The 144,179-nt window shown below is 45.1% G+C and overlaps 2 protein-coding genes across 2 annotated transcripts in view; both read left to right on the plus strand.

The window, feature by feature from the left end:
- Positions 1–1,237: 1,237 nt before the first annotated feature.
- On the plus strand, positions 1,238–119,873 carry tmeff1a (transmembrane protein with EGF-like and two follistatin-like domains 1a; the record flags this gene model as incomplete). The annotated part of the gene is made up of 10 exons (XM_079244247.1): positions 1,238–1,373; positions 58,319–58,428; positions 71,543–71,672; positions 86,368–86,397; positions 96,180–96,276; positions 100,422–100,570; positions 110,473–110,529; positions 114,910–115,033; positions 116,007–116,168; positions 119,789–119,873. 10 exons carry the CDS (start codon positions 1,238–1,240, stop codon positions 119,871–119,873), a joined length of 1,080 nt encoding a protein of 359 aa, XP_079100373.1.
- A 16,257-nt stretch (positions 119,874–136,130) lies between these two features.
- cavin4a (caveolae associated protein 4a) overlaps positions 136,131–144,179 on the plus strand; it is a 19,189-nt gene continuing 11,140 nt past the window's right edge. The window contains exon 1 of the mRNA XM_079243536.1: positions 136,131–136,705. Coding sequence (XP_079099662.1) covers positions 136,298–136,705 — 408 coding nt within the window. The 5' untranslated portion in view covers positions 136,131–136,297. The remainder of the gene's footprint in view (positions 136,706–144,179) is intronic.

Genomic DNA, 144,179 nt, shown 5'->3' on the forward strand with positions numbered 1-144,179 from the left:
CTCTGGACTGGTCTACAGACTCTGGACTGGTGAACAGACTCTGGACTGGTCTGCAGACTCTGGACTGGTCTGGAGACTCTGGACTGGTCTACAGGCTCTGGACTGGTCTACAGGCTCTGGACTGGTCTACAGACTCTGGACTGGTGTACAGACTCTGGACTGGTCTGCAGACTCTGGACTGGTCTACAGACTCTGGACTGGTCTACAGGCTCTGGACTGGTCTACAGACTCTGGACTGGTCTACAGGCTCTGGACTGGTCTACAGGCTCTGGACTGGTCTGGAGACTCTGGACTGGTCTACAGGCTCTGGACTGGTCTACAGACTCTGGACTGGTCTACAGGCTCTGGACTGGTTTACAGACTCTGGACTGGTCTACAGACTCTGGACTGGTGTACAGACTCTGGACTGGTCTACAGGCTCTGGACTGGTGTACAGACTCTGGACTGGTCTACAGACTCTGGACTGGTCTGGAGACTCTGGACTGGTGTACAGGCTCTGGACTGGTGTACAGACTCTGGACTGGTCTACAGGCTCTGGACTGGTCTACAGACTCTGGACTGGTGTACAGGCTCTGGACTGGTCTGGAGACTCTGGACTGGTCTACAGACTCTGGACTGGGATCTTCCCTCCCAGTCTGGGGAAACAGCTCGCGCACAAACTGTCATGCAGACCAGACTTTTCTCTCGCGCACACTCTCCCGCGGGTCCTGTTGCTCTGCGGGATCTCTGATCTGCGGTAGGCGGGGCGTGCCAGGTGTGCGTGCGCGCGCGTTCGGGGCGTGGATGTGGAGGGGAGTGTTGCCTCCCCTCACGTGACCAGCCTGTCTGTCCTGTCTGCTCTCCTCCTCAGTCCGGATCTCTTTGTTGCTCGCAGCTGCAGCTCTCCGCGCGCCGCGTCTCGCGCTCAAGCCGCTTCGCTACCGCGCGGTAAAGCGCCGCGGTGTTTCCGCGTGCACGGCACTGAGGGTCTGTAGCTGCGCGTGGCTGAGGGGAGAGCGGAGTCTGCGCGCGGAGGACGGACGGATGGAGAGGAGGCTGCCTCCTCATCTTCCAGCCTGGACCAAGCGGAGCTCCTGCCGGGCTCCCTGAACGCGGCTGTCCGCGCGCGGCGCTCCGTCTCCCCCCCCTCTCTCTGCGGGACACAGCGCGAGGCAGCCGGGCTGTTTCCTCCTCAGGATTACCACAAAGTCTCCAGTCTTTCCTCCAGGACCAAGCGGAGCGGAGCGTCGTCATGGTGATGGGGGGTCCCGGGGGGGCCATCCGGTACCTGCTGTCCGCGTGCCTGCTGTCCCTGCTGCTGGACCTGCCGGGGGCTCGCGCGTCCTACCCCCCCCAGAGCGGGGAGTGCAAAGGCAAAGGGAAGGACTGCACAGGTAGGATGTTTCTGCAGCTGCATGTGTGTGTGTGTGTGTGTGTGTGCGCGCGCGCATGTGCATGTGCGCGCGCACAAAGCGTCCAGTTTGATACGATCTTCCTACATTAACGCGGCGCTGCAGCAGAAACCTGCAGGACGGCTCCACCAGTTGCCTGAAGGAACTGGTGGAGCATGGTACTGGTTTCCAGCACCATGCAGGACTCCTGGTGAGGACTCGGACTGGTTTCCAGCACCATGCAGGACTCCCGGTGATGACTCGGACTGGTTTCCAGCACCATGCAGGACTCCTGGTGAGGACTCGGACTGGTTTCCAGCACCATGCGGGACTCCTGGTGAGGACTCGGACTGGTTTCCAGCACCATGCAGGACTCCCGGTGAGGACTCAGACTGGTTTCCAGCACCATGCGGGACTCCCGGTGATGACTCGGACTGGTTTCCAGCACCATGCGGGACTCCTGGTGAGGACTCGGACTGGTTTCCAGCACCATGCGGGACTCCTGGTGAGGACTCGGACTGGTTTCCAGCACCATGCAGGACTCCCGGTGAGGACTCGGACTGGTTTCCAGCACCATGCGGGACTCCCGGTGATGACTCGGACTGGTTTCCAGCACCATGCGGGACTCCTGGTGAGGTCTCGGACTGGTTTCCAGCACCATGCGGGACTCCCGGTGAGGACTCGGACTGGTTTCCAGCACCACGCGGGACTCCTGGTGATGACTCGGACTGGTTTCCAGCACCATGCGGGACTCCCGGTGAGGTCTCGGACTGGTTTCCAGCACCATGCGGGACTCCCGGTGATGACTCGGACTGGTTTCCAGCACCATGCGGGACTCCCGGTGAGGACTCGGACTGGTTTCCAGCACCATGCGGGACTCCCGGTGATGACTCAGACTGGTTTCCAGCACCATGCGGGACTCCCGGTGATGACTCGGACTGGTTTCCAGCACCATGCAGGACTCCCGGTGATGACTCGGACTGGTTTCCAGCACCATGCAGGACTCCTGGTGAGGACTCGGACTGGTTTCCAGCACCATGCCGGACTCCCGGTGAGGACTCGGACTGGTTTCCAGCACCATGCAGGACTCCTGGTGAGGACTCGGACTGGTTTCCAGCACCACGCGGGACTCCCGGTGAGGACTCGGACTGGTTTCCAGCACCATGCGGGACTCCCGGTGATGACTCGGACTGGTTTCCAGCACCATGCGGGACTCCTGGTGATGACTCGGACTGGTTTCCAGCACCATGCAGGACTCCCGGTGAGGACTCGGACTGGTTTCCAGCACCATGCGGGACTCCCGGTGAGGTCTCGGACTGGTTTCCAGAACCATGCGGGACTCCCGGTGAGGACTCGGACTGGTTTCCAGCACCATGCAGGACTCCTGGTGATGACTCGGACTGGTTTCCAGCACCATGCAGGACTCCCGGTGATGACTCGGACTGGTTTCCAGCACCATGCAGGACTCCCGGTGAGGACTCGGACTGGTTTCCAGCACCATGCGGGACTCCCGGTGAGGTCTCGGACTGGTTTCCAGAACCATGCGGGACTCCCGGTGAGGACTCGGACTGGTTTCCAGCACCATGCGGGACTCCCGGTGAGGTCTCGGACTGGTTTCCAGAACCATGCGGGACTCCCGGTGAGGACTCGGACTGGTTTCCAGCACCACGCGGGACTCCCGGTGAGGACTCGGAGTGGTTTCCAGCACCACGCGGGACTCCCGGTGAGGACTCGGACTGGTTTCCAGAACCATGCGGGACTCCCGGTGAGGACTCGGACTGGTTTCCAGCACCATGCGGGACTCCCGGTGATGACTCGGACTGGTTTCCAGCACCATGCAGGACTCCCGGTGAGGACTCGGACTGGTTTCCAGCACCATGCGGGACTCCCGGTGAGGACTCGGACTGGTTTCCAGCACCACGCGGGACTCCCGGTGAGGACTCGGACTGGTTTCCAGCACCATGCAGGACTCCTCGTGAGGACTCGGACTGGTTTCCAGCACCATGCGGGACTCCCGGTGAGGACTCGGACTGGTTTCCAGCACCATGCAGGACTCATGGTGATGACTCAGACTGGTTTCCAGCACCACGCGGGACTCCCGGTGAGGACTCGGAGTGGTTTCCAGCACCATGCGGGACTCCCGGTGAGGACTCGGACTGGTTTCCAGCACCACGCGGGACTCCCGGTGAGGACTCGGAGTGGTTTCCAGCACCACGCGGGACTCCCGGTGAGGACTCGGACTGGTTTCCAGAACCATGCGGGACTCCCGGTGAGGACTCGGACTGGTTTCCAGCACCATGCGGGACTCCCGGTGAGGACTCGGACTGGTTTCCAGCACCATGCGGGACTCCCGGTGAGGACTCGGAGTGGTCCAGGCTCTTATTAAATGCCTTATAAAAGGCTCTGGTTTTCATTATAAAATGTGTTTCCAGGCTTCGTTTCCTTCCAGGTTCATATTTAGTTAGAAGAGCAGGAATGTGAGGAAAAGGGGTTCAGATGTTTTTCTGTTTAAATGAAAGCAGGTTGCAGAAGGAAATTCCATCTGAAGCTTGGAGGAGCGGAGACAAAGCAGACCAGGACGTCCAGGTTCTCTGGGTCTCTGAGCTTTTCTCTCAGAATCCTCCTCTCCTGCTTCTTTCAGACGATCTGTCAGAGTTTTATGCCGAAGCATCCCAACTCAGCAGAAAACCAGTTTTATATGAGTTCTTCAGGTCATTCGTCACAAATTTGCACCATTTCTTCCTTTTCTGTTAATCTGAGCAGCGACAAGGTGATTCTGTTTAAACGTCGTCTCAGCAGAAACCGGCGAAGGAGACGAGTCTTGTTTATAAACCAGTCTGAGGTTGGGTAGTCATGTCAGGCTGGTGGTGCTGAGCCAATCAGCTGACGGCGTCCGGTCAGGCTGCAGAATCCGTGGAATGACCAGGAGATGAAAGTGGCGGAGCGTTGATCGGGTTGGTGACGTCACTGAGGGGCGGGGTCTCAGAGGAAACAATGGACGAATCTTCGCCAGACTGAGACGAGCCGCATGTCCACGTCTACCTTCATGGTGGAATGTAGACCTCATGTGGGGGTTTTCCACAGTTTCCATCTGCTCTTATGGGTTTTAGGATGGTTCTGACTGGGTTTCAGCAGGAACCGGACCTGCTGAGGAACACAGGGCCCATAGCAGCCCCAGATCCAAACCAGCATGTCCATGTGGGGCCTGTAAGGTTGGTCTGTGTGGGAACTGGGCACACATGGGCTTGAACTGGTCCAACGTTGCAGGTCCCATGTGGTTTCAGCTACATGGATCCCACATGTGGGCTGTGTGAGGCCCGTAGGGGATGTAGGTGGGCTGAGTGGGCATGGGTTCCCATGTGGACTGGCTAGATGGGTGTAGATTGTCCTCTCCACCCCAACCAGTGGAGGCAGATAGCTGCCCTCCCTGAGCCGGGTTCTGCTGGAGGTTTTCTTCCTGCTAAAGGGGAGTTTTTTCCTTCCCACTGTCGCCGCGTGCAGCTCAGGATGGGGGATTGGATCCAAGTCATGACCAATCAGTTGGTTTCTGTTATAGGATATGTATGAACTGGCTTGAAATGACGTGTATGTAAAGTGTCCTGTGACGACATTGTTGGGAAGTGGAATAAATACAAATAAAGCTGGATTGAATTGAATGGGTCCCAGCTGATTCCCAGTCAGAACAACATGAAGCCCATGTGGGAAAACCAGGTGAGATCACCGTGGAAACTGTGGAGAAACCCAGCTTGGAGCCCAAACTGAACCCTTATGGGCCCCACGTGGACGTGCTGGGATCATGTAGGTCTCCGGACCAACCGTCTGGACATCAGACGCACAACAAACAAAATGTTGTCGCTTCTAAATGTCCTGTTTTATTCCCAGTAAAATGGCCTCATCACATCTTCCTGCGCTTGTTAACGACCGCTTCAGGGTAAAAAGACGAGTTTCGGCGACTTCTCGTCCCCATTGAACCCAAAAAGCTCCCGTCGGTCCCAGAAGACGTGAAGAACCCAGACAGGGACTGAAGTCCAAGCTGTTTGCAGGCATGTTTGCATCCCGTTGCAGCTCCATCTAGTATTCATACATTCATCACACTGTTAGACTCTCCATCCTCTTTTATTAAATATTTAAAGGAGAAGAGGAGCAGTCATGTAAATGAGTGTTAGCTGTCATCGCTCATCTTTCATTAACGACCTGCTGAATTATTGCTGCTTGTCTTTGCGTAGAGACGTGGAACACTTCTCACCAGAAACGCGCGGCGTAATGTCGCGTCCTGCTGAAGCAAATGGAAACGTTCCGAGTCAGTAGACAAAGCAAACACCTTGGTTTTCAGCGCAGGAAGTCTAATTCACGCTGCACCGCACCGCACCGTGCATGGGAACTACTGTACTCGCTGCTGGCAGCAGATAATGACACACTGCGCCGTGTTTGTCCTCAGAAGAGAAGACAGGAAGGCTCTCTGAGACGACAAATGGTACAAAATGGCTTTGGGTTTATTCTGGAAGCAGCCGGCTGCTGCGTTCAGGGTCTGCAGGGAAAATGCAGCCTTGGAGAAGCTGGTCGCCGTTATCGTGTTGGAGCTGTTAAACAGTTTGTTTTCTTTCTCCTGATGAAGTTTTACCTTGGACAGAAACAAGGTGTTGGACGTGTTGGAGATGCTTCCGTCATGCATCGTTCAGAAACACCAACATTAAAAAGGTTCTGCAGAGTAAAACCTGCTTTCAGTGGACTTTGGTCCACTTTGGTGACCTAACGTTAGCTAATATGGAAAATAAAGTGCGATAAAACGTGACGGGTTTGTACGTTTTAGTCGGTTTAAACAAAAACTAAGCCTTTAGTTTTCAGTTGGAAATAAAAAAACTAAAAGATGGGATTTTCTCCCTTTTCATCATTAAATAAAAAAGCAGTTTTATTGTATTTCCAGACAGGAAGTGCTGATTAATGTGGGCGTATCACGAAGAGGCTCCGCGTTGGGACGGACCTCTGTTCGCTTACGTACATACCTGAAGACGTCCGTTTTAAATGCTGTCATTCATCGCCGTCTTCATTCTTCTATTCATCTTTACCGTTTTTCAGCCAGTTCATCCACTAGGGGGCAGTGCTGAGTTCAGGGTTCACTTCCACGTTTTGACAGCGGTTGGTCGCGCTAGCGCGCCACTTTACAACACCAGAAGTTTGTTTTACTGTTCTCAACAACTTCTGCATCTTTTTGTGCTTTTTATTTGGTGGTTCTGCGTCGTCTTCCTCCTCTTCCTCCTCTTCTCTGGTTGCATGTCAGCTGAACCCCCTCCCTTCGGTTTCTGGTAGAAGCCCCCTGAAGACAGTCCCATCTGTCTCCTAATTCCAGCTTAAATGGGCCTTTCTGGACGGTTCCACCAACAGTTCCTGGATTTTTATTCCCTGATAATCTGGATGGTTTTCATTTCCACCATGAAGTTCTGGAGACTTCCTTCTGAGGCTGATAAGACGGTCGGACCTCCTGCGGCTAGTTTCCTTTAACGTGTCCAGAAGATGCTTCTGAAAGTGTTGTTCCTCAGCTCTGCCAGAGAGCGGATGTTCTTCCAGACGGTCTGTTTCCACTTTCCTGAGTTTCATCTTCCGTAAAGTTCCTGCATGTCGCCACCCGACCACCTCTCACTGCGCCCGTCGTACAAAATGCTTATTTAAATGAATAATTCAGGACAGAAGAGAAATTCCAAAAGCGAGCAGAGTGACCTGACAGGGATTAGAAACAGATGTCGACTTGTGTAAACAAGATCGTAAGACATGTGGCGTGGTTCAGGGAATGTGTGTGTGTGTGTGAATGTGTGTGCGCAGTTTGCTGATGTTTGTTGAAGTAGAGTCAGTTCTGTCCGTCGCCTCTCGTGATATTATCATGTATCTCCATGTAAATAAATACATCGTATGGAACGAGTTGGATGTCCTGCTTTGTAACTCGGGGAATGTGCCGGCGTGTTTCGGGAACTTCCGAGGAGCTGTGTCCGGACATGGTCCTCACTCCCTTCCTCCATACAGCGCCTTCTGATCGATTCTTACAACACGCCATTTTACAGACAATAAGTTTGTTTGTAGAAGTAAGAAGAACATTTTTACAGCTGCATATCTGCTTCCACACGGATCTGTAAAAACCTGCAGGTAGGATCCACCGATCAGAGTTCCCCAGTCCCGTTCTCGTTCTTGTTCTCGCCTCGTTCTCGTTCTCGTTCTCGTCTCGTTCTCGCCTAGTTCTCGTTCTCGCCTCGTTCTCGCCTCGTTCTCGTTCTCGCCTCGTTCTCGATCTCGCCCCGTTCTCGTCTCGTTCTCGTTCTCGCCTCGTTCTCGATCTCGTTCTCGCCTCGTTCTCGCCTCGTTCTCGTTCTCGCCTCGTTCTCGTTCTCGTTCTCGCCTCGTTCTCGCCTCGTTCTCGTTCTCGCCTCGTTCTCGTTCTCGATCTCGCCCCGTTCTCGATCTCGCCCCGTTCTCGTTCTCGCCTCGTTCTCGATCTCGCCCCGTTCTCGTTCTCGCCTCGTTCTCGCCTCGTTCTCGTTCTCGCCTCGTTCTCGATCTCGCCTCGTTCTCGCCTCGTTCTCGTTCTCGCCTCGTTCTCGATCTCGCCTCGTTCTCGCCTCGTTCTCGATCTCGCCCCGTTCTCGTTCTCGCCTCGTTCTCGCCTCGTTCTCGTTCTCGCCTCGTTCTCGATCTCGCCTCGTTCTCGCCTCGTTCTCGTTCTCGCCTCGTTCTCGTTCTCGCCTCGTTCTCGCCTCGTTCTCGTTCTCGCCTCGTTCTCGATCTCGCCTCGTTCTCGTTCTCGCCTCGTTCTCGTTCTCGTTCTCGTTCTCGCCTCGTTCTCGATCTCGCCTCGTTCTCGATCTCGCCTCGTTCTCGTTCTCGCCTCGTTCTTGTTCTCGTTCTCGTTCTCGTTCTCGCCTCGTTCTCGCCCCGTTCTCGCCTCGTTCTCGATCTCGCCTCGTTCTCGTTCTCGCCTCGTTCTCGTTCTCGTTCTCGTTCTCGCCTCGTTCTCGATCTCGCCTCGTTCTCGATCTCGCCTCGTTCTCGTTCTCGCCTCGTTCTTGTTCTCGTTCTCGTTCTCGTTCTCGCCTCGTTCTCGCCCCGTTCTCGCCTCGTTCTCGCCTCGTTCTCGATCTCGCCCCGTTCTCGTTCTCGCCTCGTTCTTGTTCTCGTTCTCGTTCTCGTTCTCGCCTCGTTCTCGCCCCGTTCTCGCCTCGTTCTCGCCTCGTTCTCGTTCTCGCCTCGTTCTCGATCTCGCCCCGTTCTCGTTCTCGCCTCGTTCTCGTTCTCGCCTCGTTCTCGCCTCGTTCTCGTTCTCGCCTCGTTCTCGATCTCGCCCCGTTCTCGTTCTCGCCTCGTTCTCGCCTCGTTCTCGTTCTCGCCTCGTTCTCGATCTCGCCCCGTTCTCGTTCTCGTCTCGTTCTCGCCTCGTTCTCGTTCTCGTTCTCGCCTCGTTCTCGTGTCGTTCTCGTCTCATTCTCGTCTCGTTCTCGCCTCGTTCTCATTCTCGTCTCGTTCTCGCCTCCTTCTCGTCTCGTTCTCGTCTCGTTCTCGTTCTCGTTCTCGTTCTCGTTCTCGTTCTCGTTCTCGCCTCGTTCTCGATCTCGCCCCGTTCTCGTTCTCGTCTCGTTCTCGCCTCGTTCTCGTTCTCGCCTCGTTCTCGTGTCGTTCTCGTCTCATTCTCGTCTCGTTCTCGCCTCGTTCTCATTCTCGTCTCGTTCTCGCCTCCTTCTCGTCTCGTTCTCGTCTCGTTCTCGTTCTCGTTCTCGTTCTCGCCTCGTTCGATCGATAACGATGAGCTCGAAACGTCCACCATGTGTCTGAATGTGTCATTCTGAGGCGTGTGGGGCTTTTCATTAGGGAGGCTTGTTGGTCTGAAGCCACATGTGGTCAGCGCCGCCCCCCCCCCCCCCACCACCACCACCACCAGCAGCAGCCTTGGGGATGTGGTTTGCCTGCTACGTTAACTGTTAATGGTCTCAGAGCGTCCAGGATTATAACGACTTCTTCTGGCAGTTTAATGGTGGCATTAGCAGCTGATTTGTGAGGATGAGTGTGGGGAGCTCCGAGGTTTCTGCTTTAGCTTTGATTTCTTTGTCCGGCTTAAGAGAAATAATCTGAGACTTATGGAGATTTACTGATTTAAAAGCAAGCAGAGATTTAGATCCTGCCGAGCTTCTCTGAAGCGAGACATGTGGCGTGCGCCTTAAACTCAGAACGTCTGCAGCAGGAACGTCTGGTTCTGCAGGTTTAAGACGGGTTGTTAACCGGATTCATTGTGTGTGAAGAAGACTTGTTGGGGGACGGTGGACTTCCAGGACCGGATTTGGACGTCCTCTACAGGCTCCCGTCAAACAGCTTATTTATCCCCAGAGGGAAAGCATGCTCTCTACGTGCACAAGCAGTTTTTTTTCTGGAAGTTTCTGGGGACTCTTGTGGCCTTTAGAGTAAAGTATGAAGGCAGGAAAGGGGGTGAGAGTGGTTGTCCCGAGCGAGGACCATCTAGAAACTTCTGTCATCGACTGCTTATCGATTCTCATGACTTCTAAACGCAGACGGATACTGCATTGTTTTCAAATTCAGTCCTCTTGAATGATTCTGGCCATGATGATCAGTAGTCCAGCCGGTCAGCATTCAACTGAGGAGGTGATGGCGGACTTCGGGAGGACCTGTAGACCACCACACCTCAGCGCCGTGTTGCAAGAGTCCAGCAAAGCCTCTGCTTTCTGCAGAAGGATCAGTCGCCTGGCACCGCTGTGCTGGCTTCTGCACGTCTGGCGGTGCATTGGTCTCCGGCCACCTTCCTTCCTGAAGGAGCTCCTCAGAAGTCAGAGAACATGCAGCATTGTGAGGGTCTGCACAAGCTGGACTCCAGGTGTTTCAGAGAACAGACTCGGCGCAGTCCAGTAACTCTGATCAATGCTTTGCTTCCTGGAATCAGACCAGCTGCAGTCTACTGGATGCTTTCATGGCTACACTATGTATAAATGCAGCATTAACTCATGATCCGGAAAACTTCGATGGGTCAGTAGTCTGGTCGTCTTTCCTTCGTTATAACTCGCTGTAATTGTTGTGATCTCGACTCCAGCATACAGTGATACTCTGTATTTTAATGTGATAAACTGGAGAATAAAACAGTTTGGACAGAATATAACTGTATTAAAGCTCCGCCTCCCTCTCTGCTGTGCTTCAGCCTTTACGCCAAAGCCCTCCCCAACAGACAAGGCTGTTCACAGCCTCATGTCTTCTGATTGGTTGTTTTTACTCAGGTATGAAGGATTTCTACCAGAAGTACTTTTGTTCCTTGTTCATAACAAACACAGTGGAGTGCTTTAAGTCTCGTCTAAAGGCCACTTTTCTTCTTTGGCTTTTAAAACTGCGTGAGTTGTTTGGTCCTCTGTGTATTTTACTTGTTTTATTTGTTCTTTTTAGTTATTTTATTGGGTATCTATTTATTTTAGATGGTTTTACCCATTCTGATTATTTTAATGACATTATTCGTCTCTCGTCTCGTCTTTGTGCCGCTTATCCGGGGTCGGGTCGCGGGGGCAGCAGCCTAAGCAGGGAAGTCCAGACTTACCTCTCCCCAGCCACATTTGCCAACTCTGCGGGGGGGATCCCAAGGCGTTTCCAGGCCAGCCGAGAGATATAATCCCTCCAGCGTGTCCTGGGTCTTCCCCGGGGTCTCCTCCCAGAGGGACGTGCCTGGAACACCTCACCAGGGAGGTCCAGGAGGCATCCTGACCAGATGCCCGAGCCACCTCAACTGGTTCCTCTCGATGTGGAGGAGCAGCGGCTCTACTCTGATCTCCTCCCGGATGACCGAGCTCCTCACCCTATCTCTAAGGGAGAGCCCGGCCACCCTGCGGAGGAAACTCATTTCAGCCGCCTGTATACGAGATCTCGTTCTTTCGGTCACGACCCACAGCTCATGACCATAGGTGACCATGGTCATAACATTATTATTTAGTGATATTTGACTCTGTGCAGCACTTTGGAGACCTTCTGTTTTTTAAAATCTGCTTTATAAATAAAGCTGATTGGATTGGAAACATTATAAAACGGGTTTAAGTTTATTTTTTGCAGCTCAGCTTTGAAACGTTACGGCTTCTGCAGCGGATCAGGAAATGGGACGCGACTGGTTGAGTGTTGGACTGAGCAGGAGCAGAAATGAACTCCAATAAGTCATAAAGCAGATTGTACATCAGTGTTGTTTTGCTGCAGTGTCACCTGGAAACATATTGACGGTGTAAACGTTGTGCCTGTTGTTGTAGCTCAGGGGGAAATGACAGCCCAGCTAGTTGGTAATTTATGGCCGTCAGCTGGCTGCAGCTTGGATTTAGTTCAGTCTGAAGGGTCTTCATGCTGCCGAGCTGAGTCAGGTTTTATTCCAGGACGGTCGGGAGGCAGCTCACTCACGCTTGCCAAGATAAATGAAATCATACTGTATAATTTGGCCCTGTGCGAGGCTTTTAAACACCCGCCTCCTGGGAGATCCCTTCAAAGTCTTCTGCCTCGCCTGGCGGAGCGCGCTTAGTCGCTCATACATGTTTGCCAGGATCTGCCACATGACAAATACACTTGGAGAAAGTGTAGCAGGCGTGATTAAATTTTCAGCAGTCGCCCTGACATTAACCAGGCTGCAGATGAATATTGATGTTCTGTCGATGTTGTTTGTGGTTTACACCCAGACCGTTTAGCCGTGGCTCTCACTCGCCGCCGCTCCTCAGTAACGCTGCCGCCAGGCTGGAGGAACCCAGCAGCTAGACGTCCAGGTGACGGCTTGTCGATAAGAAACAATAATCGTTGAAATTTACTCATAAAATATTAGGGGTGGGAAAATCAAATTGAAAAATCAAAAATCTGGATTCTTTTTGCTTCACAAAAAATTTTTTTTAACAAAAAATCCATTTTTTTTTCAAATAAATAAAAATGATCCATTACATAATTTTTTATTGTTTTTATTGCTCTTTTTACTTTTTATTTGTGGGGCATTATAGCAGCAGAATGATTGTCTGGCTACTGGGTTGTTTTTCCAAATTCCAAATCAAGAGAAATGAGGAGCAAGAAAAAAGTTTTATACATTTTTTTGTTTATAATCTACAAAAATCAGCAATATCGAAGAGTTACGAGAATCACAATTTAAATCTAATCTGCACCCAAAAAGTCGGAATCGAATCGGGACAAAAGCACATCGTCACAGTCCTATAAAATATCATAGATTGATCATGAGTCGCTCTGAGGCTCAGAGAATAAACAAGGTTTTTAATGAACCGGTGATTGTATCGACTCTTAAATCAGACTTTACTCTGATGAGGTTATATTTGGCTATTTGTTTTTATATTTACCGTATTTACAGGTCCACAGAAGCACTACAGCTGTTAGAATAAGAGACCAAAGACTGAAATTTATTCAAACGTTTTCATTTCTGATACATGTTTTTTATTTATTAACAACAACTGATAATGAGTTTCCTGTTTGGTAGCTTTGTTGTCTCTGATCTGCGCGTAAAGCCTGAAAGCAGCGTGCCGACACATTAAAGCCCAGGAGGTGTTCCTGCAGCCACGTCTCAATGAAACGCATCGTCCTGCATTCTCTGCATTCCTTCCGTGTGCCTGTTGACAAGCCGGGGTTAAGGTATCCTCTTCGTTTCCTCTTCAACTCGTTGGATTTGGGGAGATCTTTCGCTCCATAGTTCGGTTTTAGAGAGCTTAGTCTCGTTAACCCCAGCGGTAAACGATTCTTCCGTTGCCATGGAAACCCATTATAACGGATGTTGTATGAGGAGAAATGATCTGAGCCAGCATGAAAAAGTCATTTTAAGAATCAGATTGACGACGGATCGACTGAAACACAGCGAGCGACACCGTTCGCTGCTTCGCAACAAATAAAGCAAACTAAAGATCCACTAAAAGTCCAAAACTTTTCCGCTTTCCAGTTCAGTAATTAAGACTTTCTGAATGCTAATGTTTGGATGGAACGAGGGAACGTAAATGCTCAAATCGTTTATAAAAAAAACCAAACACTCCTTTGTTTGATTTTCTCGATGAGAAACTTCTCAGAAAGTTTGGAGGAAGCTGGAAAAAGAAAAAGATTGTTTCAGATACTTCATATAATCTGATCGCAATCTCATATTTAATATTGATCATATTAGGACATAAAGACATGAAATATCAACGCTACAGTGAAACAGTCAGAGACGGCCAACGTTGACTCCAGCGATCCAAACCAGTCAGTTTGGACCGACACACTTAAACTTCATGTATCGCTGCATTACTTATTATGTTTCCTGCATTTTTCTCACTTTATGTTAAATTTGTAAATTATATTTTGATTCTTTTTGTTACTTTCAGGTCATTTTATATTTTTTTCGTCTTTGTGGTTGCTTTTATCATCTGTTCTTTTAGTTTTTGTGTCACTTTGTCTGTTTTCATCCTTTTTCTGTGTTTCTTTGTGCCTCATCTGATTTTTTTTTTATTATTTCAGCTCTTTTTTCTGTTTGTATGCTTTTTTGTTTGCTTTTATTTGATCTAAAATGTTGTTTTCTGGAAGTGTTGCATCTCTTTTCACCTCAGATGGTCGTCATGGTTTACCTGCAACTTTGCATCCTCTTGCATCACACCGAGTTATTTGTAGAAGTAAAACTCTGGAGGTAATTCTGCGAGTCAGGCCCGTCAGATGTGATTTAGTTGGTTTCTCCGGCTCAGGTTGGACTTTAGATGAAGAATGTTCTGGAAATAAACGCAGCTTCGACTTCTGCGTAAAACAGTTTGTTTTTCCTGTTTAACAAGCATTTAATTTGTGTTAATGAAGTGGAAACAAACACGATAAACGACAAGATGTTCCTTCTGCTTGTCTTATGAGAAAACAACCAAAATATCAATTTATTCACAGCACGGCAGCGGAAGCGACATTAATCATAGTTTTGGCTCAGACACGTCTCCACCTCCACAGTTTTACATTTCAGGCAATTTTAAGTGTTTTCATGCAGAACCTGCTGATTGATGACACGTTTGCTGTTTCTTAAACACGGCGACAGGCGGCAGTGGGAGTTTCTGAGATTATTCCACTCAGGATTAGTTGTTTTTGGTGTTTCTGCGCCTCATGAAAACACTTCTGTCTGACTGACTCATTTGTTTATAACAGAGATTCTTTATCATCTTCCTGTGAATTCATTTTCTGACTCCATAAACTGTAAGAACAGTTTTCTGAGCGTTATACAAACATCCTTAATCTGTAGATCCTGCTTTTGGGATCCCAAACGATCATTGCAGCAGAAAATGGAGACTTTTAGCAAGTTGAATGAATTTGTTCAATGATTTTCCTCATTTCAGATTCTTATCTGTGAAAAATGCTCCATCTCTCATCTCTTTTCTGACATTTTTTCACTAAATTAGACAAAAAGCTGAGGATAAGAGGCTCTTAAAGCCTCCTATTAGTGATTATGGTGTCCAGAAGGCGTCAATGGAAAGACATGAAAGTTCCAGTCTGGTGGGGTGGACTTGGTTTGGGTGTTCTGGAGTTTTCCTCTTTCATTTGGTTTGGTTTGTTTTCGTTATGCACTTTACTGAAGCAGACCAGTGGGATGGCGTCATGCTGTTACAACAGCTGCTCACATGGTGGCGATATTAGGAACACTGAGCAACAAGAACAAAGAAAATCCTGTGAGTTGATTGGTTAACACCAAAAACAACTTGTTCAATTATGAAGCAACAATTTAATTCAGTCTTGTTTTTGTTTTTATTTGATTTTAAAACCAAATCTGTTGTTTTTTAAAATCTGAATCTGGCCAGCGGGAGCAGCAGGAGAGGCAGCCGGATGGCAGACATGTTGAGTTACGATGGTCCTGCATCGCTTTCTCTCAGTGGTTCGGTTTAGTCCGTTTGGTTTCAGACTGTCAACAAACCAGGATCCAGTTGGAAGTGAACTGGTTTCAACCAAACCAGTGTTTTACTTCTTTGTTCAGCACCAGAGTTCAAATTTGCATTCACATTGGTTCATTTCAGCAAATGGTGCAGATGTGAACACACTGAAGTCCATTCGCATCTGCAGATCTGAATCCAACTTCGTTAGTTGGCTCAGAAAGTCCAGTTCCTTTGGGACGGTGTGAATGTGCAACTGAACTTTACTGTTCTAGTCCCTGTATAGACATATGTCGAGGCTTGTTTTAAATATACCAACAACGCAAAGACTAAGGACTACAGCTTACCAGGTGGAAATGGAAATTGACCCACATTAATCAACACATGAGCAAGTTTCCTCAGAAATTCTTAATGCAGCGCCACCTCTGGTGAGGAGGGGAATTTGTTATCTAGAAAGTTTGTTTTGTTTGACTCAATGCGAAAGCCAATTCGCACCAGAAAAATGCTGCAACCCCCAACTGAAGTGCGTCTAGTGGACCATCAGGAGTGAGTAAAACTTAAATTTCTATTTCCACCATGCGGTCCAACTTGAGACTAGTTGGTTTCTTCATGTTTCTACAGCAACCATACCCTAACCATGTAGACGGGGTATCAGCTGCATCATGTTGGCTACGTAAAAGCGTGACGCCATAGTGATGTGATACCGTCCTTAATTTATAATAAATACTCACAAACAAAGGAGACTGGTGGAAATCCAGCAGTTTGTCGTCTTTCTTACAGGCAAGTTGTTTTAAACAACAAGAAATCCACCGTACATTGAAACACGGAACTAATCCTGTTTTATTTCCCACAGGAAGTGATGATTCTTTTGACCTATCAGTGGATTGCAATATGTGAAGCTCCACCATACTCTGATGGGCAAGACTGGAACTCCATCAGAAGTGTTCCAAAAAGCAGGACAGCTTGGAGCTGATACTTTACCAGCCTTCCCAGTTTTTCCCATTGGAAACCCAGAAAATGTACCAACCTTCTCTTCCACTCACCGGTGGAAACGAGGCTTTACCGTCTGAGGTGTCCCAACTTTCCTCCACTCAACATAAAGAGGCTTCATGGAGACAGAACTGAGTTGTGATGTGTGTTGGCATGCTAACATGCTAAACTAAATCAGTAAGCATAAGAATAAGAATAATGAACTATTTTATTTTGAAAAGCTGTCTGTACATCATCATCCAAGTCTCCTGTAAGGTCTGGAAACCTGGAAATTATTTCGGTATTTTTTGTTAAATTACAGTTTAATAATCTTAATGTCAAGATATTTGTTGTTATTGTTATTGCTAGTCCGACATTTGGGTTAGTTTATCTTGTGCTCTGTTTGGATGTTTTGGCTTCTATTTTAAAGGAGTTTAGTGAACTTTAGTGAATATTTCGAGTTTTATAAAATAATACACTTTTATTGTTTTGGGAAATGTGGTTTAGTCCGCAGCTCAGATATTTGATGGCGGAAGTCTCAGACCTGGAAGATGTCAAGATTTTGGGACAGGTTTCACATTGTTGGTTATGGAGTAAAGCCTCTCCTGGTTCTTGGCGGTTCGTTGAGTCAAACAAATAAAACGTGACCTGAAGTCAAGGATTTATTGTGAGACACATTGTGGCATCCTGCTTACTTGCGCGTGATAACCAGGACAGAATTTGAATTCTTCCTCTGTGGTGTCCGTTCACTTTCTCCTGATGTGGATCCTCTCCAGCCGATGACGAATTATCCCACGATACGTTATTCCAGCTGACTTTAGGGCAAAGCAATTATCTGCAGCATTACAGGGTGACAGACGCTTTTAATTGTCTTTCAAGAGGCAATAAAAGGTGTTTGTCAACTGGCTGGATGAGGACTTTCTAAATCTGTTTTGGCTCTCAGAGTTTAATTAAGCCTGGAGGATAAAAAGCGCCATAAAGTCAAGGTGCTCTTCGGCTGAAACCACAGCTGTCTGTCAGGGAGGAGCGTGGACATGTCAGACGTGATCAATCGTCGTCATGAAAGCTGATTTTCAGGCGGACTCTCAGGGGCCACGTGTTGTGCTGTGAAAATCAAAGTTCTTAGTCAAAGAACTGTGTGGTTTCTTTAGAATAAACTTTTGTAAAATATCTGGGGTAAACTGATATTTTACAAAATATCAGTTTACCCTGCTTGTTAAATAACCAAGCAGGGAAATATCTGCATTTATGTTTAGAGAGCACGGGAGCCCACGTCTGCTGGGTCCCCCCCCCAGTAACATCTTCCTTTTACTTTTAGGAAGACATGTTAGCAGTTTGCTTGTCTATTTATTGGTGCTTTAAACACAATCAGTCGGATAAATCATTCATTCAGGTGGATGAAAACATGACGAGCGTGAAAATAAGAAATAGAGGAGTTTTAATCCTTTAGCGGACCACTGCTGTTCCTGCGGTGGTCCTTCGGCGGACCACTGCTGTTCCTGTGGTGGTCCTTCGGCGGACCACTGCTGTTCCTGCGGTGGTCCGTCGACTGACCACTGCTGTTCCTGCGGTGGTCCTTCGGCGGACCACTGCTGTTCCTGCAGTGGTCCTTCGACTGACCACTGCTGTTCCTGCGGTAGTCCGTCGACTGACCACTGCTGTTCCTGCGGTGGTCCTTCGGCGGACCACTGCTGTTCCTGCGGTGGTCCTTCGGCGGACCACTGCTGTTCCTGCGGTGGTCCTTCGGCGGACCACTGCTGTTCCTGCGGTGGTCCGTCGACTGACCACTGCTGTTCCTGCGGTGGTCCTTCGGCGGACCACTGCTGTTCCTCTGGTGGTCCTTCGACGGACCACTGCTGTTCCTGCGGTGGTCCTTCGGCGGACCACTGCTGTTCCTCTGGTGGTCCTTCGGCGGACCACTGCTGTTCCTGCGGTGGTCCTTCGGCGGACCACTGCTGTTCCTGCGGTGGTCCGTCGACTGACCACTGCTGTTCCTGCGGTGGTCCTTCGGCGGACCACTGCTGTTCCTGCGGTGGTGATTCGGCGAACCGGCACTGTTCCTCTGGTGGTCCTTCGGCGGACCACTGCTGTTCCTGCGGTGGTCCTACAGCTGATCACTGCTGTTCCTGCGGGGGTCCTTCGACTGACCACTGCTGTTCCTGCGGTGGTCCTTCCGCGGACAGGTGCTGTTCCTGTGGTGGTCCTTTAGCGGACACCCGTCAGACCTCAGCAGTGTGTCCAGGGTTCCTTTCAGGTTTCTTCAGTACAGAATAAACTTTTCTCATCTTGGCAGCACGTACAGAAGTGAGAGCTTGTATTCCTTCCTGATATTTGTCAGCTGGGTTGCCATGGTGATAAGCAGTCTCCGAGAACTGATGTTGGCACGCTTTCTGTGGGAAGGTGTGTGTAATAAAAGCACATCCCTGAAGCAGGTTGTGTTGGTGGACACGTCGGACGGTGTGTTTGATGCCGCTCGGTAAGGTGATCTCTGCAGGTGAAGCCTTCGGGCCCCTGGGGGCCCCATGTCACTCTCTAACTGCAGCACCGAACAATGACGTCTGCACATCAAAGAGGATAAGCCGCAGCCTCAGATCAAGTTTGCTTCCAACACGTAAACCTTAATGGTGGCTGACCGCAGGTTTGTCCGTTTGGAGCAGCGACCGTTGGATTGATGCGCCGCTTTGATGCCGCTCTCATTAGCTGGGATTATTTTCAGGCTGACTGTTGCGGGAACGTGATACTTCCTTTCCTGTGGGTTGTTTTAATCTTTCCCCCATCACCGCGCTGTCACCTCCACCGCGGTAGACGAGTCGTTTCACCTCCAACATTCTGCTTTCATGTCGGCTGTCAGACATGAAATTTCCATGTTCATCATTATGATTCAATACCGCAGGACAGAAACGCTCGTAGGAGTTAAAACGTGCTCACAGAGAGATCTGATCATGTTGGGAAAGAAAATCCACATAAAAACTTTTTAAGTTTGGTTCAGAACTTCTCTGATTGGAGAGTTTGTATTCAGTCATGTGGCTTTTGTAGGCATGAATAAAGGTTGGGCAAACAAAGATACCAGAGGTTTCCATTTTGTTGAAGTTTAGGTGCAGTTTTAGACACTAAACACTGAATGGTCCTTCTGTCATGCACCTTCCAGATGCTTCCCTTCTCCAACAGACCTGAATCAAAGGAAAGTCTGGTTACCAGGCCTCCGCACATGAGAGATTCAACTGAACGAGACAGGGTGGTAGCTCTGGGCTTCGGCACGCCTCATGTAGATCTTTTTTATGCGATCAAAGACTAATTTAAGCTTTGAATGTGCCGCTTCAGACCATCTTCTGCGCAGCCAAGCAGATGAAAAGATGGAAAAGTTCTGCAGCATCATGGTGTCTGGATGGGGACGGTGGTCGGGATTAAGTCCCTTCCTGACCAATTCTGCCTCATTTCTGCTCCTGAAAATCCAAATGTTGGTGTTTTTATAGGTTTGATGCGACGTGTGTTTGGTGTAAACAAACCACAAACAACCGTTTCTCTCTACCAAGGCCTCAACCAGTGATTCCCAACATGTTTCCTTGAAGAGCCCCCCCATTGCAGCCATATTCACTGGTTGGATGTGCATGGTGTGGCTTACTAAGTAGCTTTAAGCTAGATGGTTTCATATAAAATATAGCAGACAGTGACGACCCTCTGAGGGTTTGCAGGCTCTGAAAATGCCCGTTCCCTGTCCAACGCTCTCCAAAGGTTGCCAGAACATCCTGCTGGATGAAGATAAAACATTATCTTAAGGCCCTAAACTTGCGCGGTTTGTCAGCTTTTTGCCTGCAGTCTTGATGAGTAAAACAAGAAATGAGCGACGGCTTTTATCTCTCCGCGAGCTTTAACAGCTAACGGACCAACTGAAGTGATTCAACTGAGTCAGAAAACTCTGATTTGACTCGACTCCTTTTGATCTTCGCAGGTCAACAAGCTGCTTTTTTCCACGTCATCATTAAAGCCTTGGCTCGTTCTCCCGATTTGACTTGACAGGGAACCCAGAAGTACCTTTGATCACGATTTAAACGATTGGAATAAGCAAGAACAACACAGATATCAGGTGTTTTCAAGCAACCAATAACATGTTTACCACACGCTAGCGTGATGTTTGTGCTGCGGGGGAGGCTGTAGTTTCAGGACCTTCATTTCAGCATCTTTTCCCACGTCATGTTTACACGTTGTCAGCTTTGCTGTCATTTCACTGTAACATGAAACACTGATAAAAGTCCATTTCAGCTGGACGCAGAAGACGAACAGTTTTGTTTTGCTGCAGTTACGTTTAGTTCAGTCCGTTTTCACTTGACACAGAAAACTGAGTAAAACCACCAGAAACCACGGGGCAGCGTTGAGGCGTGTCGCTGACACGCTGCTGGGGAAAGGGAAAAACCAGAGAAGAAGAAGGACAGGAAGAAGACGATGCAGAAACCACTAAATAGGAAGAAGATACAGAAAAAGCTGAACAGGAAAAACGTACCTAGGTGTCTAACGGAGCATAAATGGACTTTCAGGGTAACAGAGGTGTATAATCCAGGTGCTGCCATGTTTCTGGATCTACCTGTAGAACAGGTGTTTTCACCAACAGGCTCGTCTACCTGCGGTGGAGCTGAGCTGGTTAAATCCAGCTGGTTTTGGAACAGCTGCTGAACTGGACTTTTACTTCACGCTAGGGCTGCTCGATTTTGACAAAATTATCAAGATTATTTTGACTGAAATTGAGATCTGGATTATTTAACACGATTATCCAGTATTTATAAACAACGCTGCGCGTCGTGGTGCTCTAGACTCCGTGTCGTACATTATAACCGTCTAATGTACGGTTCCGAGTTGTTTAATCCGCTTTTACCGCTTATATAGGAACTATTTTACGTTGGCCTGGATGTACGTTTTATACCAAACAACCGCTGTCAGGCTGCAGCGCGTTTCTCTCATTCACCTGTTAAAAGACGGCTGATCTGAACCAGCTGGTTAACGCGTTGCTATGGTAACGCCCCGTAACGGAGGGATATTACAGTGTTTAACTGGCCGAACTATATATAGGAAAATAATGCAGCCAGTTGTCGCTGACAATGGTATAAACTATGTTTAGGTGAACTTCCACATCCTACTGCAGTTATTCTACATGGACCTGCAGCCGGAGCCGACTGAGACTGGCCGCCTGGGAGTGCTTTAGGACGGGAGAGGCTCCCGCTGCTCCTTCCTTACAGTAACTGCAGAACAATATGTGCCTTCAAGTCAGTCGCCAAAACACCAGAAAAGTCTCTAATAACTCCAGTAAAAGCTGCTAGATTTGTCGCTTTTAACAAAAAAAGTCTCCAGATTTAGCGAGAAAGTCTCCAAGTTGGCAACAGTGTCTGAATGAAAGCAAAGCGGCTGTGGGAGGAGTTTACAGCACAGCGCTGCAACGCCAGAGACGCTCGATTAGCAGCTGAAGACAGCAGGAGAGGAAACTGCAGAGAGAAAAATAATCACACCCTTTTATTTTTATGGTCGTTGGAAACCCAGATCGTACTGAGATTACAATCTGATTCATCGCCCAGCCCTACTTTACGCCACGCGGGTTTTACTCCTCTAGTAGTTCAGGACTGAGTTGGGATTCTCGCCGAGTTGCTGCTCAACGAGTGCCGAAGAACAAACCGGAGAACGACTAAAACCAGGTGACAAGCTCCTCCCTCCTCGCCTTTCTGTCACATTGCTTTTCATACGTGTGCCGTCAGCTCCGCGGAGTATTGCTGCTCCAGCCGACGGCTCCGTAGACGAGGCGGGAAGGCAGTTTTATGAAGTGAAGTGGAATTTCAGAGGCCTCGTTTAAAAGATTTATAGCAGCTCGGCCTTCATTCTGCTGTTTCCTGCTGCAACATGCAGCTTGATTAAGAACATAAACGTCCTCCAAATGCTGAATATGGAGGCAGCGGTTCGGGTTCAGACGGGTTCAGCAGGAGTGTCTGTTTCCCAGCTGGTCAGGCGACAGGACAGTCGTTTGTCTTGGTCGCAGGCAGATGAACCAGCAGTGGACTGGAGATGAGAGACAACAGGAAGCTGAAGGAAAACGCAACGTGACATTTCTCTTGCTTCGTGTATTAATGTGCTGAAGGTCAGAGTTTCCTCTTCACTACACATCTGGTTCTTTCTCCACTCTTGAAGCTGAGTGACATTTAAATCAGATGCTTGTGGACGTCATCAAACAGTTCTACTTTCTCCAGCTGAGAGGCTAAAGGAGCAACATTCAGTCTTTTTCTGATTAAATATTCACGTATTGATTAGGTAACGGAACTTAGTGCTGAGGGGCGTTTAAAACTCCAACGATGAGATTGTTGTGGTTCCAGAAGTCGAGTGAAAAAGTCCAAACTAATTTTACCTGTTTACCATTCTCACACATTTTGGTCCCTTTCTCTCAACTTTTGGGCTTTTTGGGATTTTAAAGCTGTTTTTACGAGTTGCTACTTCTGTCACTTCAGATAATTTAAGTCCAGTTTTGTTTTCTCTTCAACATATTTTATACTGTTAAAGTATTTTATTTCTGCTGACCTTAAAGGAAATAAACGTCCAGACTATGGCTGAGCGGTACGGTAAAGTGTTCATCTCACAGTTTCATTAAAGGTCATATTTTACGGTATTCTTTTTCATTCGAGTGTTCTTTCCCTCATTATCATCTATTATGAAAAGAATTACTGCACTTGCTTACCGTCAGGAATGGTGGTTAGCTTGGTCTGTAATTTTCCTGTGTTCCGAGTACAAGGCGGCGTTGCAGAAATATCTGCGGTCTGGCAGGACATAACTGGGATCCAGTTTTCACCACCGTCTTTCTCTGCGGTATTTATAGGAACCATATGTGACTGCGTTAGTTGTCTCGACCCACTCGCTTTATGTCTTGAATGGACGTCTGGCTGCTACGTGCAGGTTTAGCGGTGGACGGTGTGAATCTTAGCTTAAGACATTCTTGGAACTCTAAAACATGTTTTCGTCCAACGTCATGTTGCAAGATGCTGGTGTTACCACCATCGGCTACAACTTTAGCTCTGCAGCAACAGATGGTTGTTTGGTCCACGTCGGTCCTTCTAAAGTCGAAGAACTTCCAAACCACAGATGTGGCTCCTCTTTTTGGAACTAGTTCCTTTTCACATGTTGAAGTGTTTGTGTCCGGCAGTGAAATCTGTCCCAGCTGAAACACTTTTTATATGGCGGTATATGAAAAATTAATATAAATAAAATAAACACCAGTTGCCGGTATGCACCGGTATACCGTACAGGCCTAGACACACAAAAAATGATCAAACATCAATAGTTTTTTACTTTTTTAATCATTGTGAATGACTTAAACAACTTTTAATCTCCTTAAAACTACAAAACCTTCATTTTTATGATTTAATACTCAGTAAAATTTGAATTATTGGATTATTGAATTATTTTCCAGACAATAACCACCAGGATGATGGTCTCAGCTTGTGTGTCGAGTCTTAGAGATGTCAGAAATCATTTGATTTCTATTTTTTGTTGTGTTTCAGATAGTTCCCTCCTTTAAAACTGCTGTAAAATCACCATAAATTAGTCATTTTCAAGCCTTTTTTTTTCATAAATCACTTAAAACAACTCAACACCTGCTCAAAACTACTAAACATTTAATCACTTTAAGACTTTAATGCTTTAAGTGCCTGTTTTAATATTTCAATTTTTAATTATTCATTAAAAATGCACAAAACATTAATTATTTACTGTATAATTAATAACAGGGAGATGGGGATTTGCTGGTCACAAGAGTCTTGCATATGTCAAAGATCAGCAGCAAAGCTGTTTTTATGTCGGTATTTTTCATCAGATTCTCCCTCTGAGAACCAAAAACGTCCCATTGACGTCCATTAAAACGACTCATTTTAATCTCGCAGTCATCGCAGTTTAAAATGATTCATTCTTTGCTGTCAGCACTTCATTTGGAAGAAAAGTCGTGATATTTGACATTTTCACAGGATTTCACCAGATTCAGCGGTTTTCTCCCTTCCGGCTGATGCAGGAAATTGTCGTATTTTTGCGGCGATGGCGCCGGTGGGACGCCATGATACAACAGAGAAACTCCTTCAGATGTAGCGTCTCGTTTGCAAGGAGACAACAAACTGATATAACATTTATGAACCCTTTAAATGATTAAAATATTGGTAGTTTTCAGCTACTCTGAAGTTGTTTTAGAGATTTAAAAGCTGATGTTTTCTGGTTTCATAGCAGCGTCTGTGTGGACAGTTGGCGATGAAAGGACGGTTTGTCTGAAGACGACACGAGTTTAAAGTAAATCAGGAAAAGAAAATTCCATCAGTTTCATCCACACTTAGGCTCGAGCTGGAAACATTCTGCTGCGTGAGAAAAGACGGAGGCGTTACGGGCGCTGGAATGATCTCAGAGAAGCAGCGGAATAAGGAGGTAGCGTAGGGGGCGGGGACTCTCAGCTCCAACGCCGGGGGGCGGGGTCTGAGGTGGCGTACAAACAGACGCGTTGAGCTGTACTGATTTCCTTTCCGTACGCTGCCAGCAGTGTGTGGCCACACCAGGAATGTGTTGGGTTATGTCTGATACTTTGTTTTTGCTCAAAACATTTGATGGACACGCTAACAGCTAGCATCAGATGCCTGAATAAAACACAATGCTACGACGTCCAGATGGCGACAAACTGAATCATCATGGACTGGAAATTTAACTTTGAGGCCTTCATGGACATGAAGTACGATGAATGCGGGGTCCTGGTTTAATCCGTCTCGTTGGCCTTCTTCCTGCAGAAAGTGTTTTTTTTAGTGGAAGAAAACCAGTTTGCACTGGGATGTGCATGTTGGACCTGCTGCCACAACACGCATCTAAACCAGGTCTACTCAGTTAGATATTCATGTGGGCCAGATATTCAAATAAAACAAATGATCAGAGCCAGTCAGTAAAGTAAGGGAAAATAAATCAGTAAAAATAAATAAATAATTTTTTTTAAAAAAAGACACATTTACATTTTGAAAAATAATTAGTTTATTAGTTTTTCTATTTTAAATTCAGTCCCACGTGAAAAGGGCAAATGCACAAAATAAAATAATGAAAGTTCCAGTCAGAGTTTATTTTTCTCCTAACTTTTAACATAAAAAGGTCAAATCAAAGTAAACTTCTCGATGTGGCGCCTCCTCGCATTATTATCTTTAAACTCCGCCACACACTCATTGCATATTAAACACATCGGTTTGGCGCTCCAACGGACGATAAAATAAACAAATACTTATCAGTCCACATAGCTGGCAGCGTATTCGGCACAATGTTCACGTGTTGCCATAGTAACACTGAATGTCGGCATTCGCGCTTTTTCCTTGTTGGGTTTGATGTAAAAAAAAATTCAATTTACGTCAAAATCCACAAAGAAAAACAGCGTGAATGCCAACTTCCGGCGTTACTATGGCAACACGTAAACATTGTGCCGAATACGCTGCCAGCTACAGTCCATGCGGGGTTAAATCTGCAGTTTTGTTGTCAATTTTGTGTTTCGGGACGGAGAGCGACATGCTTGCTAGCGCTACTCTTACATCTTCAAAACACAACAACACGCGCTGGGGTTAATGTTGCTAGGCAACCAAGTGTTGCATTCATGGCCTGTAGGATTGTAGGCCACTTAACCAGCCTAGGAATGACTGAAGGTTCTTGATTAATATCTTTATTCTTTTACATAAGCTGGGCCACATAGAAGTTGGTTCTGGGCCGCGGGACGCCATTTGAAGAGGCCTGATCTAAACGCTTGGTGATTGGACCTCTTTATCTCGACATGTCAGCCTCAGAATCCGCTCTGATTTTAATGGATAAACTTTAGTTTGGTTCTGCAGTGTGAGTCCCGTCAGTCTGCAGGCAGGTGGTTGTTATGCTGCTCATCACTGCGCTCTTATAAAGACGAAGCTGGACGCGGGTTTCTGTTTATTCCTGCAGCTCACCGTGTCGTCTGTCCTCATTTCTGACCTGCAGATGTGGAGCTTAACATCTCCAGTCCAAATCCCGACTATCGCTGGTCGTTTGTGTAGAAGTGCTGCAGCATCCCGACAGAAGGTCTGACACCGGGCCAGACTTCTCCGCCCCGCCATCCTGCAGACACAGTTTGTTTCTCTGACCTTCCGGAAACTTTGAAGCTTTGGGAACTTAACTTGTCTAATCAGTCGTGAAGATTAGGCGAATTATGGAGGCTTGAACACTTCCAAACGTGACATTTAAACTTGCTTGATTTAAACATACTTGACACAAAATGCACTAAAATGTGCATGTGAGGCAGTAAATGGTAATCTGTGAGCTGACGTCCTGGAAAAGCAGGTTAGAGAAGCTGCAAGTGTTAAATGAACGAAGTGTTTTCACTGGAAGGCAGATGGAGTCTGTGGAGGAGGAGATGCCGTTCTACCATCCCAGCAGCTGATGTGCTGCTCTGTTTGCTCCCAGACCTGCAGATCCCTGCAGGAGGTTTGCAGCTCTGAATGTATTTACTGCTGAAAACATATGCGTTTGCGTTATTTACACAAGATGTGTTTTATCTGCCGGATTTCCTTCTGTTGTCCAGGCCTGTATACAGATGGCAGCTTCTTCAGCTTCAAACGAGGACGAACGACGAGTGTTTCATGGTTTCTTTTAACCCGTCGTTGCTGCTGCACTCTTACTTCTACCCAGCTGGACTGACTGAAACCTAAAAGTCCATCTTTCCAGCGACGCTGTTATCTCAGATGTCCATCACAGTTAAACATCAAAAAACGTAAAAATACTTTTTATTTCTCTGGTTTTAAAGTAAAAAGTAAGTTTACAGGACATTAAACTCCACTAAGGGTCAGTAATGATATTACCAAAAGTCTATGGACGTCTGGAACGTCCCGTTCTTAATCCATCGGGTTGAAAAGAGCATCAATGGTCATTGGACGGGTCAATATAGCGCACAGTGACAAGAACAACATAGCAGGTTGAGAAAACACTATAAATCATTCATTTTATGTCCTTATTTGTTGAATAAAAACCAAACAGAAACAAAATAAAGACATTTTTTCACAAGTTTGGATTGGATTTGGGCCGAAGCGCGGTTGCCGTGGTGACGGTAGTCATGTGATCTGCGACAAGGTGAAATCGGCCAGCTTCGTGTCCAAATCACCAACAGAATGAGTGCAGAATGGGCCACATAGTGTAGGGTCAGGGAATCCGCTGGACATTCGGACATGTCCCTGGTCTCTTTGTCTCTCAGCGTTGGGAAAAACGTCATGGCAACAGGAGACCTCACCAGCCCCCATTTTCACAGGGTCATGTCAGCAGCAGGCCAGTCTCTTATACCCAGGACCACAGGTTCCGCTAGCGGCAATCTGCCGGCTTTAGCCACGCCGCCGCCTCCGTCGCCGAGCAGCACATTTTCTTTCCATTCGTCCCGAATCAAGCTGTGAAAAGAGCTTCTGTCGCCAGAAGACAAAGAGTCGGGCTTTAATCTGTGTCTGAAGAACGGACCGCCGTCGCTTTACTGCAGCTGAAAGAGACGTTTCTATAATGAATCATAAACCAAAGGAGGAAATGACATTTTCTACTAAATATAATGGAGTTTAACGAAATATTCTTCATCTGTAGGATGAAATAATAGATTCATTAATCATTTATGTTGTGAAAATCAATTAGTCTGTGGAAAGTGGCTTATTTTCTGGTTGACTTGCTTTCATGTTGTTAGTTTTTTTTTCTTTTTTCTGCAGATAAAACCTCATTAAACGTTGGCATTTAGCATAAAGCCACGTCGTTTCTACTACAAGGGCTTTGATTTTTAATTATCTTCACATTCAGTTTTGGCTTTAATGTATTTTATTATTAAAAACATTCATTGCAGTTTCTCCATTGAAAATGTCCCTACATCACGTCCAGCAGACCCCCAACCGACTCCGTCTAGCTCGACGTTAACAGTGAAAATAAGACACTAAACTTTCCGACAAAGCTGCAGCGTGCAGTGGAGGCTTCCTGTTGACGTGTTGCGACAGTAAGGACGTACCGCTGTGATGCAGTTTAGCAGTAAACACACTGTGCCGTGTTTTTATCTCAGTTTTGCTTCATGCGGTGCCGTACATTCGGGCGCTAAAGGTAACAAAGGATTTAATTTTTATAGCATTGAAATAAGTTTAGATTATTGGAGGAATCGTTTCAGCCCGGCGTAAACGAGCTGATCGTGTGTCTACATGGCATTTACGAAGTTTTTTAGTTCCAGTCGTAAAGTTTGTTAAACGTCTCAATCCAACCAGGAAGAGATGAAGTGATATCACAACTTGTCCTGATGTGTCTCCAACGCAGTTAGTAAACATTTTATCTGGACATTTTACCATTTAGGTGGAGGTTGCATCGTAGAAAGAATGTATTTTAGCTTCGATTGTAAATGTTTTCTATTTACTTAAAAGTTTTATCTTGAATTTAACCAGGAAGTAGTTGAAGCATTTCAGTGATGTTTAGTCTCATTTCTGTCGAGTTATTGTTTCTGCGTGTTGGAATCGTATGACATGGTTGAATCACTGTCCCTGCGGTTTGTTGAGGCAACATTTCCCGCCATTCGCCATTCGCCATCCGCCGTCCGCCATCCACCCAAATGTCTGAATTTCCACGTTGAGAAGCTGCTCCCATAGGTTGTGATTTAGCAAATTGAACTATTGGGACTTTTTTGTCCTTTATGCAGCTTTTAAAAGCGTTTTATTCACCGCAGTTTTCTCTGTAATTTGTCCCTCTTTGACCGCCGTACTAAACATCGTAAACTGAAGACGGAGTTTGACGTTTGCAGTTGTTAACGGTGGAAATGAAACACATTTCAAGGTGTTGCGGGAAGCAACGAGGGAAGATTTATTGCGTGTTTCCAGCTTGAATCCTTCAGTCTTGGTGTCCTGCAGCTTCAGGGTGAAGAGCAGCTTTCAGCTGATGATGATGATGATGATGATGGTGAACTCTGCGTGACACAACAAAGCCTTGTCCACACGTCGGTGCGTTCTGCAGGAGTGTACTGGAGCTGGGGAGATTCATAATTCAGCGCTTTGTTTGGCTTTCTGCAGCCGCCATGCATCATCCTCGCTCTGCTTTGTGGGGATGCATCGGCCCTTCATTCTCCTCAGCCTTTTGTCGCCGGACCTCACATTCCCTGCAGGCTGTGTTGTGAAGCCATTAGCCGCCGCGGCGCTTGGGTTAGCTCCCCCTGCCATTGATCGCGGCTGCACAAAGAGCCGGCAGCTCGGGCCGGGTATCTGTAAGCCCAGAGCAGCGTCTGCAGGCTCCTGTTACCTCAGAGTCGGGGGACCGGGGAAGGGATGCGTTTCACGGCCTAAAACACACACAGCTCTGGATTTTCTTTGTGCTCCAATTAAAATGCAGCAAGTGCAAATCACCTGCTGGTTTACTGTTTGAGTTTGGGGACCGGGGTCTGGTGTCCTCCGCTGTGCCCGGAATTGGAATGGGACCTGATTAGTCTCGCATCACCGAATCTTTGGGCCAATCCATTGGATGCTGGAAAGAGGGGGAGGAGGGGGAGAGGGGGCCACTGGGAGGCTGGAAAAGCACCTCGCATTATAAATCTGTCAGTGGGCTGGCTCGCAGCTTGGGATCCAGGAGGCGATCGGGTCCGATGGCGCTCCAGAGCCGCTTTGATGGAAAAAACACGACGTCGGAGTGTTTTTCTTCTTCTGAGGAAACCACAGTGATGTGGGAGTCTGCTGTTTGTTTTCCCTTGTTGTTTGTTTCCTTTCTGAATAAGTCTAAATCCAGTCAGAGCCGCAGAGCTGCGCGCTTCAGAATAACTGCGAGCTGTGAGGATAAAAGGCAGTTCGGAGACATCTGACGCTTTCTTTCGGTCTCTGAAACTCATAAAAACGGGAGATTCTTCTGTAAAAAGCAGCTTTGCACCTAAAAATCTTCTTCTGTTGACTTTTATTCATTATTATTTTCACTGCAACACAATTTTTCTGCCAGAATATCAACAGAAAAACATCAATATGTTTGTTTTTTTTCAACCAAAAGTAGATTTTTCTTGAACCTGATCTGAGTTACTGATACTGGATCTGGGCCTCAGTCGTCGATGCCACGAGGTGAAGACTGCAGATGCAGATGTGTTCACCCTCATGTATGTCTATATACTCAGTGGTGTAGTCCAGGGTATATGCTGGTATACGGAGTATACCCACTTCTAAAACCACTGAGATTCTGCTTTTACAATTCCAAACGTCCCTACACATGTAGCTACATCGCCCAGCAGCTAAGCTAAGGTTACCGATGCTACACTGGTGCAGTTAGCCATCAGCTGCGTTACCTTTAGCTAGAACATAGACATAATGAAGATAGATGTGTATATGTCTATGAGCCTGTCTCTCACTAGTCTGTGTGACAGTATCGGTTTAGTCATTTCATAACTACCTCTCTGAAACCGAAGAGCAGAAATTATGTGACAATGAGCAGAAATACTGCTGGATTTTTGGAGTGAACTAAATAGAGTCGATTTTGATGTCACTTTTTATGTAACAATTTTTTTTCTGGGCAATTTATTTTATTTATATGTTTTAAAACAAGGGCAAAAAATTATATCTAAGTATACGTACCTCTCGATGGACCACTACGCCACTGTATATACTAGGGGTGGGAAAATCGAATAGAAAAATCGAAAATCGGGATTTTGTTTTACAATTTTAAAATCGATTTTTTTTTTTGTTAAAAAAAAAAATTTTTTTTTCTAATTAAATTAATCTACCATAAAATAATTTTTTTGGGTTTTATTCATCTTTTTACTTGTCTTCTTGGGCATTATAGCGGCAGAATGGCTACTGGGTTGTTTTTTTCTCACTGAAATCAAGAAAAATTACGAGCAAAAAGACGTTTTATGATTTCTTTGTTTTTAATCTACAAAAAAACAGCAATTTTGAAGAATTTTGAGAATCACAATTTTAATCGAATTGACAACGAAAAAATCGGAATCGAATCGAATCGTGACAAAAGCACATTGTCACAGTCCTAGTATATACTTGTAATGAAACACTTTTATTTATTTTGCAGGATCGTAGGAAGTCGGCAAATAATGAACACACAAACTCTCTGCCCAATGATTAACTCAGCGTTTTATTAACCTTGCAGCACAAGAGTAAGCACATCGGTTAAGGCACTTTTCAGTTTCCAGCTCTTACCGTAACGCGAGAGGTTGGGGAGCCCACAACCCCGGTAGAGAGTGCCAAAACCAGCTGGGCGTCCTGATCAGATAGACCCGCAGCAGACTCCACCGAAGTCCGGGACTTCCCCGCTTTAATACCCCTCATTCTGCAACATAACGTGGGAGCGCTAGGGAGGTGGCCAACCATCCCCACACACACACACACACACCATGAGACCATAACTTTTGTTGTTTCACACGCAGCAGTTGACCTTCTTCAGTGATATAAGCAAGCAGCTCTGCAAAACAGGATTCCCTTCCCACAACACCATTGAATGAGGGCACACAACATCACAATAAAGTTTATACTTCAATACTATATTTACTAGTTAAACAAACCCAGAAGCCGTCAGCTGCGTTTTTCACCCTGAAGCCTAAACTTTGCAATAGAAATGACGGAAACTGCTGAAACGTTTCTACGTTCTTATGAGGAGACGTAGAAGTATGTTGGGAAACGCTTTTTCATGCACTCGTTCGCTGCTCTGAAATGTTCCTACATCGCGGTGAGCAGACTGAGGAAACCTTACACCTCCAAGCTTGACTTTAATAGTTTAAATATTATCTGTGGGATTGAGACAACCAAACTAGCTAACCCAGTTATCGTATCTGTGCGCTGAAATCGTGTCGCATGACGTGAGCGACGTGGCTTGTTAAAGGAAAGGTTACGGTGCTGATGGCGATCTGTATTTCCCTGCCGCTCCTGTACGGTTCCAACGTTGGGTCGACGCTCCCGCAGGTTGTATTTATTAGTCTGAAAGTAAAAAGCCTCTGAATGTGTGATAATCTACGTGACTTTACTGATGCCGGCGTCGAACATTCAGCTGGTAGCTGTGTCGTACGACGCTACCGCTCCATCGCTCCATCGCTCCATCGCTCCATACCCAACGTACGAACACCACTCTGATCTCCTTTCTGTGTGAAATGTTCCTTTAAATACGTTTGTCTTGCTTTGCGAATGACTGGTTCAGGGTTCTTTTTACTGGCTTGTTTTGCTGGAAAAGGCAAGAAACCAACGCGCGTCAGTGAGATTGAAATGTGAATAAATGTCTCTGAGGACCGGAACGTTCCGTCTGACTGATGAAGCTCCTTTTTCCTGGTTTCAGCTGCTTCTTTGTTTTCCATTTTGCTGCTTGTTTGTTGCGCTAACTCGGTTTCTTTTCATGCGGTGGCGCTCCGACTGCAGAGTTTCTGCGTTTCACAAACTAAATCTCTGTTTTGGCTTCCAGAGGGAGACAGAAATGTCTCAGAGCAAAGCTCGCTTACTGTCGTGCGATGCCTTCTCAGAATCAATAGCGTGGTGAGAAATTTTCCATCTCTGCATGGTCGTTAACGTGCCGACTGCGAGATTTATGTGATTGGTTGGGTTAGAGGAGGTTGAGGTTACACACTGCGAGGCAGGGAAGAAGAAGGATCCTGACAGACGGTTTAAAAGGGCAAACCTGGAGGATAAAACAAGCTGAAAGCTGGAGATTGAAAATGCAAATTCAAGGCGATCCAGAAAAGCAAGACGGCTCTCTGTTCAGCTGTCAGGTCTCTTTGACTTTAAAGAAACCACTTTTATAATCAACGTTTCTACACGTATTGTTCCCGCCGCCAGGCTGAATGCCTCTTTGTTGGGATTTCAGGCTTCTCGGGAGCAGCGGGAGTTTGTGACAGATTTCGGGTCGCTTGTGAGCTCGTGGCGCCCTGACAGCGGCGTCTACGAGGCTCATAAACAGCTCCAACGTGCAGAGAAGCAGTAAACAGTGTGAGAAAAGGCCTGGAGGAGGACAAAAGCCCCCTCTCAGCCTGAGCTTGGCTCCGTGTGCAGACTCTCTCAAGAGCCTTCCTCTGCAAAAGCAGCACTTCATCACAAAAACAAAACACTTTCACAGCTGGTGGATCTCACCGACTCCAGAACTCAAATATCATCGAGAAAAGGTTTTTTTTATCTACATTCAAATACAAGTAAAGACGTTTTTCCCCGATGCGAACACTAAACAGAAAGTCCTTCCTGACAGATATTCTCTGTTATTACACAGCTTCTGGGAGCGTAAACCAGCTGCAGGCTCTTGCATCTGCCTCTAATCTCCCTCCCTTCCATGAAACAGTGACGATGCATCGCCAACCCCAACGATTCAAGTCACTGACACTTAAAATAGTTTTTTAGTATAAATATTGTTTTACTTTCATTAGTTGAGTTTAAATCAGTATATTTGATCAAAGAGCAGGAAAACATTAAGAATGTTAATGTGTCAGAGAGGAAAGTGGTTTTATTCATCCATCCATCTTCTGCCGCTTATCCGGGGTCGGGTCGCGGGGGCAGCAGCCTAAGCAGGGAAGCCCAGACTTCCCTCTCCACAGCCACATTTGCCAACTCTGCGGGGGGATCCCGAGGCGTTCCCAGGCCAGCCGAGAGATATAATCCCTCCAGCGTGTCCTGGGTCTTCCCCGGGGTCTCCTCCCAGAGGGACGTGCCTGGAACACCTCACCAGGGAGGTCCAGGAGGCATCCTGACCAGATGCCCGAGCCACCTCAACTGGTTCCTCTCGATGCGGAGGAGCAGCGACTCTACTCTGATCTCCTCCCGGATGACCGAGCTCCTCACCCTATCTCTAAGGGAGAGCCCGGCCACCCTGCGGAGGAAACCCATTTCAGCCGCCTGTATACGAGATCTCCTTCTTTCGGTAACGACCCACAGCTCATGACCATAGGTGAGGGTAGGAACGTAGATCGACTGGTAAATCGAGAGCTTCGCTTTCTGGCTCAGCTCCTTCTTCACCACGACAGACCGGCGCAGAGTCCGCATTACTGCAGACGCCGCACCGATCCGTCTGTCGATCTCGCGCTCCATCCTTCCCTCACTCGTGAACAAGACCCCGAGATATTTAAACTCCTCCACTTGAGGCAGGACCTCACTCCCGACCCGGAGAGGGCAATCCACCCTATTCCGGCTGAGGACCATGGTCTCAGATTTGGAGGTGCTGAGTCTCATCCCAGCCGCTTCACACTCGGCCGCGAATCGCTCAAGCGAGAGCTGGAGATCACGACCAGATGAAGCCAACAAAAGTGGTTTTAGTCGGCGTTAAAAGCTGGAAATGTTTTCTTTTACTGCAGATTTCACCACTGTTCACAGAAATGGCAGTTTTCTGTGGGGGTTTCACAGCCCCTCCTCAGAGGAAGTCCTGGTCCTGAGTCCACTGTGAGTTCTCGGTCTAACGCCGTCAGACAAGTGAGGTGGAGCCAGTTTCATATCCATGTTTAGCTCACATCAGTCAGTACAAGAGTCATTTAGATGAAGCTGTAAATCCATCAGACGATTGACGCTGTGACTGGATCTCACCTGGTCGCGCTGCGTCTGACTTCAGGATCCGTGTCGTTATCTGGCGTGTTGGACTTATGCTAGCTCTGTTAGCTTAGCTGATGTTCTGCTTATTCAGTGATCTGCAGACTTTCTTCAGTGTTTCTTATTAAGTCTGAATAACATTCAGCAGTTTCTGTGTTTAACCAGGTCAGTGTTGGTTTATTTATGGTTTACTTTGCAAATGAAACTGGAGGATTCAGTGATGACATCATAAGAATCTCCCGTTCCACCACATCCTAAAGCTGCTCTGCTGGATGTAGATCTGGTGACTGTGGAGGCCGTTGGAGGACAGTGAACTCATCGTCATGGTGGAGATGATGTGAGCTTTGTGACATGGTGCATCATCCTGCTGGAAGTTTCCATCAGAAGATGCTACACTGTGCTCATAAAGGGATGGACATGGTCAGCAGCAGGACTCAGGTAGGCTGTGGAGGTTCAACCAGGTCATGTTGGTACTAAGGGGACCAAAGTGGGACCAGAAAACCTCCCCCCACCATGATCCTGACGGCAGGATGGATCCATGTTGTCATGATGTTTCCAGCAGATTCTGATCCTACCATGTGAATGTGGAGCTGAACTGGAGACTCATCAGACCAGCAATGTTTCTCCATCTTCTATTGTCCAGTTCTGGTGAGTCTGTGTGAATTGTAGCCTCAGTTTCCTGTTCTTACTGACAGGAGGGAACCCGCTGTGGTCTTCTGCTGGATGTTTTCTCTTCTTCAGACCTTCTCTGGAAACCCTGGAGATGGTTGTGTGTGAAGATCCAGTAAACAACCTTAAATCCTCTTCCTGATGCTGAGTTTGAACTCCAGCGAGTCGTCTTCATCGTGTGATTGGCTGCTCTGTGTGGAAAGCGGCGTGCAGCCCGCCGTGTTTTACTGTGACGCAGCAGAAATCCTCCTCTGACTCTGCAGAATCTGCACTAAAACCTTTTCCTGACCAGGTTTTAGCAGCAGATTCCAGCTTTCAGCCTTGTTGCTCGGCGGTGCGATTCCATCTCTGATTAATCTCCACAGCATCTCTTCTGGAGGCTGGGTTATTTTCTGCTGACTCGGGCTTTCAGCCTTCAGGACAAGCATGACTCCACTGGAAGAGAGATTTTATCCGTTCCATGATGGGAACTGGAGGATTTGGCGCTCGTTGAGCTCAACGTGTTCTTGTTTAAGCGTTTTAATGCGACCGCCGCAGACACTCAGCGTGACACAATCTGAGTTTTATGTCGCACATTTTACACCCTGTTTAGTATCTGATTATGCAACCATAATCCTCTTACATCTCAGAGCCACACACGCTTCCAGATCTGCTTTTTGAGCCAAAAAGTGAAATTTAGTTTCTTTATTTGTGTGTGATTCGTCCTGAATGCAGCGCGCCGCTTCCCGGTGTCTCCGCTCGGCGCCGAGGAAGAAAAGGCAAAACGCCGCCTGCTTTCTGCAGATTGTATAAATGAAACCCTTTTGTTCCCAGCTGAGAGAAGTAAATGAAGCTTGTTGGGATTTCAGGACAAAGCGGCTTTTTAGCAGAAGAGAAAGCCGCAACGCGACTCCTTCCTGCCAGGAAAGCCACAATCCGACAATAAAAACACCCAACGTGGAGTAATCTGCACTCGCCGCCGTGTTAATTCACCCGCCGTCATTCTGCTGAAGCAAATTACACTGTAGGAAGTTATGGGCTGCAATTATGCAGTTTGCGGGGGTGGGGAGGGTTGAAGAGGCCGACTGGGGAGCCGATTCACCGCCAGCAGCGCGGTGGCGACCAAGCTGGTTGCTACGATGGAAACATCTGGAGGTGGAGGCGGTGCCAGAGGTGGAGCAGAGCTTCTGCCACCCGATGGACCGGAAGACGGCAGGTCTGTCAACAAAGCAGCAAAACTGAGGATAAACCTGTTACTACGACATGTTCCCGTCACACTGGTGAGCGAGTCAGATCGGCCTGCAAATCAATCCGCTGCAGAAAGTAGTCCCAGGACGCTGACTGGCACGTAGACGATAAAGAAACTGGTTTCTCTGAACCTCAATGAATAGCACAGGAATTTAAACTAAGTCCAAAAGTTTAATATTTAAATGAAAAGATTTAAGCAAAAGCAAAGATTTAAAACTTAAAACTTCCACGCTGGAGGAAATAAGCATGAAAATGCTGCTGGAGAAAAATCAGCACAACTGTTCGAGGTAAACGTCTACAAATCCGCCTGAGATGAAGGATGAACATCCCGACGTCTGCAGATATGAGAGCAAAGTGTCAGAAACAATCAGCTGCTTTTCTGAGTCGGTTTTAATGTTCCACGTGTTCAGCAGGCGCCAGCGGACTCGTAGGACCGGTCCAGTCCTCCTGGACGGATCCTTGTTTCCATTAATCTGCCCTGCAGAGCAGCTGCCGCCTGTCATTTATTTATACATGAAAATTCAACTAAAATCAAAATGCAGATGTGGATTTTATCAGTCACTGACTGCTGGTTAAACTGGGATCTTAACTGGTGTCGTTCCAGTCTCTGATTCTCAGCATTATTGCTGTCAGCGAGCCAAGATGTGATTTAAAAGCTACTGTCTAGTGTCTGCGTGGCGGAGATGGTGGGTTTGTAGCTCCGCCACTTCAGCAGACATGAGTGTGTCCGTCGGGACGCCACCACTCGCCGTTTATCATATCTAACATAGAACTTTTTACATACAGTCTAGGTACAGACATTTAGCTGCCAACTTAACCTTAGTGATGAACAGATATAAAACAAAACTGCTGCACTTTTACACAATATGTATAATATAAATATATATGACCTCATATTAGTCTGTAGATATTAATAGATTCAAACACAGAATAGATTAAAAACCAGTTGTGAGTAATAAAAAGCATCGTGGTGCATGTCTATATAAGATATATGTAGGAGAAGCTAACTGATGCTAACTGATGCTAACGGCTTGGTACGCATTACAAAGTAAACAGATGCAGTTGTAATGGACTATTATCAAAGTTTTTATTGTAAATGTTGATTTAAAAAGTTTTTGGTCTTAATCGCGGTGAAGTTTTCCGTACAGTTCATAAAAATGGCAGAAAAGCTTTTTTTTTTTTAGCTTGTTCAGTTCGTTTCTAAGAAGTTTGACGTGTTCGTAGCTTTATTTAAGGTTATTATTCTTTTTTTTTTTTTAAAGAAAAGAAAATGTCTTTTAAAATAAGACGGTGAACTTTGGCGGACAGCAGCGCCCCGTAACGGCAGCTAATCCATCTTCATCCTGTTTCTCCTCTGAGATCCCTGCAGACGGTAAAAGTCGGTCTGGTGCTGACTTGTCTTTTTCTCCGTTGGTCATCCTTTTTCTTTTCCTCTCTGCCTCTGATGAAGTCTTCTCGGGTTTCATTGACGAATCGGCCTACCGCGCAGCCAAAGCCACCTGTGTGTTGATATCTGGTTGCTGGAACGTAACTTGACGCCATAAAGCGAAATGTTGCTGTAAAGCGATGATTCATGCTGGAAGACAAAGTCGTGAAGTTCAGTTTCTCAACCTCTGACTGAACAGACTAAACTTGAGACTTTCAGATCCTGGATTGAACCATCGGTCTGCATCGACTTTCCCGCAGCAGGTTCTCGCCCTGCAGCAGCGTGAGCGCTCGCCCACTCAGGATGCAGCTCCACTGTGTGTTTCCCGACGTGTGTGTTACTACGGTCTTATGAAACCTCACAAATAACAGCAGCAGGGATCATAATGATGAACTGAGTTGGTGTCAGAAAATATCCGTATCGGCAAATATCCGAGTGCAGATGTGGGAATCAGACTGGAAACCCGGGATGATTTTCCATAAACCGGATGTTGGTGGTTCTGACTGAGTTGTCATGAAAACGCTGCTGAAGATGTTTTATGTTGCCTTTTTAATCGTCTAAGTGTCTCATGTTGGTTGTTTTGAATGGTTTGATGGTGGGATGGAGGTTTCTCTGTCGGAACAGAGAGAAAAATGGCAAGAAGCATAAAAGCTGTCAGTGCTTTGAGCGCTTAGATGGCAGTCTGAGTTCAGCTGAGAGGAGGCGGGTTGCATCAGAGGATGCGGCTGAATCCGCGGGGAAACTTCCGGAGACTCAGTCACATCAGCAGCAGCTCGAACAGCAGAGAGGCTGAAGGACGAGTGGGAAACACACGGCCGATCATACGTCAGACAGCTCTTTGTAATGCAGCAGATGTCTGCAGAACATGAAGAAAATGATGCAGTCTGTCTGAAGGTGGTTCAGAAGCTTCGTCCACGGTGAAAATCTGCTAATACAGAACTAATAACTGATTGATTAACATTAGAGCCTGTCGCAGCCGCCAGCCTTCTGCTGCGTTTGATTTGCTGCGTTTCACTTGGGAAACATTAAACTGTTCATCATTTGGTCCATTTTCCTCTAAATCTGCCTCTTATTTTGTCTCTTAGAGCAAATGGCTAAAAAAGTCTCTTACCAAATATGAAAATTCTGTTTTTATTTTATCTGATAGCATTTTATGCAGCAGCTCGCCATGACGCTGATTTTAGAGGTAAACTGGAAAGGTAACACATTTTTTTCCACAAATGACCAGCAAACGTCGCAGAACGTAGAGTTACGTTACGTGTTCTGCGGCCACAATCTTCCCGATGTCTCGTTATAACCAGGAGCTGCTAGGAACACGTTCCTACCGACGCTTTCCCGTCATTTCCAGCTTATTCCGACAATAGCGTCTGCAGCGTTGTGCACGAAAAAGTTCAAAGCAACGTCGTCGTTCTTCTGTGAACGTTGAACTGAACGAAATGTATTTTAAAACAAAAAACTTCAACATGAATTCGTTCAGATTCTGCAAAGTCCCTCGTCAATCAGATACACCATCCTCACGTTACCCACAATGCATTGCACGTTTGGATAGCCAGGAAATGTGCAAGTCCTTCCAGGTTTCCTTGACAACACGTGGTTTACTCTCCACGGGTTAAGATCGTTACCTACTCGGAATAATTTGTGAATAATTCACGCAGCAACATTTCTGATCAAATCAATGTCATCAGTGTTCACATCAGTGACCAAATTCCAACCAGCAATTTTTGCGAGTTTTATTATTTTGAACTGAGGTAGATGTTTTTTTATATTCACATCCGATGGATCCATAATCAACCAATCAGAGGAGGCGTGTTGACAGCGTCATCAGAGCCGGTGGCGAGCTATGCTAGCATAATTTTGTCGCTGCTGCATCATTCAAACTTTGTATCGCCATGGCCGCGCCTCTTATTCATTTCATTTCAGCTTTTTCGCAAAATAAAAGCGAAATTTGTAAGTTTGGACCAACAACACGTGATTTGCAGGTGTTTCCATTGAACATTGTTTAGCGCGATAGCTTCAGTTCTTGTAAAATCTCTTCCGGTTGACAAGATTTTATAAGAATATAGCCACGTAGCGTTATTTTGGGGTTTTTGGTTTGCTGCGGGGAATTTGCTACGGCTTTTTGAAGCTTTTCTCCATCATTTTCATTTCTAAAACTCTGATATTCACTGTTGGTTGTTCCACGCTGCACCATCTTTACTGGAAATGAACTGGTCACATGACCTCCACGTCACCATCCGGGACATGTAAATGCAAAAAACGTGTTTCCGTTCCACTTTTATGATATATTTCTATTTCAAAACATCTGGAAAAACCACCTCATGAGAGCGTAACAAACTTTTTAGTGATATTTGAACTGTTTCCATGTGTTTTTTTTTTTTTCCTCTGCCAAGGAGGTTGTTTTTACCGGCGTTTATCTGCTTGTGTTCAAGATGACTCAAAAAGTTATGGACAAATTTTCTTCAAACTTTCAGGAGTTGTTGGAAATGTGAAAAAGGTTTACTTTTGGTGGTGATCCAGATCACCGTTTGGATCCTGGAACTTTTTAGAATTGTGGCGCTTGGCTTGGCTTGGTGCTTTTTTTTTGTTTTTATTGCAATATTTAACTGTTGTGCAATTCAAGGTGTAACAGAAACGCAGATATTGTGTTTGTGTGACGGCACTCGTGCTTGCTCGCCAAGCGAGGAAAAAAATGACTGTGACAATCATCACAACAAGCCGCTGCAGCAGATCCTCTGATCCTGAAGCAGCTTCTGGACGGAACAAGTTCTCCTCTCTTCTCTAGAACAGGATAAACCCAGTTTTTCTGCTCACTGTCTGTCAATGTGGAAACCATCTCTGTCTTCGCCTTCGTTCGAGTTTGTGGAAGAATGAGAAAGATATTTATGTTTCCCCTCTGAATTATTCGCGGTTTGGTGGGGTTTATTCGCATCGTGCTTTAAGGCCTTTAGTCGACAGAAAATCTGTTTTGAGAACAGAACTTGTAGATACACAGGACAACATAAAGGTTTATGGATCATGACCAACAGACGACCTGAAGTTTTCAACGTCTGCTACATCCTCAGATAAAAAACACAAATACTCTACTCAGAAGCTCCATGAATCACTGGAAAAAGGAGCTTCAAACTGTGGTATTTAAGCTCGATCGGAGCCGGATCCCCAGCTGCTTCCCGCTGCAGGTCCTGCTGTTCATCACCGCGGTGAAGTCAAACAGGCCAAACGAGCCGCCATCCTGCAGCTTTTACTGCACATAATATGAGCCTGTATAATGGCCCCGCAAGTCAGGCAAAACAGAGCCGAGCCTGCAGATTTATCCTGTGGCTCAGAGAGCTGCATGTCTGCAAATAGCTTTTCCATTAACAGTAACAACAAAATATTGAGAGCAATGAATCAGCGAAAGAACATCAACAGCATTTGGCTTTAAGGACATCTCACTTCATTTCCCTCTGCACTTTCTCCGAGCGCAGGATTTCCAAATGAAGCTCTAAAAGTAATAAATGGATTTCAGGAAAATGGCTCAAATGAAAGTGAATTGAATGGAAGCCATTTGCCTCGTTCTCTCGATGGCTTCAGGCATTAAAGATCTGATGAAATGAAAAGAGAAAAACCAGCAGCATCCTCGTCGCTTCCAGGATAAGGGAAAAGCTGTTTACTCTCTCTGGATTAGTTGCGATGATGATCATCGTGGTTAAATGAAAAATAAAACAGTTTTTAGAAAGAGGGAAGGTTTCACCGTAGCGTGACTAAACCCCGGTCAGAAAATACAGCAGAAATATCAGCAGACAGACAGCAGCTGCAGAAGGAAAGAAGCACATTTCATCGGCGAGCGCCCGCAGCGGGATAATGAGTCGGTCCGGCGGGTCCGCTTAGCACCTCGGCCTGAAGTCTGTCACAGCTCGCCGGCAGTTTCACGCCGCTGCAGGTTACAGTCACAGCTCAGCTCGTTCAGCGGCGTCCACAGACACCCAGGAGAGGCTGCTTCCTCTGGAACGGCGTCTGAACTGTCCGCTCGGAGGCCGTGGCGGGTTTCAGGTCTGAGACTGAAACACAAACAAACCAGGATTTATTCCGCTGGTTAAAGAGTTTTTACTGCTTACTGACAAACGGAACATTCTTCAGACGCATCCGGCTGCTGGAACAGGAGTCTGATCCTCATCGCTGATGCAGGAAATGGGATTATATACGAACAAACATGAAAAGTAAAGCGGTTCAACCCCAGTGGGCGGAGTTAGATGAATAAATCCAGAAGCTAGCAATAAGCACGCCGTTATCCAACTAGTCGTCTCTGTAAACGTAAAGTTTCCTGCAGAAACTGCTGAACGTTGTTGTGAACTGATCCAGTTCACAGAATCTCATCTTCTGACACGAGTTCCCGATCGCCTTTCAGTTTTCTCACCGAACCTTCGGTCCGTCCAACGTTAACGCTAACGTTCTGTCTGCGCGGACGGCGAACGTCAGGAGGTCGGGTTGGATGTTCCCCATCCAGGCTCTCACTGCAGTTCCTTCACATCATCCCTGAATACAAAAGTACTTCAACATGTGGTCTAAGATCGTTCAGGTCCAGCGGAGATGTGATGGTCCACATCTTAGAACCCGTAAAGGTTCAGGCCAGTCCTGGGAACACGTACCATAACATATTAACCTCACGTTAAGGATTACCAGTAAAAACTGGTAAATACTTGGAATATGAAGAAGTTTTGATGTGTTTAGTAAAAGCTGCGACCGCACCTGGACCTCAGCAGTGAGACCAGATGGATGCGTTCTGGATTCGGAGAACGAGGCAGCGATGGATCATCTGCACCTCTGGCCGGTTTCTGTTCAGGACTTTTTCACTGAACTGCCTCCTGAAATGTCAGAATTCCTTCAGATGTTTATCCGTACGGCACCTTTCATGTACCAGACAATTCAAACTGCATGAAGGACAACAATCACAGCAAAATCATTGATTAAATGAAAAGGAATCGGTTGAAGTGACGGAGCAGATTTCACGCCGACCAACGAGGACAGAAATGTTCTGACGTAAAAGTGTCGCCGTGACGCGAGTTTCTCTCCTCCAGCAGTTTCTTCTCCATGCGTTTGTTTTCCGACTCTTCACCTGTTACAGCAGGTGAGTTCATTCTGCTGAATGTGGAGTTGGAGAATTTCCAGAACTCCACCGGTGTCGTTGACCAGTCTAACCAGTCTAACCAGTCCAGACCGTTTGTTTTCTCCGGATTTCTGATGGATGAACACATCATGTGACACACATCACCATGACAACTGTGGATGGAAACACCAACCTCCTGATTGGCTGACGTCATCACAGCATGTCGTACCCATGGCAACGAGATCCCCTGTTTCTTTGTTGACATCTCTTTGCTGAAAGTGTTTCCCGGCGGGTTTGTTTAGCTCCTCAGAGGAAGTCCTGCCTGCGGGACTTTAATTGCCGTGTCGGACCGTTGGAGGACGAATGAGCTCTTCAGTGGCGCCGAAGCGGTGATTTAACACCGCGAGGCTTTGGAGACGCACGGGACAACGGGACGCAACGGGACTATGGGTGAAATTCCTCGACCTTCACATTAAAGTCTGAGAATATATAATAAAAAATGTTTCTGTGATGTGATCTGATGGATGTTTCCAGCTACAGGTGCATCATTCCAGACTGATGTTCACATGAATCCTGAAAGTGTTTCTTTGTTTTCAGGCAAGCCTGAAATGTTTTTCATTTTCCTTCACCAGTAACAGGAATGTCTGTGTTTCCTCAACGTTGCTGACAGCGGCGGATTGCTGTGCGTGATACAGATACCTATATCCTGTACAAACATCTGGGGAGGGTGGGGCTGCCGTCTTGGGGACAACGTGCCACCCTAATAAATGCTAGAGGAAACGCTGCAAGCCTCACAACCTTTACATGACATAAACTCATCTTATGATGAGTTTGACATTTTTGAGGTCTATAAAAGAAGCTCATTTGAATTAATTTGGCCTTTGGATCAGTTCAAGCTAAAGTTTCCTTTCGTATGACATTATGCATGAAATCTGAGTGTTTTTAGCTTAAATCGCGAACAACTTTGACTGTTTTCATCGTCTTTTGTAGCCGTCTCCTTTCTTATCTTGATCTGGTGCAAACGAGTAAAAAACGAGTTTGGCAGCTCGGAAACGAGGTGTCTCTTCAAGCGTTGTCCTCTGAGAAATGTGCTTTTAAAAGCAACAGGCGCTTGCTTCGTGTTGTTTGGCTGCTGATTTCACAGCTTCAAGCAGAGCTGTAGTCAAATCTGAGCATCTCCCACATGCAACCTTCTGTGCTTGTTCCATCAGTTGTGTAAGGAAGAGTTTCGTCTGGAAAAACTTTAATGGCAAACTTCAGGACAGAAGTATAAACCCACACAGCAAAGCACTTAGAAACCGTGTTTTTATGAGTTTATTTGTCTGCACACGTTGAAACGGAGCCCTGTGATGGACTGGCGACCTGTACAGGTGTACCTGCCTCTCGCCCAGTGATTGCTGGGATAGTCTCCAGTTCCCTGTGACGCCTGAACTGGACCAAGCGCTTAAGAAAATGGATTGAAGATAAATAGAAAAACAACCTTAATACCAAGGTCACTGATAATTCTAATGACAACCAGCTGTATTATTTTTATATAAATGCACACGTAGTTCTGGGAGTTAAATTACTGTAATATCCGTTACGGGGCGTCACCGTGGCAACGAGTTAATCAGGTGATTCAGATCAGCTGCCTTGTTACAGGTGAATGAGAGGAACACACTTTAGTTTGACAGCGGTTGTTTGGTATAAAATGTTCATTGAGGTCAACATAATAAAGTTCCTGTAGTTTAGTATTATTTAGGAAGTGTTGTAAAAAAGAAATATAAATTAGTTATAAAAAAGTTTCCTGTGTGGGACTATGGTATAAGCGGATTAAACAACTCTGATACTTGGATTACAGGGTTATAATGCACTTTGCCGCCCTTTGTGGTGTTCTCGACGTGTAGTGCATTACATGGTTATAATGTACGGCTCCTCGTTGTTTAACCCTTACATATAAAATATGAATGAGTAGTTATCAGTTTTACTAAAACAGAACTTAGTAATGTTGCAAAGAAGGCGAACTTTACTCTGAAACTTCATTAATCTAAATCAGGATTGTCGTCCTCCCTCTCTGCTGTGCTTCAGCTCATCACTCTAAAGGCCCTTGCTTGGTCAGAAGCTGTGGTACACGTATATATGAAGGAAACTGTTAAATATGAAGTGGTTAACAGGCGAGACAGACTCCTTTTGGCTCAGGTTAGCTACTTTACTCTAGCCAGTTAAACAACTCAGTCTCTGTAGAAGGAGGCGCAGAAATCACATCAGTTTCAGGCTGTCGTGCTGGTTTCACTGGAAATGACAAGAAGAAAGAAGCTATCGGAGCCGTAAAGTTAGCCTACATTTGTAGAATTTGCATCACCTTTTGTTGTCTCTTCCTACTTTGACTTTTCCAGCTTTTCCAGTCTCCGGATGCAGTGAAAACCCAGGGCAGTATCTGCTTGAAAACTGCAAACTTTAAACTATTTCTTTGGTGATGTGAAGCTTAATTGTCTTGTTAGCAACAAACGAACAGGCCCTATTGACCCAAGTTGTTAGAAAGACTTCCCTGGAGGTCAATTACTTCCTGCTTTGCCTCTCTGTCAGACTCCGAAATGAACCTGGAAGGAGTCTTGGTGTCGTTTGAATCTGTTCAACATGAATAAAACATCAAAGCTGTTATCTCTGTGCTGCTCCCTTTGCTTCCCAGGTGAAGATTACTCTGCAGAAGCAGGTGATGAAACCCAACAAGCCGAGCGTCTGCCATCCCTCCAGACCTCTCGCAAACAGATGCTCACTCTGCCCCAAACCAAATAAAGACACAGAACTGGTCAAATTAATTGCAGTTAGGGAGGCGGAGGAAGAGGAGGAAGTGAGGGTCATAATTGGACGCCAGGCTTAGCAGCATCTGCTCAGAGTCATGGCGGAAGCCAGAGGTTTATATCCCTTCTTTCCTTTAAACATGTCAACTCCTTCGCTGCTGTTTTCTTTCCTTCATGATCGAGTTTTCTAGTTTTCAGCGCTTCAAAGCACAAACACAGTGAAGTTTTTTAGTCTATTTTATACCATCTTTTAATCCAATACGGGAAGTAAAGTCTCTTAAAGATCAAGCTGCCATCGTGTACGCTCACCATCGCCAGATGCTATCCGCCTCTTTTTCTTGGCCGACTGGACTTGTATGATGCATGTCTCATCAACGGGTGAGTGTTCAGTCTGATTGCCACTCGGGTTCACCATGGCGGATGAATGCAGGAGAGGGCCGTCGGCAGTAGCGATAGAACTAGATAAAGTTTCAACTGTGTTCTGGTTATTAATTCCTCCGTAAGACCCATCATGGAGCATTCTCATTCTTTCCTTCCTTTCCTTTCCATGCGGATCCGTACCCCGATGAACCAAACCAGCGCCGTCAACTGTGCTACCTACTTTTTTTTTCACTTTTGGAGAATGTGCAACATCATGATCTCCTCCATCATCGCCATGTTTATCGTCTGAAAGAACTCAGCGCTTCCCTCTGGTGGACGTGTTGGCAAGACGAAGGTTACATGAGGTTATGAGGGCAGTGACCTTCTAAAGGATGAACCTAAACATGTACATAAAGGGAGGATGAATCAACAACGGTACAACGTGCTTTCTCTCACTTCCTTCTACCGATGGCTGATGGTTTATCTGGTCATTGCCGGTTAAGTCAGTTTTGTAGATAAGACTGAAAACATGCTACACATTATGCTTACATGTATTTTACGTGGCTGTCTCATGTATTTTGTGTTCGTTTGAAGCGTTATTTGTGCATGTGTTCAGAGATTAACGCTAAATGTTCGAAAGCTGCAATATCCGACCAACCTCTTGGGGTGAAGTGATGAATGACTGGTTAGAAGATTCAAAGTGGTAGAAATGACTAGAACAATGGTTGTTGTGGGTGTTTTAGTGACCTTATGTGGTTTTTCTCCTCCTCTGTGTTTATTTTTATGTTTTGAAATTCAGCAGCTATATCTGGTGTGTTTTCTCTACTGCGCCCCCTGGTGGAATCCTCCTGTAACAAGCCTTTAACGTGAAATAAGAAGCAGGTATATTCTCAGCCTCCGAGCCCGAACTCAGGGATTTGAATTGCTTTAAAATGCTGTTCCACATAAATGTACCGATGGTACAGTAATGTGTTTTGTTGGTCTATTTTTGCAAGGTCGTTGCACATTAATAAACATTATTATAAATCGCCCAACAGCTATTTTTCATCTGCAGTCTCTGGACGAAGAGAGGAACACAAAGCAACAAACAGTCAGATGACAACGATCTCACATGTACAAACACACAAAACTCTATTAACAACTGCAATGAATATAGTCTGAAAATGGTTCTGAAACGTTTTGATCCACGACCCCCCCCCTCAGATAACATATGTTAGTACTGGTGATGCACGTAATGACTGGGTGATTGTGTGATTTATGAAATGAGTCATCCTGCAGCATCGTCTGAAAGCTTAGCTGGAAAACTGTTACACTCTTAGTCATGAGCAGGATAAAATCTGAGATTTCCATTTTATCTGTTTACTTTGATGACAAGTTTTTTTTTCCTATTTTCAGACAAAGTAATAGGATTGTGTGGCATTCTTTAAAAAGAACCCGCCACCTTAACATTACCAGCTGGTTTACGGAGGTGTGACCATCCTAGCAAACCAGTCAGGTCCACTGAGACGGCCATGCCCCAGTTTCGTCCCACCATAAACCTGGCAGAAGGGGCGTGCATGCTCTCACACGCCTGGAATTCCCTCCAACAGAGACCAACACATACACCGCCATGTGTGGGGAGTGTCCCAGCCGGTCTGACAGGTTGATGAGATGAACATGCCTCCAAAAAGCCGCTGACATGGCAAAACATCACGTCAGCGGACGTTTCTGAAGAAGCTGCAGGCGACAGATGAAACATTCCAACATGTCACATCATCCGTCTACTGTATCTGGAATAAGAAAAACCTTCAGGATGAGGCCATTTCTGTGGTTCACCACTAGGACAGATCTCCTAAATCAGCGTCTCGTGCGGCGATATCGTCAGATTCAGATCTTTAATCTGAAATGTTTACTAACTTTGTTATTTATCCATTAATATGTTGAATATGACTTCATTTTGACAGCCTTGGTAAAAATCTTGGTTGTACCTGGCGGACCGTGAAATGATCTCACAACCCCCACTTTGAGAAACCACCGGTCTAAAATAACATAAACTATCGTGCTAAAAACACCAGTTATTTAACAGTGTTTAAACATTTGATACTGAGATAAGAACATGGTGCTACTGTCAGGACTCGCATACTGATTATTCATTATCGGTAAAGGAGAAGATTCTGTTGACTGGAACAATGGTGGACGTCTTGTTGAGGTATTTCTCAGCTTTACAAGCCAGTTGAGGAGATGATTATTCATCATATTGTGTATTATACACAAATTTAAACATTCTGTTCCAAGTAAAACTGCAGAGGAGAAAGGGAAATAGTTTGTCAATCAGTGGTTTAATTATTTGTTGATTAATTAAGTTATTCATTAGAACAACTTAAATTTTTTTTGTGTGAAATTTAGTTTGCCGTATTTAGAAAAGCACCAAATTATTTAACCAAATGTTTGTCTGAGACTTGAAAAAATAAAGTAAGAGTAGAATAGAAAGTATTAAAGAATAATATGAGAAACTGGTGTTTGTACAGAAACTTCAGACAAAAAACATCCAAATAAACATGAAATAAATAAACAATGCAGCAGAATCATGAGGCCTTCAACAATTATGACAAACTTATGAAATTGTTTCAATTTGGATTTGTAGATTTTCAGTGATAAACACTTGAAGTTTCTTTGAAAATTAAGCAATTCTGCAATAATTTACCATGAAAATGGTAAACAATGTTCAGAACAATCCTAAATATTCAATGTTGAGAGCTCAGCATCCATGTGAGGCTCATGGGAACAGGGTGGAGACGGGCGAGGCAGTCGGGCTTTCATGTTTAATTCAAAGAATAGAAGAAGAGAATAAAAGCTTCATGCTGCTGCTGCAGTCGCCGATAACAGAACAGCTCCCAGCATTTAGACCGCATTCGTTCGAACATAGCGCACATTTATCATCAGGTTTCAACACCGCTGCCCCTTTATGGGATTTTCATAGTTTCAATTTATATCCATATAAAACGCTGCATGTGTTTTATATCAGAGGTTATCAACGCCAGTGTAGCGCTGCCTTTTCAAGAATATTCTGCAGCCAAAATCTGACTTTTATCCAGAAAAAATCTTCTCTTTGGAGAACTTAATTCTCATTGTGATTTTCTGCAGTGAAAGAGTTCATTTAATGTTGAGCTGAAAGTTTCTGCTTCTTCAAACTTCAAACTGCTTGTTTAGACACATTTCTGTTTCTGCTAAACGGTGGATTGGATGGGTGTCTGGTTGAGACTTGGTTTCTTAATGTTTTACTCAGCCATAAAGACACAATTTAGAAAACAAACATGTTTTTTTCATGTGTGTCTTCATCTCAGAGTCATTGGTGTAACATGGTTTCAGACAGGTGCCAAATTATGTTTGCTGTTACTAACGTGTCTGTTAGCCATCTGTTGGTCCGGCTGAAACGGACTGAAACCTGTATTTGTAGGCAGATTGAGCCCGGTTCTTTGATCCAAATCAGAATTATTTTGTGCATTCACAATAGCCCTAAATAAACAGAGTGTACAAGCAAACAAATCAAACTAGCTGGTGTGAATGTGGCCTAAGGTAGTTTGTCTTCTTTGGTCTTGTTCCATCAGTTTGAGGAGCGTTAGCGAGTTAGCCAAAACCAGTCTTAGCTCATGTTCCAAAAACAGCATGGTTTTTGTACATTTATTTTAAAAAAATCAGAAATTCCCAGTTTACCATGACTTTAGCATGAATGGTTAACCCACAGTAGACATAACAAGATTCCCAGCTAGTTTCTTTTAGCTGTTGTTTTGTTCCCTCTATTTTAAAAGCTATGCTAGCTAGCACCCTGCAGAAATGACTGATGTGAAGGTCAATCTTAGCTGATGCTATGAAAACACTATGGTTTAATGACTGTATAAAAAATCAAAAAGTTGTTCATTTAGAGTGACTTTGATTGACAAAATTGAGATTGTTCTTAGCTAGTTTCTTCCTCTTGATTTGGATGCATTTTAAGAGCTGTTAGCTTGTAGCCTCATAGAAACTGTTATATTTGCTGATGCTGAGAGTGAGAACTCTTAATTTTTTATCCCAAATATCCTTTTTTATTTCATGTTTAGTTCAAATAGTGGAAATGGAAATATTTGGCATTGATTTTAAGAATATTACAGAACAGTTTTCTTCCAGATATTTAGTGAGGAGTGAAAAATGCATTTGACGCTGCTCCTACAGAGTTTTTCTTCATTGATCTGTCAGCTGAGGAATTTCCATCTCCTGTCATTTTTCACTCTCTAGTTACCTGTTTGCTAATGTAAAATGGCAGCGGTGTTGCGGTTCTTTCCTTTCAGCATTTTATCATTTTCAAATCCAGAACTGAATCCACGCACCAAACATTGGCAGGTAAATTTATAAATGTGTCAAAGATTCAGTTTCAGTCTTCGATCAACCTGAAAGTGAGCTCACTGCAGAGAACCAAAACCAAATATTGTGCTGGGATATTGATGTAACGATTGACAGCTGAAATAAACAGACTTCCCTTGATTTTCTACCACCCATATAATCTATATTTTGGAGGCCATGCTCTGAGCTGAATGAGCTTATTGATTTGCTGCCTACAATCAGGGACTCTGCTGCATTGAAGGACCAATAATCAGCTGATCATTTCTTCAGATGACTTCTCTGTTGAATGTTTGTTGGCTGTGAAAATAAAATTATGTAAATGTGAGGTTTCTAAGGTCCCTGACATGACCCCTTCTTTAGAAATGAAAAATGAAATTTTCCTTGTTAAATATGGAAAAAAATTGGTTTGTTTGGATTTACTGCATAAGTAAGTGCCTGAAAAATCAACTTGATGCTGCTTTTCAAGTGTTTTCTGTCCTGATATTTACTCACATCTTGTCGTTTCATGTTGTTTTGCCATCCATGAAAGAGAAACTGTCAAGGCACAAGAGTAAAGTGTTTGTGATGTTTGCTGCAGCTTCAGTTTCATCATCATCCTCAATTTTTCTTTTGGGAAGAACAAAAACCATCTAAAATGGCAATTAGCTCTGAAATGCTGCTTCTTCACATGGCGTGACAGGTTACGTGGAAATTTCTCATCATAATTCGTTAGCAGTTTGTAACCATGAAAACAAGCAACACAAGCAGGAGTTTCTGGGTATTCATTCAGTCCGTTATGTCCCTAACGGCACCAAAACTGGAACGTTTGTGTCTGTAAGCGTGACAGAAGTCCCATCATGCATCGCTGGTGTTGGTATTTTGAATGTCACACTACCTCCCTCTCCTGTTTCACTTCTCTGCTGAGGATAAATTCTCCGCTTTTAGAAAACTAAATCAATATGCCACAGCTGTCCTTGAAGGTTTCACTTCTCTATGAAATGAGAACCTCACTCTGGAGATATCATTGTGCATGTGAGTGTGTGCATGTGTTCATCCAAACTTTTCACTTAATGTCAAGCTATCAAGGTCTCGTTTCTCTAAAATGGTTTGTTGTCAGAGGAAGAAAGGATGGGCAGTATGGATGAATGTTTCCTCTGGCGATGCTGGAGAGGATCTGTAATCTGCACCAGGAAGCAAGGCAACCAGTAACATCAGAAATCTGATTATAAGTGAGGTGAACAGAGGCCTCTGATGACCACTGTGTTGGGTGAAGTAGGGCTGATCAGGTGTTAAAACCAAACACACCTCCACAAGAGCGGAATTACTGATTGCATTTTTGGAAAAGCTTGTTGGACGAATCGTTCCCAGACGGGAATGAACTGGACGGTCTCTGCCATGCAACAAGACACCTTAAAGATGCAGCGAGTAACAAAAGTTCAGTAGCTGGTTTCCATCACAGCTTTTCACAAAATAAGAGCGATGTTTCTAAAACTCTGTCAAAGCACAAAGGTGTTTCCATTAAACGGTGTTATCGTGAGATCTCGTCCTGCTGGACTCCACTGCGAGGAGGATGGAGAGGATCGGCTGTCCTCAGAAGACAAAGGAAGCCATTCAGAAGCATCTTTACTTGAATTGAACTGGTCACATGACACCCGGCGACGTGTTAATACAAGTCTTTTCATCACACTTTTGTGATATACTTTTAGTAATACTTTAATATTTACGTGAGTTTTCTAACGGTAGGTGTTTTGATTGCCAGGTTTTATAGTGATATTTAGGCTTTTGCATAATTCTAGACATTATGGAAACAAACCTTATGACAGAATAAATGTCATTAACTAATCATGTTCCGAAAAAAGCTGTTGTGTTTTTATCCTTTCAATATTAACAATTTTATATCTACTTGCCTTAAATGACAGCTGATACCTTACGGTGTCCCTGACCGGCTTCGTTTGATTGGAGCTGGGACTCCCTTCAGGATAAGTAAATAAAAGGACCATAGAAGAAGACCAAACACATGTAGGTGCCTTTCATCGCTGCACCTGAGGCCACCAGATCCACTTGCACATGATAACACATTTGTCTGAAAGAATTGTGTCCACTAGTGGCCACCGTACATTATGTTTGGTCTTTAGTATTTTGTAATGTCTGCAGGACTTCAACGATTTGCTCAGTTGGGTTCAGTAATGATGACTGTCTCTTTTTGGGGTTCATTTTTACATTTTTCCGATTTTAAATGAAGTATCAAGCAGCAAATAAAATGTGAAGCAAGATATGAAGAAAAGTGCGAAGAAGTTAAATGTCTTTCCCCATTCCAGGCTCTGGGGACGGGACCGTGCTGTACATGCTGGACAGGTCACAGCTCCAACACAAGCCAACGTATTTAAACGGCAGTGTGAGAAAATGTGTTTTATGAAGCTTTAGCCGTGATCAAAGTGACTCAGGCTGGCTCAAAACTTGTTAAATATAATTATTAACATTTTAGTGTTTCAAAAGTCTGAAAGTTCAAGCAGGCAGCTCCAGTTTGTGGTTTGTGAGTTTTTATTATTGTTTTTAATGAAAGCTGAATCACTTTGCAACCTTTCTTTTAACCTGATTGGTTAAATGAAGGCCTTGGGGCTTTTCCAAAGGCCCCTGAATGCCTGGATGTCTTTAGAAAGCATATTTTTACCATCTGAATCTCATACTGGAGTGAAATGTAGCAGGAAACTCGGAGAAAGATGTGTTTACGATGTTTCCAGGAGGGTTAAAGAGCGCTGAAGGCTTCAGAGCACCAGACAGGAGGTATTGATATCCTTCTCCTGGATTCAGGGCTGCAGTGAAGGGGGGGTAGGGGGGATGTACAAGGCGGTGCCTGGGTGGCCATGACGACTGGCCCGGGCTCGGGGGATTTCAGAGGTGGATGTGCCTCCCTGCGGTGGTGGCTGCTACGCTCCGTCAGCTTCTTTAGTTCTGCTTGGATCCAAAGGGGGGAATTATGTGCATCTAAAATCCCTGTCTGTGTTGTATAATGTATGAAGGTGAGGAACCTGAACACAGCACGGCCGTGGCCGACTACAAACGTAAAAATATATCAGCAGCAGCAGCAGTGTCTCGTACGCCTGATAACCCAGCATGGACGCTGTTTCAGGCTGGTCTGCAGCTCATCTGTCAACACCACGGCGCCGCCTTCATTTGCATTTCTCCTCATTCCCAGTCGGAGGTTTAAGGACTCCTGTCGTTCAGCGTAATCCTAAATTGTCTGGGAATTAAAGATGTAGCAACCTGCAAACAGGAAGCAGCCCTGACTCTCCTGTCGTCCTCACAGCAACACACAGACAAGTGACGGGCAGTTTGCTGCCTGCAGGCTGTTGATGGATGTGGCTGCTGCTTGGGCTTAATGAGCCATGAAGACCTGCAGGAGACTGCTGAACAGGCTCCTCCGGTCCTGCTAACATGGCTTTGTCCATCCTGTGATGATGATGATGATGATGCTGGAGTCGGTATGTTAATGCCGGAGCTCTGCAGACAAACTGAGATCGATCAGCAGGAAAGCACTCAGACATCTGCAGAAGAAAAGTATGATGATGGTCTGGATCCTTGTTCCAGGTGATGAAAGACGGTCGAGGCTCTGCTGGTTCCTGACATCCACCGAGATCCTCCTACATTCCACTGACATTCCCCCAATATCCCCCCCGACATCCCCTTGACATCCTCCCAACATCGCTCCTATATCCTCCCGACATCCTACCGACATTCCCCCGACATCTCCCCCCCCCCCCCCCCCCCACATCCCTCTGACATCCTCTCGACATTCCCCCAACATCCTCCCGACATTCCCCCCGACATTCCCCCGACATTCCTCCAACATCTACCTGACATCCCACCAACATCCTACTAACATTCCCCCGACATTCTCCCAACATTCCCCCGACATTCCCCCGACATTCCCCCGACATCCTCCCGACATCCTACCAACATTCCCTCCGACATTCCCCCGACATTCCCCTGACATTCCCTCGACATTTACCCCGACATCTACCCAACATCCCGCCGACATCCTACTAACATTCCCCCGACATTCCTCCGACATCCTCCCGACATCCTACCAACATTCCCTCCGACATTCCCCCGACATTCCCCTGACATCCCTTCGACATTCCTCTGACATCCCTCCGACATCCCTCCGACATCCCCCCGACATTCGATCGACATTTCCCCGACATCCTACCGACATTCCCCCAACATTCCCAACATCCTTTTGACATTCCCCCCACATCCCTCCGACATTCCCCCGACAACCATCCAACATCCTTCTGACATTCCCTTGATGTCCTTCCAACATTCCCCTGACATTCCCCCGACATTCCTCCGACATCCTCCCAACATCCTACCAACATTCCCCTCACATCCCTCCGACATTCCCCCGACAACCATCCAACATCCTTCTGACATTCCCTCGATATCCTTCCAACATTCCCCTGACATTCCCCCGACATTTCCCCGACATTTCCCCGACATTCCTCCGACATCCTCCCGACATCCTACCAACATTCCCTCCGACATTCCCCCGACATTCCCCTGACATCCCTTCGACATTCCTCTGACATCCCTCCGACATCCCCCAGACATTCGATCGACATTTCCCCGACATCCTACCGACATTCCCCCAACATTCCCAACATCCTTTTGACATTCCCCCCACATCCCTCCGACATTCCCCCGACAACCATCCAACATCCTTCTGACATTCCCTCGATATCCTTCCAACATTCCCCTGACATCCCCCGACATTCCCCTGACATCCCTCCAACATCCCTCCGACATTCGATCGACATTCCCCTGACATTCGACTGACATTTCCCCGACATCCTAATAACATTCCCCCGACATCCTACCGACATTCCCAACATCCCTCTGACATTCACCTGACAACCATCTGATATCCCTCTGACATTCCCCCGACATCCTACCGACATTCCCAACATCCCTCTGACATTCCCTCGACATCCTTCGACATTCCCCCGACATCCCTCCGACATTCACCTGACAACCATCTGATATCCCTCTGACATTCCCCCGACATCTTACCGACATCCCCCGACATTCCCCTGACACCCCACCAACATCCCTCCGACATCCCTCCAGAACCAGGAAGGATGGCCATCTTTCTGCACTGGTTGGGGGGTGGGGGGAACATAAAAAGTGGTCAACATGTGCAGATCTCACATGATGTCTACAGAAGTCCTGGCTCACCCCCGTAGACTTCCGTTGGTCCAGGAATGCTTAATGTGCACCGCTTCCAGTGCACAGAACTGGAGGTTTTCCCAGCCGAGAACTGGAGGTTTTCCAGTTCGGGAGGTTTTGACCTCAAACGTCTCAACAATTTAAAGCTGTTTGAAGTCAAGCTGTTGCTTCTTTGACTCATTAACCAGCCTGTTTTTCTTCTTCTCTGGTTGGTTTTCATCTTCAAAGCCTCAGCTGGAAGTACACATCTTCCCTTTGAGCTGCAGGGTTTGTGCAGCTTGTTACTTTGGGCAGCGGCGGCCATTTTTAGGAGTCGCTTAGTAATTCCAGGCCATTACGTGGCTTTCAAAGTCAATTCAGCTGCGCTCAGACTGGATTCTGCGGCTTTTATGTCAACGAAAATGTGGAAGATTTAAGTTAGCTGGACATTCCCGAGCAACGGAGGCCTGTTATTATCTACCGAGACGAGGACTCCCTCCACCAGCCACCTGCTGTGTGTGGGTTGTTCTCATTACATCTCGCTCCAATCTGCCTTTCAGGACTTCCAGATAAGAAAATGACTATCTGGACGTCAGCTGGTGATATTTTATTAACTGATCAGACATAAAACTTTAAAGGTCAAAACTGATTCAGGATAAGCAACAAGTTTGAGGAGGAACTTCTCAGAGAAATACCAGCAGGCTCTGACCTTAAAAATGCTCTGACATTTTGGGAAATGTGTTTGTTAGCAGCAGCGCTCTGATGGATATCAGCTTAATGACTTCATATTAGACTTCGCCATGAATAATGAACTGAAGCTTTTGGGTTAAAATTAGCAGCATTTCCAGTAAAAACAGAGAGTTCTACTCAGCAGTACGCAGTCGCTTTATCAGGTCCACCTTCTTGTAGCGGGATGTAGTCCGTCGGAAACATCCTCAGACGTTTTGCTCCATATGAAGCATCATGCAGCTGCTGCACATCTGCCAGACAAGATTTTACAGGAACTGCGGCTCATGCTAGGTATGCTAAGTATGCTAGGTATGCTCGGTAGCCTGTTCCAAGGTTTTCTACTTGCTGTGGGTTTACGAAGCCCTCCTGTCTCATTTCTTTGTCATTCCTTGAACAACTCTGAATTTTGCTGTTGTCATCAAGATTAAGGTTATAAATTTCTTTTATTATCTGTAAAAAGATTTCTGTCCCCTCCTTCGTCCACACACTCCGTGCCATCTTTACCTGAAATGAACTGGTCACATGACCCCCTATGTGCACTGAGAATCTTCCTGAATAAGTGCAGTTGTACATGTTGATCTGTCTTTCCTGTCCTCTCCACCCCAACCAGTCGAGGCAGATGGCTGCCCTCCCTGAGCCGGGTTCTGCCGGAGGTTTTCTTCCTGTTAAAGGGGAGTTTTTTCCTTCCCACTGTCGCCTCATGCAGCTCAGGATGGAGGACTGGATCTAAGTCATGATTTGAGTGTTTCAGCGTGTTTCTACTATAGGATATGTGTGAATTGGCTTGAAGTGATGTGTTTGGAAAGTTCCCTGTTGACAACATTGTTGTGAAGTGGCACTGTACAAATAAAGCTATATTGAATTGAATTGAATTACGTCACATCTGGTGACGTGTAAAAGTGGGAAAAAGTGATGTGGTTACATTTTTGCCATAAACTTCTAGTGGATACTTCTGAAAAAACCTCCTCATGAGTTTAAAAATGTTTTAACAAGTTTTTTCTATATGTAGGTGTTTCCATCGCAGTTTTTTATTGGCATGTTTATATTTTGAGCGGTTTCAGCGGTGATGGAAGCCCTGAACGGATGGACATGGTCTGCAGCAATACTCTGCCTGAAGAGGAAGATGGAGGAGCTGCATGAAGTTTGTGTGATGTTTGCAGACCAGATGTACCTAAATTTAAACATCTTGTAATGAATCTATTTACATATGCAGGTAAATCATCTGTTAATGCGACGCTTCCTGCGGCTTGTTGTATGGCGAGGAGGTATTTTGGTGTTCCTCCTGGGAGTTCAGCTCTGACCTGCTGCATGTGCCAGCTTGGTTCTGGTTCATCAGGTGGTCTTTTTTCTGATAGAAAACTGTAACGCAGACCTGATCTGTGATGATTTGGACTCAATGAAGCCAAAAACTGACTTCAGCTTTGCTCATTTTGAGACAGTTCAACCAAACAATCGTCCCTCTGAGGACTTCAGGCCCAGTTTTCTCTGTCCCAAGAGTCGGCTCGTTTTCTCCGGAGTAAACGCTCGCCAGGTGTGTGTGGTGACGAAAAGCCTGTTTGCTCTGTCAGGTAAACAATCATCTGCAAGGTGCTCTGCTGGGAAATGTGTCCATATGTTCCCCTGCAGCTCTGCTCTCCAGTTGCTTTCATTGAACTCTTAAAACTGTCTGGGCGTTACTCAGAGGGAGCGTACGATTTACCGCAGGTGCTTGTGGAGGTGCTGTAGGTCTGACTCACCTCATCGATCCGCCGTCTATCCTTCATCTTAACCCCTGTCTTTTTGTCTCTCTCTTTGTTGTAGATGTATCAGAGAAGAAGAGCGACCTGAGGGTCTGCGATGACTCCACATGCCGGTTCGGAGGCGTCTGCAGAGACGATGGAGCTCAGCTTAAATGTGTCTGCCAGTTCCAGGTCTGATGACATCTTTGTTTTCATCCTCGCAGCTTTTAAAACTCCGTATGATCCCTGAATCCTTGCCCAGTGTTCAGCTGTAAACTGATGGGGACATACACCGCTGACCACCTGTTTCATGGCCAACATGGCCCGAAATGTTCGGTGTGTTTTAGCTTCACAGGTGTGTTACCAAAGAACACATTTCAGCAGCAAGTATGCATGAAATGAAGCACTTTAGAGAACGGCACATCGAGAAGCAGAAACATCTCACGGTTTTATTATAAAGAAGGAAAAGATGCCATAGTCTGGCTGCAACACAACTGCAGGTGGATCACATGATCAGATCTGTGTCCTGTACACGTGCGCAAAAGTTTCCTGTGAGAAGTCGCGCTGAGGTAAAAAACAGGAACGAAGCAGCGCGTCCTGCAGTTCTAAGCTCTTCTGCATCAGGACATGATAAACGCACAGCCTGGAGTTAATCACTTACAGGATAAACACGCGCTTCACATATGATGTCATGTGGGTTTGCACTTGTGAAACACCTGTGAAACACGTCATTTGCACATGAAAAACATTTTCATGGCAACACGTGAAACATGCGGTTTATTTAGGAGGATTGTCTGGGATTTTATAGTTTCACATGAACACTTGCACTGGAAATGTGTGTTTTGGGTTTTACATATAAATATATATGGCCTCAGAAATGTAAACAGTTTGTACATGTGACTCTACGCCAAAATCACGGTTCGATGCGTACCTTGGTTTTAAGGTCATGGTTTGGTTCAACAAAGGAACAAATGTAGAATATTAAAATGCCTAATTTCGATTAAAACAGGAAAATTTGAATGACATTAAAAATGAAAACAACACAATAAAAACTGTTTGTTGTAAATTCTCCACGAAATAAAGTCTTAAATAGAAATATACACATACCCACTCCTAATGGACAGTTTCTGTCCATACATATAAGGGAAGGAGGGATATTCGTAAAGACAAGCAAAGATAATTCACTTTAACTTACAAACATTTACAAATACAAATCTCTATGAAAAGTAAGTCTTTAATTATTTAAACACTATCAGTTGCCAGACTGATGTTTGGTCTGTAAAACATTGTTTGCGTGGAGCATTTTTAGATTAAATTTGTGTTCAGAGTAAAAAACAATTTTACATGTTTTTTTTTACTTTTTAAAAATATAAGAAAGTCTTTTAATAGAGACAATTAAAACTCTGTGGAAAAGAGGCTTCATGCTTTCCATGTTCAAGGTTCAGCTGTTTATACAGAAGGGCTTTTCAGCGACAGCGGTCATCAGTGTGTGAAGGAGGCGGGACTATAAGCGGCTAACCTGCAGACTGTTTTATTCTCATCGCCTTGTCCATTTACATACTTACCTGGGTAGCTGAAGTGTTCCTAAACAGGAGGTTTTAACAATGCAGAGTCTTCAAGCTCTGCTTTCTTCTTGAAGCTGATGTTAGCCATCACACCCGCTAACCATAACTTCCATTAGCCACAATGCCCGCATACATACAATTTCACTTTGTGAATTTATATTGTCATTTAATATCTTTATATTTTACATATGCATGTAAAATATAGACATGTAAATGTTCCAAAGCACATGTTTCTGATCTGCAAAATATGTGTATCTGTGCTGTGTAACATGGTACATGTTCGAAAGGTGCGTTTTTTCTTTGAGGATTTGTTTAAAAATTTAATTTAGTGTCTTAAAATTAAGTCAAATCCAAGATTCTTCAAGATTAAATTGTATTTTTTGTTTAACAACAATAATTTAAATTGGCGAAACTGTTAGAGGTGGGAAAATTGAATCGAAAAATTAAAAATCAGGATATTTTGCTTTACAATTTTAAAATCCATTTTTTTTCCCGTTAAAAAATCAATTCTTTTTTCAAATAAATAAAACTAATCCACTATAAAAAATAAAAAAAAAATTGTTTTTGTTGATTTCTTTACTTCTCTTCTTGGGCATTATAGCAGCAGAATGGTGTCTGGCTACTCTGTTATTTTCCTAATTGAAATCAAGAAAAATGACAAGCTAAATACTGATTTTTTTTTTGTTTTTTATTTTTAATCTACAAAAATCAGCAATATTGAAGAATTGTGAGAATCGCAATTTAAATCGAATCGGCACCCAAAAAAATCGGAATCTAATCTAATCTAACTTTTTTTTTTTTTTTTTTTTTTTTTTAAAGAAGGGTTTTAAAATATGGTTTTTGGTTCATTTTATGGAAACAAACTCCCAAATTGCAACAACTAATATACCTTTGATTTGCTGTCCAAATTCTGTCTTTCAGAGATTATGTCTTGCTTTACCGTTTATCTGACATCTTCCGTGACAAAATGCTTTTTGAATTAGAAAGATTTCTTCATGAAGAATGGATGGAGCTTATGAAATACTGTGCAACCTGATCAATATTAGATCTGAGAGAATCTGATTCATGCTGTCATTTCACCTTATAAGGAACCGTTGTTAATCATTTAAAACATGTGTGTGTGTGTGTGTGTGTGTCTGTGTCTGTGTCTGTGTGTGTGTGTGTGTGTCTGTGTGTGTGTGTGTGTGTGTGTGTGTGTGTGTGTGTGTGTCTGTGTCTGTGTCTGTGTGTGTTTGTATCGTGTCAACGATTTTCTTCATTTGAACTTTTTCTTTAATGATCTCATTTGTTGCACACATGTAATCGCCTCTCTGGGCTCAGGAATTTTATTTTTGAATAATTTTTTCTCTTAACTGATTGATGATCAGAGAATTGATAATCAGCCTGACGTAACAACAGTAACAAGGCGCTCCACCTTCATCTGTAACTACAGTAGGATATTTCTTCATCACCATCCGTCGATCCACCCATCTTCTGCTGCTTATCTGGGGTCAGGTCGCTGGGAAGTCCAGACTTCCCTCTCCCCAGCCACATTTGCCAACTCTGCGGGGGGATCCCGAGGCATTCCCAGCCCAGCCGAGAGATATAATCCCTCCAGCGTGTCCTGGGTCCGGGGTCTCCTCCCAGAGGGACGTGCCCAGAACACCTCACCAGGGAGGTCCAGGAGGCATCCTGACCAGATGCCCGAGCCACCTCAACTGGTTCCTCCCGATGCGGAGGAGCAGCGACTCTACTCTGAGCCCCTCCCGGATGACCGAGCTCCTCACCCTATCTCTAAGGGAGAGCCCGGCCACCCTGCGGAGGAAACTCATTTCAGCCGCCTGTATACGAGATCTCCTTCTTTCAGTAACGACCCACAGCTCATGACCATAGGTGAGGGTAGGAACGTAGATCGACTGGTAAATCGAGAGCTTCGCCTTCTGGCTCAGCTCCTTCTTCACCACGACAGACCGGCGCAGAGTCCGCATTACTGCAGACGCCGCACCGATCTGTCTGTCAATCTCACGTTCCATCCTTCCCTCACTCGTGAACAAAACCCCGAGATATTTAAACTCCTCCACTTGAGGCAGGACCTGACTCCCGACCCGGAGAGGACAATCCACCCTATTCCGGCTGAGGACCATGGTCTCAGATTTGGAGGTGCTGATTCTCATCTCGCCCTGTGCTGGACTGGCGAGCTGTCCAGGGTGTACCCTGCCTTTCGCCCAAAGACTGCTGGGATAGGCTCCAGCTTCCATGCAACCATTCATTGGACTAAGCGGTTAGGATAATGAATCAATGAATAAATTGTTCTCATCCCAGTCGTTTCACACTCGGCTGCGAATTGCTCAAGCGAGAGTCCACCCGACCACATCATCCGCAAAAAGCAGAGACCCAATCCTGAGGCCACCAAGTCGGATCCCCTCAACGCCTCGGCTGCAGCTAGAAATTCTGTCCATATAAGTTATGAACAGAATCGATGATAAAGGGCAGCCTTGGCGGAGTCCAACCCTCACCGGAAACGAATCCGACTTACTACCGGCAATGTGGACCAAGCTCTGACACCTGTCGTACAGGGACCGGACAGCTCGTACAAGGGGGTCCGGTACCCCATACTCCCGGAGTACCCCCCACAGGAGCCCCCGGGGTACACGGTCAAACGCCTTCTCCATGTCCTGCAGGGTTTCAGCTGACTAGAAGCTTCTACAAGCTGCAGGACCCTCACATGGATTCTGTTTTGTCAGAGCTTCGCCTCATGTTGCACCTGGATCAAATGATTTGTCTTATGTCCTGATACATAAAACCACATAAATGAAATATAACAGGATGCTGTCACGTTCTGGCTCCCCGTTAAGCTGCAACGTCGTCTGTACGGATGAAGTGCAACACTGGCAGCAGCAGCAGCAACGGGACTAAAACAAAGACAGCAGGACCTGCCTGCCGTGTTCTTCTGACACATAACAAAACACAATTACTCTATTTGGCCAAACAACACGACAGCTGCAGTGTCAGGAAGACAAATTCACCCCGAGCTGCAGCTTTACGGCATCAACGTGACGCTGGGAGACTGTTAAAACCGCCGTCTGGCGTTTTGATGTGAGAGCAGAACAGGACAAAACGTCCTGAGCAAAGACAGCGTTGGACACAAGTTTCACTGCTGTCTGACACAGTAATGCAGGAATATTACCAGTTTACAGCGACGTGGAGCTTAACACGATGCTTTATACGCCTGCAATCCATCCTGATGCTCAGGAAACGGAAAGATGACGTTTGAACAGACTGCTGGCGATGTTACATCCAGATGCATCTTTCAGCTCCTGCTTCAGGACTTTGAGCTCCTGTTCATCTGCTGCAGGTAGTTTTTAGTCCCAACACTTCTGACATTTTTCAGTCTTAAAGACATGCTGGAGAAATGGTTCAGTTTCCTCAGTGATGCCCCCCCATCATCCATCATCCATGCTGCCTGGTCTGTAATCTCTCCAGCCAGTCGAATTCAGTCTCATCTTGACTGTTATCTTGTTTCTTGTTCTGCCTCTTTCTATCTTTCTTTCTTTCCTTTGACAATGTCTTCTTGTATTTCTTTGTGAATCAGCCTCTGCATATGTTCAGAACGGCTGCTTGCTCGCGTGTTCGTCCGGCTCATAAAGCCAAACTCAGCTGCAATGTAATCAAGCATCCTGAAAGAAAAAGTTCTGAAGTTGTTGATGAGCCTCAAACGCTGCAGAAACGTGCACAGTAAATGTCCCAGTGCCACGTAACGAGTCTGGCGTTATAAAGTGTCTAAATGCCTTCCCAGCAGGAGTAAACAGGAAAACATTGCGTTTTTGGTGGATCACAATGCGACATGGACGACCTGGATGGACAAATGTTTATCGGTTTTCCATCTAGTACTTGATAACAATGCTGAGAAATGCAAAAGCTACAACTGGAAATGGTGGAAGTGCAACATCTGGACCATCTGGTGTCCATGAGACCAAGGCTGAACATGAAATCCAACCCGTGTTGTGACTGTTCGGGACACTCTCAGTTAAGCAGCTCAGAAAGCTGCAGACGAGCCATCAGTTCAGCAGAACGCGGAGACATGTCTGCATGCAGCAGCTGGTTTTTCTCTGCTTTGCTGCATATTTATTGCACATTTCTGAGCTGCTTCTCATGTGAGGTCGTAATGTTGTTTAGGCACGTACTGTAGCGTCAGGTTATTAGCATCCAGCACACTTTCCCGAACTGACGGAAAGTCACCTTGTAATATTCAACTTTGCTAAATTAAATATTTCATGTCCATGAAACCCACATAATGAATAATAATATGTTTTAATCAACAGTATCTGTCACTGGTATACCTAGGTATAGTATCCTAAACCGACAGATAAGACTTTGGACTTCCTGTGTGCTATTCCGACAAGCTATGCCAAACCGTCATAACTCCTTTGCATCCAACGCCAGAATGTGGACATACTTCAGCTGCTATGAATATGAATGGAGAAAGACCCAGAAAAAAGCTTGATGAGAAAAGCCCAGTTAGCTGCCTCCAAGCAGGGGACCATCCAGCAAGCGATGGCAACGTTTCTACCCGAATCGGACTACGCAAACTCTTTCCTTGCCAAGGTGTTGCATCCATATACCACGGCTGTAGCGTCATGTTTCACACTAAAGAGCCAACTGGAAGTATTACTGATTGTGACAGTCCTTGGTTGTCATGGAGTCACTGAAGAAAGGTGCTTCTTGTGGTACAGGGACGTCCGTCGATGTAGAATCTTTCACCACCATAAGTTGTGCATCTTATCACCGGTAAATGACAAATGAACAGTTTGTGAGAATCACATTCATTCATTATTCTATCCCAGCAGTCTTTAGGGGAAAGGCGGGGTACACCCTGGACAGCTCGCCATGCCATCGCAGGTTCACACAGAAACAACCACTCACACACATTTCTAGGGGCAATTTAGAGTAACCAGTTAGCCTAACTTTGGATGGTGGGAGGAAGCTGGAGTACCCAGAGAGAACCCACGCATACACGGGGAGAACATGCAAACTCCACACAGAAAGGCCACTGTCCAAACCTTGCCCAGCCAAGGATCGAACCAGTAACCTTCTTGCTGTAAGGCCACAGTGCTAACCACTTTGCCGTGAGAATCACATGAGTTTGCTATTTGAAAGCAGCTAGAGGCACGTTTCCCTGCTGGTTTTTTGCAAGGCTGGTGTATTCAAGCTTCAAGCTGAATTTCTGAATTTACTTCATAGATACTGGAAGTAAATTCAGCACCTCCAGATCTGAGACCATGGTCCTCAGCTGGAAAAGTCCTCTCCGGGTTGGGAATGAAGTCCCACTCTAAGTGGAGGAGGAGGGAAGGATGGAGCGTGAGATTGACGGATCGGTGCGGCGTCTGCAGTAATGCGGACTCTGCGCCGGTCTGTCGTGGTGAAGAAGGAGCTGAGCCAGAAGACGAAGCTCTCGATTTACCAGTCGATCTACGTTCCTACCCTCACCTATGGTCGAGGCGATTCTGGTCCACCATCCAGCGGCTCAGGAGGGGGAAGCAGTGCTCCATCAATACTGTCTACAGTGGAGATGTGGACCTGATAACCTCAACTCAGGACGTTGTGGGTCAGTGGAGGGAATACAGCTCCTCCTCAATTCGATCGGTTTGATTCGATGCAGTAATGCGGACTCTGCGCCGGTCTGTCGTGGTGAAGAAGGAGCTGAGCCTGAAGGCGAAGCTCTCGATTTTCCAGTCGATCTATGTTCCTACTCTCACCTATGGTCATGAGCTGTGGGTCGTGACCGAAAGAACGAGATCTCGTATACAGGCGGCTGAAATGGGTTTCCTCCGCAGGGTGGCCGGGCTCTCCCTTAGAGATAGGGTGAGGAGCTCGGTCATCCGGGAGGAGATCAGAGTAGAGCCGCTGCTCCTCCACATCGAGAGGAACCAGTTGAGGTGGCTCGGGCATCTGGTCAGGATGCCTCCTGGACCTCCCTGGTGAGGTGTTCCAGGCACGTCCCTCTGGGAGGAGACCCCGGGGAAGACCCAGGACACGCTGGAGGGATTATATCTCTCAGCTGGCCTGGGAACGCCTTGGGATTCCCCCGCAGAGTTGGTAAATGTGGCTGGGGAGAGGTTCTTCTCCCTGCAGCAACACACCTGAATGAAACGGTCATTAACAGAACTTGACAACAAGGTTTTGGATGTAATTTTTATTGTAGAATGATTCAGAAGAGAAATATTCAATGTCCAAAACAGCCAATGAAACCGGGGTCATTTAGAAACCGCTCCATCGAGAGGATGATGATGTCATCACCAAGCAAGTCTTGACCTGCGAGGGATTGTATTGGCAAATCCTTTTATTGAACTATTATTAATAAATGCTTTGCTTTTATGCTTTGCTTATTACATAGTTTAAAAAGATGCACCATTAAATGGTTTCATAATCACACCACGGCCATCGGAATCGTGATGTGCCTAAAGATCGCCATCCTTGCCTCTAAATAAAGATGCAGATCGTCCTTGTTGCAGGTTTTAGGGACAAGTAAAACAGAAGACGGCCAAGGACTGAAGTCTCGCCTCATTTCTGCAGATTTATCTCCTCATGGCTGAATTGTCCTCACACAAGAAAAACTTTTATAATTACTTAGCTGGCGTTTGTGCACTGGATTGTAAATCACGGACGTAGGCATGAGGTCATCGCCTTTCAGCTTCAGCTCAACAGCGGTGCTAACCCTCATCTGTTGGAAGCTGCAGGTTCTGTCTTTCTCATGATCATTAAAACTTTTTGCATTTACTTGTGTAAACAGATCAGAGTTGCTGTCATCACAGAGAGACCCAAACGTCTAAGTAAGTGCTGCTAATGAGCTCCTGAGCTGATAAAAACATGTTGCCTCAGCGGAAATTAACCACACGTCAGTTCGGCTGACAGAGCAAGCTAATGAAACCGGGACAGAGTCGGAGTTTGTCCTCAGCTGGAGTTCGGATGTGAAGGAGGCAAATTGTTCAAACAAAGGGCTTGATTACATCCTGATTCTGTCTCAGCTTAAACCCAGAAATGGATTCCCTGGCTGCTGACAGCTTGATGGTTTGGTCTCCAGCTGCAGACGGCAGTGGAGGTGTCTTCTGTCCAATGAGAGGCCATGCTGGAGGTCAGAGCTCATTCCCACTGGGTGGTCGATGGATCTGAGTTAACGGAATATGGACTGCCGGATGCTGACACGTGCACTTGCATCTGGAGTTTGACTCTGACAGCAGAGACGTGCCGCTTCAGGCCAACACAAATGATTAGAGCCATAAACGCTCAAATACTTTCCTCATAATTATCGATTAAAAACCAGATTTTAACAGTAAATCTTCCAGGAATGTAAAGCTGCTTGTCTGGGACATAAACGGCACCGCTCAAGACTTTGTTTGACTCATTTAAGACTTTATTTTCTACCGTTTTCTGAAGCGATAGCAGCTCTTCATCCAGGGACAAATCTTTGGTTTGTAAAGGTTTGGCAAAAATCGAGCACTGGAGGAGGGTTAAGTATGTGGAAAATTACTTGGAAAGAATATAAACATAAAAATCAAACCATCCCATTAACCGTTTACGCAAGATTTGTGTCCACAATTCCCAGTTGATGCATCTGTAAAAGTAACTGTAGGCAAGACGGCTTAAAAGCTGTTTATATCGCCGGGCTGTTTTCAGATTGGCCCCTCATTAATCCGCTCTCTCAACCGCTGTGTGCTGTTAACCGTGCAGAGGGTCTGCGGGGGAATCAGGCTAAATGCTAATGCATCACCGATGCTACGAGAATGCCACGTCCTTCATTATGTCCTGCGTCTTCACAGTAATGTTACATAAACAAACACTTGCAGAAAGGAAACGTTCTTCAGCAACCGAAGCTTTTGCTGCACTTTGACATCAAAATGTGATTACTCTCACATACCACATGTGAATCATGTGAATAAAACATATGTATGGGGGTATTTATGAGTTTCATCATGAGTTTAACATGTTTTCATGTTTTCATGTGATACACACAGTCAGAACACACTTTTTTGCGTGGTTCTAAAATGTGTTTACATGTTTCCTAGGATGTAAAGCACATTTGATTCACATGTAAATCATGTTTCACATATCATGTAGATGTGACTTATGTGTGAATCATGTGAACAAGTTAACCATGTGTCAAGCACGTGTGACTCACAAATGAAAAACATGTGAACCATATATGAAACTTATATGAACTTCATATTGTGCACATGTTGTCCACATGTGAAGACATGTAAAATACATGTGAACCACACTGATATGCATGAGAACTGCATATAAAAAATGTGAAACATAGTCACACGTTAACCACATTTGTAAAACACCTTTAATTCACATGTTAACCACATGTTACATGTGAATCACACGTAGGTCACATGTGCCAAACATATGAGATTCACATTTGAGCCATATTTTAAACACATGACCAACATGTGAATCATACATGTTTTACAAATGTGGTCCACATGTAAACCACATTTCAAATGGCTTTCATGTTTTTCACATGTGGTTCATATGTGGAATATGGCGTCACATGTTTTTTTTACATGTTTTTCTGTTGTTTTTCATGTAACTGTTTCGATGAGCTCTCAGGTGAACCACCTCACCTGTTCTTTCATCATCCTGTCATCCAGCTGACGTGTCATAAATTCAGCCAAACCGTCCTGCCCATCAGAACCACAAGCATACAGGAGCTGATCTGTTCAGGTCTGCTCTGCTGGCGATGAAGATCTACAGCTTCATTTGCAGGATACGACTCAGAGAAAAGATTAAAAGAAATCCTGAAGGAGACTTACAGACTGCTGCAAACAGAACGCTGGAACAACGGGATCAATTACAGAACGCTGGAACATCAACATTGATTGCAGCACGCAAGAATGGTGGGATCGATTGCAGAATGCTTGAACATCAAGACTGATTGCAAAACACTGGAACATCAAGATCAATTGCAGAACGCTAGAATGTGGGGAATGAATGCAGAACGCTGGAATTACGGGATCGATTACAGAACCCTGGAACATCAAGATCAATTGCAGAACGCTGGAATGGTGCAAATTATTGCAGAACGCTGGAACATCAAGATCAATTGCAGAACGCTGGAATGGTGCAAATTATTACAGAACCCTGGAACATCAAGATCAATTGCAGAACGCTGGAATGGTGCAAATTATTGCAGAACCCTGGAACATTGAGATCGATTGCAGAACTCTGGAATGGGGGGAATGATTGCCCACTGGAACATTGAGATCGATTGCAGAATGCTGGAATGGGGGGAATCATTGCAGAACGCTGGAATGGTGCAAATTATTGCAGAACACTGGAACATTGACATCGATTGCAGAACTCTGGAATGGGGGGAATCATTGCAGAACGCTGGAATGGTGCAAATTATTGCAGAACACTGGAACATCGAGATCGATTGCAGAATGCTGGAATGGAGGAATCATTGCAGAACGCTGGAACGGTGGTATCGAATGGTTCTGTGTGTCGATGACATTTGTGCTAATTTCCTAAACATCTCGGCAACGGAAGCTGCAAATGAAATTCGATACAAACTTCATGTGTTTAGGAGCAGGAAGTTGAAAGGTGTTCTACTTTAATAGAATCGTTAATTCTGAAGCTTTTATTCATTTGTGGTCAGCTGTGCTAAAATAAACCCTGTCAGCAGTTTGGTCAACCTGCTTTAACAGTAAAAAGACTCAACAGAAACATCACTGGGTGGGAAGTTAATTACATTTTAGTCGTTTCCTAACAATAAAAAAAGGAAACTCATGATGGAGGCTGGTGTTGAACTGAAAGCTCCATAAAACAGCAGCAACATGTCTGCTGCTCCATCAAACACAAAGGTCACATGTCGCTCCTCTACGTACCGGCGTCTTCCCACGACGCCATGATTCAGAGCGACTTCTGCGTCTGCAGTGGCGATTTAAGCGCAAACACGTTTCATGACACATTTTTACTCCACAAGCTACTCAAACACACGTTACACACGGATAATAGAAACAAATCAATTATATGAGATTATAGACAGCAACGTTAAAAGAGCTTTTAAAACCTTAAAGTTTTTAAACATTTCTTTTCCACCTGCGAGAACAACTGTTCAACACATGTGACACTGCGCAGGATTGTCCCACCGTGTGCTGGGAAGTGCAGCGCCAACACGTCACCGAGAGAATCCAAACAGCCTGGAGCGTTTCTATGACATCATACATGATGGTTGAAGCCTTACTGTGTGTAGTGGTTCAGTCAGGGGTTCCTCCTCTTCCTCTCCATCTTCCTCTTCCTATAAAGACATAACTGTCCGTCTGTCATCATGTCTTTTACTCATCTAGAGGTAGAGAAGAAGGTTTGCTTTAGTAAATGGGTTAACTTCCACAGAAACCAGTCAGAACATAGCAGACATGAAACTCATCCATCCATCCATCCATCCATCCATCCATCCATCCATCCATCTATCCATCCATCCATCCATCCATCCATCCATCCATCCATTCATCCATCCATCCATCCATCCATCCATCCATCTATCCATCCATCCATCCATTCATCTATCCACCCATCCATCCATCTATCCATCCATCCATCCATTCATTCTATCCATCCATCCATCCATCCATCCATCCATTCATCTATCCATCCATCCATCCATCTATCCATCCATTCATCTATCCACCCATCCATCCATCTATCCATCCATCCATTCATCCATCCATCTATCCATCCACCCATCCATCCATCTATCCATCCACCCATCCATCCATCCATTCATCTATCCATTCATCTATCCATCCATCCATTCATCTATCCATCCATCCATTCATCTATCCATCCATCTATCCATCCATCCATCCATCCATCCATCCATTCATCCATCCATCCAACCATTCATCTATCCATCCATCCATCCATCCATCCATCCATTCATCCATCCACCCATCCATCCATCTATCCATCCATCCATTCATCCATCCATCCATCCATCCATCCATCTATCCATTCATCTATCCATCCATCTGTCCATCCATCCATCCATCCATTCATCCATCCATCCAACCATTCATCTATCCATCCATCCATCCATCTATCCATTCATCTATCCATCCATCCATCCATCCATTCATCCATCCATTCATCCATCCATCCAACCATTCATCTATCCATCCATCCATCCATTCATCCATCCATTCATCCATCCATCCAACCATTCATCTATCCATCCATCCATCCATCCATTTTTCCCTTTTTTTTCCTCAAATCAATAAATCAACTTCAGTCCATTATTATTATTATTATTATTATTATTATTATTATTATTATTATTATTATTATTATCATTATTATTATTATTAATATTATTATTTTTATTTTTATTATGAATATTATTATTAATATTATTAATAAAACAGTTGTTATTTATCCAAACTGGTATTTTTACAATATTCAAGCCTGGTTTTAAAATAAATCTGCCAAAATATTTATATAAAATCTATTGTATGAAATAGTTATTTTTAATAATAAAACAGTGACATCATGGAATAAAAATTGGTATTTAAAGGATTCAAATAATATAAATAGTTACACTTTTGGTCTTTGCTGTTATGACTGCTGTTAGTTTTTAGGAGATGGTGTTTTGTCCTCTAACTTCCTGAAAGGGGAGTTAAGAAAACGTTTTTTGCTCAACGTGTTTCTGCAGATTCAATGTTTTTGGCCTGAAACTGAAGCTGACTGTGTTTGACTTGCAGTGCCACAAAAACTACATCCCGGTGTGCGGCTCCAACGGAGACACCTACCAGAACGAGTGCTACCGGCGGCAGGCGTCCTGCAAGCAGCAGAGGCTCATCTCCAGGGTGTCCGACGGGCCCTGCTCCGGCGGTGAGTCTCCAGCAACGGGGCGTGGGAAATCTGCTGGATGGTCAGGGGGCGGGGCTTCATCAGAGCAGCGACACGCTTCATCCATCAGCGTTTAAAGTCTCAGACATTTAAAATGTCGTCAGGGGAAATAATTCAGCTGCTGCCTCATAAAAACAGACTCAACTTGTCTTCGTTTCGCTGCAGCGGTCGTGTAAAACAGCGGAGAGAGAATAACGAGGTGGCGCTGCTGCTGTTTGGAGTCTGGGTGTTCACCACTCTAACTCAAGCAAAGAGGGAGAAATATTCCTGCTTTTATAACAAGACTAAAATAAAAGTAAATTAAATATTTTTATTCCTGAGGGAATGTCGGATGTTTTAATAGATAATAATAAACTAAGTTGTAAAACTGTTATTCCTGTTGGCTTTTAGCAGGAATAATCCCCACATTGTCGTAAAGTTGTAGAAATATCAGAAATATTTAGCATATTGAATAAAAAATACAAAAATAGAATGCTTGTTTTTATTTATCATCTCACATTATAATGTAATAAATATTTATTTATAAATATTAAATTGAAATGATAAATATCTATGCTACTAAAAATAGGATATATTATGAAACAAGTGTAAATAATATATAAATAAAGAGTAAAAATGAATAAATAAACTCTATAAGACCATGTATAATATACTGGTCATAGTAAAAACAATATTATACTAGTTTATAAATATTACCATAAAAAAATCTGCTATGTCAATTTTTATATGAAGTATACTTAAAGAATAATAAACAGTAAACTAATATTGCTATAATTTTAATAAGAAAATATTAATAACTACATATAGGTGTAATATGAGTAACAGAAATATAGACATTCGAATAAAATCTGCTTTGCTTCATGTGAACTGCACCTGGACTTTCTTCATGTTTCTGTTTTCAGAGAAAAAAATCTAATGAAATCAAAGATACTTTATTTATCCCGAAGGGGAAATTTAAAGTTCATGAACAGCTCCTCCAAGTTTTGACAGAAAATCAACATTTATGACACAGATCAACGGGTCGGAACAGAACTGGGGCCCCGCAGCCAGATCTACCGGCGCCGCAAAACATACTTAGTTTGTTCTTCGTATTTTTCTTCACTTCCGTGTTGTCAGAGTCTGGTTTGTCCCACCAGTATCACCAGTATCCCACCAGTATCGCCAGTATCCCACCAGTATAACCAGTATTCCACCAGTATTGCCAGTATCCCACCAGTATCCCACCAGTATCGCCAGTATCCCACCAGTATCACCAGTATTCCACCAGTATTGCCAGTATCCCACCAGTATCCCACCAGTATCGCCAGTATCCCACCAGTATCACCAGTATTCCACCAGTATTGCCAGTATCCCACCAGTATCCCACCAGTATCGCCAGTATCCCACCAGTATCACCAGTATCCCATTAGTATCACCAGTATCCCACCAGTATCCCCAGTATCCCACCAGTATCACCAGTATCCCACCAGTATCACCAGTATCCCATTAGTATCACCAGTATCCCACCAGTATATCACCAGTATCACCAGTATCCCACCAGTATCCCACCAGTATCACCAGTATCCCACCAGTATCACCAGTATCCCATTAGTATCACCAGTATCCCACCAGTATCCCACCAGTATCGCCAGTATCCCACCAGTATCACCAGTATCCCATTAGTATCACCAGTATCCCACCAGTATCCCACCAGTATCGCCAGTATCCCACCAGTATAACCAGTATTCCACCAGTATCACCAGTATCCCACCAGTATCACCAGTATCCCACCAGTATCCCACTCAAACACCAGCTCTGAAAGTCATTAAAAAGCCATTAAAGTCACATCAGCGGTTACCATGGCAACACAGACAGATCATCATTGATGAATATTTGTTTTTATTTTTACTGTGAAAATAATTTCACACTAAAAATTTCCACCCATTCAAACTGGAAATTCAGCGACTCCCAGTGCATGATGGGAAGTATAGTAGAGACTGGAAGCTGAACACTGCTGATAAATAGATAGATAGATCTGTCCATAACTGATCATAAAGACGTGAAAATGTCCGAGGTGATGCATCGAACTCTTCTTCACTTTGTCTTCCAGTCCAGTCGACTTTTCGCAGCGTTTAAGTTCTGTGTCACGATATTTCGACTTGACTGAGCATCAAACGCAGAGAGCTGGTCCTGGATCTTTCCTCTGAACTCTGCGCCGCGTCATCAGTCACATTGATTTCTGCCAGCGAGCCAGTTAATCAACCGCCAATCAATTTTAATTAGGATCCGTGGATGAGAGTCGTTAGCATGCTCCTGAAGCCGGGTGCTTCTGCAGCCGGAGTTCACGCCTCCTCAGAGGCCTCTCGGGCTTTCCAGGCCGCTCTTTGATCCATCTGAGGCGGAGAATCCGTTGATTCGATAAATCAGGTAATCGGGACTGAAGACGTCTCGCAGATAAAAACGGTTCAGACTGAAATCAGCTCTGAGGACAGGAAGGCGGGAGAAGACCCGACCTGCATGAGCTGCATGTTAGTGTTGCATCGCTGAGATCTCATCTTCAGTAAAACTCCTGAATAGTCGGATTTTGTTCGTAAACCTCCGTCTGTTTGAGCTTCCAGCCTCGGTTTCTCCTCTGGAAAACTCCTCCTCTGCAGGCGTCTGCATTAAAATGCTCAGATCTCTGTTGAGCCTATTAAGACTTAAGACCACCGTGCAAGATGTTAAGCAATCAGATTACTGAAAATCAACTGATTTGGGTTTTAAGTGGTCTTAAGCTACTTAGGATCACAAACAGACGGAGTTTACTGCAGATAAGCGCTTCCTTCTTCCTCACAAAGACGACTACATACCTCCCAACTTTGTGCTGTTCCTTCTGTGCAACAGATCTGAGGCATCTGGCCTCCCCCGAGGGTAAAACTGTCCCACCACGTCTCTGTAAAGTTATATACAGACCATGTTGATTCAGCTCTGCTGCAGCTGCATCCAAACGCTGCTGCAGAGATCTGCTCCCATTAAAGCTGCTGCCGGCAACTGGATCACAGTCCATGTTCCAGTTCGTCATGGACATGGTAGGAAGGTGCTGGTGGACTGTCCAGTTGGACACAGGTCCTTCCATGAAGGGATGCAGGCTTTTTTTTTTTTTTCCATTTTGTTTTTACCCTTCCCTCCCCATAATATCACCGATGTTATAATACAAAGAATTAATACCAAGTTTGTTGCAAAGAACTGAACTAAGTTCTCCAACTTTCCAACAAATACAGCTAAACTAAGTGTTGAAGTTCTCCTTGAAGAGCTGAGTCTTCAGCTGGGTCTTAATAGTAGACAGGGACTCTGCAGAGCTGACACAGTTTGGGAGATCATTCCACCATCGTGGCACAACAGAGGAAAAGAGTCTGGCTGGTGATTTAGTCCCACGTATTGGTGGTAACACGAGACGTCTTTCACTGGTGGAACGTAGCTGTGGAGAGGGAGTGTAGGTCTGGATTAAGGAGTGAAGGTAGACAGGAGCCGTTTCAGCTATTGTTTTGTAAGCCTGAAGCAAAGCTTGAAAATGTGATGCGTGCTGCAACTGGAAGCCAGTGAAGAGCGATTAGCAGCGGAGTGACGTGAGCTCATTTGGGTTGGTTGAAAACCAGACGCGCTGCTGGTTCTGGATCATCTGCAGAGGTTTAACAGAGCATGCAGGCAGACCTGCCAGTAGAGAACTGCAGTAATCGATGACCAGAACCTGAACCAACAGCTGAGTCGTGTGTTCTGTCAGGTACGGTCTGATTCTCTTGATGTTGTAGAGAGCATATAGGAAGGTACGGGTAACCGAGTCAACACGTAAACAGCTTCAGATCTGCTGAAGATCATCAGACATTTAATCCCCTAAAAGAGCCACTTGCTGGTCTCATAGCGCTGTAATGTAAGTAGCAAAAACACCAGAATCTCCTGCATCTGCGTTGAATGGGAAACAGTTAAATCTGGTGGAAAATTCACACTATCAGCACTTTTCTCCAAAACGAAATGCTGACATTAAAGAACGAATGTTTCTCACTTGGAATTACTACAAGTTATATGTAGTTTTAATGGGAGTAAATATGACATTTCTGTCCACAAAGGTCCCGAGAGGGAGGATCTGATTCCACATAAAAACACTGATGCAATCATATTCATTTTTCTGCTGATGTTGGGCAGCTTTTACAAATGCCCTACACACCTGTAATAGTCATAAATAAAATAATTCATGTTTTCTTTTGTCTTTTTCATAAATTATTAATCATTCAAATAAATGAATTGACATTTAAAAGGTTAAAATACTAACAAAGATTGCGTGTTTGGTAGGTTTACGCATATACTAAAGTTGTTTATTGTTTATTTATTTATGAAAAAAGACCTTTCTTACGCAGTTTTTGTTTGTAAGAAAACAAAATACATAAAAAACACGAGAGAAACTGGAACTAAAATCAATAATGAAAAAAAGGTTTTGTAAAACTTTTCCACTGAAAGTAACGCAGCTGAAATCATCACAAAGTCCACAAGATAAAGCTGAGATAAGGGACAAAACTTGGACACGTGGAAGACGGAAGACTCAGGGAAAGAGATCCAACAAAAACCTTCGACCTGAAGCCTCATCAGAAACGGTCTCCATGGAAACGTGGCATCAAAAAGCCAAATAAGGCTGAATAAGTCACGTGACCTAAAAACTGGACTGAATATCAGTGGCCTGATGGAGGGACAGATCCTCTCCAGAACCAGGACCTCGACAGGCCTGATGGAGGGACGGATCCTTTCCAGAACCTGGACCTTAACAGGCCTGATGGAGGGACGGATCCTCTCCAGAACCTGGACCTTAACAGGCCTGATGGAGGGACGGATCCTCTCCAGAACCTGGACCTTAACAGGCCTGATGGAGGGACGGATCCTCTCCAGAACCAGGACCTCGACAGGCCTGATGGAGGGACGGATCCTTTCAAGAACCTGGACCTTAACAGGCCTGATGGAGGGACGGATCCTCTCCAGAACCTGGACCTTAACAGGCCTGATGGAGGGATGGATCCTCTCCAGAACCTGGACTTTAACAGGCCTGATGGAGGGACGGATCCTTTCCAGAACCAGGACCTCGACAGGCCTGATGGAGGGATGGATCCTCTCCAGAACCTGGACCTTAACAGGCCTGATGGAGGGATGGATCCTCTCCAGAACCTGGACCTTAACAGGCCTGATGGAGGGACGGATCCTCTCCAGAACCTGGACCTTAACAGGCCTGATGGAGGGATGGATCCTCTCCAGAACCTGGACCTTAACAGGCCTGATGGAGGGACGGATCCTCTCCAGAACCAGGACCTTAACAGGCCTGATGGAGGGACGGATCCTTTCCAGAACCTGGACCTTAACAGGCCTGATGGTAGGACGGATCCTGTCCAGAACCAGGACCTTAACAGGCCTGATGGAGGGATGGATCCTCTCCAGAACCTGGACCTTAACCGGCCTGATGGAGGGACGGATCCTTTCCAGAACCTGGACCTTAACAGGCCTGATGGTAGGACGGATCCTCTCCAGAACCAGGACCTTAACAGGCCTGATGGAGGGATGGATCCTCTCCAGAACCTGGACCTTAACAGGCCTGATGGAGGGACGGATCCTCTCCAGAACCTGGACCTTAACAGGCCTGATGGTAGGACGGATCCTCTCCAGAACCAGGACCTCGACAGGCCTGATGGAGGGACGGATCCTCTCCAGAACCTGGACCTTAACAGGCCTGATGGAGGGACGGATCCTTTCCAGAACCTGGACCTTAACAGCCCTGATGGAGGGACGGATCCTCTCCAGAACCTGGACCTGTATCCATGTGGGTTTTTAATTGGATAAATGAGCCTTACGAGGGTTAAAACTCCGCCTGCTGAGACCAAATATTAAGGTTAATCTCCTTAAACTGTCTCATTTACTGTGTTTATGTTTTGGTGATCCTGCTTCCTGTTAAACTGAAGCTGCCAGGCTGAGAAATGAGTTTATTTCCTACAAGCTGACGGTGGATCAGCCACTATGGCTAAGAGTCATGCTAAAGCGCTAGCAGGTTAGCATTTTCCTCATCAAACGCGTCCCGCTGGGCGAGCCTCAGACGTCCCTGCAGACTTGGCTCGAGACTGGGAAACTTATTGTCACACCACAGTACTGCTGGTGCTGCTGGTTCTGAACTGGTGAACTCCATCTTCAGGGTCTAGCAGCGTGATTTCCCCGGACACACTGCCCAGTGCTCTGCTCTTATTACGCGTTACACCGGGGACCCGGTACTGTTGTATGCCCTCTGCTTCCATCTCCTCCTTCACGTCCGCCTCCCAGAGATTTATGCTTCCTGTAATCAGAGAGTCGTGCAGCTGTGAGCGGAGACCGAGTTTATTTCCCAGAGCTGGAGAGGAGGAAATACAAAGCTTTCGGCTCCTTCTTAGAGAGGTTATGTGAGGAGGGACGTCTGAGTCTCCTCGCTGGGATGTGATCTCTGGTTGAAGCTTCACACCAGCCTCGGGCCAGAGTTATTACTCTTTAAATCTCTTGTTGTTGGCTTTTTGGCTTTGCTTTGAGAGTGAAACACCCGCAGCACAGATTAGAAGGAGATGTGACATTACAGACCTTCAGACTCTTCTAACTCTGACTCACAACAACCTTTTCAAGCAGAACTTTTTCCTTTCTTTCCCACTAACTTTGATCTTTCAGATTTTTGTGTTGTAAAAATCTGCTATTTTTGAATGTTTGCAATGCACAGATGTTTTGGAAGACAAGGGTTTGGCCGGAGCTGGAACAGCCTCGGTGATCATCATGGTTTTCCCAAGAATTGCATCCATTTCCACACCTGACAGTTTGTGCCTTTAAGCCAATATGAAGGAGTTCTTTTGTCCTTTCTGAAGTAAAATTGATGGATTTATCTGTTACAATGATGATAAAATTTGATTTGTGATTTTATTTTTCTGTTTTAAACTAAGATTGACTCCATACTTTTGACCAGTGTGTTGAATCGATTCTGTTCTGTTAGCTAGACTGCAACAGGTAGTAGAGGAAGAGGAGATGAGGTGACCTAATTCCTTTTCACTGTGAGTTTGAGTTTTAGTGAGGACTTCCCACTTCAAGGTTTTCACAACATCCCTTCATTTTCTGATGAAATATACAAAAGTTTTAATTAAATGAAAAATGACTTTCCATATTTTTACCTCCACCATCATATGATTAAACCAATATGAATATCAGTGTGTGAAGGACGATGAGGATGGCTCGGCTGGACTCTGAAGGATCAGAGATCCTTTAGATGGATCTGCATTAAGAACCATTATCTACCAGCAGAACCACAGAAATGAAGATTATTCTGGAAATCTTTGTCAACTTCTACAATCCAGAATTACTTTTACTAAAAGAAGCTGCAGGTTAACTGGCTCCACAGTTTAGGAGGAGGTATCAAGTTCTTTGGACCCAGAAGCATCTGGGATGGACCATCAGACTGCAGAGACCTGGATGTGGTCCAACCAGACAATTTTCCAGATCCTTGTTGGAAGACATGAAGCGAGAAACAAAAAGGAGCCTCCGTGCTATTGTCAGGAACAAGTACAAAAGCCAAAGGGATCAGGTTTCCTGTGGTAAGGAGGTAGAACCAGAGGTCTGTGACGGTATGGGGTCAGGTCAGGGTTCTTACGGTAAGGGGGTAGAACCAGAGGTCTGTGACGGTATGGGGTCAGGTCAGGGTTCTTACGGTAAGGGGGTAGAACCAGAGGTCTGTGATGGTATGGGGTCAGATCAGGGTTCTTACGGTAAGGGGGTAGAACCAGAGGTCTGTGACGGTATGGGGTCAGGTCAGGGTTCTTACGGTAAGGGGGTAGAACTAGAGGTCTGTGACGGTATGGGGTCAGGTCAGGGTTCTTACGGTAAGGGGGTAGAACCAGAGGTCTGTGACGGTATGGGGTCAGGTCAGGGTTCTTACGGTAAGGGGGTAGAACTAGAGGTCTGTGACGGTATGGGGTCAGATCAGGGTTCTTATGGTAAGGGGGTAGAACCAGAGGTCTGTGACGGTATGGGGTCAGATCAGGGTTCTTACGGTAAGGGGGTAGAACCAGAGGTCTGTGACGGTATGGGGTCAGGTCAGGGTTCTTACGGTAAGGGGGTAGAACCAGAGGTCTGTGACGGTATGGGGTCAGGTCAGGGTTCTTACGGTAAGGGGGTAGAACCAGAGGTCTGTGATGGTATGGGGTCAGGTCAGGGTTCTGTGATGGGGTCAGATCAGGGTTCTTACGGTAAGGGGGTAGAACCAGAGGCCTGTGATGGTATGGGGTCAGGTCAGGGTTCTGTGATGGGGTCAGATCAGGGTTCTTACGTTAAGGGGGTAGAACCAGAGGCCTGTGATGGTATGGGGTCAGGTCAGGGTTCTGTGATGGGGTCAGATCAGGGTTCTTACGGTAAGGGGGTAGAACCAGAGGTCTGTGATGGTATGGGGTCAGGTCAGGGTTCTTACGGTAAGGGGGTAGAACCAGAGGTCTGTGATGGTATGGGGTCAGATCAGGGTTCTTACGGTAAGGGGGTAGAACCAGAGGTCTGTGACAGTATGGGGTCAGGTCAGGGTTCTTACGGTAAGGGGGTAGAACCAGAGGTTTGTGATGGTATGGGGTCAGGTCAGGGTTCTGTGATGGGATCAGATCAGGGTTCTTACGTTAAGGGGGTAGAACCAGAGGTCTGTGACAGTATGGGGTCAGGTCAGGGTTCTTACGGTAAGGGGGTAGAACCAGAGGTCTGTGACGGTATGGGGTCAGGTCAGGGTTCTTACGGTAAGGGGGTAGAACCAGAGGTCTGTGACGGTATGGGGTCAGATCAGGGTTCTTACGGTAAGGGGGTAGAACCAGAGGTCTGTGACGGTATGGGGTCAGGTCAGGGTTCTTACGGTAAGAGGGTAGAACCAGAGGTCTGTGACAGTATGGGGTCAGGTCAGGGTTCTTACGGTAAGGGGGTAGAACTAGAGGTCTGTGACAGTATGGGGTCAGGTCAGGGTTCTTACGGTAAGGGGGTAGAACTAGAGGTCTGTGATGGTATGGGGTCAGGTAAGGGTTCTTACGTTGAGGGGGTAGAACCAGAGGTCTGTGACAGTATGGGGTCAGGTCAGGGTTCTTACGGTAAGGGGGTAGAACTAGAGGTCTGTGACGGTATGGCGTCAGATCAGGGTTCTTACGGTAAGGGGGTAGAACCAGAGGTCTGTGATGGTATGGGGTCAGGTCAAGGTTCTTACGGTAAGGGGGTAGAACCAGAGGTCTGTGACAGTATGGGGTCAGATCAGGGTTCTTACGGTAAGGGGGTAGAACCAGAGGTCTGTGATGGTATGGGGTCAGATCAGGGTTCTTACGGTAAGGGGGTATACCAGAGGTCTGTGACAGTATGGGGTCAGGTCAGGGTTCTTACAGTAAGGGGGTAGAACCAGAAGTCTGTGACGGTATGGGATCAGATCAGGGTTCTTACGTTAAGGGGGTAGAACCAGAGGTCTGTGATGGTATGGGGTCAGGTCAGGGTTCTGTGATGGGGTCAGATCAGGGTTCTTACGGTAAGGGGGTAGAACCAGAGGTCTGTGACGGTATAGGGTCAGATCAGGGTTCTTACGGTAAGGGGGTAGAACCAGAGGTCTGTGACGGTATGGGGTCAGGTCAGGGTTCTTACGGTAAGGGGGTAGAACCAGAGGTCTGTGACGGTATGGGGTCAGGTCAGGGTTCTTACGGTAAGGGGGTAGAACTAGAGGTCTGTGATGGTATGGGGTCGGGTCAGGGTTCTTACGTTAAGGGGGTAGAAACAGAGGTCTGTGACGGTATGGGGTCAGGTCAGGGTTCTTACGGTAAGGGGGTAGAACTAGAGGTCTGTGACGGTATGGGGTCAGATCAGGGTTCTTATGGTAAGGGGGTAGAACCAGAGGTCTGTGACGGTATGGGGTCAGGTCAGGGTTCTTACAGTAAGGGGGTAGAACTAGAGGTCTGTGACGGTATGGGGTCAGGTCAGGGTTCTTACAGTAAGGGGGTAGAACCAGAGGTCTGTGACGGTATGGGGTCAGGTCAGGGTTCTTACGGTAAGGGGGTAGAACCAGAGGTCTGTGACGGTATGGGGTCAGGTCAGGGTTCTTACGGTAAGGGGGTAGAACCAGAGGTCTGTGACGGTATGGGGTCAGGTCAGGGTTCTTACGGTAAGGGGGTAGAACTAGAGGTCTGTGACGGTATGGGGTCAGATCAGGGTTCTTACGGTAAGGGGGTAGAACCAGAGGTCTGTGACGGTATGGGGTCAGATCAGGGTTCTTACGGTAAGGGGGTAGAACCAGAGGTCTGTGACGGTATGGGGTCAGGTCAGGGTTCTTACGGTAAGGGGGTAGAACCAGAGGTCTGTGACGGTATGGGGTCAGGTCAGGGTTCTTACGGTAAGGGGGTAGAACCAGAGGTCTGTGACGGTATGGGGTCAGGTCAGGGTTCTTACGGTAAGGGGGTAGAACTAGAGGTCTGTGACGGTATGGGGTCAGGTCAGGGTTCTTACGGTAAGGGGGTAGAACCAGAGGTCTGTGACGGTATGGGGTCAGGTCAGGGTTCTTACGGTAAGGGGGTAGAACTAGAGGTCTGTGACGGTATGGGGTCAGATCAGGGTTCTTACGGTAAGGGGGTAGAACCAGAGGTCTGTGACGGTATGGGGTCAGATCAGGGTTCTTACGGTAAGGGGGTAGAACCAGAGGTCTGTGACGGTATGGGGTCAGGTCAGGGTTCTTACGGTAAGGGGGTAGAACCAGAGGTCTGTGACGGTATGGGGTCAGGTCAGGGTTCTTACGGTAAGGGGGTAGAACTAGAGGTCTGTGACGGTATGGGGTCAGGTCAGGGTTCTGTGATGGGTTAGATCAGGGTTCTCATTGTAAGAGTGTAGATTCAGATCAACGGTCTTGACCACATCTTTTCCAGAGGCATCCGTGTATTTCTCAACACACAATATGGAGCGTTCAGGACTGTTTGAGTTTTCCATCTCCAAACCAAACGAAGAATTTGTTTTCTCTGCAACCAAAATGGTCCATCGTCACCTCAAAGCTGCTTAGAAGAGTCCAACCATCAACTTCTCTCCATCCTGTCAGAGTTTGTGTTGAATCGTTTCCATCCTGGTGACATTATTTCAGGATGTTGAGAGCGAAGTGATTTACGGATGTGGGCTGCAGCAGGAAGCCGGGTGCTGCAGTGAAAACCTCTGCATGCTTCATTAACCAGGTTTAATTTCCTCAGCAGGTTTTATCGACTCTGGGCTGCAACAAAAGCAGCAATTAATGTGTCCACGCGGTTAATGAACAGTTTGTTCTCATCAGGATCATTTTCCTGCCATCTGCATCTTGTTGATGAAGGTCTAACGGAAACAGAGACTCTGCTGCAAGCGTTGGCATTCAGAAGCTGAATCAAAGTTTATTGATTGATTGATAAAGTGTATTGGTGAGAAGTTTGTGCCACAGATCTGCAGTCCAGCTGGTCATCAATTCTTTTCATCCAAAAGGATCCAGTTCAGTAAATGTAAAACATCTCGGCCGGTAGATTTCCTTTTCCTGCCAACCTGGAGTCAGAGTTTAATTATGTTTGTGCAGCCATGAACCAGATGAATTAATATTTAGGTTTCTTGATCTTTACATAAACCCCTTCAGAGAATATTTGTAGATCAGTTACAACTCATTACTTGAGGTTGGAGGATGAGGCTTTGGCCAGTTGGAACATGAATAATGATAAACAACCGTGTCATCTGCATAGAAATTATAAAAATAATTTAATAAATTGTCACTTATTCTTTGAATTTATTGCCCCAGAGGAGAAATCTTTTCCCACAGATCCAGTCGCTGGACTTCTGTCAACAAGTACGCAGTGTAGCACAGATCCAATGACACTACACAACAATACTGCACAGAATAGTACATGACCAGTCACTGCAGCATGTTGTTTAGGGCAGCTATGACTGCTGGCGTCAGGCTTTTCCCAAAACAAGCCTTCCTGCACCGAAGTGTCAAATCAATTTATGCAAACAGAGAATAAAATGGGTCCCAAGATCGAACCCTGGGGCACACCGCTGCAACGTTGCAAGAGTTAAATCCACTTATCTGAACACACCGTGTTCTGTTGGACAGATAATTAATAAACCATCCAATGCCAATCCATGATCAATTAATTAAATTCTTTATTAATCTGGTTGTTTTTACTTTGCTGCAGATCACAACAGCCTGATGTTGTTCATCTTATTTCCCACCAGCAAACACGCCGCACATTCTCAAACATGTTAAATACACATGAACCACATGGGATTTACATGTGGTTTTCATGCTGTTCACATGTTCTTCACATCACTGATATCTGTCAACCACATATTCACCTGAACTGCATTTAATGTGGATGTGCATTTTTGTGTGACTTACATGTGTCTACAATATGTAATACACATGTTCATATGTAGATCACATGGAACATGTGGTCTACATGTCAACCACATGTAATACACATGTTCATATGTAGATCACATGGAACACATGGTCTACATGTCACACACATGTAATACACATGTTCACATATAGATCACATGGAAATGACATGTCAAGTCCATGTCATACATGTGGTTTTCATGTTCCTCACGTGTGATTTGCATGTGTCAGACATGTTTGCACACGTGGTTCATGCGTCTTTTGCCTGTAAGCGTCATGACATTTCCTTCCTGTAAACTGGGCTGAATAAAGAACATGAACTCATTTCCACCTAAAATGTCGTAAGTTCGTCTCATGCATGGCAGAGCCAATCAGAACCAGAGTTTTCCAGCTTCATTGTCCCCGTCGGCGTCCGCACGCCGTCTTCACGGCTGCTGCGTGATGAGTTTACCTCCAGCAGGGATCAATACAACTCCACCATACTTTATAGTCAAATGCAAGATGTTTGTTTTGTTCTTATGAAGAAGTTAAAGCTCGTAGCTTCTGGTCAATATCGTTCTGACAGAACCATTAATATCTCCGCTCTGGCTCGCACCGTTTCGCCGCCGTTTCCATGGGAAACAATCACTTCTCGACTTTGTGAAGAAGTGCTGCAGCTAAAGGTGAAATTTAATCAAAGCGAGCAGCTGGTGTCCATTTCTTAATGCCGCCGCGGCGTGCCAGCAGCTCCAGACTCCTCATTCCAGGCTTCAGCGCCAGTCGCTCCATTTCCTGATGGAGTCGATGTGAGCCAGCGAGACGGCCGTCATCTGGACCTGCTGCACCTGCTTCTGTTTGATTTACTGTCACATTATTACCGTCTCCTGCTCAGGGTGTCAAACATGCGGCCCGGGGACCGCTTTCGACCCGCAGTCTGGTCCAGTCTAGCTCTCGGGACGAAGGTGGTAAATGAGATATTAACTGTATTATTTTATTATTATTATAGTAACTGTAATTCCTTATTTTTCCACACGAGGCAGCGATCATTCAGCTTCTTCTTCACCTGGAAACAAACTTCTTCTGTAGTTCATCCAGATCAGCTGGGGAAACACTGATGATCAGGACATTTCTTCTGTTCCAACATGAGGAAGAGGAGGAGGATGATGGTTCCCTGGATCAGCTGTGACTCCGTTCACATCCGCAGCAGATAAAATGATCACAGTCTTATTCAGACGAGCATCTTGCAGAAACCCGTCCCCGTTCTGTGTCCATTTCTGCTTCAGAATCACGACTTTTCCCTGCATCGCTTCCTGAAAATATGCAAGCGGGTTGCGTTTTGTAGGACAAATAACGTCGTTAAAAAGAATTTGTGTTTATGAGAATAACAATATTTATGTATGAATTTTTTAATTATACAAAATATACATTTTTTTTTAAATAAAAATGTTTAAAAATTGCACTAATTTGTTTTAGTTATTTATATTTATGTACATAAATACCTATTTAAAACAAAAATATTTAAATTTTTTTCTATTTGGATTTTAATTAAAATGTGGAAAAATTAACAAATGAGCTCATTTTCATCTCGAGCCTCTTTGCAAGTCAACAAAACATGCAGGACATTCATATAAAGGTACAATAAGAATCAGTATGTGATATATAAAAATAGCATATTAACATATGTGTATGTATACTGTCCCAACTAAAATAAACTAATACAAAAAAAATTCAAATGTAAACAAATGCTAAATTTTGTGAAAATGAATCAATTTATGAAAAAAATAGATTAAAATGTTACACTTATAAATAAAACATTAAAATAAAATTAAAATCTTTAAAAAAGCAATATGAAAGTACTTTTTAACATAAAACTGTATATCAACATGTCTGTTTTTACTGTTTGTGATAAAATAAAAGTAATGTTGATATGTAAATGAATAATAAATTGAATTATTATTGATTATTATGTATGTGTACACACTGTTTGTGTGTGTGTGTGTGTTACATAAACAGAATTTGCTCCTAAAGTAACTAAATCGTCTTAATGTGCACATGAGGCAAAATTCAGTCAGTTTATTTTTCCAGAAACTCCTGGTCGTTTGTACATCATAATTTTTAAGGTATTTAACTAAATGTAAACATCCTGATGGTGTACTTGTACTAATTTGGACTGAAATAAAGGTAAAATATGGAGTTTTCCAGGTTAATTTGCTTTTATTTCACTGGAGATTTAACCTGTTTCTGCGTGCAGGACGTCCAGAATCTGAACCTCTAACCCTGACCCTGTTCTGTCTTGTGTCTTCACAGATCCTGGTTCTGGGTCTGGAGATGGAGACGGTGAGTGTGTGTTTCGTCTTTGGGCTTTTTTCCAAACCTCATTTCCTGCCTGGCTCCAGTCTCCTCCTCGCGCTGACATGAAAGCAGCGCCGGGTCAGGCGTGTCTCCAGCCTCCACAGCCCCTCGCTGCATATTAGCTCCTCTAATGAGGTTTCCACCAGCTCCTCCCTCTGGAACACTCCTTCAGTCCCAGCAGAGCCGAGCCGCTGCCAGATTTGGCAGCAGAGACGTTTTACTACCATCTGCGATGGACCACGGGGTTTGTTGTTTAATTTGGCTGCTGGAGGAGTTTTAATTGGAGGCGGCTGGCGGAGAGACGGCGTAGCCACCATCTGGGTGGAGTTCAGCAGGAGCTGCCTGTTAAGCCACGCCCACATCATGCTCTCACCGCTATGTCGTCATCAGAAGAGACATTTTATTTTATAAAATCCTTTTATGACGACACCTCTAGTCAGAAGTATTGGGACAGATTCCTATTAAGGCAGCGGGAAAGTGTCCCTGAGCCGACCAGTCGTGTGCCGAACCGTAACGACAGGGTACGACCACGTAACGACCGTGCGACACGGTTTCTCATGTCAGTCGTCACAAACGATGAAGACAACTGGTTCATCTGTTGGTGAAAGCAGGACAACGCCACAGGAAAACATGGCGTCGCATCAAGCTAACAGTCTTCTGTTGGTCATTTTTCTTCCAGAAACCTTCGCCGCCTGTCGTGCTACACTCGTATGTTTTGGTTGTGTTTACCCACAATGCCCTGCTTTGCAGTCCACTTCCTGTATTTGGTTTATATGAAGCAAACTGAGATGTGCTTTGTTTGCCGACCAGATTTCACTTCTTTGATCCGAAGCAGAGTTTGTTTGCATGTTCACACCTCCACAAACAAAACGGATTTGCTAGCAAACAAGCTAGTGTTCAGGACAGAAGGTCTGCTGTGGATTCTCCACAGAGGCACATGTACTGGAGGAGCCTCAAAGACATCAACATAGATTTCTGAAGAGCGGAACTGAAGCTAACTGGGCGGTTCCTATGATCGCCATCTTGGCAGCGTCATGTATGTCGCAAAAATACAAAAAGGCGCAGAAAGGTAGACCTGAAAAGGGATGGGAGCGTGTTGTAGATGACTGACTCAAACTCTGACCTGTTTTTAGCTAAGAGCTAACATGAGCTAACAGAAGCTAACGGAGGTAAGCAGGCTAAAGCTAAGTCACGTTGTTAACCAGCTAAAAACTGCGGTGTTCTACGTTCTTCTGACTTGAAAGGGGAGATCGGGTACCTGTCAATCAAAAGGACACGCCCCTAAATATGCCGAATTTCAAGATTAAATGATTTTTAAACGGGCAAGTTAGAAAAAAATTCACTCCCCCCACAGTTGTCATGAAGGTAAACCTGACCTGTTAAACTGAAAATGGATTTTTGAACCAGGCTGTAAACATGTTTATTTCTGCTGTAAACATGTTTATTCCTGCTGTAAAGTTGGTCTTTTTAACATGGGAGTCTATGGGGATTCGCTCTGTGTTGGAGCCCCTAGTGGATGAAGGGGGAACTGCAGTTTTATGGACTTCACTTTTAACCACTGGAAGTTGCCTCTTGGTATCTCCACATGCAGAAGATTTCTTCTCTCGTGCCAAAAGCCGTTCAGATGATGCACGTTTGTAATTTCAGGCTCTAGTTTTGCATCAGTTGGCATTGTGTTGTTTTAATCGTCCACATCTGCATCACGATGCGTCGAAAACAACTGGTTTTTTTTCTCATCATGTATGTGCAGCGACTACGTGATGCTTTATGTCAACATGGAGCAAACTCTCTGAGGAAAGACCAGGACTGAAGGCAGTTCTGCAGGGTCTGAAGCAGTTTTAATGTCTGTTTCTGCTGCAGTTGTCTGACTGATGAATCCCCACCAAAAATATTACATCTGTGGACACGTTTAATAAATATTTCAGGCTGCTGTGTGGAAAATGCGATGAGATTTCCCTGCAAGGAGGCTTGGAGAAAAACAAATCTAGTTTGTTATAAAACACCTGGCAGGTCACCGCAGCATCGAACAGCGACGACGTGCATCTGTCGGGTTCAGATAAAATGAGACCTGACGTTCACAAACAACAAACAAATCAGCCGTGCGGGCCGTGAATAATCCTCCCAGAGGAAGCTGTCTGCGGTGAAAGAGCCGTGGTCCACCTTTCAGAGCAGATCTGTGCACGTGGACCGGCTTCGTGATGAAACGCTCTTCAGACGTGTGTGAGGAGGCTGGATGTGTGAGGATGAGATGTGCACACCTCCATGCTGATTCATCTCAGCCTCCATCCGTTAACCTTTGCAGCTCATGTCTAATTAGCTTCTTCCTGCCTTGGTAATGTGACGTTTGTGTGTGTGTGTGTGTGTGTGTGTGTGTGTGTGTCGTCTGACGTTGAGCATTCCCAACAGAACTACAACCTGCTCCCTGGTCCGGATCTGGTCTACAGCAGCTGAAGGCTCTGATGATGGCGAAATCCGTCTGAACTGGGACGGACTAAAGCTCACACAGAAATTAGCATAAATTAGCATAAATTAGCTCCTCCTGATACTCAGCAACAGCTGGAGGCATGGTCGAAGAGTTTCCCTGATAAATTCCTCTTTTTTCTGAATCTGTAAACCAGGTTTGGCTTCTGGGGGTCTACTTTTAGCTCTGCAGACGCCTGGTCATGTGTCTCTCATCTGATTCAGGTGTGTTGGAGCAGGCATGCATCTAAAGGTTGCAGGCAAGTAGTCGGTGGAGTAAAGATAGAAAACACACTGTTTTTAGATTTGGAATTAATAATTTGGAATTAAATAATTTGGGATTAACGTATTCTTTGAGTTTACATAAAAATAATAATTCCGAATGGATGTTTAGACTTAATTCCGAATACAGATTTCTGTTCGGAATTAAACGTAATTCCGATGTAAGTATCTGGTTTATTCCCATTTTAATCCCGAACTATTTAATTCCTCTGTCATGTAAACCTTCATTCCGCTCTAAGTTAATTCTGGTCGTTCTGAGCATGCTCGTTACCTTGTCCTGTCCCGATGACGCGCGTTGTTTTACCTCCCGTGTTCGGTGGTCTGTCTTTCTTCTCCTTCTCAGTTGCTGCAGAAAGTGAAGTAGTATGCTGGTGTTGAGCTGCTACTTCACTTTTATAATGAAAATAAACTGGTACTTATTATGTAGTTTTTACAAGTTACGACTGAAAAGACGAGAAGCAGGGAGACAACTTTGTTTATTGCTGGTATACGTCATACGTCACGTCACCCTCTGTCCAATCAGAACCCTTCCCAACCCGCCGCTCTAAAGAGGAAGTAAGTAAAGTGTTTCATGTAAACGTTTATTTGGAATTAAAATTTTCATGTAAACTTGTAGGAGAATACGTTAAATCTGAATTATTTATTCCGAATGAAAAAACATCATGTAAGCGTACCCATACAGGATGTATTTGTAAATATGTACAGATTTCTGGAGGTGTAGCCAACTGTAATAGATGATTTTTTGCTCATGCCTGTAACTACAAGAGAAGACCAGACAGTCTGGACGTCCACAGCGACGTGTCTTCAGCAGGAAAACCAGAACAACGCAGAGTTGTTGCATGTTTAGTCGTTCCAGTCGAACAGGAGAGAAGTCACATAAACAGGGAATGAGTTTTCATCGTTTCCCATGAAGAAACACCAGTAATCTAATAAGTTTTATGAACCAGTGAGACCAATAAAAACCCGTCAGACCAGCAGGAAAATGTCCGCTAGGCCAGACTGGACATCTGGCCTAGCGGACATTTAAGCAACAGAAAGAGATTTTTAGTCTGCTGAGACCCGAAGAAGCCAGGAGAAGCCTGGAAGGCAAGGTGCGCTGATTTAGCCAACAAACCGCGATTAAGAGGCTTCTAGGCATGTTGGCGTAACCTTAGAATATCTCTGATCCTCTTCTACGTCACACATTTCCCTGGAAATTAATAAATAATCTGCGTTTATTTAGAAAATACGATGCAGATGAACTCTCGGTCGTTACAAACATTTGTTCTTCTTTAAAAGTTTCCTGCAAAATATTGTCCACATGCACACACCTTGTTGGCACGACCCAGTTGGAATAACTTCAACTCTCAGACAGTAAAACGGTCATTTTCATACAATGGTTTACTCATGTTTGTTCTGCACACCTGTAAATATGCACATATTGTAATTATCATCTGATTTGACAGATACTTTAACGCATAAAGAATTTATATTTACGCGAGGATTCACAGAGGAGCAAACTGGTTCCCATTTCCGTGTTTTCTGGACAAACTGGAGGCAGAAAAGGGGTTCGATGATTCAAACACAAACTCATGAACGTATGAAACACTTTTAACCAGGACAACAAATAAACCGTTCAGATATGAGTGAGGACATGTTCTGTGTGTGTGGGGTGACTGGGTGGGAGGGTGGAGCTGGGTGGAGCAGCAACATCCTGCTGTCAGCAGACTCTGGCAGAAACAAAGACGCCTCTCTGCTGCAGATCCTCGTCAATCGATCAGCAGCTTCTGAGCACCAACTGAGCCCTCCATGTTCAATACATCCACACACAGTAGGCCAATCTGTCAGGCAGCAGGCGCACAAACACACACACACTAAACCATCATTTTCTGCCTCCCAAAGCCTGGAATAAATGCAAAATAATCAGAGTGACACTTCTTGTTTTTTCTTTATAAAGCAGCTGTGTGTGAAATGTTCATGTTCTGATATTTGAACAAAAGAAAAAGTAAAAAACGTCTCGGCTCACATCTGCAGAAAGGTTTGATCTTCTTCTCTCAGGCTAATTTATCTCTTTCGTATGATCAGTCAGCTGTTTCCGTGCATAATCCATCTTGTCGATCTCTACGTTGTACTGAGTCATAACTGTGCAGTTTTCTGCTGAGTTTATGATTCTTTAATTAATTATTGGGTTTTTTGTTTTGAACCAGCCAGACGTTTGTTGGTGTTTAAAGCTGCAGATGCAGTCTGGAAGTCCCGCACCTTCCTGTAGCATCAACATGCAGCTTCTCTGCTGCACACTTAAATAAAAATGGATGCTGGTGCAGAAATCCCTTAAAATGTTAATCACTAGGTTTCTCATCAACCATTTAACCAACACAGAGTCATTATTTTGATTCAATATGTTCTTTGTGCTTTTTAAACAACAATTACACACTTGAATATAAAACCCAGTCTATCAATACTAATGACCAGCCAATCCAAACTTCTAACCAGCAGAGGTAGTGTGGGTCATGCTAGTTCTAATTCGCTACAGTAGTAATCAAAGATTATCCTTGCTAAAAGATGTTGGAGGAAGTATCCATTCCGGTGCATCGGCAGCCTGGAAAAGCTTGCCGTTAGCTTGTCTAATGCTAATGACAGCATCTCTTTACTCACAGGCACTAAATGGGATATCTACTAGAGTAAGTCACCAGCCTGTGAAGCTAGTTGTCATCCCTCCCCCAAAGCTAATGTCAGCATCTTCTTGCTAATAGACACCATCATTCCAGAGGTTCACTAAAGAAGAGGATATTTGGAGTATCCTCCATAGAGCATCACCATTATCGAGACACCTGTCATTAGCTTGCCTGATGCTAATGTGGCCAGTGTTTTCTTGTTCATTAACACCAGAAAAAGATTAATATAGTTGATCACTACCCCAGAACAGCTAGTGGTTCGCCTCTCAAATGCTAACATCAGCATCTTCTTGCTAATAAACAACAAGAGGAAGTGTCTAATGTAGCTAGTCAATACCCAAGAAAAGCTCTGCATTATCCTCTCCACTGCTAACACCAGAGTGAGTATCTAATCCAGCTAGTTACCAGTCTAGAGAAGCATGTTGTTAGCCTCTCCAATGCTAACACCAGAGGGCGTATGTAATGCAGCTAGTCAATACCCAAGAAAAGGTCCGCATTATTCTGTCCAATGCTAACTCCAGAGGGAGTATTTAATCCGGCTAGTTACCAGTCTAAAGTAGCATGTTGTTAGCATCTCCAATGCTAACTCCAGAGGGAGTATTTAATCCGGCTAGTTACCAGCATAGAGAAGCATGTTGTTAGCATCTCCAATGCTAACTCCAGAGGGAGTATTTAATCCGGCTAGTTACCAGTCTAAAGTAGCATGTTGTTAGCATCTCCAATGCTAACTCCAGAGGGAGTATTTAATCCGGCTAGTTACCAGTCTAAAGTAGCATGTTGTTAGCATCTCCAATGCTAACTCCAGAGGGAGTATTTAATCCGGCTAGTTACCAGCATAGAGAAGCATGTTGTTAGCATCTCCAATGCTAACTCCAGAGGGAGTATTTAATCCGGCTAGTTACCAGTCTAAAGTAGCATGTTGTTAGCATCTCCAATGCTAACTCCAGAGGGAGTATTTAATCCGGCTAGTTACCAGCATAGAGAAGCATGTTGTTAGCATCTCCAATGCTAACTCCAGAGGGAGTATTTAATCCGGCTAGTTACCAGTCTAGAGAAGCATGTTGTTAGCATCTCCAATGCTAACTCCAGAGGGAGTATTTAATCCGGCTAGTTACCAGCATAGAGAAGCATGTTGTCAACCTGTCCAATGCTAACAATACCAACCAAGAGAAGCATGTTGTTAGCCTCTCCAATGCTAACACCAGAGGGAGTGTCTAATTCTAATTATCAGTCCTTCTACAAGTTTGTACCCACATTCTCGAACTGAACCCAAATTCTCTTATTTTAGGCCTTTAAATTTGCCAAAAGAAAAGAAAAATATTGTGAACAATGCAGCGTCAACATATGTATGTTTGTCTAATGAACCCTGTACTTCTTTTACCATTTACCACTGTTGTTCGGTTTTTATGGAGAAAAGTGTGTATGAGATGATGTGTTTAATGACACAAATGATTATGAGAGCAGATAATATGTGTTTTTGTTCCATCGTCCACCCCAGAGTTCTGGTGGATCGTGTCAGAGGATTTTCAGATTTCACAACCTTTTTGGGGAAAAAAAGAAAAGCAAAGAAACCTGAATTTGAGGTTGAACTAAAGTTTCAATGGCTGCAGGCAACTTTCAGTGTGGTCGTTATTTTCATGTGGATTAATTTCCATCCTCTATAGGGCTGAGCTTTTCCTCTTTTTTGCAACAAATTACACTTGATGAATCATGAAAATGGCTCCTCTGATGAAAGGAAAGCCTTGAATAATCCCCGCGGCTCTCTGATATTTGATGTTGTGGCTCTTAACGGCTCATCTGCTCTGAACTCTGCTGGAGAATGGCCGCCATCATGCGAGATGGTATTAAACGCATCCCCTGTAATGATAATAAGAACATCATAAGATGATAATGCGTCGTCTCTGTTTCCATTTGGCCGATAAGCTTCAGGAGTCTCGTCACACACTCAGCTGTGTCTGATAGAAAAGTGCGTGAGCCGTGTCGCGCGTTGATCCTGGAAACGGCAACAACGCCACTCAGCAGAAGAGAAACGCATGCGAGCTAGAGGTTGTTGTGGAAATGAAATCAAGTCGCTGTCCTGGAAACAATAATGAGAAAAGCTGATTATGTCGTTCAAGGATGAAGATCTGAAAATGAGTTTTCCAGCCGAAGATTAGACTAAAGCAGGTTGGACCAGACCAAGCCATGCCAGACTAGATTAGACCAGACCAGACCAGATTATGTTATAATAGACTAGACTACACTATATTCGACAAGACCAGGCCAGACCAGACCAGACTAAATCAGACCAGAGCAGATTATACTATAATAGACTAGACTAAACTAATTAGGCCTGACCAGGCCAGACTACAAAAGACTAGAGTACTCCTGACCCAACCAAGCCAGACTAGACTGGACCAGGCCAGATGAGACTACTAAACTTGGGTTATTAGGACAGACCACACTCTGTTAATCCAAGTCTTACTAGACTAGAATGAACCAGGCCAGATCAGACTATGCCATTAGCCAAGCCAAGACTAGACTAGACTCGGAGATGAGCCCAGATGAGCCTACTGAACTAGACTAGACTAATTAAGGCACACTGTAGTAGATTAGACGAAACTAGGCCAGGCCAAACCAAGCCAAACTCAACTAGAATGGACAAGGCCAAACCAGACTATGCCATACAAGACCAGACTAGACTAGGCCAGATCAGACTAGACTAGTCTAAATTAGACCAGGCAAAACTTGACTCAACTGGGCCAGACCAGATTAAACTGAATTAGACCAGACCATAGTAAATTAGACTAGACTAGGCCAGACCAGACCCATTCATACTAGACTAAACTAGACTAAACCACACTAGATCAGACTACACTACACTAACTTGGGGAGACCAAGCCAGACCAGACTATTTCAAACGAGACGAGGCTAAAGTAGACCAGTCAAGGCAAGACCAGACCACAGTGTATGAAAGTAAATTAGACCACATTATTTATTTATAAATAATACCTGTGTGTATACAAGACATGTTTACAACAAGCGGCAACCTCCGGCGGTGAAATGTGAAGCCAATGCAGAAGTGCATAAAACTGCAGTTCCCCCTTCATCCACTAGGTCTGCAAAATAGAGCAAATCCCCATAGACTCCATGTTAAAAAGACCAACTTCATAGCAGAAATAAACATGTTTACAGCAGAAATAAACATGTCTACAGCAGAAATAAACATGTTTACAGCAGAAATAAACATGTTTACAGCAGAAATAAACATGTTTACAGCAGAAATAAACATGTTTACAACAGAAATAAACATGTTTACAGCAGAAATAAACATGTTTACAACAGAAATAAACATGTTTACAGCAGAAATAAACATGTTTACAACAGAAATAAACATGTTTACAGCAGAAATAAACATGTTTGAAGCCTGGTACAAAAATCTATTTTAGGTTTAACAGGTCAGGTTTACCTTCATGACAACTGTGGGGGGAGTGAATTTTTTTCTAACTCGCCTGTTTTAAAGTAATTTAATCTCGAAGTTCGGCATATTTAGGGGTGTGTCCTTTTGATTGACAGGTACCCGATCTCCAGCTTCAAGTAAGAATGTAGAACAACTGCGGTTTTTAGCCGGTTAACAACGTGACTTAGCTTTAGCCCGCTAACTTCTGTTAGCTCCTGTTATCTCGGGGTTAGCTCGTTAGCTGTTAACTACATAAAGCTCGAAGTTCGCTCGATGTCAATCATCCACCATGACGCTCACAGCCCCCCTCTCAGCTCCACCTCTTTGCCCATATTTGTATGGCGCTGCCAAGATGGTGATGGTAGGAACCGCCCACCGAGCTTCAATTCAGCTCTTCAGAAACCTGCGGGTGATGTCACGGAGGCTCCGCCCATCTCTTTATATACAGTCTATGGTTTACATGCACATACATGTACATATGCCGCTCTGGTGGTATTTTCTGTCGCATGTTTACTCTGCAAATAGTTTCTGTTTGTTTGTCTTAGTTCCAGTAAATGATGTGCAGATGAGACAAGACTTGGTCACTGTTGATGTGTTTGTTAGTTCTACAAAGTTCTGTTAGTAATTAATCCCATTAACTTGCTTTGCTTGGCTGTACTTGCAGCCATGATGTGTTGCTGAGCCTGATACTTAATGTCATATTCAGACTATTACGCAACTTTAAATCAAGATTATGCTTTTCAAGCCCAATTCAGTGGAAGGACATCTCAGTCCAGAACTTTCCCCTGCAGATGATTACTACTTTAATTACTTGCAAATGAGAGGATTTATTACTAAAAAGTAAAGAAAAGGAAATAATCCTCCTGACGAGCAGCGCTGTGAAGAAGCTTAACAACACTAAGAGCTACTTTCTGTGTTGATTTCTCTGACAGATGATGAAGGTTCAGGCTCTGACGTTGGGAAGAAGTTCAACAAGTGCAGCACATGTAAATATGGAGCAGAGTGTGACGAAGACTCAGAGGACGTCTGGTAAGTGTCGGATTGCTTAAATCAATTTATTTAATTCAAATTCAAGCGGCAATTAAAGCTGACTGAAAAGGTCAGAAGGCTGAGTGTGCAGAGAGGACTAATTACAGACAGACACTCAAACCAGATAAAAATGAGATATTTTCCATCAAGAGCTCAGCGTGGAGCCGGAAGGAGCCCAAAACGAGAGTTCAGGGGCCAAAGCTTCTGTCTAAGGCGAAGAGAGCTATCAAATTAGCTCCAAATACGGGTGTTAAACGATCCACCTAATTATAAAGCACATTTTAACAGACCATCTCCAAAGTGCTGCACATCAAAAGTCAACTCCATCATGATGAGGTGGAACAGGAGATTCTCATCGTGATGAGGTGGAACGGGAGATTCTCATGGTGATGAGGTGGAACGGGAGATTCTCATCGTGATGTGGTGGAACGGGAGATTCTCATGGTGATGAGGTGGAACGGGAGATTCTCATCATGAGGTGGAACGGGTGATTCTCATCATGATGAGGTGGAACGGGAGATTCTCATGGTGATGTGGTGGAACGGGAGATTCTCATGGTGATGAGGTGGAACGGGAGATTCTCATCATGATGAGGTGGAACGGGAGATTCTCATCATGATGAGGTGGAACGGGAGATTCTCATGGTGATGTGGTGGAACGGGAGATTCTCATGGTGATGTGGTGGAACGGGAGATTCTCAGGGTGATGTGGTGGAACGGGAGATTCTCATGGTGATGAGGTGGAACGGGAGATTCTCAGGGTGATGTGGTGGAACGGGAGATTCTCATGGTGATGTGGTGGAACGGGAGATTCTCATGGTGATGTGGTGGAACGGGAGATTCTCAGGGTGATGTGGTGGAACGGGAGATTCTCATGGTGATGTGGTGGAACGGGAGATTCTCAGGGTGATGTGGTGGAACGGGAGATTCTCAGGGTGATGTGGTGGAACGGGAGATTCTCATGGTGATGTGGTGGAACGGGAGATTCTCATGGTGATGTGGTGGAACGGGAGATTCTCATCATGATGAGGTGGAACGGGAGATTCTCATGGTGATGAGGTGGAACGGGAGATTCTCATCATGATGAGGTGGAACGGGAGATTCTCAGGGTGATGTGGTGGAACGGGAGATTCTCATGGTGATGAGGTGGAACGGGAGATTCTCATGGTGATGAGGTGGAACGGGAGATTCTCACGGTGATGTGGTGGAACGGGAGATTCTCATGGTGATGTGGTGGAACGGGAGATTCTCATCATGATGTGGTGGAACGGGAGATTCTCATCATGATGAGGTGGAACGGGAGATTCTCAGGGTGATGTGGTGGAACGGGAGATTCTCATCATGATGTGGTGGAACGGGAGATTCTCATCATGATGAGGTGGAACGGGAGATTCTCATGGTGATGAGGTGGAACGGGAGATTCTCATGGTGATGAGGTGGAACGGGAGATTCTCATGGTGATGAGGTGGAACGGGAGATTCTCATGGTGATGAGGTGGAACGGGAGATTCTCACGGTGATGTGGTGGAACGGGAGATTCTCATGGTGATGTGGTGGAACGGGAGATTCTCATGGTGATGTGGTGGAACGGGAGATTCTCAGGGTGATGTGGTGGAACGGGAGATTCTCATGGTGATGAGGTGGAACGGGAGATTCTCATGGTGATGAGGTGGAACGGGAGATTCTCATGGTGATGAGGTGGAACGGGAGATTCTCAGGGTGATGTGGTGGAACGGGAGATTCTCATCGTGATGTGGTGGAACGAGAGATTCTCATCATGATGAGGTGGAACGGGAGATTCTCAGGGTGATGTGGTGGAACGGGAGATTCTCATGGTGATGTGGTGGAACGGGAGATTCTCATGGTGATGTGGTGGAACGGGAGATTCTCACAGTGATGTGGTGGAACGGGAGATTCTCATGGTGATGAGGTGGAACGGGAGATTCTCACAGTGATGTGGTGGAACGGGAGATTCTCATGGTGATGTGGTGGAAAAGGAGATTCTCATGGTGATGAGGTGGAACGGGAGATTCTCATGGTGATGAGGTGGAACGGGAGATTCTCATGGTGATGAGGTGGAACGGGAGATTCTCACAGTGATGTGGTGGAACGGGAGATTCTCATGGTGATGAGGTGGAACGGGAGATTCTCATGGTGATGAGGTGGAACGGGAGATTCTCACAGTGATGTGGTGGAACGGGAGATTCTCACAGTGATGGGGTGGAACGGGAGATTCTCATGGTGATGAGGTGGAACGGGAGATTCTCATGGTGATGAGGTGGAACGGGAGATTCTCACAGTGATGTGGTGGAACGGGAGATTCTCATGGTGATGTGGTGGAAAAGGAGATTCTCATGGTGATGAGGTGGAACGGGAGATTCTCACAGTGATGTGGTGGAACGGGAGATTCTCATGGTGATGTGGTGGAAAAGGAGATTCTCATGGTGATGAGGTGGAACGGGAGATTCTCATGGTGATGAGGTGGAACGGGAGATTCTCATGGTGATGAGGTGGAACGGGAGATTCTCACAGTGATGTGGTGGAACGGGAGATTCTCATGGTGATGAGGTGGAACGGGAGATTCTCATGGTGATGAGGTGGAACGGGAGATTCTCATGGTGATGAGGTGGAACGGGAGATTCTCACAGTGATGTGGTGGAACGGGAGATTCTCATGGTGATGTGGTGGAAAAGGAGATTCTCATGGTGATGAGGTGGAACGGGAGATTCTCATGGTGATGAGGTGGAACGGGAGATTCTCATGGTGATGAGGTGGAACGGGAGATTCTCATGGTGATGAGGTGGAACGGGAGATTCTCAGGGTGATGTGGTGGAACAGGAGCTTCTCATGGTGATGAGGTGGAACGGGAGATTCTCATGGTGATGAGGTGGAACGGGAGATTCTCAGGGTGATGTGGTGGAACAGGAGATTCTCATGGTGATGAGGTGGAACGGGAGATTCTCATGGTGATGAGGTGGAACGGGAGATTCTCATGGTGATGAGGTGGAACGGGAGATTCTCATGGTGATGAGGTGGAACGGGAGATTCTCACCATGATGAGGTGGAACGGGAGATTCTCATGGTGATGAGGTGGAACGGGAGATTCTCATGGTGATGAGGTGGAACGGGAGATTCTCATGGTGATGAGGTGGAACGGGAGATTCTCATGGTGATGAGGTGGAACGGGAGATTCTCATGGTGATGAGGTGGAACGGGAGATTCTCATGGTGATGAGGTGGAACGGGAGATTCTCATGGTGATGAGGTGGAACGGGAGATTCTCATGGTGATGAGGTGGAACGGGAGATTCTCATGGTGATGAGGTGGAACGGGAGATTCTCATGGTGATGTGCAGCAACTATAATACTTCATGTTGATGTTGAGCAAAATGTCTGAGAAAAATTTCCACATTTTTTCATCTTGCACACCAAACTGTTCAGAAAAGTTAATATTTACCAGTTTGATTTTGAACAACTTCATAATTACAGCAAATTAAAAAATGTAATATTTTTAATTAAGATGAAAAATGGATTGCACAAGAAATGATGAGAACATAACGGCTATGAGAGGAAAAAATACTCCGTGTTGAACTTTATCCACCCGACAAGCGTGTCTGTCAAAGAGTTTGATCTATAAAGACTGATTAATATTTAATGATGGTGATAAGGAGTGAAATTAGCCTTTGGCACCATTAAGAAATGTTGAAAGTTTTTCACTTTATATTTCTTTAAAAACCTAAAGGTCATTGAATGTTTTGAGGCATTGTAGCTTAGCAGGTCGACTCAGCTCGAAGCTTTGCTAACCAGACTAAACTAACTCAGTCAAGCATGAATCATTACAATATAGAAAATTTACCTGGAAATGATCATTTTTTAAAATGCAATCATTGGAGTCTGAGAGTAAAAGTTAAAAATATGAATCATATTCTGAATGGTCTCTTGCATGTTGAACATTTAACATAGTTTAAGTTAAGCCTTTTGTTTCTGCAGACACAGTGGGGAAGATTTATGAGCAGTAATTCCTCCACATGTACTTTAGCTAATGATTCAGCTCTGATGGGCGCTGTGTGGCAGAAATGTCTTCAGGCTCCAGACACAACATTTCATTTCCTGAGACAGACTGTCCTGACCTTCGACTTTTCGCCTCAGGTGCATATGTAACATCGACTGCAGCGGCCACAATGAAAACCCGGTGTGTGGTACTGATGGGAACTCCTACAACAACCCCTGTCTGGTCCGAGAGGCATCGTGCATGAAGCAGGAGCAAATTGATGTCAAACACCTGGGCAGGTGCCTCGGTAAGACTTGTGAAATATATGAGATAGTTGTATTCATAACTATGATAGTCTAACATGTTAAAGATGTTTAAATCTGAACATTTAAATGAGGTTAAAGAAAAAACATAACACAAGCCAAAAATGCAAGTGTTTAATGACAGTACAAAAAAAAATTGTAGAAACAGTTATTTCTACTTGAACTATGTCCACATGGTGCCAACACTAGCTCAGGAATGAAAATGTTGGCAAAAACTAGAAGAAAGGCTTCATCATTCCCACGAAGCAGCCATGTTGCATACTACAAGACTGCAGGGGGTGCTGTTATTATTAGTTAATCAGTTATTATTATTATTAGTTATTATTTAAAATAAGACATAACACATACATACATAAAGGCACACCGCATGTTGCAGGAGGTTCATGTAACATCTGATGGTACAGTAGCACAATGCTGTTGTAAAAGCTGTAAACAAGCCAGTATCATCTTGAGCACCACAACACGGTTGGCCGAAAACACCACTATTACTGTTGTGTTTGGCGCGTATTTGTTACATGGACGTCATATCCTCCAGTAGTGGGGTTACATTGTCCTGATTTCAAACCGGTCCACGTCGGCACCTGCTTTCAGACATGATCGGTTTCATGGAGGCTAATACCTGGCTTTGTGTGGATGGAAGAGCAGATTGCCTAAATACTTCTCAGTTTTCCTGCAATCCAGAGAGAAGTCCAGAAGGCTCAGGGTCAATACTAACCAACCTGACGTGCTCATTGTCTACCGAAGGAAATTGTGCCATTTTGACAGAATTTTGAGGTTATGTAATTCATCTTTAATTCTCCTTTGGTGGTTTAGGTGTAACAAATGGGTTATCCACTGTTTTGCAAACACTCTGAGAACCTCACAACCTGTTTCACTTAAGTACGCAATAAGCGTTGAATGTGACGGTGTGGGATTTTTGTTAAAATGACCACCGCTCTATACACTGAATACCAGATGGAGCACATAGCATATATGAGATTCAGAATTGTCATATTTTCTTGAAATAAGAAAATTGGTTTTTTTGTATTATTTCCCTTGCTACAAGATTAAAAATTTAAATTTTTAACTAGGATATTACAAGGTAAATGACAAAACTGTTGTCAAGAGAGATTGTCATGTTTGAACACAGACTATTGAAATAGTCTAAAAATACTTCAGTGATGTCATGTTCAGGCTCATATGGATCAGATATGGCAACACTGACATAGTTTAGCCAACATCTGTTTATTAAAAGGTGTCAACCTCAAGAAATCCTTTGTTCAAGTGTTTGCTTAATATATTAGCAAGTCCAGCTAACTAGCCAACACCCTATCAAAACATAACTTTTCTCACAAAGAAGTTAGGATATGTTTACATTAATTTGTTTTGGGCTTATTAGTATAATTAATAGTAGTTGCATTAATCGGAGAAATAGAAGTAATAGTGGTGATTTTACTTCAGTGTTGAAATGTTAGCTTAAAATACCACAGTTCAGCTAAATAGCCATTTCCCTAGCATAGCATACATTTCTTTACAAACAAAATATAAGTTATGATCATCATTATTTTTATTATTAATATTAGAAATTTGCAGTAATAGTAGTAGTAGCACTGGGTTTTTCTGTTTTGCCTTCAGCTCAATTTGGTAGCAGATGAGGCCTTTATTAGAATATTTTTGCTAATATCTGTTGTTTACGAGAGTCTACCCAAAAGAAAATTTGTGTTAGTTAAAATATCTTTATATCCAGCTAACAAGCCAACTTCCTAACACATTTTCTCATATAAAGGTTAGAATAATTTTACATTTATTCAATTTGGACTTCTTATTAGAAGCAATAGTAACAGTAGCAACAGTGTTTTTCTGTGGCAGCGCTATGCTTTAGCATATGTGGCTAAATTAGCATATTCAAACTCAGTTTAAAATATCTGCATCTCTGAGTGATCTGCCGTGGGATTTAAAAGATGCGGATTAAGCCATGATTCATTATTTCACAGTTTAGGTGATAAAAACTTGATTATTCACCTCCTGCAGTGAGTTTTCATGTCTCAGTAAACAACTAGAGAAAATGGAGCACTTTGAAGGTGTCAGTGTGTGCAGGTCCAGCAGTGAATCAGCAGTATCCTGATTGAGCGCTCGGCCACGTTTCCAGAGATTAGATATATTTTTATGTAAGCTGGGCATCAGGTGGAACTGGGAGTTTGTGCCGTGAATGTCAAATGAGTGAAATGTGATATGCAGCTGGGTAAAAGTGAGGGTTGAAATGCATGAAATACTAGATAAATATGCCGAACACCAGAATGGAATTTGTATTAGCTTGCTTGCAGACTTCTAATGAAAAACTGCACCTTCAAGTCATTATAATACAATTCTTGGACTTTTTTCACAATGGTTTTCAACTTTGTTAATGAGCATCGAAGACCAAAAATTCAGAAGAAAATCCATACATTATAAACAGCTGGAACGCTAGACTGAAGGGAAAGCAAGGCAAAGCTAGCTAGTGTACACAGATAAACCAAGTTTATCCTACAAGCTCTCATGGAACATAATCTAATCAGAGTACAGTACGAGACGAGGGATGTAAGGCAGCAAAAATTGGCCTATAAACTTGATGTTTTCCTCACAACTCTTCTTCATTTTAAATATTTATCAACTCCCTTGGATAATGGTATTTTAATCCGAGTCATCCAAATCTGCGATCGCTGCTGCTGATTCTTCTTCATTAGACGTTTCTTATGTGGAGTTATATTGCACATTGTGTGCTAATTATAGGATAATAAAGGGGAAAGATAAAGCTGCACTGCGTGCAACAGACTGCAGCTGTAGACAACCCGGCTGCAGCCATCAATCCTCACCAGGAAACCAACCTCTGCAGAATCTACATTAATATTTATTCGTTTATTTTAAGCATTTTGTATCTTTTTTGTTTTTCTTTCTTCTGCTCCAACATTTTCCTGCTCAGCCTGTCTTACTCTTCATTTTCCTTCAGTTCATTTTCATCTCTAAAGTTTAGTTTGGCTTTTTAACCCTCTACTTAAATCCACTGCTGCTGCTGTTTAAATCTGTTGTTGGTGTCGTCTCACCTCCAGGACAAACAGGTCATTACTTCACATCAACTTGCTGATGCAGAGAAATGCAGCGCTGATGGCGGCTGCTGAACGCTGCTGACTGCAACTCTGTGACCGTTTAATAAATCAGCTATGTTACTGAAAGCATGTCAGACAAATGAATGCCACTAATCACCAGAGTTTTCAATTACAAGGCAAATCAAGCATGCAGGAGGAAGAAATGGATCCAAACCTCGTTAACGTCCTGTGATAATCTGACGTGCAGGGAGTGTTCTGTAAAATTGTTGTCTGCAGGGATTTTAGCTTGTTTGGTGTAGCTTTAACATAAATGTTACCTCTAACAAAGATTTCCAACATTTCCCCCAAACGTGTTCTTTTGCCACGTAGAACTACGAGTTTTTGTAACTGGGATTTCAATAATTGAAAAACTTTAATTTGTACACCCAGTAGATGCAAAGCAAAACAATCACTGATTTAGAACTCTGCATCCTCTCCCAAAAAAGCCAAAATATTTGTGTAATTTTTTCCCTTGAACTAATCGCTGTGATGGGCGGAGCCTCTGTGAGTCACCCGCAGGTTTCTGAAGAGCTGAATTGAAGCTCGGTGGGCGGTTCCTACCATCGCCTAAAATCCTTTCAGAACCATGTGAGAGACTGATAACATCAACCAGTAAGCAGCTACATCGTGTGCTTTGCTCAGCTGAGCTTGTATTACCTATTAAAACCTAAACTTTTATGTCCTGACTTTTAGACCCTTAGAATTAAGAATGGTGTTTTTTTACATGACTGTATGTTTCCTTTGGCTGCCAGAAAGGTGGAATTCAGGATAAATCCTGATGCTTCATCAAAGTATTCCTCCAGAACTATTGCTGCTTTCATATTCTCACTGTGAACCCTGGCAGAGCAAAGGGATTAGATCCATCAGAAAGTCAGATTTTCAGTTTGGAAAACCGTGAACTTACAGAAGAAAGACTGTCTGTTGAATTGGAGTGAGCAGCGACTCTTGGCATTTTCCATTAACCTCCCCATGAACAAGAATAATCTCTCCATCAGGCTCTTATTGCTGTTTTTTCTTCATTTGACGGTTTCAGTTTTGCACATTTATTCCATGGTTTATACATGCAGAGCAAATTTTACTCAGGATGAATCGTGGCTCTTTTGATCCATCGCTGAATGATGTCTCCTCTCTGAGCAGGCGAAGGGAGGATCAGAACCTTCTTTGCAGTCACAGTTTGTTGTCTGATGTTGTTCAAAGTCTAAGCCAACACCCAGAGCTCCTCCGGCCTCCATAAAGCTCAGAGTCTCTCCTCAGATCTGATATATGGGGGTAGACTCACCTTGAATCACAATGTGTCGTGTTACTGGAGACATACTCTCTGTGGGCGCTGGCAGGAGATCGTAACCCACCAGGGTTTATGGATTTCTTGTCAGTCGTTATGGCTTTAAGGTGGCCCGTGACCAAGCTTCTGATTGGCTCAGGGAGGTGGCAGCTGATGGAGGGAGGGGGAGTATGTGGAAGCCTCGCGCCCTGAGGTGAAGAGCACCTGCCCCTCTCCTGATCTGCTGTCATTTCAGGGCATCGGTCCAACGCTGTGGCCCGCAAAGCCGCAGATGCCAAATTCAAAGGATTTGAACTGAGATCAGAGTAAATAAATACGTTATTGTACCGCAGTGATAGACCCAATCTGGGTCTTCAGCTTAAATACTTAACCTCCAATTAGACACAAGTGGAAATGTCTGCTTGGTCTCCAGTCTGAGAGGTCTGTACTGAACACTCAATGAGCAATTGTTCAGCAGAAAACATGCTGATGTAACTCAGTCAGCTCTTACAGTCAGACTCACGGATGTCCGAAGGACATACCTGAAATAGATTCAATTCAGTTCAGCTTTATTTGTACAGTGCCACTTCACAACAATGTTGTCACAGGGTCCTTTACATACACAACATTTCAAGCCAATTCATACATATTCTATAATAGAAACCAACTGATTGCATCGAGTCATGACTTGGATCCAATCCCCCATCCTGAGCTGCACGAGGCGACAGTGGGAAGGAAAAAACTCCCCTTTAACAGGAAGAAAACCAGCAGAACCTGGCCAAATTAACTATATCTTAACAACTATAAAGGTTTTATTTGGGCTGGGTGACATGACGTTGCTCTTACACCATTTCTAAACGAATCTAATGTCCATTGTGCCTCATACACATAAATAAATAACATAAAAGACATCTATGAAACAAAAAAAAAACCAAACATATGTAGGATGTCCACGACACAGATGTGCCCATAAGAAAGCATAAATAGTCCTTAACGGCGAGGGACCACACAGCCAGGTTGTGTTAACGTTGGCTAGTTTGCTTTTTTTTTCTTTTTTTTTCTTCTTTTTTTTGTCTTGTCCAGCATTTAAGCAAGCAGACTGATGTTCTGGATGCTGTGTTCTGCTGAGCAAATTTATTTTGCCAAGGGGAACTTTTATAGATGTAATGATCCCCTTGTATTTCTTGATTCTTATTTTATTTTTCTATTTGCTTTGGATAATAGTTTGTATTACAGAGTTTATGCTGCTGGACCTGACCGGAAAGGACAGGAAAGGGGCAGAAAGAGAACAGAAAAGAGAACATAAAAAACAAAAAGAGATCAATGCATACCCAAATATGCACATACATACCCACCTACATATATATGTATATACACTCGCACATACAGTATATATATACACATATACATACATATAGATAGATAGATATACATACATACATACATACATATATATATATATATATATATATATATATATATATATATATATATATATATATATATATATATATATATATATATATACATATATACATATATATACATACATATACACACACATATCCATACACATACATACATACATATGTACACACACATACCCACCCACACACATAAATATATACACCCACACAGGCCAACTCTAGATTCATGGTCCCTGTGGAGAACAAAACCATTGACAATCAGGAGGACCAGAAACTAGCAAGTTAAATCAAAAAGACAGAGAGAGAGGTACCTGCTGCTAATGAATAAACTTGCTGGATGACTCAGTGACTGTGACACATGCAGAACATTCATGCAGAACATTTAGAGTGGAACGTGTTCAGAGAAGAGTGATCATGCCAATGTGACCCCGCCCGCCTACGGCTAGAGGCAGGCCAGGAGAACCCAGAGACCCGGGTAACCGACAGTCACCCCCAGGTACAGACCCCAACCCCCCCACTCCGGAGCCAGCCATGCATCCGCCCAGGAGGTGGCGAAGGAGGTCCCCAACCAGAGTCCCCCGCAGTCAGGGGGAACAGGCCCCAGCAGGCCCAGGCCGGCAAGGGCCGACCCCGCCGGGCACCGGCCCCCCAGGGCAGACAGAGCGCAGGCCCCAGGGCCCCAAGAGCCCGAGAGCAGCCCCCCGCCCCCGCAGGCAGAGGGCACAGCCCACACCGACGGAGGACCAGGGTCCCCAGACCGCCGCCTAGCGGCAGCCAGGTCAAACCCCAGTGCACCAGCTGCGCTCCCCGGGTACAGGACACCACCCCCCCCACCACCAAACCACACACACATATACATGCATACCCTCCCTCCCCCAACACGCACTCCCCTCTCAGCCCCCATCCACACACCCCTCCACAATCCACACACATCCCCCATCACATACACAACCCCACCCCACCTCTACTCACTCACCCATACCAAGTCACACAAACCCCAACCGACCCCTCCACCCCATCCCGCCCCCACACACGCTCACACCCCGCCACCCCATCCCTCTACTTCTACCCAACCACACATGCCCCACCAAACACCCCTCCACCACCCACAGCCCCCCCACAGACACCCTCACTCCTCCAACACAGGCACACCCCATTACATACAACCCACCCACCAACATACCCCTCCACACACACACACACACACACACATCTACTCATCCGCATACATCCCTATCCCCTCACCCCCCCTACCCACCTATATCCCCAACCCTAATCCCCCCCCCAGCCACCGCACCAACCCCATACACCTACTCCCACACATCCTCACCTCACCCCTCCATCATGTCCCATGTGAGATGCCCCAGAGGGGGCAGAGGACAGGATGGCCCCGATCAGGGCCCCCATAATTACCGCCCACCACTCCCAGCGTCCCCCCCACCACTCCACAGATGCAGCGTTGGCTAGTTTGCAAATGTCACCAATATTCCTCAGCATAGAGTTTTTTATAATGTCATTACATCTTTGTTTGTTTTTTCCTCCTATTGAAGACAAACAATACGTCCTGTGTCCACAGCCCTGGCAATTTAAATGATGATTGAAGAACTTGACAGCAGCAGCCGCCATCTTTGTTAGTTGTCATCAGTTTGTTGCCTTGGATGTCATAAACACATGGAACTACCAATGACGTCTGATGACATTAAACGGTAAAGTAGCGGTAATCATTTTCAAGAGGAATGTTTTTAACCCCTTTGCCTCTTTGTTTTAAGGGACGATGGATCAGGGAAAGCACCCAGTAGGGGAAAGGATAAAAAAAAAATGAAAATGCAATTCGGCTGAAATGTGTTTTAAGAGACTATTTAAAACCAGTGTTATCACCTGTCCAGATGTATTACAGACCTTACATGGCTTACTCTTCCAGTAACATGTCTATGTGCACCCAAGAACTGAAAAATAATTCATAGAAGTCCAATTCTCCAACACATCTCCATTTATTTGCTCCAAATCAGGTTATAAAAACTAGTGAGACGCTAGTTTTAGTATTTGTGTGACTAAAGAACAGAAAAACAGAACGAGTTTAAAGTGAAATCTCTGCTTTCTGAGGTTACAAAGACTGAAAGAAGGAATGAGAGAGGAAAATGGAAAGCAGGTGGAGGGGGGTGAGGATGAAGCGATGAAGGGATGAAGGTGGAGGGCAAAAAGGAGGCAGAGAACGCGAGCGAGAGCTCTGTCAATATTTCTCCAGGAATGATAGAGCATTAAAAATGGATGAGTGTGTTTGTTTTTTGTGTGTTTTGACTGTGTGTGTGTATTCTTGTTTATCCATCTTTATGAGAACCAAACTCATTTTTGTAGGACATTTGTGCAAAGTGAGGACATCAATGGCAGACTAAGGGCAAACCACTGTTAGGACAGAATTTGGGTTTTTCTTGGTTCAGAACGGACAAAACCCACTGAAAGAAAGACCCACCTGGTGACACAAAGGATTATTGTACTCTCTGAAACAGTGATTAAGGTGTGTGTGTGTGTGTGTGTGTGTGTGTGTGTGTGTGTGTGTGTGTGTGTGTGTGTGTGTGTGTGTGTGTGTGTGTGTGTGTGTGTGTGTGTGTGTGTGCTATTTACCATTCCCAGCAGCTCCTCCTGCAGACGGCATGAAAACATCAAGCCTGTCGACAAAAAAATAACAACACACCAAATTGAAACCTGCTGTTTGTCTTTTGTCAGCATCCATCACTGCCCTGACATGCACACACGCACACACACACACACACACACACACACCGGCTCAGATTGACCCTTCACCACGTCCACTCTGACGAAGAGTCAGGCTGGTAAACATCCCGGCATCCTCTTCCTTTAGTCTGTCCTAAAGGGTAAACAACAAAGTCACAAACACACAATGTCAATACGGCGTTAAACCAAGACAGCAGACAGGAAGTCCAGCGTTCACATGACAACAGCAGCTGTACAGGAAAGACACATGTGAAATACATGTACAAACGTGTGGTTCACATGTGTTCACATGGAACGATTTCATGTGATCCACTTGTGATGAACATGTGAAGCACATGTGACTTATATGTAGTTTTCATGTGCTTCAAATGTGACACACACGTGTCAACCATGTCTCAAACACGTGATTCACATGTGTACTGCATGTGTTTTACAACAATTTTCATGCTTTTCACATGTTAATCACGTGATTTCCATGTTCTTCATGTTATCTCGTGTTCACAAATTATTAATGAGTGGATCACATGAAAATGTTCCACTTCACACGTTTGCACTTGTGGTTCATATGTGAAGAACATGTGAAACACATTAGATTTGCATGTGATTTTCAAGTTATCAACATGTGATCCACATGTGATTTACATGTCTTTCAGATGTGATTTGTATGTGTGAACCACATACAATTCACATGTAAACCACCTGTCCAACACGTGTTCTTCACATGTGATTTTCATGTCAGTCCTATGACTCACATGTTCTTTATATGTGGATTACATGAAAATGTTCTTTCAACAAGTGGTGTATATGTGAAGAACATGAAAACCACATGTGATTTACGTGTGGTCTTCATGTTCTTCATATGTGATTTGTATGTGTTAACCAGGCGATTCACATGTAAACCATGTGTCAAAGACGTTCTTTACGTGAGTTACATGTGTCAGCTGCATGGTTCATGTGTTCATCATATGTGGATCATGTTCCAAAAACACATTTACACATGTGAAGAACTGGCAAACCACATTAGATTTACATGGGATTTTCATGTTCTTCACATGTGATCCACTATTGATTTCACGTGGTTCTCATGTTCTTCAGGTGTGATTTGTATGTATCTATTACATGATTCACATGTAAACCACGTGTCCAACAAATCGTTCATGTGATTCACACGTGTCAGCCACATGTCCGCATGTTCTTCATATGTGCATGTACATGTGGAACACGTGTTTTTCCTGTGAGAGCTGACTTGTACCTGAACATCAGAGCTAAACGCTGCTCGGTATTTTCCACCATGTTGGAAAACAAACAATCTGAAATGTTAATATTTATGAAAAACCGACTTTGTCCACGTTTCTTCTCCACAGCTGATAAAGAACGAGGAAAGAAAGACGACAGCAGCCATTTTAAAGTCAACCTTTTAGGTAAGATTGTAATAATGTTATAAATAAACTTCTACTTATTGTTGCAAAAAAACACAGAAACACATCAAACGTCAGAAATCAGCTGCACTGAAGGGACAGTTTACTAGTTTTTTATCTGGTCCACATCAAACACGAGGCTTTGAGGCCACAGTTGGAACATTATTGGAAAAAAACATGAAAATGAATCAGTCATAAATAACTAAAAGACCATTTCAGCTGCAGTTACGAACTGAAATTGTGTCGATTATGGAGAGAAAATCAGGACATGATGGCTCCAAAATAGACACAAAAACATACATACACCGAACATGTTTAGATTCTTATTTTGTTTTGCAGAGCGGCAGGTCAGATGGATGTTGACACAATCATTCATTCATTCATTATCCTAACCACTTAATCCAATGAATGGTCGTGGGGAAGCTGGAGCCTATCCCAGCAGTCTTTGGGCGACAGGCAGGGTACACCCTGGACAACTCGCCAGTCCATCGCAGGGCGGCTGCTGACACAATCCAAAAAAAAAATGCTCATCTTATGGGAGTTTTTTAGACATAATTTGCAAATTTTACATTCAAGTCTGACTTTTTAACTGGGTAACATTTAAAAAATAATTGTAGAAATGAATTTAAGACTCTGACGGTAAGATTTGTGCAATATAAATTCCAGTTCTAAGGATGCCTATGCATTTCTGCATTTATGACTGTCAAAGTGGACCTCAGAACCGGTCCTAATAATCTGCCATCCTACGTCTAAACTCTCAGAAATATGTTGCAAACATGGCGCTGGTTGCATGAAACAGCTGAAGTTTAAGCTTTGACATAATAAAACTAGTTGCACAAAACATCTTTAATTTCTCTGCTGAAGATTTCCTTAAAATGTCAACTTAATCGTTAAAGACTTGATGTGATCGTTAAATAGCTGAACATCCACATGTTAATGACCTCGGAGATTACCTGTTTATTCTTGCTGAGACTATAAAACCACACCGTAAATCCACTTCCAGCCTTTAATACAGCCGATGGTAAAACTTTCCCCGTCCTTTCAGCAGACTGTTAAACCGAGTCTGAACCTGCTGAGGAACCATAAATCTATAATAAAACTTAATAAAAAATCTCCTTAATACACAGTAATCCCCTCACAGGATGCAGTAAAACAGCAACGGCCCCACCCCCATCAATGAATCTGCTGATACTGAAATAAAGTGAGGAGACAGTTTTAAAGCCTGATCGCAGTGAGATTTTACCATTTCATCTCAGTAAACATAGATTAGTGGAGCAGATCAGGCCATTGTGCAGAGTTCCTGCCGCACGATGCAAATGTTTGGAGATCAGAGAGGAGATGAAACAGAATCCAGAGGGGTTATTACGTGCAGCACTCTCTGTGAATTAATATCATGACTAAATCATCTCTGGGGAAGAAATTCCTCTGCAGCTCCGACAGTCCTTTCACTTTGAGCTGAGAGATGTTAGCTCTCTCTGGGTCACTCAGGTGACAACAGCGGCTTTCATCAACACATTTCTCTACTTTAACATAAATAATTGTTTTCAAACTATATCGTTCCCATTTAAATGCATGGTTTGCTTTTAAAGACCAAATAAAACGGTAAAATATTCTGAGTCATGTCGATATAAGTCCTGAAAATCGGTTCAGGTGGGTTTTAGGCATCCTGGCAGCAGCAGCTCAGTTCCCAATAGTCTTAGATCTGATCCACAAACGTGCAGCAGGCTCTTGGATCATAAAGTCTTTACACTGGTGCACCGATGCTCCCACTGCTGCAATATTAAGGTCCATATCTGCTCCCGTATGTACATAAATCTGGACGCCTTTTTTGAATTATTTCATACAGCGCCGCTTCATACTTTTGCGCATCTTTTACGTTGCTGTTGTTTTTAAGTCAGTCCATCCACTAGGGGGCAGTGGTGAGTTACTTCCATGGTTTTACACCGGTTGGTAGCGCTAAAAAGTTGTTTACAACCATCGAAAAACACAAGAAGAAAAATAAAACCTCAAACATGGATAATTTAATATAAATCCAGTTCAGATAATGACACAAACACCAACAAGGCTGACAAGACGGCAAAATGTGACTTCAACCAAAAAAATAATAATAATAATTATTATTATTATATTTTCCTGTTTGTGACGACATATCTGTCTGATCTTCACTTGTTGTCACAAAAACTAAATATTTACAGTAAAATCAGAGGCTGAAGCTAACATTGGCTGCTTTGGAGGCAACTGTAGCTCAGGAGGAAGAGCAGTCGTCTTTCAAATGGAAGTATGAGAGATCAATTCCAGGTTTTCCCCGACTATGTGCCGAATTGTCCTTCACCAAGTTGTCTCTGTTGTGCCTATCAGGGTGTGAACAGTGTGTGTGAATGTGACAACTAGTGTAAAGCACTTTAAGTAGTTGGCATGACTGGAAAAGCACTACATATTCATTTACCATCCATGTGTTTGCAGAAGCAACACTGAGATTGTGGTACAAAACCTGAATTACATCAAAGACAAGATGAAGTTGTACGGCTTTGGCCTGTCTAAAAAAAGACTTAAAGTTTTGGATGGATTGTGAAAAAGAATTCACGAGATGAGAGGCTCTTATCTCCGCTGTGGACATGTTTAATGGAGTGGATGGCTCTGAAGAAGAAGAGGATCTGATGGTTCACGAGAGAGAAGTTCAGAAAGATACGGAGCTTTGAAAGCGGGGAAAATTTTGAGATCAATACAGTATTGATCAGGAAGCCAGTTGAATTGTTTGAGTATAAACGTGATGTGTTCACAAGCCGAAGTTATAATAATGATTCAGGCAGCAAGTCGATCTATAAACTAATGGGAGTTATGGATTACCCTGTGAGGTAAACCAGATAGGAGACAGTTACAGTGATTACGGTGAGACATGACATGAGCATAAATGAGGATGATGATGCTGTTGTGTGAAAGAAATGTGGAAAAAAAAACAGGAGTACATGGATCAGAAATAATCCAATCAAGTAAGATAAATATAATGGGTTTGGTTGAAAGGTAGATCTGAGTATTATCTGCATAGCAATGAAAAATTTATATTTGGTTTACTAAAAATTGAGCCAAGGGGAAGTACAGGAAGTGCATAAGTTATAAAGACGAAGGGTTGCAGTACCGAGCCCTGGGGAACACCGCCGGCGAGTAAAACATGCTACAAGGCTAATGATATGTCAAATCCATAGCATCTATTGGAGAATGTTGTGATAAATGGTGTCAGAAACCAGATCCAGGACTGAGTGGAAAGTAAACAGGAATCAGTTGCCACCGACCGATCATTGATGGCTTAAACTCCGTTTCAGTTCAGCTATAAAAATCACACCAACCAGACTGCAGCAGTTCAAAGGTTTCTGTTATTAGGATGATTATGCGTCTGTGCAGCAGAAATGGTTTCAAGTGATGTGGATTTAATGGAACTGGGGCTTACAGGGGCAGAATGTTGCTGATGTAGAATCTGAAGAGCTTAAAAAGCAATTAAAACAAATTTGAAATCATCCCATAAACTAGCAGTCAGCGTCGTCGCAATATAAACGAGTTTTTCCCTGCAGGCGTGTTGAGAAAATCCTCTGTTTTAAACCGCTAGCGAGTTTCGTCACAAAATCTTTCAGATGGAAAAACAGGAGTGAACAAGCTTGATGGGGAAATTCACTGAATCCACGGAATATTTGAGGTCTTTTGATGTGAAGTTTTACTGAGATATAGTTTTTAAACAGGTTAGAAAAGCTCTGAGCTCATTCTAACCTGAAATAAACCAACAGCTTGATCTCCTTCGTTCTCTGTAATAATTGACATATTTAAGGGATGGATAAAAACGGGACTCGGCACCGCTTGTAAAGCCCTTAAATTTATGTGCAAAACAGCTGAACCTCTATGCATAGGTCTTCTTAAGAGCCTTTTTTCCTTTGTTCTCGTGGATTTAGGATATATTTGTGTTAATGAGCAGGACATATTGCTTTGTAGGCTCTTACTTCAATGTTTTGGGGAATTAAAGTGAAAAATCAGATGCCTGCCTGGTTGAAGACCTATTTTTATTTCCCACTCATATAATTGTGCAACTGAATGAGAGTGATGAGATCTGTGTTTTTTCTTCCCTCCAAACAATTATACATTGTTATTCTATTAGAACTGATCTTTTTATAGGTTTGCCGGATTCAGGTGTCCTCATTTCAGTCTTATGTGTACGTATTCATGAGAATGAAGCATGTCAGGTTTTTACCTTTCATGCATTCACTGACATTTCTTTTCAAAAGGAGCAAATGACCAGAAAGAGTTTAAAAGATGAAAGTTAAATGGAGATTCAACAAGTCGTTGAAGTAGAAGATAGTTGGTTTTATCATCCTCATGATTCTGTCCTTACTGTTCCAGAAACCAAAGGTCTGGATCACGGAGACGGATTCTACGCCGGGATGCCGATCCCCTGTGCCGACGGCTATGCCGGCTTCTGCGTCCACGGAAAGTGTGAGATCAAATACAACATGGCCACCTGCAGGTTTGTGACCACCTGTACTACTACTATTCATCTTTTTACCCATTTTAGTGCATTTTTCACTGGAAGAAAAAAAGTTTAATGGAAGTGATTATTTTTTTCTTTTCCATAATGGTCATTTCATGTCATGAAACTGGAATTTAAAGGGGAAAAATCAGTCAAATAATAACATTTAATGTTTCTGATTATGACTGATGGTTAAAATATTTAAGGGAAAGTAAGAGTAAATATTATTCTGTGATGTTTTCAGAGTAATTTTTGGGAGATGACCTTTATGTTCTCTTATGACCTAAAAGGTGGTAAATTATAGCGATCAACAAGGTTTGGACCAATGTCTCAGTTACCAAGTTCTGCTTTAAACAAATATAGTGTCCTTTGGAGGTAAGGCAGATTTATGTCCGATGTAGAAGACAGATACGCAGTTTTGTCCGTCTCCTGCGTCGGTTATACATGTAATTTGGTACATTTTCATTGAGCTTAGGTGTCCATAACTCAACGCAGAAAATGGAGCAATACCGCCGGAAATCACGGTGGTTGCGTTGAGTTGGATAGCAACCAACTAAAGGTACAACCAGTAGTGTGGTGTTCAGATGGTTGGAAACATTATAGCGATGCATTACTGGCACCAACGGGTGTCAAAGTGTGGAGGTAAACTTTGAACTAAGTGCTGCCCCCTAGTGGATGAACTGACTTAACAACTATAGAAGACGCATGGAAGTATGACGGCGGCAACATTTGACAGTGTCTGAAAGGCACTGGTGTGTCAATTAAGTTTCTCAAAAGAAGAAAAAGAAATAATAAAAAATGTTCTTGAAACAAAGTCAGACTAATAATAAAAGAAAAACATGCCAGGGGAGCTCAAAGTATTTTTCCTTGACCGCATGATCAATATATATCAGTCTGGAATGCTATATTGTTGCAATCCTATTAGCAGCCTGTGTGCACTTAGTGTTGATATAAAATGTGTTTGAACCAGGTGCGATGCAGGCTACAAAGGTCCTCAGTGTGATGAGCCTCAGGACTTCAACATCCTCTACGTGGTTCCCAGCGGACAGAAGCTGCACTACGTCCTCATCGCTGCCATCATCGGTGCCGTCCAGATCGCCATCATTGTTGCCGTGGTGATGTGCATCACAAGGTGAGCAATGTCAGCTAAAAAAAAATTTAAAAAGTCATATTTTTATTTTTAAATTGAGCGAAGAAGCTAGATTCTCAGCTTCATGGCAGGGAAATAACTGTTGTGGTTGGCTGTCAATGGGAACAAGACGGGCAGGAGGTGAAAGCAAATTACTACGTCTAATTAAAAATTACAGTTACTGGACATGAAGGTGGAAAAAAAGCTGAAATTAATTTTAGAAGAGTCTGACAAGAACAGAGACAATCTGTACGTTTTACATGGGAATTTTTATTACTGTTTAAATCCGAATAAAAGTTAATTCCACTTTAAACTGGTTAAAAACACCCATGTAAACACTTCATTCCTAATACTAATTTCGATTCAGAATTAAACTTAATTCCGATGTAAGTGTCTGGTTTATTCCCATTTTAATCCCAAACTATGTAATTCCTCTGTCATGTAAACCTTCATTCCGCTCTAAGTTAATTCTGGTCGTTCTGAGCATGCTCGTTACCTTGTCCTGTCCCGATGACGCGCGTTGTTTTGCCTCCCGTGTTCGGTGGTCTGTCTTTCTTCTCCTTCTCAGTTGCTGCAGAAAGTGAAGTATGCTGGTGTTGAGCTGCTACTTCACTTTTATAATGAAAATAAACTGGTACTTATTATGTAGTTTTTACAAGTTACGACTGAAAAGACGAGAAGCAGGGAGACAACTTTGTTTATTGCTGGTATACGTCATACGTCACGTGCACCCTCTGTCCAATCAGAACCCTTCCCAACCCGCCGCTCTAAAGAGGAATTAAGTAAAGTGTTTCATGTAAACGTTTATTTGGAATTAAAATTTTCATGTAAACTTGTAGGAGAATACGTTAAATCTGAATTATTTATTCCGAATGAAAAAACATCATGTAAGCGTACCCATACAGGATGTATTTGTAAATATGTACAGATTTCTGGAGGTGTAGCCAACTGTAATAGATGATTTTTTGCTCATGCCTGTAACTACAAGAGAAGACCAGACAGTCTGGACGTCCACAGCGACGTGTCTTCAGCAGGAAAACCAGAACAACGCAGAGTTGTTGCATGTTTAGTCGTTCCAGTCGAACAGGAGAGAAGTCACATAAACAGGGAATGAGTTTTCATCGTTTCCCATGAAGAAACACCAGTAATCTAATAAGTTTTATGAACCAGTGAGACCAATAAAAACCCGTCAGACCAGCAGGAAAATGTCCGCTAGGCCAGACTGGACATCTGGCCTAGCGGACATTTAAGCAACAGAAAGAGATTTTTAGTCTGCTGAGACCCGAAGAAGCCAGGAGAAGCCTGGAAGGCAAGGTGCGCTGATTTAGCCAACAAACCGCGATTAAGAGGCTTCTAGGCATGTTGGCGTAACCTTAGAACTTTGTTTATTTCTGGTGTACGTCATATGTCATGTGTACCCTCTGTCCAATTAGAACCCTTCCCAACCCGCCGCTCTAAAGAGGAAGTAAGTAAAGTGTTTCATGTAAACGTTTTTTCGAATTTATTATCTTCATGTAAACTCGTAAGAGAATAAGTTAATTCAGAATTATTTAATTCCGAATTATTAATTCCGAATTAAAATAGCACCATGTAACCGTACCCACTGAAGTGGTGCGATAAGATGAGAGAATGCAGGTGAGAAATGACAAACAAGGAGCTGGTGTTGCTTAGAGAATCAAAGTCGGGGACTAAAGTCAACACCAGATAAATTAAGCAACTAATGATCGAACTAACACAAGAATCCAAACAGAACAAAAGAACCAAAATCTGAAGTCCATAATCTTAACAATAAAATATTTCATACAAAACTGGGCAAAGAGGTAGACAGTTATCATGAAAGTAAACCAGAACTAATAAACTGAACCAGGCTGTAAACATGTTTATTTCTGCTGTAAACATGTTTATTTCTGCTGTAAACATGTTTTATTTCTGCTGTAAACATGTTTATTTCTGCTGTAAACATGTTTATTTCTGCTGTAAACATGTTTTATTTCTGCTGTAAACATGTTTATTTCTGCTGTAAACATGTTTATTTCTGCTGTAAACATGTTTATTTCTGCTGTAAACATGTTTTATTTCTGCTGTAAACATGTTTATTTCTGCTGTAAACATGTTTATTTCTGCTGTAAATCTGTTTATTTCTGCTGTAAACATGTTTATTTCTGCTGTAAACATGTTTATTTCTGCTGTAAACATGTTTTATTTCTGCTGTAAACATGTTTATTTCTGCTGTAAACATGTTTATTTCTGCTGTAAATCTGTTTATTTCTGCTGTAAACATGTTTATTTCTGCTGTAAACATGTTTATATCTGCTGTAAACGTGTTTATTTCGGCTGTAAACATGTTTATTTCTGCTGTGAATGTGTTTATTTCTGCTGTAAACGTGTTTATTTCTGCTGTAAACATGTTTATTTCTGCTGTAAACATGTTTATTTCTGCTGTGAACATGTTTATTTCTGCTGTAAACGTGTTTATTTCGGCTGTAAACATGTTTATTTCTGCTGTGAATGTGTTTATTTCTGCTGTAAACATGTTTATTTCTGCTGTGAACGTGTTTATTTCTGTTGTAAACATGTTTATTTCTGCTGTAAACATGTTTATTCCTGCTGTAAACGTGTTTATTTCGGCTGTAAACATGTTTTATTTCTGCTGTAAACATGTTTATTTCTGCTGTAAACATGTTTATTTCTGCTGTAAATCTGTTTATTTCTGCTGTAAACATGTTTATTTCTGCTGTAAACATGTTTATTTCTGCTGTAAACATGTTTTATTTCTGCTGTAAACATGTTTATTTCTGCTGTAAACATGTTTATTTCTGCTGTGAATGTGTTTATTTCCGCTGTAAACATGTTTATTTCTGCTGTGAACGTGTTTATTTCTGCTGTAAACATGTTTATTTCTGCTGTAAACATGTTTATTCCTGCTGTAAACGTGTTTATTTCTGCTGTGAATGTGTTTATTTCTGCTGTAAACATGTTTATTTCTGCTGTAAACATGTTTATTTCTGCTGTGAAGTTGGTCTTTTTAACATGGCCGTCTATGGGGATTGACTTAGGAGCCCCTAGTGGATGAAGAGGGAACTGCAGTTTTTGGGACTTCACTTTAACCTAGACTGATAAACTTGGTTTATCCACTTGGTTGACTTTAATCACATGAACATGTCAGTCCGCCTTCGGCTTTTTCTCCCGAAGGGGTCGCCACAGCATCGGTTTCATACTACGGAGCCGGTAGTTTTACACACAAACTACACACATGCCCTCCCCAACAGAACCCTCTGCCCACTAAGACCACTAAGCAAAACAATGTGGGGCAGTTTTATAAAACTGTATCAAAGAAAAATTATTAAATTTGTTGTATAGTTTATGAAACACAGCATTAGAGATAATGACTGATAATTTAATATAATTTGAGTATATAAGCTTTTATTTTAAATATACTTCCCCATTTTCGTCTGTAAAGTGCTTTAATTGTGTTATTTAATAATTCCTTTACAATAGGATTCACCATTTAGTGATATTATATTCATTTATTAATATAAATTTATTTGTCAAAGTTAGTGACCTCTTTACTTTCAGTCCCATTTGCTTTCATTTTTAATGTAATTTTTTTCTTGTTTCTTCAGGAAATGTCCGAAAAACAACAGAGGTCGTCGACAAAAACAGAACCTGGGACACTTTTCCTCGGACACTAACTCCAGGATGGTATAGCCGCGTTTCCTGCTGATTGTTTTTGATATGTTTTTCTTACCGTGTGGAAATACCGATTTTTAACAGTAGGTGTGGTAATAATATTTTTTTCTCCTGGAAACCACGAAAAGAAGAATGAAAATATTTATTTAAGGGGCCTTATTTCCCTCCTTTCGGTTCTGGATGGAACATGTTTTCGTGATCGTGATTTTTTTTTTTATTCTTAATTTTTGTGATTCCGATCGGGAACAAGGAGCTGAATCAATGCGACTCGTTGCGATGTCTGCCTGCTTTATTCAAGCTGTTGTTGAATGCTTTACAGTCTCTCCTGTAAACTGGCTAACAGAGTAATGTCTGCCCCTCTGGAATGTTATTTATTGGAGTTTTATTTCCTTTTTTTGCCCCTTTCTGCTTTGCTCTTTACTAATAATCTGCAGCTGATCACCAAATGCAATTTGTTTTTAATGTTTTTGTCTTTCTGTAGGAGGTGAGAGGGAGCCAGCCAGTGTCATAGATATGTTTACATTAATTCTTTGGTATGAAGCTCCATGTCAAGATTTCACTGTGTTAAAACAAGCTAATAATTTATTATGACGAAACTGAACATTCTTTTCATGAAAGTAGTTTTTACACAATGTTTTTATGTTAACTTTTATCCCAGATTCTAGTTCCTGTATATTAGCATGACTTGTGGAAACTGTGTACCGTGGTGTAGTTTAAACTTTTTAAAAGGAAACGCTGTTGGCTTCGACGCGTCCTCCATCCTCGTTTTGTAGTGCTGGGAAAGTAAAACGTTGGACTAATTTCCAAAAGACGGAAGTTCGGATGTCTGTGGACCGCTCGAGGAACCACACGAACATTTGTACGTGTTTACGGCTTAGAGCCTGGAATGTTGTTGCATCTCCGCCGGTAAATCTGAAGATTGTAGAGGACGTTGGTCCCAACTGCAACTGGACGTCGGTTCTTCACGGTTTTCATGAGAAAACTGTTTTGACGTCGGGGTTGCAGCGATGGCCGTAGTTGAAGCTTTTTCTTTGAATGTGAGAAAAAACATTTTGTCTTTTTCTGATTTTAGTTTCAGGTCTTCTCCTCTCCGGCACATTCCAAGCACACGGGATCCCTCAAAGTAAACGTTCGTAATCCTGTGGACAACACGTGAAAAACATGCAACTGCACAGAGAGTCTCTCTGGTATAAACATGTGATTTGACGCGTGTCTTAAAGTTAGACGTAGCGCAGCTGATTCACTGTCATTAAAGTCTTATAGCGTATAACTGTGTTGAAGTCTAAAGACTTCCTCATGCGTGTGTCCGTGAAGAGGCTTTCACATACATGCTCTGAGCTCATTGTGGGAAGGATGTTTGAGTCCTACCAGGTTGTTGCCGTGTTGTTCTGTTTTTTCCAGCAGCAGACTTGGTTGCTACGGCAACATATTGCTTTCACTTGGTGAAAAAGAGAAAAAAAGGTCTTTATTTCTCTGAAATAAACTGTTTTTCACAGTGAAACAATTTTGCTTAATTTTTATGAATCGAGGTCATTTTTCCAAAGTAAACAATTTGCTTCAATCTTTTTTTTTTTTTTTAGCTAGGCTGTTATTTTTTTAAATAATTTGGCTTGTATGAATACTTATTGATCACAGTGAATCGAATTATATTGATTTCCTAGTAAAGTGTCCTGAGATTACATTGTGAATTGGTGCTTCACTAATATAACAGAACTGAATTTAATTAACTTTATGTTTTACTATATCTAAGTAATTATTATAAATTATTTTCATGAAACATGACTAATTTTTTAATAAAAATGTGTTTTTCTGAATTAGTTTTCCGCCATGCTCACCTAGAGGCAGTAAAGACAGAATAAGCTCGAGAAATATAATTTATGACAATAAACTGACAGTAAGGTCTATTTATGTTCGATCCAGAAGACGGATAGGTGGACGGAAAGTTTTGTTTGTCTCCTCCGTCGGTTACACACTTAATTTGGTCCAATTTCAAGCATCTTAGCTTATCTTAGCTTAGCTATCAGTTGACGCAGAAGAAGGAGCAAAACCACCAGAAATCATGAGGGAAGGGTTGAGTTGTATAGCTAACACGTAATCAGCAAAAGGAACGAACCAGAGGAGAAGAAGAAGAGGAACATGACAGAGAAACTGCCAAATAAAAAGGACTCAAAAATGAAACTGAAGAAGTTGAAAACAGCAAAAACTTTATGGTTCTAAACAACTTCCTAGCAGTATGTTACTAATAACTGGTGTAAAAACAGAATTTAACTCCAAACCCAACACCGACCATTAGTGGATGAACTGGCTTAACGTAAGTGTGAGGGCGGTGACGTAACGGACATCCCTGTTTACGTATGTAAGGGACCTGGACCTTAAAACAATTTATCTTTTTAACGTACTTCTACGACTTAACTGCACAGAAAGAAATTACAATTAGTCATGTTTCTATGAGCGTACTTATTGTATTATTGTTTTTCTTTTTGAAATCCAAGTTAAAAACAAAAATCCAGAATAAACGCATTCTTTGTTTTGCAGAAATTGTTTCAGAAATTCAGAATTTTTTAAAGCTATTTGGTGAAAAAAATCTCACTCAAAAAAATCGTTTTTCATTTGCAAATTCATTGATTAAGAATCTTGTTCGTTTCCAAGAAAATCAGTTTTGTCTTTCGACCTGAATATATGTAGTGTGTCTATATATATGTAGTATATCTGGTAGTTTCATAGGATGCAGGATGGATCTGTTAAACTTTTAACAGACCAGTCCTCTTTAAAGAACCGCGGTTAAAAAGGACAGCAGTCTTCTTCATTAGAAGATTAGACGGTATGAGTGATGTCAAAACGTTTTGTTATCACACAATGCCATTAGTTTCTTCATTCATATCAGTGCTGATACCATTTTGTTATTAAAAGGAAAATGACAAAAATTTAAAGTGTGCCTTGAAATATTGCAGGGGAAAAATAAATTAGAAGCAAAACTAAATAAAGATACTTGAAAGAAATCAAGTGAGTGAAATAAAAACATAATTAATCTGATTCACATGACAAAATAATTACATACTAAATTAATATAAAATTAAACAGAACAGTTTGAATTCAATAAAGTGATTTCCTAATTAATTATCCTTTCAAAATATTGACACTTGGCTGCACATTTCTAGGAGAAATTTATTACAAGTACAATGTAAGGCTAACTGGTTGTTAGCATGAAGCTACGTCGCAGTGCTAATCTAGCTCTCTGCTAGAACTCATTGAATTCTATGATGATGTTAATTTAGTTTTCAGTGAGTATATTTAGGAACTACAAAACAACTCGGTTAATCCAGATTTCGTCATTGAAGCTGAAATTAAAATTAAAAAGATGCTCAAAGATTAGCTTCGGCTTATAAAGCTAGCGCTAGATTTTAATAGGAGGCTAATAAGGCTGCCAGTTTATTTTACAGCAGCGACAGCATGAAAATGTGAAGAAATATCCTGTAACTAGTTTGATCTTGTAGCATATAAGAATGAGGACAAAGGTACATATTTATTGTAAAGCAGAAGGACTCAGATCAGGCTGAGACCGACCCCAGAACCAGTATTAGCATCCAGTTTACCACCACCATGCAGTAAACCAGAACTGCTGCTCCCTAAACCACATCAAGCTCCACAGACTGCACCCAAAACAACCAACTTACCTTCCAATATGTTTAACTTGTTGCAGATATTTCCCAGAATATTAATGCAAAATGTTTATTTTTCATTCTCATGTTTCTGGTGTGATTATCACAGCAGTGTTAGAGCGAGGAATACAATCATTTACCTTCTTTTTGACAATGTTGTGATAAAATTCAGTGCAGATTCATTAAGTTAAGCAGCAAATACAACTCATATAGCAAGATTAATTGCACATAAACATAAAATGGGTTTGTGAGCCGAGCATCGTATGTGAAAGCCCCTTTCAGCATCCGTGTGGGTCTACATGACGTCGTCATCTAGCCTGACGTGGCCCAGCTGAAGACCATGTGGACTGTCTGCACGGCCATCGAGGGGTCTGTGCATGTGCCAGGAGAGCAATCTGGATGCTCGTTTTGTGCTCTGTCTGTATTTCATGTTTGTACTGTGTTCAGAATTACAGTCCTGTTGTTGATAAGCTGTTTCATTCACTGTTTTCTTTTCCATGTTGTTCAGACAATAAACAGAGCTCAACAACGTCCTCGTCTTGGCTTCTCATGTGTGGAACGTCCCTGAGTACTGAGCTATGAGGATAACTGCAGCTGCATGCAGACAATAAAACCATAAACTGACCTGTGAGGATGTTTATAGACTGTAATCACACAGGATTCATGTTGCTGTTTAGATCATATGATCATTAAATCATATACAGTAAACTAAATGTCCAACAAAAACCATAATCGTAAAGTTAGCAACTGAAATAGGATTTCACTTCACGTGGACGTTCTCACACAATAATGACTGTAACAAAAAATACATAGGCAGGGTCATGTTTTCTCTCCTGTGGTGCTGAAACATGGCAGCTGCATGCCTGTCCTTCAGTTATTATCAATTTTCTTCACAACAAGAACAGAAAAAGCCTTAATCACAAGCTTTAGAAATTCTGGTTTTGTTTTCCTGCCTTTTGCTCTGAAATGTCCTTATCTGGGCCATAAACTGCCATTTATTAAAGGTTTGGCTCATTATTCAGCAGTAAACAACAGATTACAGAAAGACAACCAGTTTGCAGCAGTGATGGATACTCTGAGTTGGAAGTTTGTTGCCAGGATATCATTTTAGGGATGTTACTAAAATATGAGCTAAATTTATTCTCAGGAGAAGATGACTCAGAACGAAGTGGAAGACTCTATTACAAGGATTTCAGTAACCATAAATGGTTTCTGTTGGTTTTCTATGCAACTAAAATCAAAAACTGTTGTGGGCCTGAGGAATGTGATTGTCTTTTTTCAGCTGCTAAACTCTTATATGACCTATAAATAAATTAAAGATAAAGATAAAAATAAAAATCGAACTCAATGGATGAGCCAGTTCTCTCCACATTTAACAAGCAACTTGGCAAAGAACCAGTATAAACTGGATCTTTACTTTATTTGTCACAAAGACTCCCAACTTCCCAGCATGGTGGCAGAAACTGGACGCATAAAGGACAAAAGAAGAAGAGAGAGGATGTGAAATCCAGGAGAGACCTGAACAAGGACCCAAGAGATGCATCTGGACCTTCAGTTGATCCATCTACAGTTACCGAAGCCTCATCACAAATGGTCTCCATGGAAACGTAGCTGTCAAGAAGCCAGAAAAGACTTAGACGAGCATCAGAGCACAGCAATTAGCCGTCACTAGCTCTGGTGCTACTAATTTCCTCCAGAAGTCATCATTAGTACAATAAGATCCACCTGTGTTCAATCTAAGAGTCACATGATCTCACCTGGCTCCAGGTGAGCAGCTGGTTTACCGGAGGAAGCTCCAAACAGGTCGGGAGTGAAGGTAGGAAGTACAAACCATGGTTGGGTTGTAAAACAAAAATATCTGAACCTTTAAAAACTTCACAAAGCGCCATTTAATTCATCAGGAGAAGATGGAAGGAACATGGCAACACAAAAACTGCTACTGACGTCCAACCACCAAAACCCGGAGACAAGACAGGAGGACGTTAATCAGAGAGGCAGCAAAGGTAACCCACATAGCAGAGGCAGCTGGATCTGTCCATAAGGGGACCAGACGGGACCAGGCGGACCACACGGGGACCAGACGGACCACTCGGTGACCAGGCGGACCACTCGGGGACCAGGCGGACCACACGGGGACCAGACGGACCACTCGGTGACCAGACGGACCACACGGGGACCAGGCGGACCACACGGGGACCAGGCGGACCACACGGGGACCAGGCGGACCCCACGGGGACCAGGCGGACCACACGGTGACCAGGCGGACCAGACGGGACCAGGCGGACCACACGGGGACCAGGCGGACCACTCGGTGACCAGGCGGACCACTCGGTGACCAGGCGGACCACACGGGGACCAGACGGACCACTCGGTGACCAGACGGACCACACGGTGACCAGACGGACCACACGGGGACCAGGCGGACCACACGGGGACCAGGCGGACCACTCGGTGACCAGGCGGACCACTCGGTGACCAGGCGGACCACACGGGGACCAGACGGACCACTCGGTGACCAGGCGGACCACTCGGTGACCAGGCGGACCACTCGGTGACCAGGCGGACCACTCGGTGACCAGGCGGACCACTCGGTGACCAGGCGGACCACACGGTGACCAGGCGGACACCACGGGACCAGGCGGACCACACGGTGACCAGGCGGACCACACGGTGACCAGGCGGACCACACGGTGACCAGGCGGACCACTCGGGGACCAGGCGGACCACTCGGTGACCAGACGGACCACACGGGGACCAGACGGACCACACGGGGACCAGGCGGACCAGACGGGACCAGGCGGACCACTCGGTGACCAGGCGGACCACACGGGGACCAGGCGGACCACTCGGTGACCAGGCGGACCACACGGGGACCAGGCGATCCACACGGGGACCAGGCGATCCACACGGGGACCAGGCGGACCACACGGGGACCAGGCGGACCACACGGGGACCAGGCGGACCACACGGGGACCAGGCGGACCACACGGGGACCAGGCGGACCACACGGTGACCAGGCGGACCACACGGTGACCAGGCGGACCACACGGGGACCAGACGGACCCCACGCGGACCAGGCGGACCACTCAGTGACCAGGCGGACCACACGGGGACCAGACGGACCACTCGGTGACCAGGCGGACCACACGGGGACCAGACGGACCCCACGCGGACCAGGCGGACCACTCAGTGACCAGGCGGACCACACGGGGACCAGACGGACCACTCGGTGACCAGGCGGACCACACGGGGACCAGGCGGACCACTCGGTGACCAGGCGGACCACTCGGTGACCAGGCGGACCACACGGGGACCAGGCGGACCACACGGTGACCAGGCGGACCACTCGGGGACCAGGCGGACCACACGGGGACCAGACGGACCACACGGGGACCAGACGGACCACTCGGTGACCAGGCGGACCACACGGGGACCAGACGGACCACACGGGGACCAGACGGACCACTCGGTGACCAGGCGGACCACACGGGGACCAGACGGACCACACGGTGACCAGGCGGACCACACGGTGACCAGGCGGACCACACGGGGACCAGACGGACCACACGGGGACCAGACGGACCACTCGGTGACCAGGCGGACCACACGGGGACCAGACGGACCACACGGGGACCAGACGGACCACTCGGGGACCAGGCGGACCACTCGGTGACCAGGCGGACCACTCGGTGACCAGGCGGACCACACGGTGACCAGGCGGACCACACGGGGACCAGACGGACCACACGGGGACCAGACGGACCACTCGGTGACCAGGCGGACCACACGGGGACCAGGCGGACCACACGGTGACCAGGCGGACCACACGGTGACCAGGCGGACCACTCGGTGACCAGGCGGACCACACGGGGACCAGACGGACCCCACGCGGACCAGGCGGACCACTCGGTGACCAGGCGGACCACACGGGGACCAGACGGACCACTCGGGGACCAGGCGGACCACTCGGTGACCAGGCGGACCACACGGGGACCAGGCGGACCACTCGGGGACCAGGCGGACCACACGGGGACCAGGCGGACCACTCGGGGACCAGGCGGACCACTCGGTGACCAGGCGATCCACACGGGGACCAGGCGGACCACACGGTGACCAGGCGGACCACACGGTGACCAGGCGGACCACTCGGGGACCAGGCGGACCACACGGGGACCAGGCGGACCACTCGGGGACCAGGCGGACCACTCGGTGACCAGGCGATCCACACGGGGACCAGGCGGACCACACGGTGACCAGGCGGACCCCACGCGGACCAGGCGGACCACTCAGTGACCAGGCGGACCACACGGGGACCAGGCGGACCACTCGGTGACCAGGCGGACCACACGGGGACCAGACGGACCACACGGGGACCAGACGGACCACTCGGTGACCAGGCGGACCACTCGGTGACCAGGCGGACCACACGGGGACCAGGCGGACCACACGGGGACCAGGCGGACCACACGGGGACCAGGCGATCCACACGGGGACCAGGCGGACCCCACGGGGACCAGGCGGACCCCACGGGGACCAGGCGGACCACTCGGTGACCAGACGGACCACTCGGTGACCAGGCGGACCACTCGGGGACCAGGCGGACCACTCGGGGACCAGGCGGACCACACGGGGACCAGACGGACCACACGGGGACCAGGCGATCCACACGGGGACCAGGCGATCCACACGGGGACCAGGCGGACCAGACGGGGACCAGGCGGACCCCACGGGGACCAGACGGACCCCACGGGGACCAGACGGACCAGACGGGGACCAGGCGGACCAGGCGGGGACCAGGCGGACCCCACGGGGACCAGACGGACCCCACGGGGACCAGACGGACCCCACGGGGACCAGGCGGACCAGACGGGGACCAGGCGGACCCCACGGGGACCAGACGGACCCCACGGGGACCAGACGGACCAGACGGGGACCAGGCGGACCACACGGGGACCAGGCGGACCACTCGGTGACCAGGCGGACCACTCAGTGACCAGGCGGACCACATGGGGACCAGACGGACCACTCGGTGACCAGGCGGACCACTCGGGGACCAGGCGGACCACTCGGTGACCAGGCGGACCACTCGGTGACCAGGCGGACCACTCGGGGACCAGGCGGACCACACGGGGACCAGGCGGACCACTCGGTGACCAGGCGGACCACACGGGGACCAGGCGGACCACACGGGGACCAGGCGGACCACTCGGTGACCAGGCGGACCACACGGGGACCACACGGACCACACGGGGACCAGGCGGACCACTCGGGGACCAGGCGGACCACTCGGTGACCAGGCGGACCACTCGGTGACCAGGCGGACCACTCGGTGACCAGGCGGACCACACGGGGACCAGGCGATCCACACGGGGACCAGGCGGACCCCACGGGGACCAGGCGGACCCCACGGTGACCAGGCGGACCCCACGGTGACCAGGCGGACCACTCGGTGACCAGGCGGACCACTCGGGGACCAGGCGGACCACACGGGGACCAGGCGGACCACACGGGGACCAGGCGGACCACTCGGTGACCAGGCGGACCCCACGCGGACCAGGCGGACCCCACGGGGACCAGGCGGACCCCACGGGGACCAGGCGGACCACTCGGTGACCAGGCGGACCCCACGCGGACCAGGCGGACCCCACGGGGACCAGGCGATCCACACGGGGACCAGGCGATCCACACGGGGACCAGGCGGACCACACGGGGACCAGGCGGACCACACGGGGACCAGGCGGACCACTCGGTGACCAGGCGGACCACACGGGGACCAGGCGGACCACACGGGGACCAGGCGGACCACACGGTGACCAGGCGGACCACACGGTGACCAGGCGGACCACACGGGGACCAGACGGACCCCACGCGGACCAGACGGACCACTCGGTGACCAGGCGGACCACACGGGGACCAGGCGGACCACACGGGGACCAGGCGGACCACTCGGGGACCAGGCGGACCACACGGGGACCAGGCGGACCACTCGGGGACCAGGCGGACCACTCGGTGACCAGGCGGACCACTCGGTGACCAGGCGGACCACACGGTGACCAGGCGGACCACTCGGGGACCAGGCGGACCACACGGTGACCAGGCGGACCACACGGTGACCAGGCGGACCACACGGGGACCAGGCGGACCACACGGTGACCAGGCGGACCACTCGGGGACCAGGCGGACCACACGGGGACCAGGCGGACCACACGGTGACCAGGCGGACCCCACGCGGACCAGGCGGACCACTCAGTGACCAGGCGGACCACACGGGGACCAGACGGACCACTCGGTGACCAGGCGGACCACACGGGGACCAGACGGACCACTCGGTGACCAGACGGACCACTCGGTGACCAGGCGGACCACACGGGGACCAGACGGACCACTCGGTGACCAGACGGACCACTCGGTGACCAGGCGGACCACACGGTGACCAGGCGGACCACTCGGGGACCAGGCGGACCACACGGGGACCAGGCGGACCCCACGGGGACCAGGCGGACCCCACGGGGACCAGACGGACCACTCGGTGACCAGACGGACCACTCGGTGACCAGGCGGACCACTCGGGGACCAGGCGGACCACTCGGTGACCAGGCGGACCACACGGGGACCAGGCGGACCACTCGGTGACCAGGCGGACCACTCGGTGACCAGGCGGACCACACGGGGACCAGACGGACCACACGGTGACCAGACGGACCACTCGGTGACCAGGCGGACCACACGGTGACCAGGCGGACCACTCGGGGACCAGGCGGACCACACGGGGACCAGGCGGACCACACGGGGACCAGGCGGACCCCACGGGGACCAGACGGACCCCACGGGGACCAGACGGACCCCACGGGGACCAGACGGACCACTCGGGGACCAGACGGACCACTCGGTGACCAGACGGACCACTCGGGGACCAGACGGACCACTCGGTGACCAGACGGACCACTCGGTGACCAGACGGACCACTCGGGGACCAGACGGACCACTCGGTGACCAGGCGGACCACTCGGTGACCAGGCGGACCCCACGGGGACCAGACGGACCACTCGGGGACCAGGCGGACCCCACGGTGACCAGACGGACCCCACGGTGACCAGGCGATCCACACGGGGACCAGGCGATCCACACGGGGACCAGACGGACCCCACGGGGACCAGACGGACCACACGGGGACCAGGCGGACCAGACGGGGACCAGGCGGACCCCACGGGGACCAGGCGGACCAGACGGGGACCAGGCGGACCCCACGGGGACCAGACGGACCCCACGGGGACCAGACGGACCCCACGGGGACCAGGCGGACCAGACGGGGACCAGGCGGACCAGACGGGGACCAGACGGACCACACGGGGACCAGACGGACCACACGGGGACCAGGCGGACCACACGGGGACCAGACGGACCCCACGGGGACCAGACGGACCAGACGGGGACCAGGCGGGGACCAGGCGGACCAGGCGGACCACACGGGGACCAGACGGACCCCACGGGGACCAGGCGGACCAGGCGGGGACCAGGCGGACCAGGCGGACCACACGGGGACCAGACGGACCAGGCGGACCACACGGGGACCAGACAGACCACACGGTGACCAGGCGGACCAGGCGGGGACCAGGCGGACCAGGCGGACCACACGGGGACCAGACGGACCCCACGGGGACCAGGCGGACCAGACGGACCAGACGGGGACCAGGCGGACCAGACGGGGACCAGGCGGACCAGGCGGGGACCAGGCGGACCAGGCGGACCACACGGGGACCAGACGGACCCCACGGGGACCAGGCGGACCCCACGGGGACCAGGCGGACCAGACGGACCCCACGGGGACCAGACGGACCCCACGGGGACCAGACGGACCAGACGGGGACCAGGCGGACCACACGGGGACCAGACGGACCAGACGGGGACCAGGCGGACCAGGCGGGGACCAGGCGGACCAGGCGGACCACTCGGTGACCAGACGGACCAGACGGGGACCAGACGGACCCCACGGGGACCAGGCGGACACCAGTCTGGTCTCCGTGGGGTCCGCCTGGCCTAACCCCTATTTATTTATTGGTCCAACTGGTTCATAAACTCGGGAGATCAGTTCATACTTTGCTGGACCAATCACGCTTTTAACCACCTTCCTTTTGCTGTGGTTGCCGTGCCAACAAAGCCCATTTATCTAAACTAAACTGTACTCGCAAAACTACCCACAGGACCTGTGCAGGATCAGCTGCAGCGACTGAAGATGAAGATGAACCGTAGAACAAAATATATGCTGGCAACCATGAAAAGCAGCAGCTTCCATTTTAATGCTAAGTGTGGTAGAAAATCCTGCGGTAATGGTCTGAGCGTGCTCTAACTTTAACGGTTCCCAGTCTGGCTGCACTTCCCCTAAAACTGCACAAAACCTAAATACTGCAGTTTAAACATCTGGTAGTTTAAACTCCCGCATTCAGAAAAAATCTCTCAAATATCACTACAAGGTTTTTTTGCGTTCTCATGAGGTGATTTTTCCAACGTGTCCATTTAGAAGTATATTCCAGAAGTCTAATGGAAGCACTTTTCACGTTTACACATCACCAGACGCGATGTGGGTTTTCACATGACCAGTGACCGATAGCTGCAGCTGAAATATCTGCTCCATGACACAAAACATGTCATATTTCCATCTTCCTCAAAGTGAATTAACATTTACTTTATTTATCCCCGTAGGGAAATTGAATAAATTCCCACAGGACGAGATTTTACCAACCTATGCAAATATATCCAATACTTTTTAATGGAAACCTGAACATATGTCAAAATTTTAGAAATATTGCTTATATTTTGCAAAAAACTATAATGAAAACACAACTAGTGACCCGAAGAACAGGCCTAAAGCTACGCTGCAGCGGCTTCAGGGCGAGTGTTTGGATGTGACGGAGGGGTTGAGAGTCCGTCGGACCAGGAGATCGCTGGACCATCAGAAACCGTCCAACCTGATGGACTTGCAGCGCTTTTAGTGATTTCATAGAAAACCAGCGCTAGGAGGTGAAAACGCTGCCAAAGGTTAGTTTATAGATTCTTTCTATAGTCATTTTATCTAAACTGGGTCGTCGGTCATAAATTTTACTCCTAATTCTGTCGTTGGAGTTAATTTTCTGAATTTTACCAGGATGTTGCTGCTCTTTGCTAAATCCACTGTAAAAGTCCATTTTGGGCTGAAATAACAGGCTGTCGGCCCAATTACTGAAGCTGTGGGAGTTGGTGGCTTGAAAACAAGGACAGAAGAGGTTGGATATGGCCTGTAGCTGTCATTATCGGTCCTCCCCGCTGTACATCATTAACTGTCTAATTAAAAAGCGCTTGTTTGCCTGAGCTGGAGCAGAGGTCACGGTCTCTATCCATGAAAATGAACAAACTACAGTGTGTGTCATGCATTTCTGTGTGAGGTGGGGGGGGGGCAGGATCTCCGGCATGCTGCTCCCTGTAAATATAGATTTCCAGAGTGGAGGTGGTGGCGTTCAGGGACAGGACCAGCTGCTGACTTCAGTCCAACAGATTCACCAGTCAGTTTAGATGGCAGTCTGCTCTCTGATGAGCTGATGCCTTCCTCACAGCCAGGAGACGTAGCTCGTCCCATAAGGTGATTAAATCGGTTTGGATTTGTAAGTCGTCCATCTGGGTTTGATGTGAAATAAAACCAGAATTCTCTGAAACACTACCAGGCCCCGTTTCTCCATCCTGGTGTAGCTGTTTCTGGTTTACATCCCGCTCCTATCACATCACAGCAAAATGAAACAACCGAAGTCACACCAGATATACCGTCAGGACTGTTTATAAGCTCCGGAAAAGGACAAGTAGCTCTTATGACCACCAGTCAAGTTGGTAAAACTTCCCACTGAGCTTCCACTCGTTCCATAAAGACACCAGACTTCATACAGGAGACCTGCAGGTGGTCTTTTAAAACATGTTTATGGTTCGCATCGGTGCTAAAGGCCACAAGCGCTGTGCCGTCACTGGGAGGAGAAAGACGAGCTGCTGGAGGTCATAAGGGTGCTGAGACAGCAGCTTCAAACCCTCCATCTGCAGCTCCTCCAGCGGTTTGCTTCGTCATCAGAAGACGTCTGATTCCACACCAGGTAAGATTTCTTCATCACATGTTGACTTTATTATGAACATGTGTGTAGATATGGCTGTAAGTAAATGTATATATGTAGGATATCTGTGTGGATGTGTGTTTATGAATGGAGGTATATGGAAATGTGTAAGTGTAAATATGTGAATGTAAATATAGATGGTAAATGTAAATAGTATGTTGTGACGTGCAGGGGAAGTGTTCACTTCTTCCCACTCCTTTTTCCAACTTCTTTTATCTCACGTATTTATTTATTGAATTGATGAGGAATTATTGTTATTAATATTTGATTATTATTATTTTAATTAGAATGTATATACGTGTGTGTATGTACATATGTACACATGTATGTATAAATAAACTAACTACGATTAACATTCAGGTTCAATCTGAGGATTTGAGTCGAGTCTAAACTTGAGCTGCTGTTTGTCTCCAGATGAAGGTCAAAGAATAAAGTCCAGTGTTACTTTTACACCTCAGAAGCCGAAGTCTGTCCCACGGAGGCCATGTTTTCTCCCAAGTTCTACGTCAGACAGGTGGGCGTGGCTTCCATACCTGCAAGGTGAGGACCAATCAGCAACCTCTGGTGGTTAAAAGTAATTAACTGCAGTTCCCCCTTCATCCACTAGGGGCTGCAAAACAGAGCGAATCCCCATAGACTCCCATGTTAAAAAGACCAACTTCACAGCAGGAATAAACATGTTTACAGCAGGAATAAACATGTTTACAGTAGAAATAAACATGTTTACAGCAGGAATAAACAGGTTTACAGCAGGAATAAACAGGTTTACAGCAGGAATAAACATGTTTACAGCAAGAATAAACATGTTTACAGCAGGAATAAACATGTTTAAACATGTTTACAGCAGGAATAAACATGTTTACAGCAGAAATAAACATGTTTACAGCAGGAATAAACATGTTTACAGTAGAAATAAACATGTTTACAGCAGGAATAAACATGTTTACAGCAGGAATAAACATGTTTACAGCAGGAATAAACATGTTTAAACATGTTTACAGCAGAAATAAACATGTTTACAGCAGGAATAAACATGTTTACAGTAGAAATAAACATGTTTACAGCAGAAATAAACATGTTTACAGCAGGAATAAACATGTTTACAGCAGGAATAAACATGTTTACATCCTGGTACTAAAATCCATTTTGGGTTTAATAGGTCAGGTTTAATTTGGGGTGATTTTTTTTATTTTATTTTATTTTATTTTTTTAAACTCATCCGTTTAGATGTTCAGTCTAAAAATTTGGCATAATTAGGGGTGTGTTCCTCTGATTTACAGGTACCCGATGTCGAGCAGCAACAAGGCAGAATGTAGAACTGCAACTTTTAGCCAGCTAGTAGCTTGACTTAGCTTTAGCCTCTATTAGGTGGTTAGCGCCTTTTAGCTCCAGGCTAGCTCGGTTAGCTCTTAGCTACAGACAGCTCGTAGTTTTATAGTTGTCAGTCATCCCCCCCCCCCCCCCTCCCCTCTCAGCTCCACCTCTTTGCCCAGTTTTTGTATTTTCCAGGAGCGACGGCAGACATGATGCTGCCAAGATGGCGACGGTATGGAACCGCCCACTGAGCTTCAGTTCAGCTTTTCAGAAATCTACGGGTGACGTCACGGAGTCGCCGTCCATCTGTTCACATACAGCCTACAGGAGAGATGTAGAGGACTACAAGTCTACATCACAAAAACCAAAACCTGGTTTTACCTTGTAGGAGGCTTTTTTTAGTCATATTTCCTCCACAATCCACATTATTTTTAAATAAAATTAACATTAGCAGTTAAAGAAAAACACATTTTAAACTATCTTTTTAATCTTTGCATATTATTTTTCAGCACATAAAACGTTAAAGTGTTTGTTCCATCCAGTAAACTGCGAGCTTCAGATCGTCACATCCAACATACTAACAGCTACATGTACTCTGTAAGCTGCGCTGAGACTCAACGAATGTGTGTGTAGAGACCGTTAAACATCCCGACGCTTCTTCTCTCACTCTGGAACCGTCAATCATCTCTATAAAGAGCTCCAGATCTCAATCTCAGTCAATGTTTGGCCGCTGCCACCCAGGGGAAAGTAAGAAGGGCAGAGTGGCGTTTAATCCCCTGAAAACATTCCAGCTCTGAGTAATCAGACCAGGTGACCGCGGCTTCTTCGCATCTGTCACTGCAGAGCTGCAGGACTCCTGAGCTGTTGGTGATGTACATGTTTCACAGCTGCTAACGAGAACATATGTGCAAATAACGGGAAATTATGAATCGCCGGGCGTGTACGCAGCAAAGCAAAGCAGGAGCTGGACGGGTATTTCCATCACCTCCTGCTTCGCATCCTCCTAAAATGTCAGAGTGTCGCCTTACAGAGGTTTTATTTTTAGCTGGGGAGGGGGTTTCGTGTGAGCGTTGACGCTCCCCTCTTAGTTTATTGCCTGGCTGACATCCCGATGAGCGCAGAATTCAGATATCCTGATGCCTTTTTTAAAAGAAGGTAGGTGGAGTCTTCCTCCTTTCCCATTTCCAAACCCGGGTTGGGGTCACAGCAGTCGGGTGTCACCACTCTCCGGTCTCCCTGCTGGAAACCCCACCGATACTCGTCCAGGTTCCCAAGCTAAACCACCAACCTGCAACTTATAAGTACATTTTAAAAGTTAGAACCCAAGTCTTAAAAAGCTGCAATGGATCAGCACAAGTATCGCACGGCGGGGGTCCAAGAGAAGCTGGAGATCGTCGGGGTGGAGGACGAGTCCGGGAACCCCATCAGCGCCCTGACTATCCTGTCTCTGCTGGAGCGCGTGGCCGGCATCATCGACAACGTCCAGTCCTGCCAGCAGCGCATGGAGGAGCGGCAGCTGGAGCTGGAGAACAACATCCAGACCATCCAGGGAGACGTCCTGAAGCTGGCCAAGGACCACACGGACACCAGCGGCACGGTGGAGAAGCTCCTGCAGAAAACCCGCAAAGTGAGCGCCAACGTCAAGGAGGTCCGGGCACGGGTGGAGAAGCAAAACGTTCGGGTCAAGAAGGTGGAAACGACGCAGGATGAGCTGCTCACCCGCAACAAGTTCAGAGTGGTCATCTACCAGGTGAGGAGACGGAACGTCCCGACGTGCTCCGTGTTTCCCGACGGTGACGTCGTTTAGCCACAGCAGTGTTTCCGGTCCTCAGGCCGCCCGGCTCTGCATGTTCTACACACCTTCCTCCTACCAAGCAGTCAGGTTACTGAACGTCCTTTACTTCATTCAGGTGTGTTCAGGGTTGCAGGACCGGAGCGGAGACACGGATCTACAGCTACACGGTTTGGAAGCTGGTCTTTAATCGACCAGGACCCGGTAGTCCAGGCCAGTCGACTCGGTCCTGCAGCTTTTAGATGTATTTTAATCATGTTTGCTGAAAAAGCGAAACATCTAAAGCTTGCAGGACCACCTTTATGGAGGAGTGTTAAGTCAGCCTGCCTGTTTCTGTCACTTCGTTCGTGTTTTTCATCCCATTTTTAATGAAAGCTTTAAAATACGCTTCTGGAATAACTCGAACTGATCAGAAATGATCCAGACGGCTCTCTGGAGGTCGGTTATAAAGACATGATGGTTTATGGGCCGATCTCTAAGGTTATTGAGGTGATATCTGGTTAAATAAGTATAAATTCTACCTGTAGAAACCATATCCCGCTGTAACATCGCCACACTTCTGGTTGCTGTTACATGTTTATGTTCTTTATATTCTGTTTATATAATGAGAGTGCTGTCTGTCAAGTTTTTTTTTTTACTGCATGTCTTTTAGCTTTATCCTAAGATTCTGTTTTTGACAAGCTTCTATGTTCGATGGCAAGAAAACTGTTTCTGATTCTGATCGACTGATCAACATTTATTATTTTCCAAAAGAAACAAACCAACACAAAGTTTTTACAAAGGTCTTTTCCTTCGAGCAAACTTTAGTGTTACGGGAAAATCTGCTTATAAGAAAAGAAATTAAAAAGACAGAAAATGAGTGGAAATCTAATAGGTCAGCTCCTGTTGGGAATATTTCAATGTTTTTTTACTCAATAGATATAAAAACAACCATTTTTTTCTCAGAGGTTATGAGTTCAGTGTCCGGATGTGATGAAGGGTTACACGCAGACTACTGTTAAATGATAAAATTCCTGAAAAACCATCATTAAATTGGTGAAAAGTCGTTAAATTTTCCACTCTGGATTACTTCCTCTTCTACTGCGACGACCAGATCAGCTTTTCTGACATTTTTATGGCGTCCAGAAAGCTAAACTCGAGCATAAATGTGAGTTTAGTTGATGAAGGAGGCTGTGTTCGTCTACGAGGAGCTGGACGTAATTACCAAGCAACAAGAGCAGAATTTAAACATCTGACTCACATCATTAAGAGATGGATGCTCGGTGAGAGGCTCGAGTTCAAACCCTTAGAGCCACTTTCAGGTTCTGGCAAAGCATCCTCTTTATGTTGAGAGGACACACTTTCATCCCCGAGTGGCGACGGCTTTAATCCGGTTAGCAGAAACACATGAAAACAAGGTGATTCACTCATATTTTCTTTCATTTGGATTTATTTTGGATGTTTTTCCCCAACTGTCTGCATGTTTATTCCTTCCCAAGGAATCGTATTCTGACACGAAGGCTTGGAAAATAAAGTGTTACTCTGTCTGATGGTGAAGCAGAACCGTGCTGCGGCCTGTAAGGCTGTGAAGGACTCGGAGGCACCTGTGCTGATTGCTGAGAGGGCTGCCGGAGACGGACGCGCTTTGTAATGGAAATAAATTGGAGCGCTGTGGGTTTTTCTGAGGGAGCAGTTGGTCAGATGATGGACAGAAAAAGATGTTGCTCTGAACCGAAGCATTTTTAACGGTGATCAAAGACAACGCTGCTGGCTGCGAGAGCTCGGCTCTGGTTAGACGGGAGGAAAGCTGTCAGATTTTCAGTCTTGGCATGAAAACCTTCGACTTGGTCGCCGTTCTGTCTTGGACAGTTAATTGGTTTGATTGGGTGGCACTAATGAGGGAAAAGTGAACAACTGGCATTGTTTGCAAAGCTTTTAAAGGAAAGTAGACACTAATGAAACAGAAACAAGCTTCATTGTGATGCCATCTTTCTCACAGGATGGATGGAGATTCCTCTCAAGACAAGCTGCATTTAAATCATGTCTTTTATGTGGCTTTGATTGGACCTGGATGGCGTTCAGTTTGTCACAAAGCGTTCTTCAGATTCTTACCTGTTAGCTTAATTAGAAACTTGTATAATGTAGGTTATCTCTCCTTTTTACTTCAACTATTCATTCATTGAAATTAAATGTTTGTTTTTTTTTACCATAGACTGTATATAAAGAGATGGGCGGAGCCTCCATGACGTCGCCCGTAGGTTTCTGAAGAGCTGAATTAAAGCTCATTGGGCGGTTCCTACCATCACCATCTTGGCAGCGTAGCGCATGTCGTCTCTCCGGGAACATGCATAATGGGCAAAGAGGTGGAGCTGAGAGGGGGGGCTGCGAGCATGGGGGTGGATGATTGACATCTAGCAAACTCTGACCTACCTGTATCTAAGAGCTAACAGGAGCTAACCAGCTAACAGAAGTCAGCGGGCTAAAGCTAAGTCACGTTGTTCACTGGCTAAAAAAAACGAAGTTGTCCTACATTCCTCCTCCTTGAAGCAGGACATCTGGTAACTGTCAATCAAAAGGACAAGCCCCTAAATATGCCAAATTTTGGGATGAAATTACTTCGAAGCGGAGGAGTTTGAAAAAAAATTCACTCCCCCCCCCACAGTTGTCATGAAGGTAAACCTGACCTATTAAACCTAAAATGTTTTTGTACCAGGCTGTAAACATGTTTATTTCTGCTGTAAACATGTTTGTTCCTGCTGTGAAGTTGGTCTTTTTAACATGGGAGTCTATGGGGAGTCGGTCTGTTTTGGAGCCCCTAGTGGATGAGAGGTGGAACTGCAGTTTATATAGGCTTCTCTTTTAACCGCTGGAGGTTGCTGCATAGTTTTTACATTAAAACTGAATCCTAATGTCATATAATGAGGCATTATAAATCTAAAACTCCCTCCATGCTGTGCTTCAGCGCCTCCGCGTAGGTCCTGGTAACCATAGCAACTCACCTTTTCACTTCAGAAAAACTTTTCTTTATGTGAAAACTGTCAAGATTCGGTGAGGTTCAGGTACAAGAACTTGGTTATGTTTAGGAAAGGAGGTTAGTTACCTTAACAGCGATGTTGTAACCAGTGTGACCACAAGAGATATCTTCTGGTCGTGGCTCCTATACAGCACAAAAACTGTATAATCTCATTTGAGTTAATTGGTAGTTCCGTTTTAAATGTTGTCATACGCCAGGAGGTTATAGTTCAGTTCTGCTAGTTGTTCTATGCTACTTGAGGTCATGAAGGAGGCTTAAAAAGTGGCGTTGCAGCAAATAGCAGAGGTCATTGCCGCTACTTCATCTATTGTGGCTTTTTCATTGTTCCGTTTGTTGGTCACGCCCACAGACTGTGCATGAAAAGATGGGCGGAGCCTCCATGACATCACCTGCAGGTTTCTGGGGAAATTAATTGAATGGGCGGTTTCCATTGTCGCCATCTTGGCTGCAATAACGCGTGTTGTTACTTTGGGAAAATATAAAAGTAATCAAAGAGATGGAGCTGAGAGGGGGGCTGTGAGCGTGGGGGGGGGGGGGGTCGGATGTCGCAGCTGCAGAAAGTAGCTAAACTGGATATGGTAAGGAAAAAAAAAAATTTTTTTAAAATGGCTCCAATGGGCCTCAACAAGTGTTTTATTATTCTCCATCTTTTATCAGCAGTTTCAGTGTTGTTGGACCATGAAGAAATACATTTTTTTTAAAAATTACTTTAACCTTTTGGTGTTGTTGTATCTGTTTGGTCATTGACCGGATTGATTAGATATTGAGTTAAGTTGAGTTATTGAGTCTTTCTTTCTTCATGGAGATAATTTTTTTTACATCTGGAACAAATTTAATACCCTTTTTGGTCATTAAAGGACAGAAAAGTCAGAATTAGCCAAATAAACACTGCAGGTAATTTTTAACAGTGTTTTGTTTAAATGTATTCGTTCACATTACTCCTTATGAAAACTACTGAAAGTAAAATTATTTAAATTGCAACATTTAATGGAAATCAGTTTTTATGATAAAATACGTTACTTTCAAAGTAGCACGTGATATCCATGTGTGTGTATATATACATGTATTTTTTTAGAACCTTTTTGTCGCCTAAGCATCTGAAAAATTGTACATTTTATATTCTATGCATGATGCATCAAAATTAGATTTGTTGTTTTGATTATTTTGAAAAGACTGATATGATGTGAAAATAACTCATACACATAATTTTTTTATTTATTTATAAAAAATACAGTTAAAAGGTTAAACTGACAAAGTTGGTGTTTTTCATGAGGATATAAGTTGATAGAAAAAGCAGAAAATCTGATCCGATGTCATCTTTATATGGCAGTTTTTGTGAAAGGACATTTTTCCTCTAATAATCGGAACACCACGTTAACTCATCGCTTCATTAAGAAGCAGCTTGTATGAAGTTTCCGACAGTTTTTCATTCATCATGTGTAGACATTAAGACGTAAAGACATATTTTTAGCTTGACATCATCGTTAGGTGGAGCTCGTACCAGCGACAACTCTAGTTTACTTGTTTATTTTCCTTTTCATAACTTATACATTTATTACTGTTGAAATGTGCAGATTTGATCAGTTAATGTATTTTTATGATATTTATTTACTTTTTGCAGATGTAGTACTGGTTTTTAATGCAGGCTGAAACTGCAAATTCTGGTGCTGATCCAATACCCATAAATTTGGGACAAATATCATCAATCTGGATACATTTTACTATAAATTTTACAGTTGCTGATGACTTTGTCATTGTTTTATTATGATTATAATCATAATTAACCATGGAGGACAAAGATTTTTGTGAAATAACACGTTTTTTAGAACTTAACTAGTGTTGGTTCGCTCTCATCCACATTGTTTGGCTTTCTACCCCTGATTGCCCCTGCAAGGAAAACATTGATCTCATCTCTTTGGTATCGGTACTATCAATATTTGGATCGGTCCGCTCAGCCCTGCTACGTTGTTTCCTTCTTAGCTTCTAGCTTAAAGATGCATTTGGGGGAAATTCTGATGCTATAGACGACCTAAAATTGATTTAGTCCATTTTCTGTCTGCAAACTGCAGTCGACGTTTCATGAAAACGCGTCTGAAAATCTTGTAAAAGTTGACAATTCCTGTCCTGACTGAGACCAACGCTTGTCTTCACGTGCAGCTCTGCAGAGACGCCTTCCGCGGTCAGAAAGAGACGCCTCTGTCCTGGATAATGTCCGGACTTCAGAATAGAAACCAGAGCTGAGCGTCCAGCTGACAGCTGCTGTGGCTCTGTGACAGAGGAAGCTATTCTGGGATCACAGCATTCTTCCTCGCTGCCAGCAGGGACAGGCCATAAACTGCTGTCGCCCTGAACCAGGATCTAAGATGGCAGCTTAACACAGAGATCAATATATATAGAGAGAAGGGTGTCAATCACCATGACCTGCTGCTAAAAACAGCTGAAACTGAAAAGGACATCTTTGTCTGCTGATGCTTCTGGCCACCAGGGGGCAGCACACTTAGCATTAGCCTCTAAACTTGTATGGATCGCACATAAACACGCTGCTAGTTGGTCTCTTTAAGGCCTCGTCCACATGCAGATTTTAACTGATTAGGGACTGAGGAGATGGATGACTGAAGGGTTTTTACTCCAGGAAACTGAGGATGTTTGTGTTTCTACAGCAACGTGTGACAGTTTTGTTGCCCCATTCAGAAATATGTGGAACAGTCTGGGATGTACTCGGTTGTGTTTCAGCTTTTCTCTGCCGAGGAAGACAGAAGTCAAAGAAAACATGGAAGAAAGTCTGTTGCAGCTGATGTCTGAGCGTCTTCTGTGGTTTGTCATGAAATGATCAACATTCTGCCTGCATGTAGGTTCATCTTCATCATCCATGCTCAGATGGATGCAGACAGACAGACGGACCTTCTGTTTCACTGAGAGAAGAGCAGAAAAAGGGAAGAGAGAAGGAAGTTGTATGAGGAAAGATGAGATGAAGCTTGTGATTGGAAGTGAGGAAAAGATGGATGGATGGAAATAAAGACAGGAAGGATGAATAATGCAGTTCGGTTCAATAAAACTTTCTTCAGCCTGAAAGAGTCGATGTTGCAGAACAGATGAGAGGAATGAACAGATGATAAAGAGGTGGAAAGCTGAATGTAAAGAGACAGATGTGGTGAAAAGGTGAAGCTGGTTATCAGTAGGCCTCATGAACTAGTTAAGTGACTGTCCTCTAACCCGTAGGCCACCTGTAAGCTACCGGTAGGCTAACCACAAGCTACCCGTAAGCTACTTGTAGGCTAACCGCAGGGTACCTGTAAGGTATTTGTAAGCTAACCGCCGGCTACCTGTAAGCTAACCACAGGCCACCTGTAAGCTACCAGTAGGCTAACCGCAGGCTACCTGTAAGCTACCCATAGGCCACCTGTAAGCTACCAGTAGGCTAACAACAAGCCACCTGTAAACTACCAGTAGGCCAACCACAGGCTACGTGTAAGCTATCTGTAGGCTAACCGCCGGCTACCTGTAAGCTAACCGCTGGCTACCCGTAAACTACCCGTAGGCTAACCGCAGAATACCTGTAAGCTATCTGTAGACTAACCGTAGGCTGCCCGTGAACTACCTGTAGGCTAACCGCAGGATACCTATAAGCTACCCGTAAACTACCCGTAGGCTAGCCGCAGGATACCTGTAAGCTATCTGTAGGCTAACCGCTGGCTATCTGTAAGCTACCAGTAGGCTAAGCGTGGGCTATCGTAAACTACTCGTAGGCTAACCTCAGAATACCTGTTAGCTATCTGTAGGCTAACTGCTGGTCACCCGTAAACTACCCGCAGGTTACCCATAAACTACGCATAGGCCACTTGTAAGTTTCCAGTAGGCTAACCACAAGCCACCCATAAACTACTCGTAGGCTAACTACATGATACCCATAAACTACCCGTAGATGAACCGCCGGCTACCTGTAAGCTACCCGCAGGTCACTTGTAAGCCATCTGTAGGCTAATCACAGGCTATCTGAAAGCTACCAGTAGGCTACCCGCAGGCTACTTTTATGCTACCTGTATGCTAAACTATTTCTTTTAATTGAAACATTCATAAACATCAAGTATACACGTCTCTTAGAACAGGTTACGAGCAGAAACTCGGTGTGGACGAGTTCTCTCATCTTTCGACATCCATTGATAAGGTAAATGTCTGTGCATTAAATCAAACGCATTAATCCCCATAGCAACCATTATGTTTTGAAGAAAACATGGACGCACTGCAGAGAAATATGGTTGTTAGCCCATAAGATGTTTTTATTTCTGAGCTAGTTTAAGTCGCTAAAATGAGGGAAAAATGACATAAAGCACAGCTGCTTACTGTTCGACTGATTTTATTGCAGGATTTTGCAACAAACGTAAAGGAATTAATTTAAATAAACTTTTAAACAAGGTTGTC

Source organism: Telmatherina bonti (assembly GCF_933228915.1).
Source record: "Telmatherina bonti genome assembly, chromosome: 7".
Classification (NCBI taxonomy): domain Eukaryota; kingdom Metazoa; phylum Chordata; class Actinopteri; order Atheriniformes; family Telmatherinidae; genus Telmatherina; species Telmatherina bonti.